This window comes from Scomber japonicus, chromosome 10 (genome assembly GCF_027409825.1).
Source record: "Scomber japonicus isolate fScoJap1 chromosome 10, fScoJap1.pri, whole genome shotgun sequence".
NCBI classification, from domain to species: domain Eukaryota; kingdom Metazoa; phylum Chordata; class Actinopteri; order Scombriformes; family Scombridae; genus Scomber; species Scomber japonicus.
The window spans coordinates 8,665,913-8,807,440 of NC_070587.1; the positions used below are offsets into that span (position 1 = coordinate 8,665,913).

The 141,528-nt window shown below is 40.6% G+C and overlaps 12 protein-coding genes and 3 non-coding genes across 23 annotated transcripts in view; 2 read left to right on the plus strand and 13 right to left on the minus strand.

Annotated features, from left to right (window-relative positions):
- Nucleotides 1–245: 245 nt before the first annotated feature.
- gapdh (glyceraldehyde-3-phosphate dehydrogenase) lies at nt 246–5,017 on the minus strand. The gene is made up of 12 exons (XM_053326468.1): nt 4,937–5,017; nt 4,393–4,438; nt 3,056–3,155; nt 2,736–2,842; nt 2,514–2,604; nt 2,286–2,401; nt 2,079–2,160; nt 1,759–1,910; nt 1,557–1,635; nt 925–1,008; nt 741–838; nt 246–640 (listed from the first exon to the last, which is right to left on the minus strand). Exons 2-12 carry the CDS (start codon nt 4,413–4,415, stop codon nt 571–573), a joined length of 1,002 nt encoding a protein of 333 aa, XP_053182443.1. The 5' UTR covers nt 4,416–4,438; nt 4,937–5,017; the 3' UTR covers nt 246–570.
- A 5,273-nt stretch (nt 5,018–10,290) lies between these two features.
- nppcl (natriuretic peptide C-like) lies at nt 10,291–11,264 on the minus strand. Its single transcript, XM_053326521.1, has 2 exons — nt 10,868–11,264; nt 10,291–10,587 (listed from the first exon to the last, which is right to left on the minus strand). Exons 1-2 carry the CDS (start codon nt 10,964–10,966, stop codon nt 10,291–10,293), a joined length of 396 nt encoding a protein of 131 aa, XP_053182496.1. The 5' UTR covers nt 10,967–11,264.
- A 2,178-nt stretch (nt 11,265–13,442) lies between these two features.
- Nucleotides 13,443–35,592, minus strand: ncapd2 (non-SMC condensin I complex, subunit D2). The gene is made up of 32 exons (XM_053326512.1): nt 35,539–35,592; nt 34,981–35,101; nt 34,823–34,898; nt 34,680–34,738; nt 34,409–34,581; nt 33,728–33,873; nt 33,456–33,583; nt 33,198–33,321; nt 32,892–33,039; nt 30,593–30,790; nt 30,376–30,510; nt 30,194–30,281; nt 29,004–29,202; nt 28,762–28,880; nt 26,458–26,661; nt 26,161–26,335; nt 25,680–25,764; nt 25,381–25,517; nt 23,497–23,629; nt 22,969–23,044; nt 21,755–21,970; nt 21,496–21,656; nt 20,542–20,653; nt 20,280–20,403; nt 19,994–20,149; nt 17,269–17,446; nt 16,825–16,919; nt 16,594–16,674; nt 15,880–16,063; nt 15,622–15,790; nt 15,393–15,518; nt 13,443–13,714 (listed from the first exon to the last, which is right to left on the minus strand). The coding sequence occupies exons 2-32, from the start codon at nt 35,096–35,098 to the stop codon at nt 13,632–13,634; spliced, it is 4,206 nt and encodes a 1,401-aa protein (XP_053182487.1). The 5' UTR covers nt 35,099–35,101; nt 35,539–35,592; the 3' UTR covers nt 13,443–13,631.
- LOC128367154 (small nucleolar RNA U85) lies at nt 29,842–30,146 on the minus strand. The gene has a single exon (XR_008321921.1). It is a non-coding gene; the product is annotated as a small nucleolar RNA U85 (small nucleolar RNA).
- Nucleotides 30,994–31,298, minus strand: LOC128367153 (small nucleolar RNA U85). The gene has a single exon (XR_008321920.1). It is a non-coding gene; the product is annotated as a small nucleolar RNA U85 (small nucleolar RNA).
- Nucleotides 33,988–34,334, minus strand: LOC128367152 (small nucleolar RNA U85). The gene has a single exon (XR_008321919.1). It is a non-coding gene; the product is annotated as a small nucleolar RNA U85 (small nucleolar RNA).
- A 721-nt stretch (nt 35,593–36,313) lies between the features above and the next one.
- Nucleotides 36,314–40,017, minus strand: ing4 (inhibitor of growth family, member 4). Of its 2 annotated transcripts, none has more exons than XM_053326480.1 (8): nt 39,977–40,017; nt 39,264–39,335; nt 38,824–38,990; nt 38,575–38,689; nt 38,345–38,456; nt 38,072–38,216; nt 37,191–37,252; nt 36,314–37,059 (listed from the first exon to the last, which is right to left on the minus strand). In XM_053326480.1, exons 1-8 carry the CDS (start codon nt 40,011–40,013, stop codon nt 37,020–37,022), a joined length of 750 nt encoding a protein of 249 aa, XP_053182455.1. In that variant the 5' UTR covers nt 40,014–40,017; the 3' UTR covers nt 36,314–37,019. The 2 variants fall into 2 exon arrangements, with proteins under 2 accessions (XP_053182455.1, XP_053182454.1); XM_053326479.1 differs by having other exon boundaries at nt 38,345–38,477.
- Nucleotides 40,018–40,782: 765 nt separating this feature from the next.
- nop2 (NOP2 nucleolar protein homolog (yeast)) lies at nt 40,783–47,474 on the minus strand. Of its 2 annotated transcripts, none has more exons than XM_053326416.1 (16): nt 47,363–47,474; nt 46,232–46,359; nt 46,064–46,106; nt 45,930–45,985; nt 45,232–45,545; nt 44,882–45,107; nt 44,587–44,786; nt 44,283–44,372; nt 43,578–43,665; nt 43,157–43,297; nt 42,912–43,051; nt 42,723–42,812; nt 42,493–42,615; nt 41,891–41,988; nt 41,664–41,800; nt 40,783–41,566 (listed from the first exon to the last, which is right to left on the minus strand). In XM_053326416.1, the coding sequence occupies exons 2-16, from the start codon at nt 46,335–46,337 to the stop codon at nt 41,118–41,120; spliced, it is 2,301 nt and encodes a 766-aa protein (XP_053182391.1). In that variant the 5' UTR covers nt 46,338–46,359; nt 47,363–47,474; the 3' UTR covers nt 40,783–41,117. The 2 variants fall into 2 exon arrangements, with proteins under 2 accessions (XP_053182391.1, XP_053182392.1); XM_053326417.1 differs by having other exon boundaries at nt 47,424–47,454.
- A 1,111-nt stretch (nt 47,475–48,585) lies between these two features.
- emg1 (EMG1 N1-specific pseudouridine methyltransferase) lies at nt 48,586–52,016 on the plus strand. The gene is made up of 5 exons (XM_053326485.1): nt 48,586–48,753; nt 50,195–50,296; nt 51,031–51,172; nt 51,310–51,518; nt 51,603–52,016. Exons 1-5 carry the CDS (start codon nt 48,604–48,606, stop codon nt 51,714–51,716), a joined length of 717 nt encoding a protein of 238 aa, XP_053182460.1. The 5' UTR covers nt 48,586–48,603; the 3' UTR covers nt 51,717–52,016.
- LOC128366276 (histone H1-like) lies at nt 51,739–54,487 on the minus strand. The gene is made up of 4 exons (XM_053326960.1): nt 54,247–54,487; nt 53,145–53,437; nt 52,644–52,941; nt 51,739–51,752 (listed from the first exon to the last, which is right to left on the minus strand). Exons 1-4 carry the CDS (start codon nt 54,485–54,487, stop codon nt 51,739–51,741), a joined length of 846 nt encoding a protein of 281 aa, XP_053182935.1.
- Nucleotides 54,488–54,963: 476 nt separating this feature from the next.
- kel (Kell metallo-endopeptidase (Kell blood group)) lies at nt 54,964–60,952 on the minus strand. The gene is made up of 18 exons (XM_053326513.1): nt 60,823–60,952; nt 59,394–59,709; nt 59,011–59,307; nt 58,740–58,861; nt 58,409–58,558; nt 58,250–58,321; nt 57,961–58,149; nt 57,711–57,871; nt 57,510–57,612; nt 57,331–57,426; nt 57,144–57,230; nt 56,984–57,061; nt 56,128–56,234; nt 55,928–56,017; nt 55,773–55,840; nt 55,492–55,652; nt 55,311–55,400; nt 54,964–55,219 (listed from the first exon to the last, which is right to left on the minus strand). Exons 1-18 carry the CDS (start codon nt 60,856–60,858, stop codon nt 55,073–55,075), a joined length of 2,370 nt encoding a protein of 789 aa, XP_053182488.1. The 5' UTR covers nt 60,859–60,952; the 3' UTR covers nt 54,964–55,072.
- A 631-nt stretch (nt 60,953–61,583) lies between these two features.
- zyx (zyxin) lies at nt 61,584–75,737 on the minus strand. Its single transcript, XM_053326428.1, is given in 11 exon segments — nt 61,584–63,862; nt 64,055–64,175; nt 64,472–64,650; nt 65,043–65,212; nt 65,806–65,947; nt 66,224–66,805; nt 67,547–67,642; nt 68,504–68,572; nt 68,574–68,761; nt 69,380–69,615; nt 75,630–75,737. Coding segments are annotated over 10 exon segments (1,884 nt in total). The 5' UTR covers nt 69,603–69,615; nt 75,630–75,737; the 3' UTR covers nt 61,584–63,748.
- A 16,426-nt stretch (nt 75,738–92,163) lies between these two features.
- fam131bb (family with sequence similarity 131 member Bb) lies at nt 92,164–105,560 on the plus strand. Of its 2 annotated transcripts, XM_053326463.1 has the most exons (7): nt 92,164–92,187; nt 95,425–95,460; nt 97,652–97,876; nt 98,033–98,173; nt 100,738–101,048; nt 102,605–102,868; nt 104,684–105,560. In XM_053326463.1, exons 3-7 carry the CDS (start codon nt 97,666–97,668, stop codon nt 104,897–104,899), a joined length of 1,143 nt encoding a protein of 380 aa, XP_053182438.1. In that variant the 5' UTR covers nt 92,164–92,187; nt 95,425–95,460; nt 97,652–97,665; the 3' UTR covers nt 104,900–105,560. The 2 variants fall into 2 exon arrangements, with proteins under 2 accessions (XP_053182438.1, XP_053182437.1); XM_053326462.1 differs by lacking the exons at nt 92,164–92,187; nt 95,425–95,460 and adding an exon at nt 95,877–95,973.
- Nucleotides 105,561–110,780: 5,220 nt separating this feature from the next.
- On the minus strand, nt 110,781–127,534 carry clcn1b (chloride channel, voltage-sensitive 1b). Its single transcript, XM_053326400.1, has 22 exons — nt 126,943–127,534; nt 125,131–125,262; nt 124,885–125,013; nt 124,661–124,794; nt 124,155–124,232; nt 121,264–121,342; nt 118,370–118,495; nt 117,436–117,520; nt 117,220–117,321; nt 116,439–116,523; nt 115,908–116,063; nt 115,711–115,780; nt 115,510–115,620; nt 114,562–114,775; nt 114,318–114,451; nt 113,787–113,968; nt 113,633–113,687; nt 113,445–113,554; nt 113,131–113,175; nt 112,901–113,005; nt 111,880–111,966; nt 110,781–111,584 (listed from the first exon to the last, which is right to left on the minus strand). Exons 1-22 carry the CDS (start codon nt 127,532–127,534, stop codon nt 111,126–111,128), a joined length of 3,270 nt encoding a protein of 1,089 aa, XP_053182375.1. The 3' UTR covers nt 110,781–111,125.
- Nucleotides 127,535–139,277: 11,743 nt separating this feature from the next.
- casp2 (caspase 2, apoptosis-related cysteine peptidase) overlaps nt 139,278–141,528 on the minus strand; it is an 11,210-nt gene continuing 8,959 nt past the window's right edge. For all 6 annotated transcript variants that reach the window (XM_053326449.1, XM_053326450.1, XM_053326452.1 and 3 more), the window contains one exon: nt 139,278–140,912. In XM_053326449.1, coding sequence (XP_053182424.1) covers nt 140,787–140,912 — 126 coding nt within the window. In that variant the 3' untranslated portion in view covers nt 139,278–140,786. The remainder of the gene's footprint in view (nt 140,913–141,528) is intronic.

Sequence of the window (141,528 nt, forward strand, 5' to 3'; positions counted from 1 at the left end):
TTGGCTAAATCCTGTTGTGCCTGTGACGCTTGTGGTAGATGCTGTTATTGGTTTGGTTGATCCTGCTCCTTTTCAGACTTGGTATTTATTTGGTTTGTTTACTGAGAGTTTGTTGAATATGTTAAATTCTATTGTTATTATTGTGTGACCCGCCGCTTTTTTCCCATTTGTTATTTATACATCTTTTGAAATAAAGTTTGTAATAGAATATAAATGTGTACAATGAAAACAGAGAGAGAAAAGGATTATGTGAATCTCACAAACAGAGGACTTTATTCCACCACTGACTGCAGCACCTCAGTACCACAGACAGCGAAAGACTCTCACACCTTCATACCATCTCACACAAGAACAGAACAGGGAATTTTTCACAAATAAAAAAATAGTAATTGGTCTCCAATTGAAATCTTTTCATTTGTTCTTTGTGGGATCTTTCCTCAGGCATATGATGGGAGTCAACTATCAGAGTTATAGATGATACAATGTCTCATTGCACATGTATAACTCCGGCATCAGAAGAATGTGGGTGATGTGGGCTTAGTGCAGTGACGGCCAAATCGGCTGGTTGGTTTACTCCTTGGTGGCCATGTGGGCCATCAGGTCACAGACGCGGTTGCTGTAGCCGAACTCATTGTCGTACCTGAAGAAGAAAAATGAAAAAGAGTCAATAAGTATAATAGAGCATGGATATGTTACATTTGCATATATTTTCTGTGTGTTATCTATTCTTGAAGGCATACCATGTGACCAGCTTGACGAAGTGCTCGTTGAGGGCAATGCCAGCGCCGGCATCAAAGATGGAGGAGTGGGTGTCGCCGTTGAAGTCTGTGGACACGACCTGCAGGAGGAGAGAACGCCAAGTTAATGTAAAGGCATGTAGACCTACCAAAACATTTAATAATTAAGAGTGACTTAAGAACATACCTGGTGCTCTGTGTATCCAAGAATACCCTTCATGGGTCCCTCAGAGGCGGCCTTCACGACCTTCTTGATGTCATCGTATTTGGCCTGTACAGAAAAAAAAGAGTTTGTTTGTATTGTAACAGAAAAATGGAAAATGCAGAAGTAGTAAAAGTATCAGTAGAAGTGAAATGTCGTTATTATCATTATAATTATTACATAGACTCTTACTAAATGTTTAGTCTTACTAAAAAGGTTATGTGTCTAGTAATTCTGTATTTTTCTTAACTGTCTACACATCCAATGAAAAGGCAAAACTCAAAAGCCTCTAAAAGTATCATCAAAAAGGTCATCAAAGTTACAATTTTCCTACTGTATTTTTAAATACAGTATCAACAAGTTATTGTTTTTCCAATTTACAGTAACCCTACTCTGATTCTATTAGTTAAGTTACTGTGTTTCACTGTGTTGCACTGTGATGCTTCTGTAACTATTAACACTTCTAATCTATTTTTACAGGAAGTTGCTCATCAGCTGCTGCCAGTTAATTGCTGGCAGCAGTTTGTTTTGGCCTTTTCAAGGGATTTGTTGACATTAGGAAATATGTGGAATGTTACCAGATGTATAATTTTAGGATTTTTTTATGTTTTACTCACGGGTTTCTCCAGGCGGACGGTCAGGTCAACCACGGACACATTGGGGGTGGGGACACGGAAGGCCATGCCAGTCAGTTTGCTATGAAATATAAACATAAAGTATATTAGGTCAAACTAAATTCACTGGATTTAATGCAAGTCATGTAATGTTCATGTAAGAACATATCATAGTCCAATAAAGTAATGTGACTTTGGCACTGACCCGTTCAGCTCGGGGATAACCTTGCCGACAGCCTTGGCAGCACCAGTGGAAGCGGGGATGATGTTCTGGCTGGCACCACGGCCATCCCTCCACAGCTTGCCAGAGGGACCGTCCACGGTCTTCTGGGTGGCAGTGATGGCATGAACAGTGCTCTGATGGACAAATACAGAGAGAGGAAGGGAGCGGAGATTAATAGAGGAAGGATGATTAAACATAGCTTAGCCCTCTCGAATGTTTTTGGCTGCTTTTAAATTTGGCCTTAGGGGCTGCTCAGCATCTCTATGCCTGATTGTTCCCTGATGGAGCATGTTAATCCTTACCATCAGACCCTCAATGATGTGGAAGTTGTCGTTGATGACCTTGGCCAGGGGAGCCAGGCAGTTGGTTGTGCAGGAAGCATTGCTATGGAGAAGCAAAGAAATACCATTAGTTTTCTGAGGATCTTTAAAATGAAGGTACTGTCTCAAAATGTGTTTGTCTTTCACACATTACAGTTGAAGACACTGATTGAAATACCCGATTCTTACCTGACAACCTTGAGGGAGTTCTCGTACTTCTCGTGGTTGACACCCATGACGAACATGGGAGCGTCAGCGCTGGGGGCAGAGATGATGACTCTCTTGGCACCGCCCTTCAGATGAGCCTGCAATGAGGTGTTGAAATCACATTAAATCTGCCTTTTTTGCCAACTGCAGATCACATAGATGCATTATGACCATTTTATATTTTGGGACTTGGAAGGATTGAATACTTACAGAGGCCTTCTCAATGGTGGTGAAGACACCAGTGGACTCAACCACGTACTGGGCACCAGCATCACCCCATTTGATGTGGGTGGGGTCTCTCCTGCAGAAGAGAGAGAGCGAAGGAATCAGATTGGATGCTTTCTCAGTGCATCTTAGTGAAATTGTTATTGTTGAAAGGCTTACTACATAAAATAGCTTGATTAGTTAATAAAAGATGCTTAGCGAACTCACTCGTGGAACACAGAGATCTTGTGTCCATCGATGACCAGCTTGTCACCCTCAACCTTGACCTCACCGTGGAAGCGACCGTGAGTGGAGTCATACTTGAACATGTAGACCTAAAGAGATAAAATGGAAAATTCTTAAAGCAAGTTTCTGACTGCAAAAATTAATAATAACTTTAAATTCATGATATTTCGGAATGATTCTCCTCTCTCCTCAGATTTCAGAATTATAAGTCATGTCCCTAAAACATCTTAAAGTACTGTTTTCCTGCTTTTAGCTGATGCATTATATACTCAGTCTTAAACAAGTTAATCCAGCTAACTCACCATGTATTCCAGGTCGATGAATGGGTCATTGATGGCCACAATCTCCACCTTCTTGCCGTGGAAAGCAGCACGGGTCACCAGACGCCCGATGCGACCGAATCTGTAAAAGAAGACAGTGTTGTTTCATAGTCTGGCCTTTAGATGGTAGTGTGATGCCATGCAACTCTGGCCAAAGTCACTGCACGACATGATCACAGTCAGAATTACATACAAATGAGTCTGTACATTGTCATTTGAAGGAAATAATAAGCCTGGAAATGTGGATTGTGTGGATATTTTGCATTCAGTTTAACAGTTCTTCTTTCACTTTACTGCTCTAGATTTTTCTCCTTTTTCTGATTTAAGATACATTACTCCCCAGGAGACTTCAAACCTCTGCAAGAGAAAGGGCAGAGTTCAGTAGGAGGGGCAGAAGGAGGTGTGTGTGGTAGAGCTTATAGCTGCGCTGCTCTCACGCCCTCCTCTATAGGGGCTAAAGTCGAAAAGAACCTCCAGTGTGGTAATCCTGGTGACGGCAGAGCACTGTTTGATCAGTGGCTGAGTTACTATTTAACTGTGAGTCCAAAATCCTGGCTCAGATACACTCTGTCCTCATACATTGGGGAGGAGGAGGAGGGGTGGAGAGATATATATTGGAAGAGATGATGGACTGATCCATAAAACAAATAGATAGAAGCCAACCTCAGAATATAAGTGTTCAATAATGTTCTTTTGTTCAAATTATGCATGTCCTCTTCCACTTGTCACAGACAGCAGAAAAAACAACTCCTTGAATGAACCTCTTGCTGAGGCCCACATTGTTATCTACTGAGGGCCAAAGCTCAAAGATCATAAAAAACATGAGCCAGATGACTGTCCACAGCTATGTGTGAGTGCATCTGTGTATGTTTTCTCCATTACAGAACATGTTTTCCCCTCTTGAGCAGCACTACTGATTAACCAGAGGCAGTCTGCTAGTCAGAGCACAAGCTTGATACTGTACACTCCTCATAACTCAAAGAAGACTCAGCTAAACAGTTACTATGTATCTACCATGAGAAGGAGAGGACTGCTTGAGCCAAAATAGTCTCGTGAATTATTCTTTTAAGCAGTCTTACAACCTCAACATGCTCAACCTAAAATATGTTTAGCTTTAAGAGGCACAGACTGTGCATTTTGATACTGAAGCAAGGCAGCCATCATGATAGAAGTTCCCTGTGTGCATGTGTGGTTGTGTGAGATGAGGGTGCAAAAACTCCACATTTAAGTGAGTCCTGCAGTGTGTGTGGTACTGCTACAGTTGTGCTGATAATGATTTAGTTCAGTTTGTAAGATGAATGAATGAAAATAGTTCTTACCCATTGACACCAACTTTCACCATTTTGCCTGAGTTGAGTTAGTCCTCTGAAGATGACACGAGAAAGAAGGGAGAAAAAGGAGAATAAAGTTGCCTGTCAAATACTGATATACCTCAATTTATGAGAGCCATGTATTAGTTTGCACTTAATGACTGGTTGTAGCAGAGATAAGCTTGACAAAAGAGTTCAAATGAACATGCAAGAGTATTCAACTGATAAGCTATCTGTGACCACAGTCCAAGTCAATTACAATGTATATCTGCAGTCTGATGCTTTCTCTTTGGTCTAATGTCACAAGAGCACACTTCCATTTAAACTTTAAACATTTTAACATCTTCATAAGTAGCAAGATTTACATTTAAAGCAGATCAATACAGCAAAATTATTACACCAAATTTACTTAAAAACTAGGCTGATTCATTGCCCATGCAAAAAGCTCCCAGGTGATCTTGATCTAGTTATTCAGTCATGCAACCTGTTGCAAAGTCTCTGCAGGTTTCTGACCCTCTCTGACTGAAATGATTTCATCAATAAAGGTATTTACCGTTTGTGAGACGTCTGTCTGTCTGTCTTGCGACTCTGGGTGTGAGTGGAAAGAACAACGTTAGGCAGTGTGTATTTATCACTGACCAGAGCTGAAAGCCACGCCCCCTTAATGGTCACTACTTCTCGCTCCGCCCCCTTCTGAATGTCAAGGTCATCAACTTGCACACACGCACACACACACACACACACACACACACACACACACACACACTGCACTTTCACTGCATTTTCACTGCACTGTAAGTTCATGTGAGTTAAAGGCCCCAGAAACTTCTTGCCTATTATAATGTGTGTTTCCCATTCTGATTGAGTTTGATTTTGTTTATATTTTACATTTTTTTTGTTATTATTTCATTAAAGGACCATCAAACATGTCACGTTTCCAACTTCCTCTTCTTTAAGAGGTCTAGATTTAGATTAGACATTAAAAGTTCTCAGATTTGGACTGAAAAAAGAGAGGGCTCCCTTGCTGACCTTCTCAGTACATACAGACTCATGGAGATATAGATGGAGCACACGAGAGATCAAATCTCTGCCTTCGTGACTGTGACATTTAATTTTCAAAGACCATGACCCTTCACTTTCAACTACACTGTTGCTACTCTTCTTTCTCTCTGCCTCTGCATCACCTCAAAAGTCAAACAGTGACCCTTAGATACCCCACATGGCCTAATGATCATTACGCATGTGCAGACGAGGCTTCTGTTTGAGTACATTTGCTCAGTTGAATTGCAGCTTTGTCAGGTTATTTAGAAATGACTAACTCCACAAAACTAAATTAGTTTAAAAAAAAGACAGGCTCCTTTGTCTGAATAAAATTGCTGCATTCAAAGTGTTGACAATGTGTCATGCTGCTGTCAAATGAACTATCTTCTCTTTTCTTCATTGCACATGGATGTTGACAAAAAACAAAATAAAAAAAACTGGACAAAAAGCCAATGCATTTCCTTTATGGTAAGATACTGGAGAAATACAATTTACTGAGCTTTGTGAATTTTAGATTATTTTAAAATGTGTTCGTGGTTTATAACATTTTAAATAGTTTGGCCCTCCACCACTATGTGACTATGTGTATACTCATTCAGTAAGTTCAATTAGATTCTCCAGAACATCCTCTATAAGATCATTGCATCACACTATATTTGTGCAGTCAGCACTCTCTGTGAAAGCCACAACTCAGTAGAGAGTCCTACCTGATGACATGAGGAGATGCAGCTTCATCAGTATACTTATAACCAAATTTAAAAGTCTGCTAAAAGCTTCTCAGCTCTGTAACCACAGACTCTACATGGTATGTTTTGAGCTGATGTGTGTAGCTTTGTATTTTGTATGAGTCCTGTGTGTTTTTATGATTTGTACTGTTATATGTTTTAGTATTTACCTACTGTAAGGACAGCAGATAAAATTAGCTATAAGCTAACTAGCACAGTACATCACATTGGACCATTTATGTTTAACACTGTACATGGTCCCAATAAACATATTACTACTACTACAAGGCTGAGACATGACAGATTTGTTTCTATGTTTGCTTTGAATCCTTTGTGTTGCCATTACAGTAGTCACCACAAATTGGTCCAGGAAATAATATAAAACGTTTAAACCAGGTCTCTCAAGTTGAGTTGAAACTACCTCCCAGGCTTTAATATTAGGCCTCACCAGCAGGCAGTTTGAGACTGAATTGAAACCTTACCCATGGCGTGGTATCTGCAGACAATGAACATGCAGTACATTATACAGCTAATTGGACCAAAGATGACATTCAGTAACTTGTATTTTCCACCATAGCAGATCATGTCATTGAACATATTGTGTGGCAGGCTAGCAGACATGCTGCTCTGCACCAAAACTGGACAGTGCTGGTGTTGTATAATGGCTGCAGTCCAATGGTCTTGGCATAGCTGAACTACCACAACCCCAAGTACATGCATGCCAGTCTTGGCCTCTGCTTTGCAGCTTAAGGTCAAAGAGGGGAAGTAAAGGTCAGGCTAAGATTAGATGCTGGCTGGCTAGTCAACACTGAGGGCACTTTATACTCTCAGTACTGTAAATGCTGTCTCATACAGATCACATGTTCTTCCTCTATTACAGCAACCACATGCTGCTCAATGTAAAGAGCAAACCAGTTATGGAATAAAGTATTAATTGCAAGCTAATCGTTATTTTAGTTCAGTGAAACTGATACTGGGAAATGTCAGCCAATAGATCTGTGTTTAATAAACCAACTAACACATAAAATCACAGCAACATGTAATCTGTCTGTAATTTGTATGATGTACTTTAACGTAGGCTTTGTTCTAGTTACTTCATTGCAAAATGCAGTAACAACAACATGAATGGATACTATCTGCCATTCTGTGCACAATAAATGTTCCTGAGTAAAAGGCAGATTTACTCAACTTGTATCCTGAATCAAAGTCCAGTGCAAAGTCCATCAGGCAGCTTTATGTGGTCAGCAACAAATAAACAAAGTATGGACTCAGACTGCCATCTAGTGTTGTTGTAAAAATAAAACAAAAACAAAACAAAAACAAAAACAAAGTCTTTTTAATATTTAAGATCTCCTCCAGATATTATGTAAATAAGATAGTTAACTTTGAATATTAGTGTATCTAGTAGGGGTTTTCCAACAAAAAGGTTCAATTACCGTAAAGTGTATAAGAGGCACCTTTAACACATTTTTTTTTTTCATTTAAAAATGAGGTGCGTCTTACAGTGTGTCCTGAACACAGTAACATACAGAGAGAGGTTGGATCTTCATATAACCATAGTAGGTACGTAAAGGGCCGTCCACACTAAAAACGATAACTATTGATGAGCTGTTATTGCTGTATGTGGAACTGGAAATGAATGTGTGTTGATCAGAAGTGTTTCCGGACACTGGTTGCTGTGATGTTTCAGTGTTTACAGACCAAACTCATATTGAAGCGCGATGTGCAAAAGCGTGACTCAGGTGCAGTAGTCGATTTGCGCACAGCGACAGGTCTGATGAAGAGTTTTTGGGACTCATCAAATATGGAAAGACACTGTATTATTTTAAAAGCGTTAATTGAAACTCAGCCTAATCCGGACATGGTCTGAGTACCGGTCCTGTTCAGTTAAACACATTTTTACCGGACCATTGACCATTAACCCGACACACTGCTTCAGGTGTAATCTGTGTGTTTTGATTTGTGTTTCAAATTAAATTGAGACAGTTTTGGAGTATTATGTGTTTATAAATTAATTAAAACTACTGGTGCATTCAAATAGACCAGCCTTTAATAGAAGTTGTTTTTTTTTAAAACCAGAATGACATCTCCCAAAATAAATTGCGACTTATAGGCTACACTGGTGCGACTTATTTTAGGGTATCTTAATAATATCCTTAATATGGCATCTGCGCCTCCAGACCTTTATCCGCCCAATCCACCGGGTCAAGTTGATTGATCCTGCTGGTCTGGCATCATGCCCGTTGAAAAGGCGTGTGGTCCTTATCTGCACCATGGTTGGGACTATATAACACCGTCAAAGTGTGATCAAGCTGTGTGCAAGGAGGAGTAAATGCAGAATCACGATCTGCATTGCCTATTTCTTGCCATGATTTTTTTCAGAAACATACTTTGGTTACTAGGTTATAAAAGAAAGTTTGTGACCCAGCAGCCATGTTGAAGACGGAAAAGCCAAAACCAAACACCACCCAACTTGCAGTAAGTCACCACCACCCTGAATTTTTAGTGATCGTATCAAATCCCCGTCCCCCACAGAAATCAGTTATAGAGGAGGCGATATCAGACTGAAGATGGAAACAGAGCATAATGAATCGATAAATCAGTCTGTGATCAGGTAGATCTACTTCTGCAAATGAAATGAAACTTTAAGCTACTGCATGCAAGACGTCTCTGCTCTGCACTGAAGGTTTCAAGTTTCCACACCACGTGTTAGTTGAACGCTGGACCACATGGGCTCAAAACTAGTTGTGATGTCACAAAGTCTAGACACTTACCACTTTCAGCCGATGAAAGTTAAAACAGCCTTCTAGTGTCAAACTCTGCACATACATCATTCTGCACAGTGAAGCTCAAACATCCAACTGTGGAAACAAGAAGCAAATAGAAAACTAAATAATACACAGATCAAATATGTTACTAGCATAAGTGATTTTATGTATGATTTAACAAAACTACACATTTTTGCTCATTTGACTGAAAACAGATTGTACGCCTTCCCAAAAGTCTAAGGTTTATGTATCACAGTACCTCCCACAATGACCTCACAGCCACTGTTGCTGTTTCATTAGTCAGCTGACAGATTCATACAGAAAGAGCCTTGGTTACACTCTTTCTTCCACATTGATCTGTTAGCCTGAAGGTTTGCAAGACAGAATATTCACCAATACTGTGAATGAAATATTTACAATTGCATCATATTTATGTAAAAAATATAAATATAAATATAAATAGAGAGCAGAATGTTAAATTACTTGACAAGCATGACAAGATGACCCCCCCCCCCCCTCCCTCCCCTCATTTCACCGTACAATGCTTTGAGATATTTGCTCCGGGATCTTGTCTGTAATGCTGTTGATCAGCGTGTGACAGCCATACTATTATTGGGATTGACTGTCCATATTTGAGAATGATGCCACACTGAATTAAACTTGATATATATATATATATATAGATATATATATATATATAGCCACAACAACAGCCACAGACAGATTCATTTAGCGTCAAAATATCTGTCAGGAGAATCTGAAGCTCCTCTTTGAGGGACAAATTGAGATGACGTGTGTCAACAGAACAAACTGGGATGTACACGAGGAATAGAAATGGCTGATTGATCAAACAATCCTACATATCAGAGAGCAAAAACCAGAACACGACAAATGTCAAATCAATTTATTCATGCAAATCATAAGTAAACATTAAAAAAAAAAAAAAAGCAGGTGTGACAGGTGCCATCATGTTTGGATATCCACATCCACTACACCTGATGTCACCACCAATCCCCGGCCACAACATTTTTCTAAACACTTTTACATTACTGTACGCAGACGGAAGCTGGAAATACATAAAGTGCCAATTTACTTAAAAAACAAGCCCAACAAAGATCAAAGATGATCGTCTGATGTAAACATAGCTCACATGTTCTAATACTCAGTTTAATACACATGGAATAAACACAGCTGCTCCGTTAAACAGCCACAATAGTGTGTGAAGCATCTGATCTACGCTGGATGAAGCCACATTAGCAATACTGCAAGTCTACACCATACTACATGTAGTCTACACACATGTAAAAACACCCCTGCAGTTTTTCCCTTATAATCTAAGAAGGATGTCATTAGTCTTTATTTTCTCTCCTCCACTAACAGCCCAGTCCGCTCATGGACCCGATCCGATCCAGTTTCAGGCCAAAGCATCCCCGGTTCCATCCCCTCCGTGAGCGGTCCGGCTCTGCTCGCTTCTGATTGGCCAGGGCCCCCTTCAGCAGACGAAGCCAAGGGGTCTCAGGCTGTGTTTGTACATCAGCCCATTTGGGGTACTCGGCAGCTTTGACCCCAGACGACAAGGTGGATTGCTCCTCTGGTTGGCTGTTCAACAGGTTTTCCAGGTCGTCCAGGGTCAAAAGGTCATTATAGCGCTCTAGAAACTGCTCCATAAACTACAATAGGGAAAAAAAAGATGAAATTTAATTGTCCGGGAGTGTACGAAGGAGAATAATTCAATCAGTGATACATTTCATTACTGTCTCTTATTCTTTCCTGTTCACCCTCCCTCCTTCTGGACTATTCTCTTGTATCCTTCATCCACTCTGAATTCTCCTCAGTCCACTCCTTTTCTTTCTTCCCATTTATCCCCAGCCCACTTACTCAACCACCTACCCACCCACCGGCTCCCCTCCCCTCCCCTCCCCCCACCTCCGTCACGTCTCCCTCTCATACCTGCACAGCATCCGGAGAAGGGTGCAGAGCACGAGCCTCCGTGATCTCCAGGGGAGTCAGGAGGAGCAGAGTGGCACAAAGCAGCACATGACACAGCATGGCAGCAGAGATGAGGAGCAGGAATGACTTGAGCAGGAGGACTGGAAACAAACTGGCCACCAAGATTCACATTTAAGAAGAAAATATAAAGGAGAAATTAAAATTACAGATACAAAAACTATAATGAATTTAAGACAGAAACTAATTGTAGCTTGTTTTTGAAGGAACGGCAGTCTTTGAAGACACTTTCTCTTTTCCTCAAAATGATATACTGATAATCTTTAAATATTTTAAAGTTTAAATTCTGCTGAGTAAAATAGCAATTATAGGGAGACCTCGAAATAAAGAAGGAATAAAAATGTGCCGATATGGATTGATCTTTAATTTTAAGCTTATTGTATGCAATGCTTTTTGTCTGACAAATAAGATGTATAAAATATTAACTTCTATCCTTGGCAACATTTTGAAGTGCTCACCTCTCTCAGTGAAAAGTCAATATGCAAAAAGTGCTGTCATGGATACAAATTATTTTTTTCTTTGCAATTGCACCAAATCTAAACTGGAAATACATTTTCTACAAAATTCATACTTGCTTTTCCACTTGTAGCTTTTATAGATATTTACAGTTTCCTTTTATTCCCTCCGAAGCTTTTAATTGTAACAACAAACTATAAAACCAGAGTATACATTCAAAAACATGAAATTCTTACCTTTTAGAAGATAATGATGATAATGAGTGCTCACCTGTTATTTATTTTTCTTGGTGAAGCTCTGGGTGTCTTCAGCTCTCACAGACTCCTCTCCATCTCCCTCTTTCTCAACTACCTCTCACTTGTTGGCACCTGCTGAGAGCATCACTATCTCACTCGCCTGGCTCCTCCTACTTCGCTCTTGCTCTGTGATGGAATTGAAAGGCTGAATTTTCCTCTTGCGTCTGTCCTCTTGGCAGAAGCTGAATTGATTGGGGCATCAGCTGGGATGCTGCAGAGGTTTTGTAGAGCCAGAGACGACCCCCCCACCCTTCCTTTCTCTCTCTTCCTCCTCTTCTTCTTCTTCTTTTCTTTGGAGTGACGTCATACCCTGAGAGTGATTGTCATTGCCAAGGTGATGGTGTGGACTCTGCCCATATTGATGCCACTATAATGTATAAACTAAGGTCAGAGGGCAGTGGTCAGCTGTTGATTTGTAAACCAGTCAATTATCAACAGTCACATGTTTCGTGTCAACGGATTAATTTTAATTATACATGTCCCATGTTGTAACAATACTCCTCATGCACATTAGTCCCACACTCTCTCCCCCCTTTGTCTCCGTGGTCTTTCCCAGCATGCACTGACCTCTCCTCTCTGTTGGGTAAGTTACAGTCTGTCAGTGCCATCTGCTCCCTGTACCCCCTGCCGCCAAATTACAACACCAGCAGGAGGAGCGCAATCCAACACGCCAACCTCAAAGTTCAGCAGCCTCTGATTATTTCAGGCAAATAAACCTGTGCTAATCTGAATGTATGTCAGATAGTATATTCACATCTCCCTCCATCAGTAGCATCAATTCATATTTTCTCTCATTTGTCAGTGAGGAAAATGTGTGCACTTAGAAAGTTTTCATATCCAGCATGATGAAGCTAAATCCATCTTTGTACAGCACCTCATCATAAACAGGGCAAATCTCCACTTGCTTTCAAACACTTTGCATCCACTGAACACATTTTAACTCAAATGTGTCCACAGATAAAAACCAAACTGCTGGTGCAATCGTATTGTTTAGCTCGTATGTGGCAAGTGTCTTTATATAACATATCAATCACACATACAGAAATGCACCCCTCTCATCTTTTCGGAGAGGACGTGTGGGAGAAGGAGTAGGCGAAAAGGAGAGAGATTAGCAGTGATGGGAGGGAGGGGAGGGTTAAACTACCGTGCGTATGATGTCAGTGAAGAGAGGAGTGCTGTAGGAGGAAAAGTAGGCAGCAGAGAGTAGGAGGAGGAGGAGGATGGGAGGGAGGGAGGGAGGGAGAAAAGCACCAGGCAGAAAGCAGAGGGAGACCTACAAAAGAGATTGATTACAGGAGAGCAGAGACAACCAACTAGGCAACCGCATATGTGTCAGACAGAAGAGAAAAAAAAGAAAAAGAACATGACTGTAAATAAACATGCAGCCACGCTAACTGTTGAAGAGCACAATGTTTCTCATCTGATGAAGACTGAGATCTGATATGACACAGCATGCTCTAAAAGAAAGGAAACTGAGCAAAGTGGAGATGAAGTGGAGAAGCATGTGGGGTAGTAACGCTGTCTGGGCAAGCTGTGACAACCCATTAAACACCGCTGTCCAAACACATGACACAAGTAGACAGTCAAAGCTGCTCGGAATGATGGCATAAATTTACTTGACATAATCCAGCAGACACCCAACCCGTCATACATTTTTAATGTCAGCTTCAGCTTTTCTTCGGTGTGCAGGTGTTGTTGGTGAGTGACGCACCTCAAATAGAGACAGACAGCCGAGTTTTTATCAAAACAGAAGCAGGTTTATTAAAAGACATCTTGATTTTATGCTGTTAAGATGCTTCAGACTATTTTAAAATTGGTGCAAAGTGCTAAAATATCTGTTAAAAAATATACAAATAATATTTTAAAAGCCAACAAGTTGAAGAAAAGTTTAAAAAGATACAGAAAAAAAAGGAAAAATTAGATTTAAAAAAAAGTAAAATGAGAAAAGAGGAAAATCAGTTTCTGAGGCGAGCTCGTCGGGATGTGCGAGCAATCGGCGTTGTCACTTTAGGAGTCTCACTCTCTGCCATCACAGCATCTGATGAGAAATAAAAAGAAGATTAGAAGTTGATGGAAGGGGATCAAGTCATGGCCGTGTCCATTATAGATATCTATGGATCTCGGATTAGTGCTGCTGCAATGAACAGCTCACTTTATAGAGCGAGGGAGACAAACAGCAGCCGATCGTGGCTCAGTCCAGCGGTCCAAACACTCTGAACATTGTTGCATTGATCGTATATTACTGATTGTGACCAAAATGAAGTCACTTCTATGCTGAAAAACTGTAGCCAGACAAAAATAATCACAAACTATTTTAATGATGATTGTTTATACATTCAATTAAAGTCCAAACTCTCACTCTAGCTTCTAAAATATGAGCATGTATTGCTTTTCTTTGTCTTATGTGACAGATTGAATATAAGCTTCTGGGTTGCTGGCTAAAAGAAGTAGGGCTGCAACTAACGATTATTTTGATAATCGATGAATCGGTCGATTATTTTTTCGATGAATCAGATAAAAAAAAAATGTTTTAAATTTCCATCCCTTCATTCAAAAACAAAACATTTCAAATTGACGATGTAACAAAGTGCTCGTTGCTGCTTGGACGTCCCCGAGTTATTAAAGTAATATTAAATAATAATTTAAACAACAACTAAATGTTAATGTCTGATAGCTTTAACAAAATAACACACATGGATGCTACACAGAAAGAGGTGTTTTCTGTTGACCTGAGCTGTTGGAACAATAAATAAAAGATAAATAATAAAGAAAAATTAAAATGATAAAACTGTTAACAGGATTTGTTTCAACATTCAGTGGCGGTTCAGTTATATTATTTATCGCAAACTAAAACAAATTGGTAATAAAAAACGTTTGTCACACAAATAAAGCACACTTTTAAATCAGTTTTACCCTCCAGCAGTGTCAACCAAGAATAAAGTGTAAACCAGTTCATCTTGGTGGTGTACAGACTGGTTTTATATTATTCTTAATGATCTCACAAACATCCTGCTGCTCTCCTCATCTCCTGCTGCTGTGAGATCTCAGCAGGTAGAAGCTGATAGTTCACTAACTATAACCAGGGAGCACACTGCAGCAAGGTTAATGATCCACACACTGACATTATGTCATTGATATGACAAAAGTGATAGAAAACCGATTGTTTTTTGTGCGCATGCATACGTGCGGACCTCAGCAGGACACAGTACACACTTTCTAGTTTTATGTAGTGTGAACTGCTCCTACACAAGAAGATTTCGGGCGGACCGCTTTCCCCGTTTCTTTCCCGATACCGGCTCTGCTCAGCTGCGTCTGAACTGCTCCACCACATGGTGAGTAATGCAGTAATCGCGCGACACAACAAATCGATAATGAAATTCATTGCCAACACTTTTAAAAATCGCTTTTTATTGATTTTATCGATTCGTTGTTGCAGCCCTAAAAGAAGCAATATGAAGACATTTTCACCATTTTCTGAGATTTTATAGGCCAATTAAACTGATATAATTATTGGCAGACTACCTGATGATGAATAATTATTAGTATAACACTAAATAACTGTAATTTTTATATTTCATACAAAATAAGTTGAGAGGTTAAGGAAAATCATTTGAAATTCCAAAATGATAATATAATTTGAAAAGGCAGAAGGGCCTAAAAGAGCACTTTGATTACTGTGAATACGAGTGTTGAATGACTCAAGTGGTTGCACTCACCCTCTTCATCCTCCTCCTCCTCCTCGTCACTGCTGAAGGTAATCACAGGTTTCTTAGATTTGCGAGCCTTTTGAGGTGTCACAAAACTCTCATCACCACGGCTGGAAGCAGAGGGTTTTGATTGACCTGGACCAGCGAGAAAAATAATAATTTGTCGTCAACAAACCAAACAGGATTTTTCCTACAAGCATATTTTTTTTACTTCAAAGAAAAGTTTATGTGTCCTGACCTCTCTTTGTCCTGGGCCGGCCTCTGGTGGGCAGAGGTGTGCGCACAACTGTCTTTTCACTTGAGCCTCCTTCTGTTTGGTTCTCCTCGTCCATCTCAGGGCTTTCTACATTTTCCAGCCCCCTTGTGTGAACCGCAGTAAGACGCTTTTCAAAATCATCCACTTGGGCCTGGTAGACAAAGTTACCTCAAGTTAAAACAAAGAAAGCTTTGAAACAAAACACAGACAAACATATACTTTGAAATAGAAAAGTAGCACCTTAAACTGGGTTTTGGCCCCACGGCGAAGCTTGGCAGTGATGGAGAGCAGAGGCTGGTAGACTCCAGGTTCAGTCAACTTGTCACTGTAACACTCCCAGCACTCCTGCAGCCTCTTAAAACCACGCTCACACATGGACAGCAGAGACAGAGACATGGCCAAGTCACACCACTGACGCTCCGTCCTGAGGAGAGAAAGAGGAAGAGTTAGAGGCACGAAGGATTAAATCTCATTAGAAACTTTGTGAAATGGATAGAAATGACTGATCTTTGACCAAAAAAAGCCTCATTGCTCAAGAATACGACTGTGCTCTACCATTTAGACCAGATCTAATTTTCCAGGAACCTCTTTTATCTGAATTCACTTTGCCATAAAATGTCCTTGCTGTAAGTACGGATGAGTCACAGGCAGGCTGAAGCCAGGTCAGTTGTTCTGGCTACATTCTTCAACTGTATGAGAAGAGAGGTTTTCATGACAAGATGAGTGAATAAGAAGATGCCAGAGTGTAGGTGACAGGTGGACTTGCTTTAATTGAGGATCTCTCTTTGTTCGCACTGAAAACACCCACTAATTACCCACACATCCACCCCTGCAGCTCGCACAAAAGAAATACTGCAGGACAGACTCACAAATGAGAAGAAAAAAAAAACCCATGTAAAACTGTAGGTCAGAGGGATGAAGATGAAAAAGAAAAAGAGGTGGAGATGTACTCACTTGGCAGTCCTAAAGCGCTGACAGAGTTTCTCTACCAGAGACTCGGTCTGCCTTTCTTTGGTGATGTAGGAGAACAACTGTCTGAAAACACACACACACACACACAAACACACATTATAGCATCTACACAACACTTTCAAAATAGCAACGCTGTCAACTTTGCCTTTCACAGTTTGGACAAATTCTCTTTGGATGAAGGCAGCACGAACACACTGGAGATGTGCAACTCACTTCATGATTATATTGAAGTCCTCAGGGCTCATGCCTCTCTCCGGGTCGGACAGTCGACTGATGATGTCTGGGAGCAGGTTGTAGATTGCATTGTCCTGATGGGTAACATCGTTAAAAATTAGAGACATTAACAATTATTGAGTCTCCCTCAATGGGTGTGTATCTCTTGGTGTGTGTGTGTGTGTGTGTGTGTCTTTCTATCTTTGAGAGAACTAATTTTAGTTGAAAACCAGCATTGTGAGGACATCCTCACAACTTCAAAAGGGCAATTTGATGTTTAAGAGGTTAAATGTAGAACTGGGTTTAGGCTCAGTTTAGGGTTAGGGTTGGGTTAAGGCGTTTTGTTGTGTTGGTTAAGGTTAGGGTAATGGGGTAGGGAATGCATTATGTCAATGAGGGTCCTCACAAAGATATAAAGATAAGTGTGTGTGTGTGTGTGTGTACCTTGGAGGCCAGCTCATTGAAGAAGTTCAGGGAGAGGCTGGCTATGTGAGACTCAGGGTCAATTAGCAGCACAGCCACCTCACTGACTTGACCTTTGACCTTGAGCACATCCTTAAGCACCAACTGAGTAAGAACTGTCACAGCTGTCTGCCTCACTGAAGGCACCTCGTCACTGAGCCTGGAAGAGAAGATGATGTTACATTACTGGCTGGTTAATCTTCCACCTTTGATAACGAGACAGAATCCGTCCCTCTCCGGCTACTCTGTGAGGTCGTACTCTGGCACAGCAGTGAATTGAGCTCAATGCTAACATGCTGATGTTTAGCAGGTATAATGTCGACGATGTCAATCATCTTAGTTTAGCATATTAGCACGCTAACATTTTCCAATTAAGACTAGATATAGAAAACAGCTGAGGCTGATAGCAATGTAATTAGTTTGGCAGGTATTTGTTCCCAAACCAAAGTATTGGACAAATTACATTTCGGACTTGATGATGGCATTACAAAGTGAAGGTATCATTAAACTCATTACAATTCATCCCGAGGGGAACATGAATGTCTGTACCAAATTTAATGGCAATCCATCTAATATTTGAAATTTAATTCAAAACCACAAATTTCAACATCATAGTGGAGCTAGAGGAAAGATGAGGGGATCAATAAAGTCTGTAGGGTACATCATCTGTGAGCTACGCATGTCTTTATAATTTCACGTCCTCCATCGATCCATCAGCTTTTGAGGTATTTCAGTCTGGACCACACATTGGTGCACTGGTAGACTAGCACTACCATTCTGACAGCCGTGCCTCTAGAGACACTAAAAAAGTTTCTTGCCACCTGTGCCTTTTTCATTTTCCAGTCCTAATCAATTAGACTCCCTGTAAAGACCTGAGTTCGGCAGGACATTTATGAAAACAACTGTCACAGCCTCGGTTGAACACAATAGTACAAGACAGGCTGTGGCAGTGTAAACTGATAGTATTCTGACACCAATTTACATTCAGCCTCACCCAAAACCACACAACAAAAGAAACTCATTAACCATTTCTCATTTATGCCAGAGAGCACGACTCCTGGCAGAAGATCAGACACATACATGGCACTTCCACATGCCAACGAAGGGGCTTACAACAGCAATGAACAGGGTAATTAATTTTTAATGTGCTTATCAGGAGGCTCCAGGGCAGCAGCCTGAAGAAGAGTGGAGATGCTGGTGTGTGGGAGAGAATAAGGGAACACTATGAAATACTTATCAGGTAGAAAACACTAGGAAGGCAGTGACGCATTATAAAAGAACAGAATGTTTTACACGTCAATGTGAGCATTGTCAAGCGTTATAATTAAAACCACAACATCAAACGCACCAACTTTAACTTCTACGTTGGCTGCAGGAAACCAGTGAATCTACAGGAAAACAGACAAACCACAAAGTGTTTTTAAAGTGAAATTCTCTACAAGAAGAGCCTTGTAGGACCTTTGACTTCACCCGAAATGATGCCTTTCTGCTCACCCAACCGCTCCGTATAATTACAACACACTAGTCATTGGCTCTAGTCACAATCTGTAACACACTTGTAATTAAGCTGTTCGTTGTCTTAAAGTGGCCTTGTCTAAGGCTCCACCCCAGTTCACCAGTGGGGGTGGATTCCCTTTAAGCCACGAAGCGCTAGTCGGTTCCCATGGTTCCAAGTCCCTCAGTGCGATGACCCGGTTTAGCCTTTCAAATGATCTAAACATGTTTTATTCTACATCTGATAAACATGACTTCAGTGATGAAAGTAACTGTGCAGGAATGATATCAGCCCTGGTGATATTAAAGGAAAAGGAAGTCATTTCCACCCTCCAGCGAGTCAATCTGCGTAAAGGCCCCTGGCCAGATGGGCTCAAAGGAAGGGTCTTGAAAGAATGTGCCACACAACTGGGACCCATCTTTACCCAGCTGCTCCTCAACACTAGTTATGTCCACCAGGCCTCAAATGGCAACTAGTGTCCCAGTACCTAAAACAGTACACGCATAATTGCTTCATGATTGTTGAGGCATCATCTTCACATCAAATAAAGAAACTCATCTTTCAGACCAATGCAGGTTACATTCATAAAAAGGCAAGGCAGTGCCCAGAAAACTGACTCAAGGTCCGACTAGCCCGGAAAAATGGGTACAAGAACTCATTTGTGCCTTTATGTATTTCAGCTGTTCTTCACTCTGTTTTAAACTGTGTTGTCAGGATGCCAAATTTCCATTTCATGTAATGGACAATGAAGATTTCTCATCGTAACTATACAAGGTAGATATCAGAGTTTGCCAACATAGATCATCTCAAAGTTTGTTTTCCCATTAAAAAGTTGTGATGGAAAGAGGAAACTTTTCCTATTATGTGGATCATTGGAGCATTGTGACAGTGGCAACACTTCAGCGGCTGAGAGAACAACACAATGAGACATGGTGGGATCCAGATGAGGATAGCTCAAGTGTACAAGTACAAGTACAGAGGGATGTTAGCGGAGATGAAATGCCATTTACAGTGCACCCACTCAGTTGAGCTATCAGGCGTAGATTGTTCCTTACAGGAGGAACAAAACAAAACAAAGCTACGGATATTATAATAATGTGCCACTAATTGGAAGGAGTCAGTTAGTGTACGGGGGGTGATGAACATGAGCTGCAACGGAGACAATTCATTACATATGACTGGGCTCATGAAAATAAATATGCATTACATTACCTGGCATACAGATTCTGTGTCCAGGGCTCCAAAATATTTGGGAAACGGACGGTGAGGTCTCCGAGGGCAATGATGGCATTGGCCCTGACAACAGGGAGAGCAGAGCGCTCCAGCACCGTAAACATTAGACGGATATTCTCCTCACACACTGACGGACTGATGAAAGTGATGAAGAACAGCGATGAAGATTATTGTGATAATTCAAGTTAGCCTTTAAAAAAACAGTTTTCTGAAGTAAACACAAATATGTATTGTGAAGGCACACAGGAGCAGGGAGTGTGTTTACCTTATCATCATATACTGAGAGAGTGCCAGACAGGCAGCAGTGGTGAGCTGTGGGTGGGAATAGCGTCCTGGGGAGCTGCAGACTCTAACCAGCAGAGGAAGGAATGCACACAGCAGGTTCTCCTCTAAAAAGACAGCAGGAGGAACAAGGGGAGAAGATGTTCAATAATATCTGTGAATATCTGAATGTAGTGGAAGGATGGGCTGTAGCAGGTTCGTTAATACAGCATGATGCAGGGCAGCAAAACAAAGGTTTTTATTACCAGCCAGTAATTCAGTCTCGCAGATCTTTCTGATGAGTTCAGCCTCTGTATCTTCAGCAGAGGCACCAATCAAGCCAAGCTCCTCCTCCATTGCACTCTCATTGGTTGCTTGCTGTTGGAAGATTATCACAGCTTGAAACAGAAGCCCAAGAAATGATCTTCGGTGCTTTCTGACTTGTAACTCAGTCTAGTAATGAGTTAGTCTTAGAGTGACCCAAGAAGCTTTGAGTATGACGACACTGGCTTAAATCCAAATCTACAGTGGGCAGTGAAGAGCAGATTCCAGTAATGATACATTTTTACAGCAGAAAGACAAAACGTGTCAAAACATCCACAGAAACAGCATGTTGGGTGGAGCATCACTTTTATAAACCTCCCATCCTGTCATGGCTTTCATCTAACCGAACAATTACTTTTATGCCCTCTGCCCCCTTTGTCTCTTTAAATGTAAAAGAAACAACAAAAATTACTACATATGAAATGCATAAAAGCTAAAAACTTCTTAGGCTAATTAAGGAGACGTTTATCTTCAGATTCCCTGATGCGCTGAATAATTTATGAGCCATCACTCAACTGACGTTGTCATTGAAATAAATCTCATCAAACTATCCTGCTGAGAATCAGTCTGATTGTCATGATTATTTCTTTCACTCAGGAAAGTGTTTTGGCATCAACTGACATTTAAATATCTGCAGAAGTACTTTCAAAAACAAGCAAATGACATTTAGATTTAATATCTTTAGCAGATTTGTGAGCACATTATCAGACTCCCGCAGCTACAGTATGAACTTCAATCATTTCAAATGATAACCTAATTTCTTAAAAGAAAGAGAAAACAAAGCTTAATGAAATAATAATCACACTTTTGTTTCTTTGTTAATCAATCGACTGTTTCATCATGAAACCATTGTAAACCAGTGTATGTGCAAGCCTTGTGTACAAGTCTTTGCAGACCTTAGCTTTGCTGGATGGGCCCTTTTCCTTCTCTTCCCTCTCCTCCGTCTCTCCTCTCCTCCTCCGCAGCTCAGCACTCACACTGCGCTCAAGGTGAGATACCTGCCAGAAAGCCACACAGCCACACAGAGCCAACAGCTGGGCCAGACACACACAGTTCACTGCAGGAGAAAAAAAACACACATGGACACATGAGATTAAGAGTACACTGAGAAAGCCTGGGGTGCTGGAACAGGTCAGGTCACAGCTTAACACTCACCTTGTTCACCTTGCTCACTGGGATCTTGAGATTCGTCTTGCATCTGGCCTGCGTTCTTGTTGATTTCCCCACCTTCTGTAACCTGATCTAGTAAGAGGCGAGCGCTGCGCTGGAGCAGCCGTGAGCACAGCTGGTCAGGGGATTCAGCCAGGAAGTAGATTAGACGGACAGCCTGTTCCATGAAGCTCTGCCAATAAGGGTCCTCCATCACCACACCTGAAGCAAATACCAACACAGAGTCAGTGGAAGAAATTGAGAGTGCAAGCTGAGACAAACTAAACATATTTTTCATCAAGAAGGGACAAACAGCAGGGTCCAAAAGTCTGAGACCACATCACCAAATTTGATATTTTTATGCAAACCTTGAAATAATCACTAATTTTGAGGATTCAGAAATGTTTAAAAACAAAAGTTATGATGTGTAAATCAAACAAATATTCAAGAATCTTGATAACAATACAATTTCAGCAAATTTGAGCTCTTTTGGTCAGATTTCCTTGAACTAGTGTTCAAACGACACTCAGGTGGATTTGATCTACTCATCAGAGGCTCGTTCAAGTGATTCAATGTACAGTCGGTGTTCACCTGTTATAAATATGGCGGAGCCTCAAATTTCCAGTGGATCACTGTTTACTAAGCAGTACTGTGACAGTGAGAGACATGACGTCAGAACCAAGTGAAAGTGTCAGAAGTCAAATAGTTATTCTAAGCAAAGAGCGGCTTTCTCAGCATCAAATCATGAGTATAATAAAGGCTTCTCGGGGGCCCTGCATGGAGCTCTAAAACACTTTACAGAAACTGGATCAGTTGTATCCTGAGCACGATCAGGCAGACCAACAGTGACCAAACCATCAGAAGATCAATAAATCAAGCTTAGATCCCTGAGAGATAGAACAACAAACTTCATCACAGATACAGAATTTGCAAACTAATGAACGTAAGACTCCAATCAGCCAAATTACCACTGGGGCTGCGTTTGTAGAGGTCTCAGAGGACGAGGAGCAGTTTCTAAACCACTTCTCAGGAGGGGAAACAAGGCCAAACGCTCTGGGAGGGCTAAGAAATACCAACACAGTGGATGACTGGAAAACAGTCCGTTTATTGATGAATCTAAGTTTGAGATGTATGGCAGAACAGAAGGCTGTATACAGACGAAAAGTAGCCTTGACTATCTGTCTCAACCTTTTGGACCCCTGCTGTATGTCTGAGTTTACCTTCAGCGATGGCCTGTGTGAGGCGAGTGAAGAGCTGGTGGTCCTGGGGCAGTCTGAATGGAGTGCCTTTTGATTGCTGGTGGAAAACGCAAACATTGTGTTCAAACCTACCACACATTTACAAGCTTGAAGATTTAACACGAGACAAAGCAAGTGGGTTCCACGTGTCTCTAAAAATGTAAATAAGCACTATCTCGGCATTTGATTGAATTAATTTATACTACTCGTGTGCAATACTTACACTTTATACAGCAGCAAATTGCAAATAAATCTGACGTAACTAATTGGGTATTATGAAGACTTAATACCTGTATATGTATATGATTAACATTGACAGCCGTTGACGTTAAGAGTAACTGACGTGAAAAAGAGATTAAATAGGCAAATTACTTTCAAGTCTAGAAAATTTCCCATTGGAAAAGCATTTTCTCCCGATATCGCTACTTAAAGACTTAAAGAACTGGAACAATGGACCACCGACTTGCCAAAACACAGACTGGAGTTAACGAGGCACTCTGGTTTTCTTACCCTGACATGGTCAGTGATGCTGCAGATGGTGAAAACAGCATCTCTGGCCAGAAGGAAGTCTTCAGTCACTTTTTCTCCCAGAGCCACAGAACAAAGAGTGTCCAGATTACTGAGGACCACCTCCCTCTCTGCCCTGTTAGATTTGCATACATACATACCAAAAAAAAAAACACATTTTGGAAAATAAGCATGAAGCATTCATTTTATATTCTCAAATAATCCTGTGAGTATACAAAGTGAAGTAATAACATCTCTGGCCTACATCACCCAAACCGCTGTGTGCTGCTGGCTTTGCCAGTGTTAGGCTGCTGCTCAGATAATGCGTGTGGGAGGATGGGTTAGGAGAAGCACACAAGATTTAATAGGTTATGAATGCTGCTGGCTGGATGAAGAGAGGCAGCAGTGTGGGTGGACTGCAGATAGTCTCTCTTTACTCTCTCGCTCGCTCACTCTTCCCTACAGCAGTGGCAGTCTTTGAGGTAGATTGAGGGGGAACACACACACAAAAAAAATCATGGAAAGACACTGGCAAGGAGCCTAGTTATATGGTCGTGACTTTGATTACAATGAAGAGGAGCCGAGGCTGAGCTTGTATTCTTACTAATGAGAGGATTCGCTGAATGTCAAGTAGCTGAGGCAGGACAAAAATGTAAGGAAGTGCGCCTTTATGTGATGAGGCATATCACAGATTATACATAAATATCTGAAAAACTGTTTGGTCAACTTTCAATTACATCAAAGCAAGTTTGTTTTATCTATCGGCAAGAAAAAGTAATGTTGTTTATTGTGTGTGCTGATAGATTAAACATGGTATTAAATCCAGTTGACACATCTTAAAATATGGACCAATAAAGTTCATGGTTGAATAATGTGTAGAGTCGGTGTGTAAATCTGAAAGTCAACTAAAAAGCTATCAGGTTAGTTGTTACTTCTTTCATCGAGGATCAGTAGTGGGCTGTCAATATGATCAAATAGTCATTTCACTGTTTCTTCCTCAATATTTGAGATGACTGGCCCAGTAAAACTAGATAGATATTTCACACCGAGTTTATTACAAACCAGTTCTGTTGCGTTTCATGATTCAGATGATGATATGTACACAGGTGCAATAGAAACAAAACGCCTCATAAAACATCATATCATCAGACCCCTAGCATACAAACCATAATTAGAATATAAATCAGGTCTTCGCTCAAGCCACCACATGTAAATGTAATTTAGCAGGTTGTTGGTGGAAAGTATTGCTCAGTGTTGCAGAAACATCATGACTCATGAAGTCTGAAGTTAGCCCACCACCAACCTTTCCCTCATCCACTAGTAAACAAATCATAAGTCTGCACAGCATCTGCACCACTACTATAACTAAAACACAGTTGTTTACATTGTCTTTCACAAAATTGGACAATAAATACAGGTTGTAGAACATCACGTCTAATTATCCTGCAACTTGCTGTATTTGTTTTGGTTGACATCCCCACATACTCAACAGCACTGCGTGCATAATGAAATCAGATGACAACGTGGACAGAATAAGAAAGCCAATAAATACGAGCTGTCATTGGACTGATCAGTACCCACCTGCAGACTGAAATACCAGGTGTGCTGTAAACTGACTGTGTCTAACCAATCATTTAGAAGTTCACTGTGTATGTGACTGAATTAGACATTTCCCTGGATTCATGAAGTCTGACCTCTCCAGCTACTCCCTGTGTTACTCTACACAGTCAGAGAAGTTGGAGTGGAGTCACTTTAGTCCACTATCCTAAAAGATTTTAACCAAAAATAACCAGAAAGTCAAAAGGCAAAAACACTTAAACCCTCTTATTTAGTAAACTTGAATAACCCAGCATCTTAAATTATGATAAGAAAGAAACTGTGTCTCACCGTGCAGCCATGCCCAGCAGTAGCACCGCAGCTCGCCTGTGTAGACCAGAGGTTTCTTTTTTGCCAGTAAACCTCTCCCACAAAACCTGCACGACGATGGACTGGAGATTGCTGCCACTGCCAAAAAACTCCTGCACCTACAGAGACGTGTTTGAATGGTTACAACTCTGTGTGCTTTATTACAAGGTATTAAATACATCACAAGACAACACACACACATTTAATTGCCAGTAAGTATTTCAATTGATAATCAGAGTAACAGAAATGAACCATATGAGAGTCATAAAAGAGTTACTCACTATTTCCTCGAGACATTGGATTGTTCCCAGAGACGCATCAACCATCAGCTCGGAGAGGTTGTCCACCAGAGTCTGGGCTTTCATCCTAATGAAGAACGAGACAGCTGCTTTAAAACACAACCAATCTCTTCTGTTTGTGGTTTTAGGTTCTGCCAGCATCACAATATGATATTTGCCAAATAATTTCAATTTGGATGAAAAACAGTGAAGTAAACATGCTGACCAAGTTATTTAGTAAGACCTCAAGACCTCACCTTAAATGTATTGAAGTTAATGAGCTACTTTTTAGTTAAGAAAGTCAGGCAGTCTAATGTTAATCTACTCCTCTGGTTAAGGTAAACCTCACAGGAGAGACCTCAAACTAATTTATAGGACATCAATTAATAAAAAATATGCATTAGCTGAAATCACACTGAATTCAAAACATTTATATCAATATCACAAATATGCTGCTGAGGGAATATGTGAACTTGTTTCAGACCTGGTTGTGTCCCCCTGGGGGTTCAGATAGAGGCGCTTGTAGGCCTGAACAACTGCATCTTTAATGGCGGCATCAGTTGACCAGACCAGAGGCAACATCTTCCTCACTCCGCTGACAGAGTTGGCAACACTGAACTCGCACACTGTCACACAAAACTGCACGGCCTCCTGGACCACTAAAAGCACACAAGACAGTTCTGTTGTAGCATATGCAAATATTTTAAATCTCATTACCAAATAAATCCTCAAATTTTATGGAAAAGCACGTTTGAGTTGATTTTCACTGTGCCGAGTCTACCTGAAGTGGTTTTCCAGTATAGCATGGTGTTGATGACAGCGATTGCTCTCTCCACTTGTAAGGCGAAGGATTCTGTGTCTTTCAGATACTGCACCAACATCTCCTGCTTCTTCAGCTCACCATCCTCCTCCTCCTCTTTCTCCCCTTCTTTCTGTGGAGTGGGGGGCAAGTTCTGGCTGAGCTCAGATGTGTCCTCGTCAGAACCTGATCAGGAAAAACATCAGAAAGTAGAAATTAGTGGAGTTTCTCACAATGACTCATCTTTCCATTGCTACTTGATAACTCAACACACCCTGATGCTGCTGCTGTACGGTAATTAAGTTAAATTCATTCGGTTTGCTGTAGAGCTTTTCACATGTGAAGCAGCTGCACAAGTGTTAAGTGCTCGTCTACGCAGAAGGCCATTTCACGTCTGACAAAACGGATACGCTTCTATTTAAATCAACGCAGCAGTCGACCAAGAGCAACTGTTAATTTTTCACTCACGCCAGGCAGGCATAAATGCAAAGCACATTTTTACACTTCAAGTTTATTTTCTGCATCTAACTACAACATGTCTGCCTCTGGCTCTGGATGCTGCCAAAACACTGAAGGGATTGACAGACTAAAGATATAAATTAGATAGTGCTTATTAATCCCAAAGGGAAATAACAGTGTTACAGCATCTACTTAACATTAATTACAAAATACAAAAACAATGGAGGAAAATAAAAGAAACTAATAAAATGAAAGGCTAAATTATATACAATAACTAAGCACACTGACTCAACTAAAAAAATAGAATATAGACTAGATAGATAACTAGAAACTGTATTAAAAACATAAAACATATATAATAATTTAATTGCGAATAATACAAGCTACATTGATTATACAATATATTGATCGTTTAAATGTATTTCTCTTAAAGACATAAGAGTAATTGCATGGGCAAAGTCTCAAAAATCTTAAATATGTTTTGTTTTGTGAGTATGTTGCAGTGGTAGTAATTTATGTATCACATCACATAAATCATTTAAATAAAAAACTTTAAAAAAAAAAACACGTCAAAACATTTCAAACACACAAAAGGTGAACATCTGAAAATGTAGTTCTCATGTCCCCTTTCAGATACTTCTATGAAAACATGTTTATCTGCTGATGTGAAATACATGTTTCCTTCATCTCATGATACTACCAATTTGGCAATTCAAGATTCTGAATATCAGTCTATTGGATCCCCTCCAAGCTATATAGAGTTAAGTTAATTCAAATCCCAGCATGTTGGAGATGCCAGAACAAGGAAGGTACATTGACTCATAAAATATTGCAAAAATCATAGGGTGTGATGTGCCTTTTCCCAAAGAGGCTGTATATTTTGAGGGACCCATCTCTGCTTTCCATCCCATGATGCAGAATGGGTACAGACCGCACTGACGCCAGGGCGTTAACTTATTATTTCAGGATGGAAGGCACCATCGCCCATGCCTTTCAATCTCTGGCACAATTAATTAGGTAGATTAGCTGCACTGGAAGGCCTGTCATACAGACTCACGAACAGAGTGGAAAGCTTTCATTTGAAATGGGAGCGTTACCTTTCCAACATTAAAGGGGTATACTAGGACTGGGAGGGGCTCAAGGACTCAAAGTCCGACGCACATCTCTTAATACCACTCCTCCCTTTTTTCCAGTGGCAGGGGGTTATGAACGCTGTGTCTGGCATTGCTGAGTATTCAAAGCTATAGTCTGGTACCCTGTGTCTTTAATTTGTTTGTTTATTGTTTTTTCCTTTTTTGTTTTTGTTTGGTTGTTCTTGTTTGTTTCTCCCGTTTTCTGGATTATATGCACTAAAACACTGGATGTCTTTATACTTTCTATATATTAGAATCAATAGTTTTTTTATGTAACCAGACATTTGTCACATGTATGCTTGTAATGTGTGCCATTTGAAAATGCCAACACATTAAATCATAAAAAAACGATACCACCATTTTTGTAGAGTGGGCACGAGGATCTGACAGACTTTATGTGACGTACTCCGTCATCTACAGTTGTGGAATATATTTCCAAGGAGATGGCTAATGAAGTGCAGAGTTCTTTACTCAAATATTTCCTCAACTCACATACGTCATTCCAGATATTATGGACATGTCACTTTTAATGAACTGACGCTGAAAGATAATGTGAAATGAATTTCCTTCAATCAAGAGGAAACACAAAGAACTGAATCTTAAATATATTTAATCATGTCTCTATTAGGCGGAGAGCACTTGCATTAAATATGTCTGGATAGAAATGCATCAGGTAGACAGAGTAATGGGTTACCTTTGAAAAGCAGGGCCAGTGTGTTCATTAAAGTCTCGGGGGTGAGAGTGGACAGAGCAGCGAACATCTCAGACTCAGGGAAGCAGCTGTGGGCTCTTATACAGAGACGCACAGCATTCCTGTGCAGGGGGAAAACAAAATAAGTTTCACACATCAAATTGTTGCCAACGTGACAGTGTGGGAGAATAAATCCTTCAGGTGGTGACACTTTCAACGATGGCAGTACTGCTGATTAGCCTCACCTGTATTTGTTGACACGGAGGTACTGAGCAATCTTCACTGCGGTTGCTCTGTCATCTTCTGCCTCCTTTTCTTCCTCCACATACCTGTCGTCGTCCTCCTCCCTCTCTGTTTCACTTGTGGGCTCCAGCACTGTCTTGACAGTGACGAGCAGCTCGGGCTCCATGGCGGCCCACAGCTCAGATGCTTTGATCACTGCCACTGCCAGAAGGGAAAGAAAAATATTGAAACCCATTGATGATGACTCAGGTAAAGGTTGCAGTGACATTTCAGAGGAAAAGCTGATAAAGGAAAGACCAAAAAAATAATTGTTTAGATTTTGGATAAAATGGTAAGACAACTATTCAGGAGGTCAAGAGACCAGATGATCATTCTGGACTCGAGTGCCATCATTGGATCACATTTTGTAATGTACCTTCTGGTGTGCCACTGTATTTGTTCTTTTGTTACATTCATGATGTTGTGATCTTTCTAAAGCCATTTTAAATAAATGAAAAGGATTTCTGACAAAATAATTGAAGCTTCATTCAAATTTAGCTTCCTTACTCACCTAAACATATGGTTAGCATCAGAAACATGAGATATTTGTGGTTTCCTTTATATTGCATGTTACATTTCAGGAGAAATGTTGAATGTTGTGTTTACAACCCGTAACCGACAAATCCTCCCATTAAGTATGAAATATGAGGAGGTGTCTTGACCAAAAAAGTGTGCCAACAAAGTGCCATTGGATGTGTGTTGGGAGCTGTGTGATGTGACTGAAAGTTGCATGTATGAATTCTCTGGAGCAAGAGGAGAGGGCAAAGAAAGGCCGGGTCTGCGAGATGGCCTTCTGAATTTGACCCTCAGATTACCAAAGAAGCAACTCACGGCTGACTGAATAGCAAAGAGAGCTGGGTGAACTCCTTGCCTCGTACGCATGCACACACACACACACACAAACATACACACTGTTGGCGTCTTCCCTGTGATTACTCCAATGTGCTTAAAAGGAACAATTTAGGTCGAGCCAAGTTTATGTAGGCAGGCCCTTACAGCAGAGCAGAAATACTCCTCTACACCACCAAGATTACCTGCCAATCAAGGCAAGAAGAACCCAACTCTCATTCAGTAAGCTCGTATTCGCCTTGGTCTCATCATTGGGTTAATGTGGACGTGTGTAGTTTTTAATTATCACAGGGTTTGTCCTCACCTGGTGCTTTTCCTGCTAGTTTCTCCTTCATCTCTCTGAGTTTACCAGTCTCTTTTTCAAGTGGTTTCTTAAGGTCTGCACTGCTCAACTGGATAAAAAAAAAAACAACAACAAGTTTGAGTGAGATTGTGACATGATCTGAATACTGTTTGCTGTCCTAAAATCATGTTGATTTGAATTACCTTGCAGCTGTAGGGGTTGTGTGCAATGAAGGCTGCCAACAGCTGGATGGCGCTCTTCACCACATTTATAGATTTGTCCATCAGTCGTCCCACAGTGAGCCCCATCACCTCACTGTACCTACACAGAGGCAAAGCCTAAACACATAAAGACAATTTCAATGACCAGGAGGGACTTAAACATGCTCTAACATACACACTACAGGCGAAGAAGACATACTTTGCTGTTGACGATGCGTGTGTAGACCTGCAACACACGTGCCCTGACGTGAGAGTGCGTGTCATGCAGATGTTCCTGCAGTGTGTCAAAGAAGCGGTCACGGTCGGCTTTACCAGACTCATCGAGCCCATCACCACACAGGACGCGCACAAGGATCTCTCCCAACACCTCACACACAGCGACACGCATTGCGTGGCTCTGGGAAACAGGGAGAAACAGTCTCAATTATTGTGTCATTAAGATATTTGGTTCTACAATCATTTTATGAACTAAATGTGGATTAGTCTTTTGTGGCACATTCACAGCAGAAAAAAACCCAGTACCTTTATATGAGCAAGAGAAACAGCTACAAACTAGAGTATTAAACACATCACGTTGTTTCCATATGAGTTTCTGAACTTGGCCCTCAGATTACCAAAGAAGTAACTCACTGCTGACTGAATAGCAAAGAGAGCTGGGTGAACTCCTTGCCTTTTACACACGTACACACACTTATACACAACACACACACTGTCTGCTTCATCCCAGCAATTACTCTGCTGTGACTGTAGCAGAATACTTTGGGTCGACGCAGGTCACTGTAGGCAGGCCCTTACAGCAGAGCAGAAATACTCCTCTACACCACCAAGATTACCTGCCAATCAAGGCAAGAAGAACCCAACTCTCATTCAGTAAGCTCGTATTCGCCTTGGTCTCATCATTGGGCTGAACATGAAACATGAAAAAAACTAATTAAGCTTTATACAGAAATTCCATATTGTGAAGAATCACAAAGTTAGTCTTAATTACAAGTGTTTCGCTCCTCAGATTTAGTACATTTTAATAATATTTGTAAAATCCAATAAATAGTGATGTAAAGTGACCAACTGAGCAAATAAAAGAGCAGAAATCCATAATTGAACAGAACCCCCCCCCCCCCCCCCTTTGCCCTTCTTGTACTTTTTTCGAGCATCAGCTCAAAGTCAACACAATCTTTACTGGATCTTGTAATCCCTGCCCTGTTGGAAAAGAAAAACAGTCCTGAGACCTGTGCTGTTACTCTGTGAAACACTGCAGCAATTTCCTGGAAAACAATGAGCACAATAAAAAGGAAAATTGCCTTTTCTGCTCTTTTTTGTCATGTTTTTTAATATGTGTTGACATTACTGCAGAAGCCAATCACAACACAGAACACAGACATTTATTGACTTTATGGCTCAGTGCCGAGTCCACCCCAGCTGAGCAAAACTATACAAGCTTCTACCACAAAAAAAATCTTGAATGGCAAAAAGCACAGTGAATTGTGGGGAACTACAGCACTCAGTTAAAATGGGTGTATTTGTTCATATCTGGAGATATTCCTGACATGGGCAGCCCTGTTGATCATACTCAATACTTCCCGTTTGCTCATGACCTCCATTGATTGATGAGTGTTTAAACTAATCCGTGTTTCTTTCTTCCCATGTTTATTCATGAGCGTGGTCTCAATTTGAGAGCATGATTTCATGGTCAGATTTTAATTCATTCCCTCAAACCCTGCCCTCACACTCAAATAGCCACGACATGTGCCTAATTTGCTGTGCTTCTGCTCAAACTGTATGCTTGCACGCACCTCACACTCAGGCTGCTTGTGTGCATTCCCCAACCAGCCACGTGTAGTGTTGACCAATGAAATGAGCCCTGCGTCCTCGCAGGCCTGTTTGCTTTATTCTTAGCGTGTCAACAATACATCCGAGTGCAAGCATACAGCTGAAGCAGAGCAAATCTAAGTGTAGGCAGGGGCTATTTGAGTGCAAGGGCAGAGTTTAAGGGAATTCATTATAAAACCTGAACTTGAAATCAATAACTGAAAGGCCATACTCTTTAATGAAGTAGGGATGCACCAATCTGACTTTTTCAGACCCAATATCGATACCTGGGATTTGTGTATTGGCCGATAGTGAGTACCAATCAGTGTTTAATTAATAAGCTGGATGCCTCAGGCTTGACCTAAACATTGCTTTGCTAACTTTGTAAAACAAAATATAACAAAAAGTTACATGTAGTAAGTAGTAAAATATAACAAAAAGTTACATGTAGTAAGTAGTAAAATATATCAAAAAGTTAAAGTTACAAATTTACTGAACTGGTATTTATTAAAATAATGGTGCCCATTGTCACTGATACCCGATCCAGCTATTTGAGTCATTAAAGGCCCCATACTTTTGTAGCACTCTAACTAACTTGATTAATACAGCATCTTTTGATTTAAGAATAAAAATGTTACTATTGAGGATAATAATTTAGTGTTAGTAGGATGAACCTGTTAAGATGTAAATACCTCTCCTTCCAGGTGTGTGATGAGCACACTAATGTTGGGGATGATTAGTTCAGGCACCAGGGCACCGAGTTCTGTGATGAAGGAAGAAAATGCTTTGACCCCTGACCCCTCTCTAGCAAGCTCGTCGCTTGATCTCTGACCAATCTCCCTGAAGGAAAGGAAAAAAAATTATATTCAGTAAACAACTGTCTTTTGTAGCTACCGAATCAGATTTCTACAAAGGGTTGTCTGTTCATGACAAACATAGCAAAAAGGGAAACACACAGAAATAGAACTTGGGATGCATACCAATACATGTGTACTGACCTTATTACTTCTCCTATGATAGCCCTGATTCCATATTCTGTGCTCCACACAAACACAGCCTGGGCAAACACAGATGACAGCTGCTCAAAGTGTTGCAGCAGCTGGATCACCTTTACACTTGCACCTGTAAGAGATGAGAGCGGGAGAACACGCTGAAATAGTAGACACACAAAACACTCTTAGCTATATATGCTTAAAATACGGTCTGAACAACGAAACTTGACAAAATGTATGCTCTCTCTCATCTGTGAGACTAACCCAAGAGGTGATTGTACTTCTTGATCAGCACCCCCAGTAGGTGGATTATACCATCTCTGGTGAGTTTGCTCTTGACGTGGCCAATGGTTGGGTTCTCGAGTAGTTTGTAGCAGCAGCAGGTCACACAGCTAAAAGGAATAAATGCAAAAAACAAGTGATAAAATGTTTATAATATGGTCAAACATGGATTTAAAGCAACTTGAAAACCAGATGATATTTTACACGTTTTATAGTTAGAAAGCTTCTGCTGAAAATAAAGGCTGTGACTGTACCTGATGAACTCTTCCTCCACCAGAGACAGGTTCCAGAGGGCACGGATATCCAGCTGGAGGAGCTGGACAAGGGCCTGCAGCACCTTCTCTCTCTCAGAGTCCCACTGCAGGAGTCCTTCTCCGCCAGCTTTGCCTTTTTTACCACCCTGTGCAAAACGGACAAATTCGAATCACTTTAAAATCAGTTTAACTCCATTAATACTTGGCTCAAGTCCAGGACAAGACTATAAATCAACAACTTAACATTAATACACAACACATGCCCTCAGATTACCAAAGAATGTAGTTCATACCTGCCAAACCATCTACAGAGAGATTATACCCTCTAACCAACTGATACATATACATTTACACAACACGCACACACGGACAGAGACAAACAAACATCTGCACACTGTCTGACATCTCCCACTTGTCCCATCCCATTGCTCTTGGGGGGGGGACAGAGGTTGTAACTGAAGATGACAACTTAACTGTGGGTGGGCCCTTACAGCAGTGTAATATAACTCAACCACACCACCAAGACTACCCACCTAACAGAAGGCTAGAGCTCATAATCTCTTGGTCTGACTGGATCATAAAACTTGCCATTATCTCATCAGTGGGCATTTAAAATACATAACAACTTGCTACCATTGCCATTAACAAAGTATTTTTAGTTTGTGTCACTAATCACCATACCTTCCCTGCCGTGACAATACTCTGTCGATGGGATTCACTTTCAAGGGCCTCTGTGATTTTGCAGAGCAGGAAGACACTCATTTTAACTGCATTCAGTTTCTCTTTACGTTCTGCTGCTGAGACAGAGGTGGAGATGAGGAGCGCCGGCAGGGTAGCAGCCAGACTGGTAACAACTGAAGGGAAAAGAGTCCAGACAATGCATGATTACACCAGCATTACAACAGTCTTTCCCCCAATTTAAACATAATACAAATATCAAAAAAAGTCTAACCTTGCAACAGTAATTCCAGAGTATCTTCTTTCACACTCAGCTCCACTGAGTTGTAATGCCTTAAAAAGAAGAGACAGTAGTTTTGTATGTATCCTAATGTAAACAATGATACCATTGCCAAGTTCTTTATGCTCAACACTCACTGCAGCACACTGTAGCCTGTATCAAAGTGCTCCAAGATACACAAAGGTCCTTGGCTTCTCAGTGCTGCCTTGAATCCTTTGTACAAGAGACAGAAAGGCACATATGAAAAATGTCTGACTATACCATTTTAAAGTTAAGAGTTTAGTTGATTACTTACTACTGATATAGGTAGGCAGCTGTTTTGGGGGAACTACATCTTGCACGAGGTACTGGTTGATTCCCCCAGTCTTCACCAGGTCCCCCACGCACACGGGCACAAGGAAGTCCCACGACATCCCTGTAAAGCAAACAAATTAGTTACTTGAATGTGGCTGCTTGGTTTGCATTGTATAGTGTTTGGTTATCATGTGCATCGTTGTAATGTTACTGTACTCTTACATAACAAAGCATCTTTGATCAAGTTACCAACAGGTAGATACACCAATCTACTTATTAACGTTAGCTGGGAAAAGACTAAAACACAACTAACAACACTAATCTAAACTTTGGTACGACTAAGAAAATGAAATCGAGACATGAAATCTTTAAATGAACCAGACAGTGTTGTTTTGTTGTTGTGGAGCGAGCTAGCCAGACAAACGATCACTGCTGATAACATTAGCATGCTAACTAGCTTAATTTATCGGCTGTTTGTTATATCGAATTAATAAAACATGTGCATCTATACTTAGCCACCAACTCGGTGTTAAGAACTTAAAAATGTCGATCTCACCTGTGAGGCTTGCAGTCCCACTAGCCACAACTTCGACCTTTTAAAAACAGGAGTGTATCTTCTGTGTCCGCCGCCTGTAAACCGTCTGAAGATTTTCAAATTTGTTTCTACATCGCGCCAAAGCCACGACGCGTTGACGTCACCGATACGTGATTGAGTTCCACGGGTGCGTTACTCAGCACTGCCACCTGCTGGAAAAACACTGCTATTTTTTCTTCTATAGTCATTCCTCCTGTTCATACTGATCCCTTCATGATCCACTAAAAAAATTACTTGGGCCAAAATCCACAAGCCTGCTTCTGTGCAAAAACATATTTAAAATTTTATCTGAAGCTAATATGAAGCTTCAGTTGTTCAAATTAGTCAATTTAGGTGGATATCTTTCAATGTTAAAGGCTTTTTAGTGCCAAAGTTCCCCTTTACTATTCTTCCTCTGCAGCCAAACAGGGAAACACTGTCTGGGGAAATACAAAGAGAGAATTTGTTGCTAAAATAACTGTAATTGTGGCAGATATCCACTTGATATGACTAACTCAGACTGCTGAAGCCTCAAATAAACTTTTGAATACATTGCTCAAAACGAGGATTGTGGATTTTGTTGCCCCATCACTTATATTGTGAACACATTATGAGATCTGATGAACAGGAGGAATGATTACAGCAAGAAAAACCTCTGTCAGTGTTTATATGGATACCTGACTAATATTTTAGGACAAACTTCAAGTTTCATTATGCAAAACAAACTAGAGACAAAGGACCACACAAGCATGTTTTTTTGAGGTAGTAGCTGTATTCAAATGATTGACAACACAATCACCCCTTCTCCCTTGTACCAATGTTTCAGCTACAGAAATGACAATACTTTTCACAAAATGTCTTACTGCCTATACAGCACTCAATCAAATGTTAAAATGAAATGATTTAACTCACTACCACAGATGACTAATACTGGCAGGATGCAGCATTTGTCTTCATATTCTTTTGCCCTTGTTATATTTGAAAATTAAACTAGCGTCCCAAGGCTACGCAAAAGAAACTAACTATACAACAAAGCAAAGAATTACCAATGGCAAAACCGTTTTCAGAAAAAATACTAATGTTTTGGAGAAGTACATGTGAATACAGTATAGAGTATCATGGAAACTTGAATTGTTAAATCATTAGGGACAGTTGTAGTGTTTTATTGTTCACTCATAAAACAAAATATAAAAAAGAAGTCACAATGAGAGCACCAGAATGTAACAGGAAAAAAAAAATTGAAATTATTGTTAACCGTAAACAAAACAATATTTAAATACATTTGTAACTACTTGGCTCCTTCACACACACACTCCATCAGACCAAGGCAAGGTAAACCAAAGTAAACCAAAAATAACAAAAGCACCAAATTGTAAGGAAGATGAGAAACAAAAAGTTCTAGTAACTAATGAAGAAATATTCTTCTAATTTTTCATCTGATCATCGTCCACATTAACCGAGTGTTTTTATTTTCTCTTTCTGTCTTGAGAGCATCGTGGACAATACCTGCATTGCATTAATAAAAAATGAAACATAAACTGTTAGATGATTGACTTGACTTGAGTAATAATTTCATTGCACACATTGAAAATCAGACAGTAAATTACAGTCTCCATTTCAGTAACTGAGTTTCTTACCATTTGCCTCTGGGTTTGGTTGTCAGGCCCACACATGCAAAATGGAACCACTCAATGGAGCACTGGAGAGAAAACAGAAAAGGTTGCAAATGGTAAACTTACAGAAAACTAGTGTTCAAAACACACAATCAAAAACTAAATCAGTCCTTTCAAGGAGAGACATCACGTATGAGTAGTGAATAACATTAATTCCAGTTTTTATATAAATGTACATTGTCATGACTTTTGTGATACTTACATTGATATATTTAGTTGTTTAAAGATTAGGTTGGTGATTTTCTGTTTTTCTTATTGTCAACAAACCAACAATCAATTGATCCTGACTTACAAGTATTGTATGTGGATCAAAACCCTGATCTATCATATTCCTCAGTGCTGTAAACCTTCGTTGTCCAAAAATGTGTTAATGAGCCACACCGTTGTACAAGGGGACATGTTCCTTGTTACTGAAGAGCGTCGCTACTTGAGTTTGTTTAGAAACAGCTCCAAAGACTAAAACAGTGTTTTCACTCTGTAAAGTATTTTCCTGTCAAAAAGAGGCCACCGCTACTTTTACTGTTTGGAGCTGTTTCTAACCAATCTACGGTAGTCCCTGTCTTCAGGGACGAAGGAACATGTCATCCAGTGCAGCAGTGTGGCTCACTGATGAGTTTTAAATCATTTTTTGACAACAGAGGCCTACAGCACAGAGGAAAAAATATATCAGGCTTGGATACACACACAACATTTCTAAGTAGGATGAGTTCATTGTTTGTTTTTAAATGGTATTGTTATTTAAATAAATACACACTTAAATAAAATCACAAGTTGTTTGGACAGAAACACGCCAAAAATGTAGGAAAATCTCCTGAAGCCAAAAGAGGCCGTGAAACAAAACTCACATCGGTATTGTCACAGCCGATCATCTCGCCGTACGACACCTGATGACACAGACAGTAGGTGGGTTCATTGGGGTCCACTGGCATGTCCAGCACATCAGATGGGTGCACATTCCCAAAGTTGGAAGAAGGGCTGTTGAACTCTCCTCTGAAGATTGACAAAAAAGACATTGTAAATATGTGAGTACGATTTATAAAATTAAATTGTAATACTAAATAACATATTAACTACAAACACACGTTCACCAAAACCAGGAAAGTAGATATAAAACATACGGCTGAAGGAGTTTGACTTTCTTCTGTGCACTCTTGGGACTGCCGTCTTCATCTGAGCTCTTCACTTTAGACCTTGTTTTAGCCGACTTTTTTTCCTTCTGTCTGGAGTCAGCTGGAGTTACACAGACACTTACTGTAAGTGTTAAATAAGTTTTTTATTTATCTGTCAGGAAAGTCATCAGTACAAAAAATTGAAAGTGAAATATGATAGTAATATAGTGGAAACACACCTTTCTTTCCCTTACTGGAGGTGGAATCATAATCTGTGCTCTCGATCTGCTTTTCCTTCAAGTCAGCTTCAAATCGGGCCAGGTCTGTGTCAAGACGTCTGATGTGTTTGTCAACCTGCAGAAAGGAAAATGGAAGTTCAGCAGACTGAATGTAATGTATACGCCACGATTATTCAGGCCTGTAACTAGTTATTTAAAACATATATATATATATTTATACAGATGTAAATCAGTGTGTCTGATACTAACCATCTCATAGGTCTGCATGGCCAGTTGCACCTTATCATCTCCAAACTCCTTACATTTGCTGTATGACTGTTGGATTTGCCTCAGTATAGACAGCTTTTGCTCAGAGGAAAGAGTTCGGGCGTTGGCTGTGTACTCTTTAGCCAGGGAGTCTATCTGTCCTTTTAGATCTGAAAAGACAGACATGAAGTAAAAATCTCTAAAACAACATTTTGACAATTCAATCATCATTAACAGTGTGATAAAATGTTGATCTGTACAGTAGTTAGTTCTGAAATATAAAGAAGATCAGATGAGAGAAATATGTTTGTTTTCTTGCTTTGGCATTCTTAGTATTTATGTTTCTATAGGTTTGCTTCAACCTGGATAAGCACTACATAACACAGCTGCTGCAGACCGCTTGTTTTTTCACACTTTCTTTCACAGTTCATTGTTCTTCTCACCCTCTGTGCGTTGATCTAGATCCCTCATCAAGTTGAAGTTTCTCTGCAACTCGAAAGGCAGGTTTTCTATGCCTGGTGTGGTGAAGGAAGGGGGACAACAAACAGTTTTTAATTTCACTGAAACCAACATGTGATCATAGTAATTAGATGTATTTAAGGTTTATTTGATAGGGACAGAAACAGTGCACATAGACAAACTGAGAACAGCTAACCGACTTTAGTGTTTATAGTGGGTGATAATTTGCTACATCCGTAACAGGAAGGGCTTTTGAGAATATAAGAGATTAAACCAGTAAAAAGAAAGTAAACTGAGTCAAGTAAGATACAGTAAAACAAGCAGGACATCTCACTAGCTGTTAGCTCATTTTTTTTCTCTCTGTCTGCCATTAAGCTACAATTCACAAAATATTATAATTAAAACGGGCAAATCAGTTAAAAGAGGAAACATGAAAATGACCTCGCTTAATGCGTGAAATACAACTACGTTAACTCGGTTAATGTGTGTGCAATACGATGTCAAACAGCATAATTATCTTCGTTATTCCAGCAAATAGACTGAGCCGGATCCCGCTACGCGCCAGGACGAGGTTAAAACCCTCTGTGGCGCCAACAGGGTGGCGAGAGGCTTTATTACACAATGAAACCCAAGTGTCAAATGTCTAAGTGGTTTGAAACCCTTTTTAACATTTTTAAAAGTGTGATATATAGCTTACTGTCCAGATAATGCTCCAAATACATCCCCGCCGCCATCTTGGAAAATGTAAACAACACAGCTTCCGGTGAGAAGCGGAAGCATCTGATTGGTTGTCTCCACACAGCCTGACAACACTAATGGAAGAATAGTATGCATCTGTAAACTGTACAAAACTCTTACATTACATCAATACTAGCGATCTGACTTTACAGATTGAAAAGGATGCACATTAAATACACTTTTAATGTATTTTCAGTCACTTTAATCCCCCTCTTACTGTTTCAACAGCTGGATGTTTGAGCTTCACTGTGCAGAATGATGCATGTTCAGAGAGTTAAGACTAGAAGACTGTTTTCACATTCATCTGCTGAGAATGGAAAGTTTATCTGTGCTAACTGATTTTTTTTAAAGGGTGGGTGTACAAGCATGATTTGTGACATCCTGACTAGTTTTGAAGCCAATCCTGGCTCATATATGGAAACTTGAAGCCTCCAGTGCACACACGCTGAGTGGACTGTACAGTGAAGTAAGAGACATCTTTCTTTCTCTCGTCTCTCAAATTGACACCACCTTCAATGTAGTTCAGACTAGTTACAATTTCAATCAAATATATCTTTTTATGTGTTTAAAAAGAACTCCTTGAGTGGCAGTTGTAGATATCTGAAACCAGAATTGTCCAAATGTAATTAGGGATGGTCAAGTCAGTTATTAGATGCTAAAAGTGGCATTAACATTTAGCTTTAACCATCACACAACTAGATTATCTAGATGTACCTAAAAAAAAAGAAAAACTTTCCACTGATGAATGATGAATTGAACAAGTGATGAGAAAATGACCTTAAAAGATTTATTATGTCTCAGATTTACAGAGGTTGTCCCACCCTGCATTTAAATCAACAGACATACATAATGAATATTCTGTAATACAAATAAAAAAATGGATAACCCAACAATATCAAGAGTAGAGTTTACTGTACCAGTCAAATTCATCTGTACACAGTCCTGTTACAATCATACTTGACTGACTAATACAGTAGGATTTCTCATCAGAGCACACACACACCTCAATACTCGTTAGCTGAACAGTAAGTCTGGGCTGAAGTCGCTCTGTAAGGAAGCTCTTACATCATCTAGTACATCTGAACACACTGTACATCTGATCATTCTCCACCAGTTTGTTTCTGCAGCATGTGCTTCAACTTTTGGAATTTATTCTTGCCGATTCTATTACTTGCTTTCATGGGTGATTTTCTCTTATTGGCCTGCTTTTTCTCAAATCTGCTCCCTTCCTTTTTGTCAGCTTTTGATGTTTTGGTCTCATCAGCTGCCTTCGCTGTGGGTTTCTTGGCTCCTGACCCCTTCACAGTCTCTCCATCCATCTTGGCGATCTTTGCTTTTTTGGGTCCAGCAGGTGAGTCCTTTTTGCCTTTGGGCTGGATGTTTGCTGTTTTCTTGGCTGCTGTTCCGTTGGCTTGGGCTTTTTCCTTTGACTTGCCTGCCTTGCCTGCCTTGCCGGGGACGGTCTTCTTGGTCTTGTCGCTTTCAGATGGTTTCTCATCAGGAGAATCTGTAACTACCGTTGCCTCGGGAGCCTCTGTGTTCTCTTCTTCTAAATTAGTAGAAGACAGACAGAGGATGAGTTCACAATAAACAGGGTAAGAACAATGCTGAAAGTCAACGTGCAGCGATAAGAATAAAAATGTTACCTTTGCCTGTGGGTGCAGTTGGAACTACATTGGAGAACTTCTTCAGCTTGGCCACAAAGAACCCGTCCATATTGTGAGAATGAGGGTAAAACCGCCGTGAGAGTTTGAGAGTTGGATGGAATCTACGTTCTTTGAACCTAAATGAGAAAATGTGCATTTGACAGTCAGAGAGCTTGTCTTTCAATAACTAATAACGACTGAGAGGTTAACACAGATATCTTATTTACCTGGTGAAGCCTTCCTTGCCAAAATCAAGTCCAGTGGGAACTAACTTCACATTCCTTTTCTTTAAAGCGTAGTCCACCACCCATTCATTCTCCTCCACCTACAAGAACACATGAATAACAAACATGTTCTGCTCAATAATGCTGACCATTGACACTAATACCGTGTTGTGTGTGTTATATGAACTATGCGCATTCACACGCGACTGATACTGGATTTTTGGAGCCGACACAGATATCAGGGAGTGAAGGAACGATGTATAGTCCAATAATCTTATACATACAGAATATATACTTACTAGCACATTCTTTGCACTGATCCCTCAAATGTGATTATCAAACACAACAGATTTGTAACAGAGGTATGATATTTCACAGTTAAACAATAATTTAATAATTATAATAACTATAAATAAATAAAACAGAAAAATAATTGTATGTGTACATGTTAAACTTAAAATGATCATACATATATAAAATGCTGCCTCTTTAACTTTAAAAAGGCACATATTGCTCAACATCTACACCTGTACTGATATATCTGTGATAGACCAATATCTGCTGATAATGTATCAGTCTCTAATGTGCATATAGAGTAGACATACCATTATTGAACATGTGCAGTAGATCAGATATCCTCCTGTAGGGGATTCAGCATTGACAGAGTCGATGGCAGACAGAATCAACTCTTTCTGCAAATGGGCAGAGCGCAGGATGTCGGCCTCATCCTGTCAGGAAATAAAAGGGACCACAGCAAAACAGTATTAAAACACTTAAAAACCAAATGCAAGTGTCTGTATGAGTGTATACTTGGAAACAGTGAATGATGTTTTACCTTACTGGTCTTCACAGCAGGGTCTTTAGCGATGACTCCTGTGCCTGAGCACGGAGCATCAAGCAGCACTCTATCAAACCCTCCCATCACCTGTAAGGGACATTTGCAACAGTTCAGTAAACTATAAACTTCTCTAAAATAAATCTAAACCGTAGATACATTGCTAGTAAGCACATAAATGTACATTACCTTTGGGAACTGCCTGCCATCGTAGTTGCAAACCACTGTGTTGGTGACGCCCAGACGATGGATGTTGCCCACTACACTCTTCAATCTGTCAGCGTTGGCGTCGTTGGCCACGATCACCCCTGTGTTTCTCATCAGCTGAGCTAAGGGTGAAACATTCTAATTTATTATACTGTTCAACACATTTTATTTCCACCTGAGAAACATATACATTTACCAATTCAATTACAAACTGCAGTACATCTTACCAATATAGGTGGTCTTGCCTCCTGGAGCTGAGCTCATGTCCAACACAAGCTCTCCCTCCTGTGGTGAGAGCGCCATGACTGGCAGGAAACTGGAGGCTCCTTGCAGCATGTACTGACCAGCCAGATACTCTGGAGTGGCACCTGTTATAGAATATGATGGGAATTAAACTAATGACATTTTCTCAACCTCAGCATATATCCATGTACACTGAATATTTATGGATGAATGAGTGTAGATTGTTTTCTCAAATGCATCAATAACATAAAAACAATCATCTTCATTTAGTTATTATCAGATGGTGGTACAATAAAATACACAGTCAACAAAATCCCTGTCTAATATTAATACTTGTAGCTACAATCGATCATATTCTCCAATAAAGACCCTTAATGGCTCCATTTAAATGGCTGACAGTCTTACCTATGGGCACTGAGGAGTCGTAGATGACCAAACCCACTTTGGACCATTTTCCCAGTGGATCAAGGTTAACTCCTCTGTTGATTAAGGCCTAAACAAGGAAATACACAAAGACCAGTGGTCAGTATATGAGCACCTGAGAGCAGATTATGGTTATTTCTAGTCAGGTCTGATGAGTCTCTGTGTTCATGGTGGTTACTACACTAACAAAATAATCTAAACTACATTCTGGATTAAACAAACAGATATACTAGCTGTGGTTAATATTTACAACTCTAGGTCACTTCAAATCAGTTTTGTGACGACATCAGTAGATTTTTTAAAGTCCCCTCACATATCATATATCAATTTTAATCTATGTATTTAATATGATTTAAGACAATACAGCTCCAGACAAACATATCAATGATGAACCAGCTGAGAACCAGAGGTGCTGGCTCACATGATGAACATGTTTAAGAAAAGGAAGATGAACCCTAAGGTGTGCCAAAACAATTCAAGATTCAAGATCTGCACATCAAGGCATATTTGACTCATGTATTCCTGTCATTTGAAGTGCCTGGTTACACTTTGAGAAATTAAAACAGATCAACTTTGAAAGACGTTTTTCTGTAAACTGACTATTACTGTAAACGTTTCTGTGAATTGTGACACTTGAAAATATTGTAATTGGTCATTTAATTGATATCTTCCACTCCTAGAAGTTACCTGTGCAAGGTCCCGCCTCCTTGTTTTCAGCGTGTTGGTCCGGATTGTGACAGGTCTGTGAACTTCATTGGCCTCCAGGAAATCAACCAACTTTTAACAAAAAAGAAGACATGAACATGAACACCTCATACTCATTTAACCCGACACACAATCTCAACCTCATATACATATACTTATCCAGTCTCCTCATAGGACAACAGGCACGACTACAAACTCATATAATTGTGTACATACTGAATATTTACGACGACATGAACATGAACGTTTCAGTAATGAGGATGTAGCGTCCTTTGCTACCACACACCTCTGACAGAGGGAAGAGGTCCATTAACTTCTCGATGAGGAAGTTGTTATAGCTGTAATAGGTGCAGAGATCCTTCTTCAGGAGAGAAATGTACTCGGCTCTCTCTTTCCCCTCCTCTCTTTTTGTTGAGAAATTACAAAGGACGTCAATGTTGTCCTTTATTCTTTGATAGATTGACTTCAGGTCTAGTGGCAGTACACCTTAAAAAAAATGCAGATAAGGAAAAGATTTAGTTTGTAGGACGGTTAAATGTACTGTTTTTAAAGTAACAGGAATATAATTAGAAGTCACTCACTTTCCTTCTCACTCTCCTCTGCCCCAGGTAGTCTGAATTTATCCATTTCATCTATGTTGGCTTGAACTGTGTCTTCCTCATCCATGTCAGCATCTGATTTATCTTCATCATTGTCGTCATCATCATCATCATCATCATCATCATCATCATCGTCGTCGTCACTCCCTAGACCCATGGTTTCCTTCAGCTTTTTCGCTTTCTTGGCTGCACGCTCAATGGGAAGAAGCTAAATGAGAAACAGAACAGGGAACAAGATCTGAGGTGATTAGTTGCCCCCCCCAGAAAGTCGTTAAATTCTACTAAAAACTGTATTTTTAACATCAGGAACAACCCAGAGCCATTTCACACACCTCCTCTCCATCACTTTCCTCCTCAGCTCCTTCTTCGCCACTGCCATCATCAAGTGTACCGTAGTCATCAACCATTTCTTCATCGTCATCATCATCATCTTCCTCTTCATCCTCCTCCTCCACTTCTTTCAATTTTGCAGCCTTCTTTCCTTCCTTCTTTCCTTGGTCTTTTCCACCTTTCTTCTGCTGCTGCTCCTCTTCCTCATCTTCTTCTTGCTCCCAGATCTCATCGCTGTCATCCTCATTCTCAGGTTCATTGATTTTGCGCTTCCTCTTTGCTGGTGTCAACCATTTATTGTTCTCATCAGTGAATCCTTAAAAAAAAAAAAAAAAAAAAGATTAATAAATAAATACCATCAATTCTGTGATTCGGATGAGATCAAGGACTCCTGAAACACCAGAAATGATGGGAGATCTATAATCTAATTTATCACAGCTTCCTGTTATACTGTTGCTTCATCACTGCAGATGCATCACATTATATTCTGCTTACAGTTAATCAGACAATCCTTTAAAAATATGTGGTTTAAAGAAATCTGTCAAATTACATCCGTGTTTTTTCAATGTCATTCATTCACTTTCTGACACGATGAAATTAATTGCAAGCTAAACATTGTACATTTCCTTTAGTAGCATAAAGAATGTCTTTTGTATACAGATAACATCATAACCTCAATCACTAACACTGGTGTAGTTACCTTTCTTGGGCTTCTCCTTGGCAGGCGCTTCCACTTTTTGGACTCTCTTTGCAGCTCTGGAAAATAACAAAATGAATGAGCAACTTGGAAACAGTGAGTATCATTTCATGTAATGTGAGCTGTCATCATCTTACCTTTTCCTGCCTCGACTTGACAGACGTTTTGGTCCAGTATCCTCTGCAAACAGATAAAAAAACACATTAATAAACCAGCAACAATGATTTTATGTAATTGTAACGTTCTACGGTACACATTCTCACAGTCAGCACATTGAAAAGCAAGATATATGGCACCATAATTACCATCAGTTAGAAACTTGACCAACTCAGTCTCTGCCCCTTGCTGCTTCTTGGTTTTCTTCCCGGGGCCTCTCTTCACCTTGGTGGTGGGATCCAACTTCCGACCCATGACTCTCAGCTACAAGAGCACTCTGAGAAGAAAAAGGAAACAAGGACAGGTTGTTTAAAATGAAAATGTTAGTGTGTTAGAGCAAAAGCCATAATTGTTCCTGTCTTCAGACAATGTTCTGTTGTAATGGGACTTATTCTTTTACAAGTAGACAGCTAGAGGACACCATAGTAGAGAAGACTGAGTGATACGCAAGACTTGCATGAATACATATACCTTATTACTACTTTAGAGTTAACTCATGTTGTACTCAACTGAAGTTAATAACAAAATAATTCAAAAATCCCACTCATCAGGCTGAATGTCCCCTCCCATCTGCTCTGGTTTGAAAATTAACAACTTTTGGTAATATCATCACTGCCTGGTACAAAATCACCATTGTACTTTGTTGATTGTTACACTTCTTCTCTATTGCTTGTGATATTTCTTATGTACTATGTAACCCTACTTCCAGTTGTTTCTTACTTTATGTATAAGTCTAGGTCTGGTTCTCATTGCAGGTGTACCTAGTCGGTTAATCAAAGAGTTTGTAGCACAGGCTTCTGTCCATCTGTGCTTAAACAGTGCACACAGCAAAGGAAAAAACTATGGCACTCCGTCTTCAGGTGAAATAATATTGTGAATGTATTCTTCAAGCATAAATTCTGTGTTAAAAGAAGTGGATAGTAAAACATATTCAGAGTTATCGTAAATACTATAAGACCGCCAGCATGGCCATATCAGAAGAGAAAACATCCTTCATTTCACTCAAACTACCCACCCGATACTTACAATACTTTTAGGTATTTAAAATGAATTCAGGAATACATTGTCGGAGACACCAATATGTGAAATCATAATATGAGTATTATTACCGTTTACTAGTGACAGAGAGAAGCGTTATGACATTATGAGTTAAACAAACCTTACCCCGCTGGCAGCGCAGCCAACAATAAGCACCTCGGTTATTGATATTAACTAGTTAGACAAACCAATCGGTCTACAAACAACGAGTGAGACCTAGCAGAGTTTCTTCATATACTCACAGACAAATCTGTTATTAGTTGATCCAACTTCTGATAGTAAAACGCAGCTTAAAATACGCACACGTGAATTTTCCTTCAACACGTTGTAGAAGAACATCCGGCGCACATGAGTGACGTAGGGACCTTTTTTTACTTTATTGAGAGCATAGAAGAACAATGGTTACATTACTATGAATTGAACTTTCATTGTAACTCAAAAACCTAAAAATTACAGGTTTATACAATAAAGAAAATCAGCCATAAAGGTAACATTAATCAGCGTAGAAATCTCTTGCCACAATCTGACAGTATAGTAGCCAAAATAAATACATTAAAATCACTCTTTAGTCTTTTAAGAACATGTTTTACAGGGTAGAGTTTGTGTATGAGTTTAAAGGAAACAATTGGTATTCACAGACACACACTTGCTAGCAGTGTTGGGAGAAGGTTTAGAAAATACATTTGTTTTATATTAATAGACAACAAGCGTTACAAATATCCAGATGTTACTTCAGCACTCACTAATGTATTCAGCTTAATGAAGAGGAGATGAATCATTTTCTCATTTATTTGATGTCTGTACTCATTCAACTAACTTTTTGAGTCAAGTTTCCTTATTAATCTGGGAGAATTGTAAGGTCTTGGTCCCTATTACAGAACATACGGTCTTATTTTTAAATGTAGAGACTAACAACATTGACATTTATTTGTCTCTGGGTAAAAGAACAACATATTCACAAAGTCAGATTTCTTTCTGTCTGCAAAGTATCTGAAAACCATTGGTGGAAGAGTAGAAAGGGGCCCTCAATGATGGGAGAGAAAAAAAAATGTGCATACTTTTGTTATTGTTCTGCTCTTGATGTTGATAATTATGGTCGCTGTAAGAAATAAACAAATATGTCCAAAACATGGTTTCCACCTGACAGTCGGGTTATTAAATCGGAATAATGTAAAAATTGTAGCATGAGCCCAAGGGCCCCTGGCAGTATTAATCCAGCCTAGCTGAAAACCAACCAGTTTACACAGTATGTCACAATTTATATACATAAAATTCAATACATTGGAAAACAAAAAAGCTTGGTAATTTCTGTAATATGTGTCTTTTAGATTAAACACTTTTATTTCTGTTTGTGTATTTTATCTTTATGTCTTGTAATAGTACTGTGCTGTTAATAAAGCTCTTTTTTTTTTAAAGGAGGGGAGAAAAAAAATCTTCCAGTGACGCTTACTTTCTGCGACGGTCCGGCAGAAGAAGTAACATCATGGCAGCTCCTAACGTGAACAAACGTGGTCTTGAACATTTGGACGAATATGAACCCAAACCTGCCAAACACCTCCGCAGCCTACACGACCGTATGGCGGAGAGGCGGCTGGTGGTTATTCTGGAGGGAGCATCGTTAGAAACAGTGAAGGTAAACCTGCAGCGTTGTGTCTCTGTGTTGTTGTGATGGAGCTTCATCTAATCCATCACATCATTAAACTTTTATACATGAATACAAACAGGGCTGGGCTATACAGTTGCAATCAAAAATTATTTAACCCCCATGTTTTCTTGCCACTGTTGCTCATGTGGGAATGTTGGGTCTCTTTAAAGTTAAAACCTGAACAGTTTGGTTTAGAAACTGCTCTATGTGGAAAGTGCCTTGAGATAACTCTGTTGTGATTTGGCGCTATACAAATAAAGATTGGTTGACTGATAAAGATTGATTGCATTTTAGGTTTATTGGCAAAATTAAATTTTTTTCAGGTGTTTGCATTAAACAAATTACACAAGAACTAGTTAAATAAAACTAATATTACAAGGATTTTATCCAAATTCAACACTAAATCCTACTTTCTATGACAACTGCAATCTCAAAAACACCCCCCCCCCCCCCCCCCCCCCGAATAGAAATCCTCTTAAGAGCACACATTTGCAAATCAGATGTGGTCTAAAGCACACTGATGCAACATATCAAGGGCTTCATTAGTTGGGAGGGCAAGATGGATTCAATCAAGTATCAGGTAATCCTGGGAGAAAATGTCACCTTCCAACAGGACAATGATCCCAAGCATACCTCAAAGTCCACCAAGGCTTGGTTTCAGAAGAAGTCCTGGAAGATACTAGAGTGGCCATCACAGTCGTCTGACTTGAACCTCATTGAAAATCTCTGGTGGGATTTGAAAAAGGTTGCAGTTGCGCAAACCCGAGAATATTAGTGAAGTGAAGGCCTTTGCCCATGAGGAAGGGCTAAGATCCCTCAGGAACGCTGCCAGAGGCTGGTGTGTGGCTATGCATCACGTTTGCAGCAGGTCATAACAGCAAAAGGATGCTCTAGTTCTACTAAGTACTAAAGATGCTTGTCATGAGGGGGTTGAATAATTCAGAGACTGCAGTAGTCATTAAAAGTGGTATTTTGTGTTGAATTTGGAGAAACCACTTGTAATATGAGTTGTTTTGGGCTATTAAAATAGTTCTTGTTTGATTTGTTTATTGCAAACAGCTGCTAGTTTGTACATTTTGCCAATAAACCTCATTTGCAGTGGGGGTTGAATAATGTTGATTGCAGCTGTATCTATATTATAGATTGATAGTAGACTAGATATCATCTTAGATTTTAGTTATTGTAATATCATGATATGGCATAAGTGTCTTTTTCCTGGTTTTAAAGGCTATATTACAGTGAAGTGATTTCATTTTCTGAATTTACTGATTGTTCTCTAGCTGGTGTACTATTTGCTTTTACCCATGTAGTCATTTTATTTGATCTCTTTCACCCTTACGCTGCTACTTTTTTTTTCACTGTGTTTTATCTTAATTACAACCACATCAATATATGTTCTGTGCTTGTTTTTCTTCTTCTATTATTCCAGGTCGGCAAAACCTTCGAGCTGTTGAACTGCGACCAACACAAAAATATAATCATTAAAAGTGGAAGAAATCCAGGACACATTAGACCAGATATCACACATCAGGTAATCACTCATTTCAGGATAAGATAAGATACGATAGACTTTATTGATCCCTTGAGGGAAAATTGGCATGTTACAGCAGTGCAGGAAGTAGGGCTGGGTACTGGGCAAAAATAGAAAAGTTGTCCAAGTTGTTTTATTTATTTGTGGTTATGAAATAACAACAAACATTAAAGTTAACTGTCATGTTTAATCTTAATTCAAGTGAATGAAACAGATGGACACAGACTGTCAACAAAAATGAATGCTAAATTCTATTGATCGGCACAGTTTCTTTCAAATAATGGAGTAGACTCCTTAAGGCGATGGCAAATACATTTTTAGACTCATCTCTTCCACTCCGAGCGTCCTCTCTAATGTTTCTCCTTCTCTGGAGTATTTATGGCAGTGAGAAATTACACGCTCCACTGATTCCTCTATTTGACAGAGCTCCGTTATCCTGAGGGATGTTTGTTTCATGTAGCACATTACTAGCCTGCTCAGTTGCTGATTGGCCAACGGCGTGTACCAATATTATTCAATGTATGCATGGGGAGGGGGCTGTGTGCTAGAGAATGAGAACATGATTAGTGATACGACGATGATGGAAAAAATGATTTAAACTTTTCTGATTTGTTTTTCGTAACATTTTCCTTTTTTTAACACTTGCCTGTCTTAAAATGGGGATGTTTAACCTTTTATATAATGAAAGCTTGAAAGTGAATGTATGTATAAAAGATGTTGTTTCTTTCCACTAGTGTCTGCTCATGTTGATGGACAGCCCGTTGAACAGGGCAGGCCTGCTGCAGGTTTACATCCACACAGAGAAAAATGCCTTAATAGAGATCAACCCACAGACACGCATCCCAAGAACCTTCCCCCGCTTCTGTGGCCTTATGGGTAAATGACCAATGTTAAAAGCTTTCTGTGTGTGTTACGCTACATTCATGTTGAGTTGATCTTTGTGTATGTTAAAAATGGTGTTGTGGTTTCCGGTGCTGCTGTAAACCTTTCACCTTTGTCCTCTCTTATCTTAGTTCAGCTGCTGCACAAGCTGAGCGTCAGGGCGGCCGATGGTCCTCAAAAGCTTCTGAGAATGATTAAAAACCCAGTGTCTGACCACCTTCCTCCTGGCTGCCCCCGCATCGCCACCTCCTTCTCTGCCGGAGAAGAAGCGGTCTGCCCTCGGACCGTGGTGCCTGAGGGTCCGGCTGCGGTGGTGATTGGAGCGTTCGCACACGGAGCGGTGAGAAACGGCTCTAAATGGTCTCTGTTTTAAGTTAAATATCAGATAATCTGTTTTTACTGATCCGGCTGTGTCTTTTATCAGGTGAACGTAGACTACACAGAGAAGACCGTGTCCATCAGTAACTACCCCCTCTCTGCCGCACTGACCTGTGCCAAAATGTGCTCTGCGTTTGAAGAGGTGTGGGGTGTCGTGTGACAAACAAATCAGTACTACAGAACTACTGATCCTGACCTGGCAGAGAAAGAAGACCACGTGGACGTTTTTGGGTGGACTAGGAATGGTTATGATGGAGACCAAACGTCAGAAGTGATGTTACATGGACAGCAGACATGTATCCTGTTATATATGTGTGTATAAGTATGACGACGTTTGGCCACCATGTGGAATATACATCCAGAGGGTTTTTGTACCAGTTGCACCACCTACATATATTTTGTATTATGAATAAATACTGTTGTTAAAATTATTAATAAATCCAGTTACATTAAAATGTATAATTAAAACATGAGTCGTGTGTTTTCATCTAGACCAGAAAGAGTAAATAGAAGGAAATGGCAGTAGAAAAAATATAATGCATGGTAATAAAGTACCTGAGAACTTGCAACTTGAGCATAAAATAAAAATAAGTATCATAAGAAAATTCAGTTTCAGGTTGATGGTTTATTACTATTCTCCATAAATTACTCCAAACTACAAAAACAAACAACTTCTAATAGTAAGATCTTCTCCTGGCCGCCCTGCGCTGCTGTGGTCTTGATCTTAATCTCATTTTAGAAAACCTCCGTCTTCGTTGTTGTCTTCTGTGGGAATATTTATATCGATAATAGTTTTGCTTTTGTCCACGACTCCGAGTCCTTTGAGGCCTCCTTGGTGATCTTCGAACTTGTGCTGTTCGGTTATTTACAGGTCTGCATTTCCTCCCTGCTGGCTTTACTGATTTTCTCCTTGCTTTGAGTGTCTTGCTTCTTAATCTGTATGATATGGCTGCTGGTTTGCGAGTCTTTCCTTTGGGTTTTTGTGATCTGGCTGCCGGTTTGTGAGTCTTTCCTTTTGGTTTTTGTGATTTGGCTGCTGGTTTGTGAGTCTTTCCTTTTGGTTTTTGTGACTTGGCTGCTGGTTTACGAGTCTTTCCTTTGGGTTTTTGTGACTTGGCTGCTGGTTTGCGAGTCTTTCCTTTTGGTTTTTGTGATTTGGGTGCTGGTTTACGGGTCTTGCCTTTTGGCGATTTGGCAGCTGGTTTGCGACTCTTGACGTTTGGTTTTCTGGATTTGACTGCTGCTCTGGGAGTCTTTCTGGCTGGTCTGTGTGACGTTACTGCTCCTTTGGGGGGTTTGCTGGCTGTGGTGCTCTGTTTCAGGTCTTCTTTTGGTTGTGGAGATTTCCTCAGACTTGTCCTTATGTGTGTTGTGTCAACCACTTTCTGAATTATGTAAGAAATAATACATTGGAAATTACTTTCAAGTATGTTCCACTTACTTTTGAACACACACAATATACTGTTTATATGACATACAATTATCTGCCTTGCTGTATGCCACTGAGTGTATTTCCTGTTAATCCAAATTTACAGGCAAACGTGCAGCATTTACATTTTACCAAATTATGTAGGCCAAGACTTTTTACCTTATTGTTGAGGCTGAATGTTGCATTTCTTGTAGTTCTTACAAGTGTCTCGTTGTTGACTAGCCTTTTGGTCGCCACGTTAACCCGCCTGTTGTTCTTGGTGACATTGTAGCCTCCAGCAGCCAGCGTCTGCTTGAGCTCTGCCATGGAGATGCCACCTCTGTGTTTGCACTGGGAAACCACACTGAGGATGAGCTTGGAGACGTGAGGCGATGCCAGCGGCTCGGTGTTTGTCTTGGGTGCGTTCTCAGTCTCATTTTGAATCTGATACTTGAAGAGGCGAACAGGAGTCTCTGGAAGGTCAGCAGAGACAATATGAGTTTGTCACAAAATAAATAAACTAAACCAGACAGATTATATATGAATAAAGAATCAATATATTAGCTCCAAGGACCTAAGTGGCCTTTGTGATAAGATATAATGCATCTAGTTATCTCATTTCATTGTATTTATTAACTAGGGCTGTAGCTACCTTTTGAGTAGCCTTTGACAACCTTGAGAGGAGTTTCCAAATTTAATAAAATTTTACACAATGGGTCATTTATAAGACTATTCTGATGATTAATGTGAGAGGAAATGTGACCCGACTACACTGCTTTTTGTAAAAAAAAAAAAAAAAAAAAAAGGCCAAAAGCCGAAAAGGTTAGAAACCACTGACTTCATCTTCATCAATAAATTGTATTTAAAAAGCTTGTTGTGTCAAACCTTAATCTGAAAATGTTTCCCTCTGAAATGTGGGTTGGGGGGGCTGTCTGTGTCTAAGTATAAAGTAGCATTCAATGGAAATACACAAGTAATATACAAGTATCTCATAGTAATTAATTCAGAAATCTTGCTGTCAGTGTTTTATATGAAATTATTTTTTGTTTTAAGCTTCGCCAAAAATGATTAGCTCAACATTAGCAAGAATAAGGTCTAAATGAATGAGAATTCTTAACTTAGTGTATTTTCTTAATTTAAAAAATATCAGTTATCAATATATCTTTCTAAAAATCTCCAGACGACTGAATGTGTACATGGGAAGTTTTAGAGATAAGACATGAATTAGTAGGCTGTGGAGTATGCAGCATGTTAACATGGACTCAGTGGTTGAGTTACTTACTTGGCAGAGCATCGTTTCTCTCTCCGGTGGACTCCTCCTGCGGCTGGATGGCTCGTTTCAGTAGTCGGCCCAAGCGTTTAGCTCCTGCTTTTCCCAGGCCTTTCCCAGCTGGAGTTTTACTAGGTCTACCTATTAGTTTTATCAGCGTTAAAGGTTCATTTTCTCGTGCTTTAACGCCGATGTTAGCATGTTCCAGTGCTCCCCAGGTTGAAGCTATTATTTCTGATCCTTCTCTCCTCATTTTTTTGTTGGTAGCCTATTTCATATTTCAAACAGAAATATGAAAACTCTCCAGCTGATTGTTGGAAAGTTTGACATACACATATGCCTGTTTTTATGATGGTAGCTGTGTACATTTAGAACAATAACAATTAATACGTTGCTAGGTAACCGCAGGCTGGATTGTGTTCATCACCTAGGAGACACTATCATACTAGAACATTATGGGAAACTATAGGCCTACCTTAATTAAGAGCTCAGCTTAAACTCATCAACATTTATCATGACAGTTTACAAAATGAAATGTGGGGGAAAAGCTATTTCCAATGCTGTTTATTTAATATAAATAATACAATAAAATTAGATCTAACACAAAACATCTTGTGCAATTAATGGAACATGCAAACACATCTTAATAATAATGAGGCTAATACACAATCAGGTTCTTGCCTTGTACATAGCCAACTGTAGGTAGTCTTTCTATAAATGTTTATTTTTTTAACATGCCAATATACACAGTGTACTTACTTCATTTCTACAGCACTAAGGATATTTTGTAAGACAAACCAGAACATCAGAAACAAAAACCATCCTGCTGGTTGCGTATTCAGCATTTTTGTAATAAATCCTGCTGGGTTTTATTAGGGCACTCTAGGCTTGTCGGACACAGGTGAGATTTGGCACAAATGGCTGTGATCAAGAAGGACGGCTCCAAGGGCATGAATTCATGGTATGTATCAGAGTCACAGTTAACCTGTGGGGGGAGGATACATTGAAACATGGGATCAGACATAGGGAGGAAATGTGATCAACACAAAATTGAAAGAGAATAACAAGTACAGTACCTGAGAAAAAGATGTGAGAAACAAACGAGTGTGTGAGATTCCTGAGATGGACGTGTCACTTGGGTTGTTCAATAGACTCTGGTGATAAGCCTGAGGAGTAAAGGTGGACAAAATGTGGATGAGTGTAATGTTTTGTCCTTCACACACACACACACACACAAGCCTGAAAATGGCTTCTCACCTGCAATGCTATCTTGAGTGCTGAATACTGCACCCACACCTCCTGCTGCTGCGCTGCTGAGAGAGAAAACGCTCCACCTGTGCCTGCTTTCTCTGTCACAGTGAGGTAGTGAGCCCACACGCATTCCCCCACAGCATGCACCGACTCACTATGAGCATAAACTACAACACAACAGAGACACCGATATGATATGACAGTAAACACTCTATAGACAGAGCAGGGAAGACAGTTTTACATAGAAATCTAAATATTTAAATTTGACATATGTGAGCTTCTCTTACCATCAGGCAGGAGCAGGTGGAGGATATCTTTGGCAATGAGGAAACCTATTACACCATAATTCATGGCTCTGTTTAAAAGAAGGAAAGTATTTACTATAATGGTCAATAATTAGTACAATATGAAAAAACTATTACCACTGCATGCTATGCTTTACCTGGGATAGGTAGGATGGAAGAGAGGGGGGGCAAACATTCCCAATGGAAAGATGAGCTCATCACTGCGGCGAAATGGTGTGATAGACAGACTAAAAGGAATAAAAATGTATAATATTAGACATGCAAATATACACAAATATATGAATGCATGCTCAGGAATCTATATTCTGTAACTTTAAGATTTAAAGCAGACACTTACATGTCAACTGCTTCATCCTCCTCAGTCAAGAGTTTATTCCGTCTCTTTTGCCTCATAGACAGTAGCTGGACGTAGTTGGAGAAGAAAGTATGTGCGCTGACTGACACCTGAAATTGTACAGGTTTAGGAGTGAGTGGTGTTTCCAGCTGTAACTGCTCTCAGAAGTTACAAATATAAAACAGGTGTACTCCTAGGTTTACATTATTAAGTGCTTCTCATTCATAATCACATTAACTATTTCGATACTCTCATTGAGCAGTGAGGTAGTGATAAATTAAAGAGAGGTTTGAATTGGTGGTCAAAAATTGTAAAACCACAATGTTAACCTAGATTTCGCTCCAATTTTATTAAATGCATAAGACAGATAAGCTCTATTGTTAAGGGGGTTTAACTTAGGTTGGTAGATTTAAACCTTCTCATGGAAAAATGTTTAATCACTTGGCTTTAGGGCTGGAACTAATGATTATTTTCATTATCAATAAATCTTAGTTTTCTTGGTTAGCCAATTTAAAGTCTCTAAAATGTTGAAAAATAATGAAAAAAGGGCATCCACAATTCCCCAGAGGCCACATTGATGTCTTAAAATTGCTTCTTTTTGTTTTTTGTTTAACTGTCATAAGTGAAAAGAAAAGACCGCAAATCTTGGGGCCATCAAACATTTGGCATTTTGCTTGACAAATTACTGAAACAACTGATTATTAAAACAGTTGCCAATTAATTTTCTGAGGATTGACTGATCGATTAACTGACTAATCTTTGTGGCTTTACTGAGCTTCACCAGGGACAATCTCAAACTAAGAGCTTAATATTTTCATTACACCTAGTCTATTAGAGCCATTGGGGATCAGTGATGTACCTTAGAAAAAAGTAGCTCCAGCTCGGCTTTGTCAGTGATCTTTTTCGTAGCCCAAAGTCTTGGAATTAGAGACTCAGCCTGGAGAGAGAGAGGAACATAATTGGTATCAAAATGTGGTTTCAAAGAGAGAAGTGAAATAACGATCCTTGCTGCATATTACCTTTTTCATAGACTTTTGATCTGCCCAACTGAGTTCATGTAATGTGGGTTTGAGGGAGGAAAAAATATTCTGAATAATCTTCTCTGCCTGTTGAACAAAAAAAGTCTTCAGTATACTTCATATCAGCCTTATTAATATAATCTCCACTGGATTTATACTGTCCCAAATCCCCCTGATGCCTCCTCACCTCTCTGTGTTCTGTCCTGTCTCTAAGAAGGTGTGTGAGAACTGTGTCAAATCCTCTCTCAGTTTCCAACACACAGTGTTTCCAACGAGGAGGTTCCTGGAACATGAAAGATTTGACTAAAACAAACCAACTCATTGGTCACATTTATTCAGAGAATATTGTTTGTTTTGTTTCCTCACCTCTTCAGAGTTACCCATAGCCTTGATTTCAGAAAACCTGGAATCCATGGCTGGTATCAGGGTGTGCAGCAGATTTAGGACCATGAAAGTATGAAGGGGATCACTGAGTGGGATCAAAGCGGGCAGCAAAGAGTCAGAAACCACAAAAAGAAAAGGTCTATTCATGTTTGATTGTTGGTCGTTCTTTGTCACTTACAGTACCTGGTGCCCAGATTAGGCCTGTTCAGCCATTTGTTGATGATACGGGACATTTGCACAATGTAGGGTAAATTATGCAGAAGGACGTGATCATCTTCAGTGAGGTGGAGCGGATGGAAAGCAGCCTGAAGACAACGCAACCAATCAATGGCAGGGGACTGACTCTGTGGGCACACACACATTACATAAACATGAATAATTACAATGGTTTCAAACACAGTACGTGTGTAGTGGCCGCTTCCCCTTCGTGTACCTGTAGCTCTTTGATGGTCATGCGCTGATGGAGCTGTCCTTTTGACAGGCGATAGGGCAGAGGTGAAGAGGCCACAGCAAGCTCAGACGACAGAGAGATGAACATCCCCACATGGATCATTCTGGTGTTTTGAGGGGCTCCCAGCAGCGCCACGTACTTCTGGCATGATTCCAAGAATGGAAATAGCATCTATATGAAAAGAGGATGACAGGAGAATGCATTAGTGGAATGAAATAACAGAATTCATATATATTTCTTGAATCAATAGAGGATTGGGTCATTCATCAACCTGAGCGTTTGATCGAGACTTCTCTGTCCTGTTGTTCCACTCAATCGGGATCAACAGGTCTGGCTGATCAATCTGTTGACAAAGAGTCTTAAGTTAATGGAACAGAACAAAGCCCTGCTTTACCATGGCAGAATTTAAATGATCTTAATTGATACTGGCCTGTATGTATCTTTTGGCCGTCCCATCATTTGGGTCTTTGCCAACATAGAGGTTGAAGAATGGAAAGGTGGCGTAGTCTCTCATTAGCAGGCTCAAGGTGGCGTTGAAATCGTTCTGATTAAACTGGCCTGATACTGCCCAACCTCCCAGCTGCATATAAATAGAGAGAGGTGAGGAAGACAATGACGATGATAAGAAACAAATAATGTGAGGGTCACATCTCCTATGTGAGACAATAAGCGACAAACATATCAAGTTGTAGTTGTTAATTTAAAAAAAATTCTTTGGGGATTTATCAGCTCATAGCCTACATTTTATGTAATTATCTCACTTTCTGGATGAGTTTGAGGAAGGGCTCTGCTCCAGCATCCTCTATGGATTTGGTGTCCAAACAGGAATGGTAGAATACTTTGGCCTTCTGCACTGCCAAATTAGTTGTCGTGTCATTGGATTCTGACAAATACATACAGGGAAACACAGATGATATCATACAGTGAAGTGACGTACTTTGTAATACACCAATGTGACTGGATAAAGCAATACAATGCACTTTGATATATATTAGAGACCATTTTTAATCAAATGTGTCAGCAGACTCCTACCCAGAATCTCACTGAGATACTGCAGCAGTACAGTTTTTCTGTCCAGTATTTTCCCCTCTCTCTGTCCTCTGTCTTCTCTCTCCTCACTTTGTCTTCTCCTCTTTGACCACATAGTATTTTCCCTCTGGTACTGTGGATGTCCAGGGATACCATGCCCTCTTTGTCTCCCCCCATTGTCTACTGAAAGTCTGTCAGATCCACACGAGAACAAGAAGTAGTCACAGGGCTGTGTGAAGGGATCAGCAGACATGGAGAGACGGACTGAGGCCCTTTGACAGGCTGAGGAGAGACATGTCACTGTAGGGAGGAGAGAGATAGGAGTTAGACAAAATGGCAACATCTGAATTTATTGTGCATGTTGTTGTATTTCTCTAACGTCCTACCGGCACCTTCCTGGTGGTAACTCCCACTTTGGTGATGCATGTAGTAAATTAGTCCCAGACTGGCAGCACACAAGCAGAACAGCAAAAAGAGGAGAGAGAGCAGCCTTTGTCGTTTTATCCAGAGTGAATTTGCTCCGTTACCAAGCTGCTGCTCAGTGTTAGACTCTAACTCTAGTTGCTGAAGCTCAGGCTGGGGCTGGGCTTGTTGCTGGGCCTCTGAAGGACCTTGGGTGGGGACTGGCAGCTGAGACAGAAGTGGAGGCTGAAGCCCCCTCTCAGGTTCTGGCTGTGACAATGGTTGGACTGATAGCTGAGGCTGGAAGTGAATAAGTAAAACCAGAGTTTAAGAAGATCAATTGTGATAACTAATGTACTTTTTAAGTGTTTGCTTCACTAATGTTCACTGGTGCAGATGTTAGTACGATGTATCCTACTGTTTCTTCTTGACTTGTTATGCTCTATATCCAAGAAATGTACACTCACGATCCCTTGTCACAAGCTGTATATTTTCAGTATGTATGAGCTGTAAGCTTATAAATCAAAGGGTGAAGTTCTCCTTTAAGAGAGTGTCATTTGAATAGATTTTAGAGTCCCAAAGGGGTAAAAATATTTCACAACACAAAAACAAAGAAAAACTATTTAACAAATCTGTGATTTTGTTATTTAACAACCTCGTGAGGGATCCAGGCCACACTGATATAGATGAATAACTTTCTAAACTAAATAAAATAAAACAATGAGTGAATAGAAGACATCAAGCTATTATTATTATATTATTATCATGAACCTTTCAACTAGAGGCTCAACAGTGATTTCTGACATCCCAAAACTCTCTTCTCATCCACATCTAATCAGCAGTTACAGCTGAAGTCACTATACAATGCTTTAATGCTTCAATTCAGTTTCTGAAATTAAACTGTAATGATCAAACATTACCAAGAGCTGTTAAATGATACAAATATTAATGTTTTCAGTTCTATTAAAGCAAACATGACACTAGGTTAAACTGCTTAAATATATACTGACATATGTTTACTGATAATGTGATCAAATATAACTTTAAAGTGAAACAAATCAAATGTTAATTGATGCTGATAAGCTGCTTGTCTGTGCATGTTTTGTCTTAATTTAAAAGTTTTTACCATTACCTGGAAAATGCTGACTAAAAATGATCAGTTTGTACTTTGGCATCCAACACAGTTTGCAGCATGTTGTGCACAAACTGCAGCATGTTGTGCACAAACTGCAGATTTCACTCAAATTACTTTAAAACCACATAACTTGAATTATATCATTTTCAAGGAGCATTGACGGCTCTGCACCAACCTCCAGCAACTAAAACATTCACAGTAACCTCATTGCCATGTGAACACAGTAAACATAGCTTCATAACAACATGGTCAGCTTTTTTGTTTTTGTGAAGTCCTACCTCAAGTTCTATTGGAGTTTCACTCATTCTTAACATATGGACGTCTTGCTCTGTTTCTCTCCAGTGTGTTGCATCCTCTGTCTTTTACATTTGACGCTTGCACGTGTTGCCTCCTCCTTCTCCGTCAAACAGCTGTCATCTCAGCTCTCTATCTCTTTTCATCACTCACTTGTCTCCTCATCTGACGCTGATAAAAAAAACTTACTCTCCTTTCCAGACCCCAGTCCAGTTTTTACTGCGGGACATGTATTGGGTGATGTTTTGGGATTTGTGAATTGAGGAAAAACACAACATGAAGACTCTCTAAATCCCACCTGTCTATGGATTCACAGGTGGTTGAAGCTGGTTAGTTAAGGCCAACAAATTGTTTTTGCTTATACATTGTTACGTAGCACTAAATGAGGGCAAACCTTTCCTGGAAAGTAAACACTCTTAAATTCATACGCACACATGTCCGCTGTCGTCATTATCAGTGCAACTCATGGCTGGCAACAACTGATAGAGCAGTTTGGTGTCCTGGAGGTTGTCTAACAGTGTAGCACGTCATTGAGTGTCTGGGGGGAAGCACGTTTCATGGATGTCACATGGAGGCAGACCAGAGAGAACATGGTGGCACAAACAAATATGACAAACTGTAATATAAAACTCTTTACACTCAGTGGCTACTTATAGTATGCTACTAACATTACTGAATGTGTGTATTCAGAACTAGAAAATGTATGTTGACAGTTGACAAAGCAGACCAAAACTTTTGGTATTTAGCATTTCATTTATTTATTTGTTTATCTTTTAATACAGCCAAAGGGGGTGGGGCTTAGTAATGTTTTTTTTAAACATATACACATTCACACATATCAAACAGGAATTCATAAAAAAAAAAGTTATATGAAAAGACAAGGCATCTGCATGTAATACAATGGGACATAACACAACATGATAAATGCAACTGTGAAAGCATCATCACACATATTATCACATGATGACGACAAAGGCAGGGGCACGAAGGTGGAGTAGTAGGTGCAAAGAAAAAAGGAGACATAATACTAGAGGAATGCAACCACCACCTACACTGCTACAAGCTAGCATGCAATGTTGAATCATCACTATTGCCATGTTTTGTTAGTCATTCTGGTGTTATACCGCACCAGGCTCAATACAAGCACAAGTAACAACAGTTTTCTTAATGAGGAATGAATTTCTGTGGCTGTAAACCAGGCTCAATAAAAAGGGAACACTGGGATACAATAGTGGAGAAGGCACATCGCCAGGTTAACAATGGAAACATATAATCATAAGCATTTATCAATGAAATACAGTACAGTAAAATAAGAATAAAGTTGTATATAACTGACATGAACAGACTAAAGTAAAGTAAGATGAATAATGGAAAGAATAGTGGTATTTACTGTAAAACTTAGACGAGATTCAAGACTTAAACACAGGGCTCAAACACAAAAAATGTTGAAAAACATACATTAATGTAAAAACATTGAATCCCATTTACTGTTTTATTAACCTAAATCTTGCCAATAGCTGTGAAATATTTGGTCACAATGTTTTAACATCAGTTACCTAAAGCTCAAAGCTAATGCCTCTACTGATCTATTATCCTGCAGGTTTCTTTAGCACAGATACTCATGTAACCGTAATACTTTTTTTTTTTTTTTTTTTAATGTCCATAAATTACATTATGTAAAGCGAAAGACTCCAGGATAATGCATATCAAAAACTACTATTATGTTTCTAGATGGTGCCTACCTTAACAAAATTTATCATGTGCAGCGTTTTAGAGTCAAAGTGACACTAAAAAAGGTATTTCAATTCACTATGGAACTGTGCAACTATCACATATTAGGTCCTGTTTTCAGCCATGCAGCTGACGCTTTTAACTACACCGTTTTTAAATGATGAGATCCCTGGATTGGAATCTGTGCTGGCAAATCTGTGCTCATCTGTTTGTTCATAAATTATGCATTCTGAAAGCATGCATCTAAAAATACTTAATACTATTAAGTCAGGTCTAGACCATTTTTTTTTCTGAGAAAAAAGTTTGATTGTTTGTTTTAATCTTGCCCTTAAATGTATGATCAGATAAGGAGACTTAACAAGACATAATTTAATGCATGCCTGTAAATCATCAGATTCACATCACATCACTAAGAGTAACATTCACTGTTTTTATCTATTTTTACAGTCACGTTATAGCCCTAAATGACTCTAAAATGCTATCAGAGTAGAATGGCTGACGTAAAGCACTTTCTCGACAGGAAATCATCATCAGCCATGCTTGCAGGCACAACAACTGCCAAAGTGTTACAAGATATTCTCTACCAACAGCAATATCTGAGGAATGGTCAAATGGGAGGTTCCTGATACTCTTCAACCTATGGCAGCCATTTTTCTGAGTCATGTCAATACGATTATGATGCTCATAGGGAGAGAGATGAGAAGTGGAAGTTGTAAAATGTAAATATCTCAATACATGATGCTACTAACAATACTGAGGCAAACAATAAAGAAAGGCAACTTTATATTCCTCAGACTGCTCTTTTGACCAAACTGCTCTTGTGCAAGTTATGCTGGAATTTTTAGCGTAAACATTGAATTGGCACAAAATATATGCTGTAGCGCACAAAGAAGGCTAGATGAGAAATTGGAGAACTAGAGATTAGAAATTAAAAAAAAAAAAGAGGGGAGTTTATGTCAGTGCAGTACATTACCTCTGCACTAAAGTGTTTTGAACAAAGACAAAGGAATACTACACTGTATGCATGCAAACATACCTTTTCACACAGCACATTCGCACTCACACCTGCGCACATATACTGAATAAAGCCCTGTAGCGAAGGCAAAATGGCAGCTGAATGAATCCTGTGCTTTTTGGATTTGGTTCATAGTTAAACTGAGTGACCGGCGTTTCCATCAATCACTGCGCGGCCCGCTTGGCTCGCTGGGTGTGGCACTTCATACACAGGATCTTACCATCCAACGGATAGCAGCCATTTTCATCCGCTTCTATGGAGAGGGGGCGAGCGCAGTCCTGCAAAATCAATAAATATATTTATTTATTAGTAGAGTGCTGAATATACTTTATGATGTACACTCATTGAGCACAAAACTATAATTGCCGTTCGGCTTGGTATTGCCCACTTAATGTATGTCAGTGGGTTTGACAAAATAAGTGCTCAATGAGTGTATATTTTGATACAATTTTGGGTTTAGCTGGTCTTACCTCGCAACGGTAACACTTGAGGTGGAAGTTTTTATCAAGAGCCACCACTCTGACTGTCTCTTCGCTGCCTGGAGCTGGAATAATGGGCTCATTACAGCTCACACACAGCGGGGAGAAACGCCTGGAATACAGAGGTGGAAATTTGCACTTCAGTCACATTCCTCATACATTCACTTATGGTCAAGGAGCACCAAAAGCAATGTCTTCTAATTAAACCATGTTTAATATGTTGCTTTTGTTCTTGTTTAACAGTAATACTGAGTGTTAATCCCTTAAATCTAGTTATGTTATCCATATTCTATTACCCGGAGATGTACAATTAATTTCAGTTAATCCAAACTGAACAAGTCAGAACTTTTCTTGATGTTCAGTTCACTGGTGAATTTGTCTTTGACATGTAAATGTTTTTGTATTCACCTGTGGTAATCTTGGACACAGTAGGGGTTGTTGTTGTCATCAGTGATGAAAGGCGCCCCCTCAAGTACGCAGGAGCAGGTGCTGCAGCGGAAACATTGGGCATGGAAACACTGGCCCACTGCCTTCAGCACACGGTCTGTGATCCTCTCCCCACATCGGGAACACACTGCCAGGGAACTCTGAGGAGGAACAGAAGGAACAATAAGATATTGCATGGTATATTCAATGTGTCAGTGTGTTCAGCACGTTTTACATGTTTTAATACTCAAGGAACATTGAAATTACTCTTGAAATGGCTTTTCACAAAAAAAACACATGAAAGCAATAACTGTGTCAAAATATCAGTTGTAGCTACATTGAATGTTACAGTATAATAATAAAATGATTCAGTGTAGAGTATTTTTTAAATATTTGGACAATATCTTCCTAATATATCTCTACCAGATTGATTCTATGGGCAAATTAGAATAGAAGCATATGATTACATATTGGAGTGATTGTGCAGTGACTATCAACTCCAAACTTTACATTTTTAATCATTTCACATACAGAATTTGAAATTTCTCCTTACCATGTAGCAGTCCTCACATTGAGGGGCTCCATCCCTGTCGTAGAACTGCATGCCCTGCAGGGGGCGATGGCAGCTCATGCAACAGAAGCAGTTGGAGTGGAAGAGTTTATCCATGGCCCTCACAGCTGGTTGAGTGCGGGATAGAGCCTCACCGCACTTCCCACAAACCTCTGAAATGAGGATGGAGAGAGACAGAGAGGGCTGAAGGGGTTGAAATATACAAACACACACTGAGAAGCCTTTGTGTTGAGCATTACCACTGTGGAGTCTTGAAATGCTATTCACAAATAAATAAATAAAGTATTTTCTTTCCTTAAAGCGCCCTCCTGGCATGTTTTAAGATATGTAAAAAATATTTCTTGTGCTCGATAGGAAAAAACCCTTAAAGTATCAAAAATACAGAATATATGAATATGCAAATATTGTTTATTTTAAAAGTTGAAGTGCTGGACACAAGATGCCTCTGATGTGTCATGTCCATGCTCAGTGTATGTGCACTTGAGGGTTCACATTTCCACATTATACTGTACTTCTGAGAATTGCATACTAGGCCAGGATTGGCCTCTAAAATCCTGCTCCTACACGTTTTATGACGAGATTATAGGTGAACACAGAATAATGTTGCCCCTTCTGCAGGTGAATGTAAAAACTAACTCTGCACGTACACCATTATGTACAGTGAAGGTAAATGTGAACTAACAATAAACACATTTTTGGCTGCAGGGGAACTTTAAAGAGGAATATTATATGTGTACATGTGTACCTGTAGGAGGGGAGGTGATGACAGGTGCATGTTTGTCCATGTCTTTAATGAAGTCCTTGGTCATTCTCTCCAATTCCTCCACTTCCCTCATGTTCAGGGGGACACCTCCACCTGGGATAGAAACTGGGCCTGGGGGTGAGGGCTGTTTAAACACACAAACACACCCACACACACACACACGTCCACCCACGCGCACACACACACACCCACACATATACATTATTTACATGTTTTCATACTTGCACGCCTAGAGGGCACTTTGTTATTTATGATTGAATAGGTGGGCTTTGAAAACATGGTTAGTGCATGTCCAGAAGGCATAATTCCTATAGGTTTACTATAAACTGAATTATTTGTACTTCCTGTGCCTACTGATACACAACACAAAGAGAGTCTCTTAGTAACATCTGTAACATACCATGGATGCAGGAGGAGATTTTATTTGCTGGTTAAAAGATGTTGGAGATGTCATTGTCTTGGGTTGGGGGGGAGGCACAGCAGCAGGAGGGCTTGGGTTTGCATTCACCTGAATGCCAAAAGGAGAACTCTTTATGTGACTTGGGGCTGGGGCGGCAGCCATGCTGCTTGGTGGAGTAGGAGGTGCAGGAGGAGCTGCTGGAGGTGGCGGTAAAGAGCTGGTGGCTGAAGGAGTGGCCGAAGGATAGGAAGGTTTTGGTGCAACATTGATTGGGGTCGTGTTCTGGTTCAGGTTATGGTTCAGTTTTTGTGCCAGGGCGGCTGCAGAAGTTGCTGTTCTTCCCCCGAAAGCAGACTTGGGAGCCACAACTGGGGCCTTGGCAAACGGTTGAGCGGCAGAGTTTGGTGACGAGTTGTGATTGGCCTGTCGGTTCGTTCTGGCTTTGAGCTCTTCCGCCCATGGCGCGGGAGGCGGGCGGTCTCCCATCTCAGGAGGTGGGAGGAAGGAGAGGGCTGGTTTGGGAGCTGTTGGGGGAGGAGCTACTGGCTTGGGTGCTGGTGCTGAAGAATACTGGCTTGGTATCTGTAGACACAAAAATACAACATTAAATATATGTTGAATATATAAACAACATTAATAACAAAAGGATGTCTACACAGATCCCTTTAGCTCAAAACTTTGCACACGGAAATATTAGCCTTCCATTTACAACAACAACAACAACAACAACAACAACTATAATTCAACAGGGGGAAAGTTAATATCTAGCACACTTCCCACTGAAATGCTGCAGGCAGGTACTTTTATTGTATTGAATGAGGTACTTTGATTAAAGTAAACATTCGAAGCGCTTCCCAGTTTGAGCTTATCAGAAGTGCTTCATCTTTCTGACATTTATTTTGCAGTTTGGAGCAAACATTATTCTGCCTTGATCCAGTACCTCCCTGTTGGATAAGAACACTCTCCATTTATGGGCCTCTAACCGGGTCTCTGGCAGCACACTCTAGCTTCATCACACTCTCATGCTCTCCACTCACTTGTGTTTTCATCATTCTCTCTCTCTCTCTGTAAGTGTCTCCTCTCTCAGTGTGAATCACCAGCAACTTTGTGTTTTGTTTTCTCTTTCAGTCTGATATACTCTATGTGCACGTTGCTTGTCATTTAGCTTTCAACCTAAATAATTTGAGGAACAGAGGCTAATAAAAACCCATTTGGCATCTCTCCAAACTATTTACACTGATCTGCCTTGCTTTTATATGTTTTCTTTCCTCTGTCAGAATATATTTTTCGACAGTGTATACCCCACCCATCCATGCTTTGTACCTTGGGGTTGAAAGGTCCCCTGGTCTCCATCTCAGAGAGCAGATCAGTCAGAGAGTCAAGCTGTTTATCAAAGCTTGTCTGTTTCTCTATCAGCCTCTGGCAGAGGAAGACAAGAGGAAAGAATCACAGGAGTTTCATTAATTCACACACAAACAAAGTGATCACAATGAAGCAAAGGACAGTACGAGCCAAGAATAAAAATTTGGATGAGGACAGACTGTACATACACATCAAAACATTTACATATCTATGTCAGATTCAGACTTTGCTGCTGTCGTCTATTCCAAAATGCATAATGAAATGTCACTTGCACAATTACTTACAACAGTAACCAAGAATGAAAGAATGAATGATGAAACAATAAATGTAATGAAGTGAATAACGATGATGATGATGATGATGATGAATAAATAAATATTTGCATTGTGTTCTCTTGATTGGAATACAGATCCTTTAGTTGTTTAACTTTCATTTGGTGTGGTTTGTTTGTTCAGAAGCGTTTGGCTTAAACGTTTTTCAACAGGATTAATGCTCAATTTCCAATCCTGCAGTTTTAACTTTAACTCTGCAACACTGGGAAACAACGTCTAATTCCAAACAGTAAAACAGTTTGTAGCCGGATAAACCAACTGCAAACAATGCCAGCCTACAGTACACTTTTTACTGCATGTCTAAAACTATTCCAGCCACATATATTGGCAGTAATCCTGTTAGAAGCATGAAACTGGGCATTTTACCCCAGACTAATGCTAATGTAATTTGTGGGAAAATCTCAAAAGACAGCTTTTTCTGGAAACACTCCATGAATTTTCTATGGTCCCACAACAATGTCTTCCTGTATCCTTAATGATTATTAAATTGTGCATAAATGCATGTACATGCAAGTGAAAGGAGGAAACATGCAGATAAGCAAACCAACTAAAGTTTAATTTAAATAAAGAGACCATCATGACTCACCTGTTGGTTCCCAACAGCACTGGCAATACTGGTACCAGTGGCAGGGAGGGGTGGAGGAGGAGGGGGGGGGAGGGGGAGAGGGGCAGGTGGGCAAACCGGCACTCTCCGCAGGGGGAACAGGGAGGGGCAAGTCGTCTGCCACTGAAGGTGGGGCAGGGAAGGCGGGAGGGGGTGCGTCGGAGGGTGAGAGTTGGCATTCAAGGGGAGGGGCTGGCAAATCATCATCCAGTGGAGGAGGCGGAGGGGGGGGTGGGAAGTCTGACAAAAATGAGGAGGGTTGATTGGTTAAATGCTGTGGCAGAAAAAGTTTCTTTGCACTCAGTAAGTGTTAATGACTTAATCCAATGTCTTTAACAACATCATGTGTTTATGGATCAAAACAAACAGGATAGTACAAAAAACAAACTGTAAAGATTGTTCCGATTTGGAAATGACTGGAAGATGTTCAAAGGGTAAAAACAGTGCTGCCTGGTCACAAAGGTGGTTATTTCTATCCCTGTTTTCTATTTAGTGAGGTGGTGTGAGTGGGTCCACAAATTAGATAATCTCAGAGATCTTAAAAATCATGCGGCTTAATGAAGTACTTCTAAGATGTTCTAAAATAAAATAAGAACACACTAAATTCAAAGGCATTAGACTGTGTAGCTATTAAGTCTGTCTCAGCATTTGACTAACGGCTCAATAAGACAGAGACTGCCTGTGAGACAACTCATTACAATCACAGTCCCACACATGTAAAGTCTTCATTTATATATGAAACACTGTGACGCTCTGCATGCTCTAACTTCAGAAGCAGTAGAGGCAGGAAAGAGGAGGGTTTCTCTCAGCATGGATACAAATTAATAGCTCACAAAATAGCAGAAGAAATGCAAATACCATCACAGAGCGACGGGGGCGGCGGAGGGAGATCTCCCACTCGTCCAATCACAGCTGTGCCTACTGGTGTCGGTGATGGAGCTGAGGGTGGTGACTGACTTTTGGGCCGTGGCGGCGCCACAGAGGCAAACTTCTTTGGCTGGTTGTAGAAGGACGGGGTGGTGACTTTGAAGTTGAGAGAGGATGTCACCATGAAAGGCTTGCTGCTGCTAGAGTCCTCCATTTTGTATATTTATCTGAGGAGGAACACAAGAAACATAATGAACAACAGTAAGACACCAGACAGGAAAACATGAATCCTTACACGAGTGGTTGCTTTATAACAAAAAGGTACAACACAGATTGCAGTGAAGCTCAAACAACTCCAGACTCAGGAGACTTGTTTTCACACCCCACATGATGGAGCTGACATGAATCATGCTGACAAAGGTCAGCAGTGGCTTGCATTCCTTGGCAGTGTTTGCATGTCGGATCTTTTGCAGGAGAATTAGTGGGGATGACACATCAACAAAACATTTGGCCTGACACAATCCCAAACTACGAACTAATTGTAACCAGGTTTTCAGTCTGCACTGCATTCCCACTGGTGAAAAGAGACAAAATTACACACACACAAAAGATGTTAGCTATCAGACTGAATGTGCTTAATATTTGACAATGTTATTGATGGACAATTGTCATATGATACATTGCAAAATGGAGACCTTCCAAGCTGGAAACACTGTAATTTACATTTTATTAACCTGGCAGACGCTTAGCCCAAAGCAACATAGAAATGAGTTCCAATCGAAATCTCAAAGGAGCTTTTCAGAGAGCGTTTTGTCTCAGCGGCTTGATCGATTCAGTCTGTGCATATTGTTTAGCATTTCCTGTTTGTGCAAAATATTAACTTTTATATTAACTGCAAAAACAGTGCACTGTGCAGATTGGTACATAGTGCACACTTTATAACAGGGACACAGCTGTCTTGAACCCTTAAGTCTTTAGTAAAACTAATTTTATTGTGGCTCACAGTGTCTCCTAAAATGTAGGTTGGACTATTTGTGGATTTAGTGAAACAGAAGTATAATAAAAGAAAACATCCACGAGGCATTCTACAAATCCAGCATTACTGAATCTTTTAATACACAAAAGCCTTGGCAAATGGTCTACAGAGGAATGAGAGAAGAGTGTGTAAAAAAAATCCTTAGGCTATGTATACAGAGCAGATGCAGTGGCACTCCCAGATGCAAGAGACACTTTACAAAATTTAAAATGTGAGTGTTTACAGCGACGCAAGAACAGAGCGATAACCAGATTTGCTCAAGAGAGAGACCCCTTGTAACTACCATAACATTTTCATGTGACCTGCGTCAAAACGAGGCTGAGCTCAAATATTTACCTCATACATGCTGGTGGCTAAACAAATGTTGACGTTACTTCAGTCTCTCAACCGAGATTCCTCACCAAGTCTTAACGCATTTCCCTGAAGACCACAGGCCCTGGACATGACCTTTGGTCTGACCCCCCCAAACACACACAAATCTGCACACACACTGGCTGTCTTACCTCTCAGCTCACACACTGTTGCTACTTAACACAATATTTCACCCTGAAGCTGTGAACTAGTTAAATACTTATAATAATTGCATATCCTTTATAACAGGTGGATAAATGTCATAAAGTCATAATACATAATCTGCAACATAATGAGCTGCAGGTGGTGAAAAAGCATGCAATAGTATTTTTATTGCGTTGCAGTGGTAAGCTCTAGATAGTAATGTATTTGATATTACATTACATCTGTTTACATTCACCTTGTTTAACTCTTAAACTGTACGGCCCTAGTGTATGATCCTGTACCATACCTCTCCAAAGGCCACATTTGTTAGTATTAGTCATTTTTCTTGACTTGGATACATTTGAGATAGCATTTGGGAAAACAACCTTTACGGGAAGAGATCAAGTTTGACATAGCCTTGGAAAACTATTATTGTAAACTGAACCTTGCTGACAAAAAAGATAAATCAACCAGGAAGAAGTCTGAGTGTTTCATCCTTATTCCTCTTTGTCGGGACACACAGGCAACGCTTCAAGTTCTGACAAGACGAAAAAAATAAAATCCCTTAGAGATTGTGAAAGTATCTGTGGAGCTCATAACATGAAAAAATAAGGTAGTGCAACCTTTTCTCTTCTGCTTTTTTGGGTCAGCTTAGTTCAAAGAAAGATTAATCAAACACTTTTAACCATATATGTCCTGGTCAGTGCTATGATGCATGTGGAGGTGTCAGCTGTTTGCATTGTGTCATAAGACATCCCGTTATGAATCACTGATACGGAAAACCTCTGAGCAACACACCCGTCTAAGCTCACAGAGACATAATTCATCATGTGTCAGAGCACTAATAGCTCTATAAATATGTGTAGTATGTTTGTAAGAGTAAGCATGTTTCATTTTTACACTACTTACATAAAAGTACATTTTTCAAACATTTAGACAAACAGTTCAATCTGGTAATGTTGTTACAGCGTACAAATGTTAGTAGATAACATTTCAACTGGAGGGATAATACATTATTTGACTACAACAACAGTATTGATTGATCACAGCTCTCTGCAGCTATTAGAGATACACCAATACCAATATTGGTTTTCAGTCTGATATTGATACTGATAATAATAGCTGGGGCTCAGGTATCGGTGACGATGGGCCATCTGATGTTGGATGTTATCATTATTTTAATAAAGAACAATTCTCTAAGTTTATACATGTGGATTTATTTGTTGCATTTTGTTTTATGAAGTTAGGAAATGTTTAAGTCAAGCCTGATTTTGCTTAAACATAAAAGAGTGATCCCAGTCTCTTCCACACAGTGAGACATACTACTAGCTCATTAATTAAACACTGGTATCAAATCAGTATTTGACCAAAGCCCAGGTATAGGTATTGGTATCAGGACTAAAAAAAGTCAGATAAGTATATCTCATAACAGCTATTAGCTCATAAGACAAAACAGCTTTCAACCATTTGTCTCACCAAAGAGGTTAAAACTATTTAAGCAATGCCATGAGACTCATTTTCAGACTCTTAGATCCATTTTACTGCCTCACTTCAATACTTAAACTAAACCCACACATGAATCATCGGTCATCAATAACTGCACCAACAGCAAAAGAAAATAACCAACCAAAGTGAAAAAGGGAGAAAGGACAGGTGTTCAATTTATGATTTTAAAAAGCAGCTGGCTGCTCATGAATCCAGTATCAGGGCCTACTTCAGGCTGAATTGAGTGGACTCTTAATGCAAAAACAGATCAACTTGTTGTGGTCAGGAGAATAAAACTCTTGGCTTCAAAGGAGGCTTGCGTATCTGAATATCAACAGAGGAGCTCCTCCGAACAGAACACTTAGATGTATAATGGCTTTCTAAAAAGGAGTGCTTGACAAGGGTGCTGTGTGTGATTTAGTCTTTTCATTACAGTACTTCAGCTATCTCATCTCTAAGAGACAATATGCAACAGTCCTCTCAATTATTCAGCAGTAATGATAACTTGCGGTCAGTCTCCATCTGTTCCTTGATACAGTCCTGAGGGATTTAAAACGGTGAGATCAGCTCCACACTCAGCCCCAAATCTATCTTGAAACCTGATGCCTGTGATGAGAGAGACCCTCAGCTGTGGAGGATATTTGGCACTACAGCTCAATGACATCACCTTTTCGGCTTTTTTTTCCTCTTTCCCTCCAATCAGCCTCTCTCTCTGCTTTCTCAATGTTTCTTCTCTCGTCTTTATTCTTACTCCGTTGATGAGGGCCTGCCTGATTGACTGTCTGCAGTTACGTCCTACTTTCATGTATAAACTTGTGTATTGTGGCCCACCGCAACTGTTTTATCTTTTATTTTTTGCGCTTTCCTCAACCTCTCATTCATCTCTTTTCTACCACTTGAACTGGATGACATCACTTGAGGCTACTTCACAGCTATAATGGAAGAGGTCACCTGGTAGCCTTTAGATAGGACCCAAGCATAAATCATCTACTGTAGTTTGAGGCTTTCAAACTTTGTATAAACTCAACACGCATGAACAGCTTTTACAGGCTGTAAAATTGGTTCTCGACCCTAGTTTGGGTACAGGCCAGTCACTTTTTATTCTATCTTATCTGATTTACTCATGGGATGGGGGTGAATGTAATTAGCCTAACTAAACAACCTTGTGGGATATAAAAAACATCAGGGTTGTGGCACTCATCAACATGTTTGGAAAACCACTACCATAGAAACAGGCTACTTATAGACTTGAAACAAGGGCCTGGAACTCAGTGTTTTAAGTCCCACACGGGTTATTAAAAACTGCAAACAAACAGAAGTGAAACTAAGCTTCTTTTGTGGCACGCTTTGTATTATCTCTGTGTTTTGTCTTGGTGTTGACAGTTTCATAAGAACACCATGCCAACTGACGGCACAGACTACGTGTTGCAGTAAGTTGTTAAGGAGGAGTTTTTAAAAAAGGGAAACTATTTAACTCAGCAGTGGTTCACTGCCTTGTGGTTAATAGGGTTATAATTTGACTTATATACTCAGCTACTGCCTCTTAAAAGGTAATATATATAGAAGCGTTGTAGCATGGTGCCTCATTGAAATTAGGTCTTTGTCCTTTGCCGCTAAAAAAGCAAAGAACAGAAAGAAAAACTTAAAATGTGTTGGGGCAGTAATTCTTCAGAAAGTGACACAGACAACCTGAATTTCTGATGATGCAGTAATTTCTTCCATGTCTGGTCAGTCATTGTATCAGTGACTAGTGTGTTGTTGATGAAACTCTCTATTGTTCTGATGTTAATAGCACACCCAGTTTCTGGGAAAGCGTGTCTAGGCCGAGGGTCACTAATGCAGGGACAAACAACCCTTTTGAGTCCAATCTTACAGGTCACTGGACATTCATTGAGCACCAGTGTTATGCTCCCTTTCAGACCGCAGTTAGATGAATAATTGAACGGGCAACATTTCAAAATCAGTAATGACATCAGCCAGTGTGCTCCTCACCCAAACAGCGTTCCCTCCCAGACCTAAAATAGCATAATGTAGGCCAAAGAAAAGTCATAAGATAGAGATAGGAAAAAAAAAACTCAAAGCGCTAGACATACAGTGATTTCAGGCGGCAAAAGGATCCCTGAAAATAGCTTGTGCCTTGACGTGTGGAGGCTACAATTAAGGATTCCCCAGTCATACAGGGAAGACTGCAGCCATTCACAGATCATCTTCATTCCTCAATCTTCATATACATCTCAAATTTACTGAGGCGTCAGTAACCATAATCCTAGTCTTCTCATAGAGAAGTACCACACTAACCTCAGACTAACCCACAGCAGAGCCCTCCTTGCTCTGAGTTATTCTTACAGCAGTGTGGCATTGAGATGAGGCTTCCTCCTCCTGTCTAGCTTAGCTGATGAGAGAGCAAACCAGAAATACAATGCAGCAAAGGCGCATATTTATATCACATTACATTTTTAAAAGTTGTAGAAATCTAGACTCAGGAAATGTGCAATAATCTCACAATGCACAGACATGTGGCACAGCTTCTTTCATCCTCTCACATGAGGCCAACCTGGGTATGTATAAAGGCTATTTAGTAGTAAATAGGCCTCAGAAGTGCCAGTACAACCATTTGATAACTGTGACCACATCAATAAGTTAAACATACTGTACTTTGGCACTGCTATAACCTTGGCATCCCATTGATTAGACAGAGTTAGCCCCTGATTTGACAGCTGGCAGCAAAAATGGTGAGAGGTCACAAACACAGCAAAGGAAAGAGAGCCTTCATCGTTATCTAGCCAGGTATAGTATGAGAAAAACGATTTAAGTGTTGATTATTATTATTATCATTATTATTACTGCTGAGCTAAAGCTTACCTTGCAGCTACGTTATCTGAGGTGGCTGAGAGCACTAATGTTAGCTTAGTCTGTGCTCGTCAATCTGAGTTTGTCCAGCTTTAAACAAACGCTGGCTTCACCATTTGAAACCCACTGTCGACTGAATGACCACTGCCACTCACCTGCAAGCCTCAACGAAATCCACTTTTTTTTTTGGAGGGGGGGTGGGCGGGTGATAAACGTCGCCTCTATCCGCTATTATCCCCGTACTGTTAGCCTAGCTTGAATGGGTCAGTCGCACACACCCCTAACCCACCTATAACACACCGAGCTCCGGTCTCTCCAGGGTTTTGGGTGGCGTAACTGAATAACACCGCCCCCGTTTTCTTTTGTTGGTCTTACCTCATATGGTTCCTCTTGACTATGCTGACACCAACTTTAGTAATTTACCCAGCGTTACTGCTGCATTGCTAGCTAGCCTAGCTCAGTCAACTTTTTCCCTGGGCTTCCTGTTGGGGCTTCCGCATAGTCAATTCCCCTTATCGTCGGTGTCCATCAGCTGGTGGAGCAACCTTCAGTGTAAGTTCATGGAGATCTGCTAAACCACCCTCTCTGAGAGGTAGCCTACCTTTCAATCAGAGTCTGCCCTAGTTTTCATATGCAATAGGCTATAAAATGCAGCCATATAACAGATTGTCACACCAGAGAGATGTTAGCAACAACCTACAATCAATGAATCTGTGCTGTAGGTGATATGTCATTATACTTGCATTGACAAGAGGTTTTACCTTATTAGGTAACCTGTAGCAGTCTTCCCTAAAAGAGTACAACCTCTTCCTATTATCCTGTCACGACAGAGAAAAACATTACTTACCCTGTGGTTTTAGCTGCAGTGCAGTGTGGATCTGCCTTTCACTTCCCCCTCTTCTTCTTCTTTTTCTCTAGTTCCAAGCTGAGCAATAAGAGTTTTCTGTAATGGTAACTTCTCTTTTTCTCTTCCCTTCTCCAACTATTAGACCCTCCCCCTGTGCTTTTCAGACTGGAAAAGGAATGACACCATCCTTCCAAACAAGTTCTTTCTCGTTTAACTTTGGCTCAGGACTTGTGTATTACAATGTAAACAGCACCTCTCTCTCTCTCTCTCTCTCTCTCTCTCTCTCTCTCTCTCTCTCTTTCTTTCTCTCGCTCTCTTTCTGTGTGTGTGTGTGTTCATAAACTGCCCAGTCAGACCCCTCCTTCTCTCGCTCTCTTTTCTCTCTGGATTCTTGCAGCATTCTTCATTCAATGACATCAACCCTGTTGCCTCTCCTTGTAAGGTCAGACTGAGGGAATGAGGGAGCGAGAGGGAGGGAGAGATAATGGGGCAAGAGGCTTGATTAGATACAGACGCTAAAAGCAGTCAGGAGATTTAAGGCAAAGAGGTTCAACGGCTGAAGAAAGTATGTTCAAACAGGGTTGGCGTGTGGGATAAGTTGGCAGTTTATGCTTTAATGTACCTCATGAGAAATGGCAAGAGTAGTTATATGCCTTTTGTTCACTTGCCCCAACAAGTGAGGCTCATGATCAGAACAGAAATGCACTTTTTACTATGTGGGCTTCCCCATCGTTTTTTTCTTTGCACCAAGAAAGTAAACATGAAAGAAGAAGTTGAATTGCTCCTGTATGCTTTATTAGCACACATGATTATAGAAAGTAAATTCATTTTATGGCTCTTTCTCAACTCTTAACTGTTGTCTGTCCTTCATCCGCACTGATAATACGGATGTGAGTGCCCTTAACCTGGTGCTTCCCTGGAAAATGACACCTCCCATCCTGTACATCAGCTACTTTTATGATATAATATGATTTTATGTCTCACCCACACACAACACAGGCGGACACACACCCTTGGAGATTCATAAAGCTCACACCTTTGATTCATATCACAAGTTCAGGTAGAGTCATTAGTTGTCACTGCAAGAAGTCTCTCTCGACACATCATTTATTGAGTCACATTTATTATTCATTATATTAGATGACATTTCATTCATTCATTTCATACATTCATTATGACATTATGACATTTACATATAACCTGAACCAAGTCCCATTTTTGTGATATTAAAACCGTACTTGTTCTTTAGAGCTGAAATGATTGGTTAAATAATCTATTAGTGGTTGAACAGAAAAATAACTGGAAACTATTTTAATTATTAATTGATCATTTAAGTCAGATTTCAAACCTAATGACCAAACATTTGATGGTTTCAGCTTCTCAGTTGTGAGACTTTGCTGCTTTTCTTTGTGTCTTTCATAATGAACTGAATATTGTTGGTTTTGCACTTTTGGTTGAACAAAAACAATTTGATGACGTCACCTTGCGGTTTAGGAAATTCAGTAGTTTTCCACTACTTTCTGACAATTTTATAGGCCAAAGGATGAATGGATTTATTGAGAAAATATTTGACAGATTAAACTATGATGAAAATAAATGGGTTTTTTGCACACCTGTCTGTGTTTCGACATATTTATAGATAAACAAGTAAAACAGCATTGGATACAATTTCACTTATCGCTCCTGACTGGCAGAAGTTTTTCTATGCTTTATGTAACAAAATAATGTGTTAAAACTGTTGTCTGTGTGTGTACTGTATGGTCTGATCATTTCACCTCTAACTCCCAGATCACCACATGACATTCAGATGGAGACACAGCAGTGTTGCAATTGGTTCATGTTGTGATACTATTGGCAAAACTATTAACTGGTTCCTACTACATGCAAACCACTGCATTAACTGTTGTGTAACCTGTTGCTGCCAGGCTCATGCCTGTGAACTACAGGGAGTGGTCATTGGGGTCTTTGATAGCCCATTGTCCCACAAGGAATGTTTCCAGTCTCTCCCCACTTCCACTGGGACAAAAAATGTGTCAAATTTCCACTCAGAGCTTTCCAAAGGAACTCTGGTGCTGGGCTGGGAAAAAATGCGCCCTATCCAGGCTCATGTTCATACAAGAGGAGATTTACAGATTGTCTGAGTCCAAATTCCAATTCATGGGCTTTCTGTTTGACCAGCAAGATGAGGAAGCTGAGGTGACACTTGTGTGACTCTCTTCTGCCCTTTTTCAGCCAGCTGCCAAAACTGGGCGGTGCCATGAGGACTGAAGTTGTGAAAGTTGTGATCAGGCAGGGAGAAGGCAGCTCTGGGGTCCAGTCAGTCAGTCTGGAGGTAAGACAAAAAGGAAAAAAAACAAGAGGCCGTCAGAATCAGAGCCAGACAGCCTGGAATGCAGCCAAACCTTGGAATGAACAGTTCCTCTCCCCTCCCTCCCCGAAGTGCCATATTTCTCCCTCTCTCTCTACGTCTCTCTCTTTAATGCTGCATTTTTTCTTTACACACACACACACACACACACACCACTTTTTCCTCCCCAATCCCTCCATTTCTCAGTCGGCCCTCCACACGCTGCACTTTTATTTCCCTTCCCATCTTTCTTTCCGCTCCTCCCTCTTCACCTCCCACTGCTCATGTGAGTCAGTACCTGCTCATAATATCTCTGTGCTCAGAGTTAATATCCTGATCTTGGATCATTTCCGACCTGCACTGAGGCACAGTCTCTCTCCCTCGCTTCCTTTCTCTCTCTCTCTCTTCCTCTCTCTCTGTCTGGACACACTTTTTTTTTTTAAAACAAAGGAAAAGTAGGAAGCCACATGAATGAAAGGTAAATGTTTTTAAGTGCTCACACCCAAGTAAATGTATTTTAAAGGTGTAGCACCCAAGGCTTATGCTCCATATCATATTTATTGACTTGTATCCACCTTTCCCATATTGGCCCCTTTTATATAAAATCAGATTTCTGCAAAATCATAGACAAATCTTCTCACATCATTAACAAAAAAACATTTAGCTGTCAAGCAGATATTCCAGGCGTACTTACGACGGGATGAGGACCTGCATACTGCTGACAGAACATGGTCTCTTCACTCAGCACCCAGAGGAAAAATCTCTCTGCTGCCAAACTGGCTTCCATTCAAAGCTGCACTGCTCACTCCCTCCAGCAGATGTCAGGCTGATACACGCCTCTCTGTACAGAGCCACGCTGAAATGTCTTGAGGGACAAAGATTCCCCCAGAATCTCTGACAGCGAGCATATCCACATCAGTTAGAAATAAGATAAAAAGACATGAGGCTGTACAAGGTGGAAGCATGTAGAAATTGACGTGGGTCTTAAGGGAGACAAATGTTGAGGAGAGTAGACAGGAGACACAAGCCGGACACAGAAGCATCTCTGAGGATAAACAGTGCAGCGGTGGTGGTCTAGACGAGGAGGGCTGGAGCAGGAGAGAATGTAGGGTAATTGCAGGAGAGAAGAAACGAGAATTGTAAATAATAGAGGAGAGTTGGAACTCCTCATACGCAACATTTTGCCTTGTGTAAGACCTGGAGTGCACAGACACACATACATAAACGTTACAAGCGCAGGGACTCCATGCCACCCACACACTAATAACACAACATCCGAAAAGATATGTGTGCTGAAGAATTCCAGCGTGTACAAAACTGCCAGCCTAAAGCAACAACTAATAATACACTTAAAATCTATCTCCCACAGGCTAAAACAAAACTAATCACACAAGCACAGCCATTAGAGGACTCCTTATCAGAGACTGACTCTTTTCCTAACAACATTTATATCTCTCTCTTGTCCCCACCCATCTCCTGCACCCTTTTCCCTCCTCAAAAAAACCCCAACCCAAACCTACACAGCATTTCCCTCCCATCTTTCTCTTCCTCTCCACTTGCCTCTGTTCACTTTCCTTCACGTCTCCTTCCTCACTTACACCCAATGCAAGCTGGCTATCAGACCCCCCCATACACACCCACATACTTCCTCCTCAAAACACACAAAGACCCATACACACATTCTCTGTGTAACTAACTTGGTGGATCTGTGGAGGCAGATGCATAACATGTGGTTCCAATTAACACAGTAAAATACACTGACAGCAGGTTCAGCAGAGTACAGAATAAAGACAAAAATATATGAGGAATAGTGATAAAGTGGGAACAAGAAAAAATAAATAGTCTGGAGTTTTTTTTTTAAGAAAAATGGTTATTCTACCTCTAGAAAGACTTTGCAAACAAGCATTTCTAGGTATCAGTGCAGTAAGTCTTTGGATTGCCTGAATGAGACAGTATTAAAGCTGCTATTCAATATCCTTGAGTCTTAACTTACATAACAGCTAGGAGATGATAGACATAGCGACAGGTACATGAAAGTCACTGATTACAGGAAAAAGGTGTGTGCAGGTCTCAGAGATAATATTAAACAGGAGCAGCTGCATTTAAATTCAGTGCAGCATCATCACCCCAGATAAGACAACAAGAGACATGCTGACAGGAACATGATAGCAGTCGCCTGTGTCGTGTGTTGCAAAGCAGTTTCATGTCACTTACATGGTTATACATGTTAGCAGTGGCGTTAATGTGTGTGTGTGTGTGTGTGTGTGTGTGAGAGAGAGAGAGAGAGTTGGGAAGAAGTGGACAAAGATGGTTTGAGGCAGTCATCTCTGTGAATGGTCCATGTATCACAGGTGAGATTAGTGTCAAGAATTTCTTCCCTCTGTAGCTGACCTTGTCTCGGATTGATGTTCCATATCATAGATCACCACGTTGTCACAGGTGTACTGTAAAGTATGTGCGCATGTGTGCAAGTGATCTGACCTAGCCTTAGTCTTACCTTCGATACAGAAGAATTTGCACGGAAAGCAAGAACCAAATGTGGATCGTATTGACAAGGAAATGCAGGATAGATAGAGATTAACCAGGATTTCAACAAAAAACATGACACAGTGAAAAGAGATAGACTGGTTGTAGCATTATAGAGACTTCCAGACAGACACAGAATGATTGGCAGATGGAGGGGGAATAGAGAGTCAGAGATGGACAGAGGGGCTGATGACAATAGACCGCTTCAGCAGCAATTACACATCTCAGAGGGGAGTATTGGTTTTTTTTAGCCAGGTTCAGGGTTTGTGAGCAAACAGCTCAGAATGAGGCTGACCCCTGCAGCAGCCTATAGCCTCGTCTCCTCTCCCCTAGTGGGAAATCAACAGAAAGACTTAACACACATCTATATATAAACCCACAGCGCAGGGATTGGCTGGATTATGTATGATATGTTATATGTCTGGCAAGTCACACATCCACATCCATGTACATCTTGTATCTCCGTTTTGTATCAAACTCTTAAAAAAAGTGACTACATTGTCTGTCTTGTTGCTCCGTTAATTCTGAAGTACCAGTTTTCTATTATAACGTTGTCTCCACACCTCTCCTGCACATGACTCAATCGTTCTTTGCTTTCCTTTTCTATCACTCCTCCCATCTGCCCATGTCCTTTTCTCTCAGTTCTTCCATCTGTCCTGCTCTCTTCCTCTCTTTCTTCTTCACCCAATGTGTGTAAAGTCAATAAAACATGACCAACCACACATGTAACCCCCCCACTCACCCTCCAATCCCCTTTCTCACTGTCCAGACTGTGCCTGCGTCATTTTCTGAGCAAACACTTATAGAAACAGCATACACAGATTTGAGGGGTAAGGGGTTGCCAAGACAGAAAATGAGGGGTAAGACAGATGCAGAGATATGATGAAAAGAACTAAAAAAAAAAAAAAAAGAAGAAAAGAAAAGAAACTGACACAGGTGGATTGACGAAGATGGTCATGATGTGAGAGATGTAGATAAAAGAGCCTCTCATTGTTTTGTCTTTTTCACCCAAATTGAGGTAAGGAAGGTAGTGGGAGTGGAGGTAAGAGGGGCAAACACAAACATACACACACACAAAAAGGGGATAGAGGAATATCTGGGGATGTGAGTCAGAGTGAACGGGTGCAGAGATGAGTGAGGGGCGGATCAATACAGAGAGACGACAGAGAAAGAGGTGGAGACTCAGCAACGGCTTGACTGTGAAGGAAAACCCTCTGCTGTTTTTTTTTTTTTTTCCTTTTCCAGGATTGTTTAGTATTGGTGTATGTGCGTGGATTTTTGGAGCTATCAGTGTGAGGGAGAGAGGGAGAGAGGGAGGAGGGGGGTGATTGAGAGAGAGAGAGTGAGGGGAGAGGTGCGAGGAAACCGCTGCAGTGCATTGTTAGGCTGAGCGCACACAAGAGAGGGAGACAGAGAGAGAATCCCCCATTTTAGCCCAACGATATTACAGCAGTGCAGAGATATCTTCCAACAATGGCAGGCGGGCACATACAGCACTATGCTATTGATCTTCTAGTGGCAACCTAATATACACACAGTCAATATAACTGTTGTTTCAACCTCTCATTAAATCAGTGCCTGTGGTTGTTTTTATCTTCATGGGGTTTTTTTCCTGTTTACAAATGATCCAATCATATGATCATTGTCAGTCTCAATAACTCAAATTGTTTAAATAAATGTAATAATGCTGGATGTTTTAAACTGAATAGTACAGGTAACACACTGATGATATTGGTACCTTTTTATTTAAAAAAAAACAAACATATATGACAGGTTTAAATAATGATAAAAATGCCTCACATCTTTATTTAGTCATAATCTATTTCCCTCAGGCATACTGACTTACTAACTGGATCTCTTCTAAGACACTGCACCGGAGAGAGCGGGAGGGAGCGAGAGAGAGAGACAGAGAGGGAGAGAGAGGGAGATAGAGAGAGTGATCGAGCAAGCGCAGGAGGGAGAGAGAAAAAGAGAGAGCACAGGAGAGCAAGAAAAAGAAGCCAGAGCCGAGAGAAAGAGAGAGTCGCAGGAGGAAGAGGGAGAATGCACGGTGTCTGGGTAACACTTCCACGCTTGTATCCAGGGCCTTTGTGAATACACCATGGGATGCATCGGCTCCAGGACACTGAGTAAGCCCCACTTGTCTTCCTCTCTCATTGCGGACTAAGGGGGGTGTGGGGGCTGGGGCACACGGGTGGGTGGGAGGAGGATGGGGGGTTCTTGCAGGAGCGAGGGTTTGTATAGAGACTAGGTTTTTGTATATGCATGTGTGCGTGAGGTGTTTTGCCTCTCGCCCTTTGCTGTGTGTAAGCAAGCTGTGGATGTATGGTCACAGGAGCTGTACACAGGCAAGATGTCAGAGACGATATGTGTTAAAATGTGCTACTGTGTGTGGTTGCATCCCCCCACCTCCCTGCCCCCCCCCCACTCCCTCCTCCCATCCCTTGATTTATGATGCTGTTTGGCAGTATGTATATGTGTGTGAGTAGGAGGCAGAGAGGGATGGAGAGGAGAGAGGCGGGAGAGAGAAATGCTGTGATAGTGCTTATTTATAGGGCGGCATGGCTTGGTGAAAGAGAGGAAAAAGAGAAAGGGGGATAATGCCATTGTCAGGGGCGTTTACACAGTTTGTTATAATTTGCACAAATAATAGGGATAGAGAGGGATACAGAAACAAGCAGCAGAGGAAGAATTTTAGTGCGGGCAGACAGAGAGGAGGGGAGACGGACGGATGGCGTTGGAGAGAGGGGGAGAGGGAGGGGCAAATACGTGCAGGCGAGAGTGTGTGGGATTGATGGGAGGTTTCAGGTGAGGACCCTCCTGGATAAAACCATAGATGATTAATTAAATCAACACGAGGAGTGCTGCTAAGCACCGAGAGACCGGGAGGGGTTGTAGGTAAATAATCAATTGTTTGCATGAATCCGGTTCGGATATGTTGCAGTGCATATAGGTCCTGCACACATCTTACAAAGGTAGAATGAATCATGCTCAAAGGTAAAAATAAGCATAGACTTCCTTTGATGTTCAATATTAATGAGCCACTTAGCACATCAAGCTCTTAAACATATTTATGGCGAACTAAAACAAATGTCTGAACTCTGTGTCATTCTGAGGATAGCATACATAACCTCATGAATGTCAAAACCAGAGGTTACAGACAGGATCTTCACTGTGCTCTTCACTGTGCTTCACCATGACCCCCCCCCCCCCCCTGTTTTTAAAAACTAAATGTAAATTCTTGATGACGAGCATTTTAAAAATATCTAGGATATGCACGTGCAGTGGAAAGAGTACTACATGACACAGATAGGAGGCAGGTGTGAACTGAATACAGCAGAAACTGTGTTACAGCAACTCAGGGCGTCCAGATTAGAGTATTTGACACATTGCAGAGCAGAGGAAGAGTGTAAGGTTTGGATCCTCCTCTGTCAACACTCAGGTCAAGAAAAGAGACCCTGCAAGTCCAGCCAGTCATGCTGCTGAAAATAATGTGATTGCAATAGACAGAAGGCTTTGGAAAGGTGCCACTGTAATCTCATTATTTGCCCCCTGAATGCTGATGCTCATTTTTATACAAGTGATCACAGAAGCTGAAGAATCCAATAAGGCAGCTCAGTTTGAAGAAATTGTACATTTTCTAATCAGAGATAAGCGATGAAGGACTGTGATAAAGGGGAATTTACACTGTAGGCTGTCAGTCGCATGTAGTAGAGATTGAACATCTACTTAATGGAATATTTTTCCAGTTTGTTTAAGATGTATGCTGTATAATCTAACATGAACGTGTAAAGAAAACACACATTTGACTCAGGGGGTTTTCCAATCTCTACAGCAAACGACACCCTCTATCCTTAGACCATCAAAGAGAAGGAAGACAAGGCTTTTTCAAGCAGCTTGCGCGCCCAAGTCTCTGACTATGTTGTCAGCAGCATTGCCAGTCTAGAGGTGTGGCTGTGTTTATCCTGAGTGAGAATGGCTTTAGTGTGTGCTATTGATCGGCCTTCTCAACTGCAGTCCACGCTGCCAAGCAGAGATCAACAGGAGGGAGCAGCAGGCAGCAAGGACTGGATCTGTCTTTGTACGGGAGCAGCCCTGATCTATCTGTCTGCCCTCCGGTAACTCTATCTCTCCCAGCTCCATTGTATCTGTGTGTGCGCTTCGTGGTCAGGCCTGTGATATCTGTTTGTACCCCCACACTGCTATAGTATGTTATCTAGTCCTCACAAAAATCATGACTCTGTGTCCAGCAACAAACATTACATTTACATTTAGTTTCTGATATCATAGGTGATGTCACATTAAAAAAACTAAACAAATTTAGCATCTTTTTAGTTGTGGGAATATTATTATCGTATATTATTATTATTATCCCCTGTGAGGAAATTTCGTTACTCTTCACCATCCTGAACATTGAAAGCACCTGTTAAAGATTTGGCTGTTTTAAATATAAACATACGAACTCACGGCTTAAAGAGCTGCATCATATTAAATGTTGGAGACACTGATACATGCATCAAATGTATATGCAAATGAAGACTTCAATGTTGTAGTAAAGATTGTTCATATGATAGATATGAGGTCATGGCTGTGGGTCAGTGGGGCTGGGTTAATTCAAAAATAGTTAGAAAATGAGGGCTGACTTAAATATCAGGGTTGGAGTTAGTTCATTTTTAATTCAGTGTGACTGTTTGTCAAACTTTAAAACCAGATATTTTACCACCGAAAGATTCTCCTACATCGTTTCAATATAATAATATATCGATTGAAAATAAATCAGCATTGCGCTGGTTACTGTTTAAACTGTTATTTTAGGTTATGTTTTAATCTGTTAGAATAAGAATTGTGCTGACCCCAACCCTTTTAACACCTGCTAAGCCCAGCAGCCCATCACCATCGCTGTTACTGGGTCAGGTGACAGACAGCGATGCGCAGTAGTTGAGGTATCTGCATCCATCACCCCCTCAGAGGCAGTCGATGGGAGGTGCACATTCTTCTTTACCTTGTCAGCGAGTAAAAAGGCCCAGAGATCGACAGCAAAGCAACTACAAACAGGGTTTTTGTCAGCGAATAATCTTGTGTGCAATACACACAGCTTATGTATGCTTCATTAAGAGCACATTTCTACAGTTGCCAAACACAGTGTTAGTAATTATGTCACAGCAACATGGTGGTGATCACATTTCTAGATAATACTATTAGCCGTAAGTGTAAAAGCCTGAAGTAATTTTTCTGTATGCATCAGGTCACACTATACCTAGGAGTGCTGGAAACATTAATCACTGTATATGTGAGTGTGCAGTGTGGATATAACTGCTATTGTTCAGGCTGCAGCAGTGATGTGCAATGTTATGACAACTCTCACCTGTTTGTTCAGCTGCTGACTCTTTCTATCTTCACTTTTCCTCCGTTAGCTTTGGAGGGAAGCCACTGCTGACACACCACTTACTGATTCAATAAGCACTAATAGCTCATTCTGTGTGTGTGTGTGTGTGTGTGTGTGTGTGTGTGTGTGTGTGCATGGGGATTTGTATCAAACCTTAATACTTTTATGGAATTGACTGAAATGTGATTGTTGTGACTGATTTTATTCAGGAAAAGTTGTTCATGGCTGTTTGGACAACATTTTAAGAGCATTGGGACTTGCTGCTAATTGAAGAGAAATATGTTTAAACAATATCTATACTTCTCAAATCTAGTATCAGTGTCTAGTATCAGTATTTATTATATATCATGCATATATGGTTACTGATACATATGTGTGCATGATGCCCATGTGTGGCTGTGATTATAGTATAGACAACACTGTTGGCTCACCACTTAGACCCATTACTCTTTTTTCAATACTGCATTACACAGAGGGATTCCCTGCCACAACATTAAAAAAAAAGAAAATACTCCCGCTGCACCATGCCTTTATACGCATACAGTCAACAACCATCACCACGTCCAGCATTTGCCAGTTTGCAGTCTGCCTGTAAACTGGCAAATGTGGCAGATGGAGGTGGAGGCTGATTGATTGGCTTGTGTCCAGTTTAAAAAAGCCTTGCACACATGAACACATTCAAGGTGAATGACTCAGTGATGTAGTACCTCGGAGAGACGGAACCTGATGACCCTCACCTGTGTATGTGTTCGTGTTAGTATGCGTGTGCGTGTGCGCGTGTGTGTGCGTGTGTGGTCATACAGGTTGCTTACATGTCCAAGGACTCCAATGTAGCATACAGCAAAGTATCTGTACCAGAAGATTTATGTGAGCGTGAGTGTGTTATATTCTCCAATGTGTGCTATTATAGTTTTCCTTGTCACTGGATGCCAGGTTATACACCTGGATCGTTGTGAGTAGGGAATTAATCCTAAATGTAGATGGGTGTGTATATGTGCTTGCCCTTGTGTATATCATTTTGTGCTTTTATGTGTAAGTGGCAGATCAGAAATAAGAGGCCTGTGTGTGGGCACCTGATGGCAGGCGTCTCTGTAAACAATATGACTCAGCCACAGAGTGAGTTATGAGATTGAAACATAATGCTGTGAAAGAGAGAATTTTATCGCTATAGTCTGATCTGTGTGTGTGTGTGTGTGTATGTGTGTGTGTTTGTGTGTGTGTGTTTGTGTGTGTGTGTGTGTGTGTGTGTGTGTGTGTGTGTGTTTGTGTGTGAAGGAGGGGGGGGGGGGGGGTTATCTTACATATGAGTGTGTGTGCATTTGTGGATGCACTCAGTGTTAATATGTGACCAGCACTGATTGTCTCAGTGTTATCTGCACCACTTTAGTGCTGATAAAGAAAAGGGCCATGTTCTCTAAGATGGGAAGTCTCCTTTGAATATCAAAGAGCAAGAAAATAAAGATTTCCTGCATATAAAGTGATATCTGCCTCAGACTTAACTGGTTGATTTCCTGCTCTTCTGCAGGTTTTCATCCCTTCATCTGAACAGAATCGGATATCAGTATTTCTTCAGTATCAGGTCTATATGTTTATTATATATTTAGCAGGTCATGAGGATGTTTATGTCATGTGATCAGTTTTATGATGGTGGGATGCAGTTGCCTGTGCCAACATACCACATGCTGTAGGTTTTTAGTTACCACAGTCTGTGCATCAGTGATGGCCATAATAATAATAATAATAATAATAATAATAATAATAATGATAATGATAATAATGATAATAATAATACACTTTATTGCAGACATAGGTCCATATAACACAACATACAGTAAAAAAATAGTATAAAAAGAGAGATTCATGCCTAACAGATTAATGAGGCATGTCAGGCCTGCCAGCGACAGGGGCATGTAGGTTCAGATGGTGTTTTGCCAAGAAACTGGCAGTTACTCATGCTGTGCGTGTCAGCTCCCCTGCGTGTGTATGCATGTATGTCCTGAGACACACTTAGCTCCATTTTCCTCTACCAAACTTTCCCAACCATCTGAGCTCTGGTCCTCAGCTGTGTTCTTACTGAACTCTGGAGTTCAGTAACTCGACATCTGCACATATCGCTGCAAGAGGGCTGCTATCCAAGCCGGTACCCTATTGTGGCAACCAGCCCTCACTGCAGCTTTCATGGTAAACAAGCACCAAGCCCCCTGGTTCGTCGCCGTTATTGCCGCAGGGCACTGGGAGTAAAAAAGGCAGATGACGCTCAAATGCTTCCCATTTCAGCAGGAGCTGTCAAGCCACAACAGTCAGAGCTGGAGTTGACAGTGCAGGCGCTGCAGATCTTTGGTTGTTCGTTACGCACGGCCGCGCTGCTCCCTCCTTTTCTTCCTATGCTCCTCTATCTCCCCACCCTCCCTTGCTCCTCTGCGCTCCTTCTCCTCAGTTGAGCTAAGCCTGACTCCCCTCTGACCGCAGGGGGGTATCCAGCGCTGCACCGCTGTGAGTGCGGGGGAGGAGGGAGAGCGCCAGGGGAAGAAGAGCTGGCTCAGAGCTCTGGTCATGTGCTCAGTTGTTGTTGCTGTTTCTTCAAGGAGGGATCCTGCCTGTCTTCTCAGAGCAAAATTACGCATTCGCTTACTGCTGCTCAGAGTCCAAGAGTCACCTAACTGAGAAACACTGAGCGTGCCATAGCCTTGGTTACTGCTGAGATGCTACCTAATGACTACTGACCTATCATCTGCGATATTTCGAAACTGTAGCCTATAAACAACTCTGACAAATCACAGCACAATATACGCATCCAAACCTTTGTGGCTCACTTCACAAATAGCACATGCTTTGATGTAATCTCATATGAGCTGGAGCTTATAGACACTAGATAATATACTGTACATGAAGCTAAAATAGGTATGCACACTGTACTTAATGTTTCTGGTCCATTGCTGTGTAAAGGCTGGAGGGCTTCCCAGTGGTAATTTGTACTGCTGCAGTCCAGAAAACTCTTAGCCATATTGTGATTCATGTGAGGGAGAGTGACTGCTAATCCACTAATTGACCGAATGAGGTTGGGGGACATGGAGGGGAGAGACTGAGAAAGTGAAACAGAGGAAGAGAGAAAGGCAGCGAGAGTTAGAGGCATTGTGTTCGTCCCTGTGCGTCACACTGAATGTTGCTGCGGGCCCAACGTGTGTGGGTGTGCATATATGTTCATCTATAGTTTGTGTCTGCAGGGCCAATGTTTAACCCAGATGGAGGAAAAATCTGGGACACTCTCCCGCCCAGGCAGAAAATGAGACATCTTTATGTCTAACTGATATCAGCCAATAAATAACTATTTCACACCACAATCCACAGTGCCAAAAATCGAACCTGGCTGACTAATCCTTCGGAGGTCATACAGAGTTCATCTCTAATAGTGAAAGCAGCCCTTGAATATAAATGTGGCTGTCCCTTCTGAAAATGGCTAGACTGAAGGGAGTGCCTTTATATCTGCAGTTTGGGGGTGACAGTCAGCTGATCCAGAGGAGTTTCACTAAGAGCAATGCTTTCTTTTTTAGGAACGCCTCATTCACACCCACACAGTTTCTCACAGTTTGATAGAAACAAGGTGTATGTGCAGCAGAGTGGGGAGTACTGTCAGAAGCTGCTGTTAGTGTCCTTAAACATTGTTAAAACATCCAGACTGTAAAAACAGTAGCTGAAAATGTACCTCTTAATGGTGTACTTCAATATTTCACCTGTCAAACAGTGAAGAGTTAAGTAAATATTTCCAAAACAGCCAAAATTGAGTTTCACAGGGAGGCATATTTTCAATCCAAAATATGAATGTTTCTTAACATCAATGAACAAAGGCATGTTTGGCTTACACTGGCAATTGATAAAAGAACTGAAGAAGCCTTTTGAATGGATGGCAAAACATCTTCAGGAATTTAAAGCGAGTCCAGTTGCCTTTGACTTTGCAATTCTATGACCTGGATGACTGATTATCCTCACAGATGGATAACAGAATACCAATTTCTCTACCGACAGAGACGACTGAACAGTGAGCCGATGCAACAAAAAGATATTATTGTATTTTGCGTAAGGAGCATCTTAACTGTAACTCACTGTCCTACACGTGAAAGTGCAGTGAAGTTTTGTTGAGATACTGGAAATTCAGTTGATATCACCAGTTCTGAAAAGTTGAGAAAGATCCACCAAACACTCAATTTTAAAGGGTTAGGGTTAGTTAAAAGGTACTCTTACAATTAAGTGCTGCATATACAACTGGGTGATAAGCAAGAAACAGGGGTCCCAACTTCGACACATAAAATTGATGTTGTCCCTTTAGGGAAAGGTTACAATACTAATATACAAACTAACCAGCTGTATTTATATAACTTTATGTTCCTTCTGTTGAGATATCCAGGAGTATTTGGAGAAACAGGGAATGTTAATAGAAGATGAATTACACAAAGTGGATTAAGGGTGAGAGGGGGTCGAACAAACTGGGAAACAAAAAAAATGATCAGTCCTGGAGATCTTAAAATGAATTAAATATCACAGAATGATAACTACAGTCTTTACAAAAACTTCTGAAAATAGATTAGACTGTATTAATTGTGTGATTGTGAAGCAAGGTGTTGGTGATTATGTAGTTGGCACACCCTTCGTTGTGTGAGTAAAGAGGGTCAATTTCTGGAATGAAGTCTGTCCCTTGTCTCCTGCCCTTGCAGTGATCTGATGCGACTGGATGGAGTTCAGAGGGAAGGGTAATATCTGAGAGCCCAACAGAGACAGAGCAGAGCTGATGTTTCTGAATCACTGGGTCAGTGGGTCAGACATCACTGGACATCCAGAGAGTCAATGGACTCTCCGTGTTTCTCAGAGCTCCCGAGGAATGGCTCATCATTGCCAAATGCAGCTGTGAAAACACGATTGGCTCAGCAACACACATGCAAACACTCACAAACACACTCACACACTCTCACACACACACATACACACACTCACACACTCACACACACACACACACACACACACACACACACACACACACACACACACACAGGGAGTGTGAGCCCCTCTGAGAGTTGCACACATGGAGCACAGACCCTCTGATACATAGAGCAGGTACCTAGAGACTGAGGCTGTGTTTAAACTCCATTACCAGCACAGTCTCTCTAATTAAACTAATGTTTTAATTAGGATTTGGACAGTCAGAAAAGAGGAGGGATAATAACGTTCATTAGCCAAAAGAGAGTGTGGTTTTCAGATGACTCCCAGTCCCATCTATACACTATGCCTGGTGGATGGCTTTGTGTTGATCTGCGATTGACTCTTCACAGTGCATTAAGTGTTATGCAGGTGGGATTTACATATACAGTAAAGGACCTGATGGGCATAATAGACTGCTGATTAAAATCCATCAATACAGAAATCATTGGCATCTCCTGGAACATCCTGGAGGTGATGGTGGTGATATGGGTGTGGGGGTTGCATAATAACATCTAAAAATCTACTTTTCAATTTAATTTGAAGAAAGAAATTGTGAGTGTAAGGACACGGTAAGAAAAGCAGAAGTGACAGAAGATTATGGAAGAGGAAGAAATAGCAAAAATCTACCCAAACACGAATAAAAGCTTTGTGATTGGTGAAAATGATAGACTAGTGAATATTTTGTGGAAGGAAGGCAATTCAAGGTTTGTGTTTTGTCACAGTACTGACTTGAATACAAAGAATACAAATTAACATTCCTTCTCTCTCTCTCTCTCTCTCTCTCTCTCTCTGTCTCTCTTTCTTTACTCTTCTCTCAGCGGCAGATGGCGTGCCGGTCCAGAAGGATGGGGAGCAGGTAAGTCTTCAGCGATCCCTCTGACTCACCCTTCCTCCAGACTTCTTCTGAAAGTGGACTGATTGCCACTCCACCTGAGGAACCAACATGGCTGCTGACTTAAAACCAGTTTCACAGGCAGCTACATGATGAGCTATTGCTTTTAGACACAGCTCACCCTACTACTGTAGCTCTCTGTAACTCAAGGTGCCAGTGCTTATGCTAGTAGATTAGTTAAGCGTCAATGTCAGTGGCTTAACTTCCACTACACCACTCTGCCCAAGATGGGGTGGCGTAGCTGGAAGAATGAATAATCGGCGGTTTTCAGTTGGCTCATCGCTGTCACTATAATGTCTGTTGCTTGCTGTCCATGTGAAAGAGTCACTGCTCAGTGCTGCTTCAGAGCAAAACAGCAAAGGAATCACTCCCTGTTTCTCCAACTTTATACTCAACATTACTACATCCTCTCATCTCCTGCTGCTAAACTGATCCCCTGTTCTAAAGTGATCCATCTGAGACAGGACATAGGAGAGGGAACCATTTTGGACTGAAATGTAGAGAACTCTACTTTTCCACCAAATGCACTGTGGACTGATTCCATCATTTATTTATGCATCGTGCCCCAGAATGCCCTTCGGAGGAAAAAAAAAGCCACAGCCACAAATACACATGCGTACACACACACACACACACACACACACACACACACACACACACAGACACACACACACATCAGTGTTGTCAGGGCTATTGGAAGGAACGTTGGAAAAGCTGCTTCAAGGGGCCCAGCTCTGCCACTCAAGTGTGTTAAATCTCTCATCACACCCACTCCTGTGGAGGGAGAGCAAGAAAGAGAGTGAGAGATGAGCAGAGAGCCAGTGAGGGAGGAAGCGGGAGCAAAGAATAGACTTACAAGAAAAAGAAGGAGTGAAAAAAAAGAACGCAAAGAGGCTGATATCGATTAACATGAGCTATCAGCGTACACGCTGGATGTACAGTAGCTGATGGAGATAGTGAATGCTACCCTGTTAGCTGCTCTCACATTGTGTCAGTTAGCATTGAATTATAGACTCCTTTACATTTTACAATCTGTTGACCATTAGTGGAAAGTAACAGTATATTTAATCAATCATTTACTATGCTTATAGTTTTGAGGTATTTAAGTATTTACACTTTCTGGGTTTTTTTTAATTCTACTCCACTACATTTCAGATGGAAATATTATACTTTTTACTCCACTAGTCCTACATTTATTTGACATCTTAAATTATAAATTACTCAGATTACGCAGATTAAGAAAAATATAATCATCTTAAAACACATGATTAATTGTAGATTAAATTTAACAACACTATGTAAAGTAATTCACATCAGCTTCATTGCAAACAGCTACAACATTATTATCAAGTCAAGTCTATTTTATTTGTATAGCGCCAAATTAACAGGGCACTTTTCATATACAGCAAGTCTAGACCATACTCTTTCATTTACATAGACCCAACATTAGTAAGCACTTGGCAACAGTGGCAAGGAAAAACTCCCCTTTAAAGGGAAGAAACCTCAAGCAAAACTGCGCTCTAGGTGTGCGGGCCATTGGCCTTGACTGGTTGGGTTAAGAGAAAAAGAGGGAGGAGAAAAGGGGAGAGAGACACAGAGAAGCACAACAACAACAATAACAACAATGAAACGACTGCCTGCAGTTACAGTCAGCAGGCGGTCTGCAACCGAAGGTCACCTGCGAGATGAGAAAGCACAAACCCCTGGGGAAGATGCCAAGTTAGAAACATGCATTAATGGGGCATGAATGCCCACAGATGGAGAGGGAAAGGAGGAGAGAGCAGCTCAGTGCATCATGGGAAGTCCTCCAGTAGCCTAGAGCTATAGCAGCATAACTAGAGGCTGATACAAGGCAAGCCTGAGCCGACCCGAACTATAAGGTTTATAAAACAGGAACGTTTTCAGCCTGCTCTTAAATGTAGTGTGGTTTTACAAAAGTTGCGTGCTGGACTATTTAAGTTATTCTGTTTTAAATTAAAAACTACCTGCTCAGTATTAAAGACAACATACAGACACAGTTTGCAACTAGCTGATAAACATAGTCGAGTATTTAGCAGCTAAAAAGCCAGATATTTATCTCAGGAGTTGGTAGTGACCAACTAAAGCTAGAAGAGAGCAAATATTGGACTTACATTCACCAAATAGCTCAAAACACGACTCCAAATGAAAGATAATGTTGCTCCATAAATGCTGGATGTGAAAATAAGCAACCGTTTGCTTACATGATAAAAATATCTTAAAAGTGATGATGTGTAAATGTTGTGTTGTTTCAGTTGCCCCAAGTGGCAAAAAATCAGTTATTGCAAGTTTACGTAAGGGATCTGAGTGCTTCTTCCACCAAACAAACATTTACAAAAGAAAATCACGTTCGCCTTTGGGACAGGCTTGGAAATAAAATCAACTCTATTCTGTTGAGAAAAACACACATGGACAGGATATGTGTGATGTCAGGGAGAAGTGACATATTTTCAGTCTGTTGGATTGCTAATTTATGTTTGCTCAGCCTCAGCTGTGTGTTTATTGACAGGAAGGTGAAAACATTTCAGCACCGCCAGTAGCCCACCAGTGTCCCCGGTCTAGTTAGTGTCAGTCCAGCTGATAGAGAGAAGCGGTGTGGCAGAAACTGCTCATCTCCTTTGTCCCCAGCATCTGTCTGTACACATACACACACACACACACACACACACACACACACACTGCAGACACTCCTCTTCCTCCTGTTAGCCTCAGTCCCCTGTCTGTCTGCAGCATCAGATAGCATTCGACAGAGCACTGACATCACGGTCTCGCTCACGCACACACACATACACACACATAGACACACACACAATTTTACCGCTGGCTTTCAGTGTTTTTGGCTGCACATGTAACTAGAGAGGAGATTCATTCATCCGTAGCGTATTCACTCTGCTATACATAACTACACAAATATAAACTGATCCCTGTTTAATCCCCTCCCTCCTCCCTGTCATTCTGGTCCTTGACTCTTGCCTTCTTCGTTCCTGGAAAATCCTGTGTCTCCTCTCTCCTGTCTCTTCTCTTAATTTCTTTATCTTCCTCTGCATGTCCAACGTGCAATCCCCACACCTCCTCCTCTCCTTGTCTTCTCCCATCTCCCACCCATGCATGTCAATGTTCTCTCTGTCCTGTCACTCTCTTACTCTTTCCCCATCCCTCTCTCCTCCTCTTTCTCTTCCTCAGCATGGACGTTCAGAATTTTCATGGGAAGGAATCAATGTAAGTGTTGTGACACCATTCCTTCATCTACTACTTTTTCTTTCTCTACCTATTTGTTTCTTTCACCTGTTTTAATTTAACTCACCCTTTAGTGATCAGCACCACCTCCCCCACCTCTCTCCACCCTCACCTCAGCCTTACAGTCGATCTCTTTCAGTTTATTGTAGAGAGCACTATCAGAATCACTCACTGGTGAGGAATAAAAAACGTACACAGTAACTTGGAATCAGGATTTGGGTAATGCAGATTTTCTCTTTTGTATTAACCCAACATCTCTATCACTTCTCTCCACTCACCCCTCTCTAACACACACTGTCTCAATGTCTTCGTGTGCCCTGCCACACCTCCCATACTATCCTTCTCTCCACGCTTTTCCCCTTCCTCCATTCCTTTCTCTTTTATCCCTCTAGCTGTCAATGGAAGACACAACATCGATCCTGCCTCGACTCAAGAGGAACTCAAACGCCTACGGCATCGGAGCTTTGGCTAAGTCTTCTCTGTCAGGTGTGTCAGGTGTGTGTCTGTGCTGTAACTGGTAAACTGACCCCATGTTGGCTCCATCCTCCCCGGGCACTGGAGTCAACATGGTACCCAAAATGGGTTCCCCTGTATCACTTCCTCTCCACATTGTGATAACACTAGTCAATGGCTCCGTGTGAGTCATTGATGGAATGAATTCAGCCTGAAAACACAACACACACAGAGTGCATCATCATACAGCTTGTTGGTCTAAGAAAAGGTGAGTGGTGAGTGGGAAGTGTAGTTATTCATGTTAAGTGGTTGTGATATTGGTCTTTGTGGTGTCCTGAATAAGTATTAGTTTGGATGTTCTGAACCATGTAAAGTGTTGTGTTGAACAGTTAAATGCAGTGTAGTGAAGTGTTTTCTTTCAGTGCAGTGTGCTTGGTTAAATCCAGCTGTTTTGTGCAGTGCAGTTTATTTGAGTGCAGTTAAATGTATTTCGGTACAGTGCAGTGGAGTGCAGCTGCTGCACTGTGTGGTGTGGTACTGATTTGTCCCATAATGTATTCCTATAATTTATTCATAAATATCATCTCCATGTGCCACCATCAGAGAGAATCCAACATCCAGGGATTTACAGTTTGTGTTATCATGTGCTGGTCACATGAAATATGGAGCACAGCCATTATGCAGATATCAGCTGGTATGAGCTCAGAAGCAGGAAAGGAATTTCTTTTTTTCCTTTTTTAAAAAATGTGCGTTCAGCAGTGTTTGCATGAGTCAAGTTTTAAGATAGGCAGGGAGGAGTAAGAGCGTAGTGTTATGCTTATGCAGCGCAGCTTAGCAGAGGTGTGAAAGCAATCATGTCAACAAGCCAACCTCTCATTACTCATGCCACACAGCCACCTCACCCCAATTAACCTCTTCCACTCCATGACGCACCTTCATCAGACAAGACACATCCATTCCCTCCTCTCCTCCCCACAGTCTGTACATTAGACACATGAATGTCACCTCCACAACCTTTGTCATTTAGCTATTCTCATAATCCATGTTCATGAGGACCCTCATTTAACTTTGAATAATAGGATTCAACTGATATGGGATTTTTAATACTGGTTCGTTTTTATATGAAGCTGCAAAAGCTGATATTTTATGACAGTATTCAATATTGAAAGAATTTGACATTAATACGTCCGCAGAACCCACAAGTTAATAGTTTTTTATTTGGTATCACCTAGAGCTGTAGGCCACTTACTGTATCAAAAACAAATGTAAAAAAAATATTACTAATAAATACATCAAAATTACAGTTGTATGAACCTTAGGATTTAGATCCAGTTCAAGTCAATTTCTATTATTATTATCAACTCAACAATAAAGATGTGACAAAAATTTAATTCATCATATTTGAAGTAATGATTGAATACTTACCTCTACCAGCTGCAAAACCAGTTTATCAGTCTCACCTTGTTTGGTATCCATATTTTCACATCCCACCACAGCTTCCATGACCAAACAGCAATACCCACTTGATAATAACATATCTATCTTATGTCTTTCCCTCCCTCTTTTCTTCTATTTGTCCATCCTCTGCTCCCAACACGTTTTCCGGTCTCTTCTCCATCTTTCCTCTCATTTTTCTACAAACACCTCACACTCTTGTTTTGAACATCCTCTCTCCTTCTGGTCCCTCCGTTTTCTGTCCTTTTCCTTTTCCCACCACCAGGAGTGTCCCGTACCATGAAGGAGAGAGTGACCAAGCCCACAGCCATGGCTCAGGGTCGTGTCGCCCACATGATTGAATGGCAAAACTGGGGCATGCAGACAGTGGGTGCAGGGGGCGTCCTACAGCCCCGCATCACCACCCAGGAGCGGGAAGAGGAGCGGCGGCTGGAGAACGACGCTTACAGTGACCTCAGTGATGGAGAGAAAGAGGCCCGTTTTGCGGCAGGTTGGGAAAAAAGCTCCACAGATCCTGTTAACTGTCATCAACAGAATTATGTGCTCATCGCCTCACATGCTGGGATTTATTCCAATTATTCAGCCAATTAAGCATGATTCAGGTCCTCACCATAATCCTGTCCTGTCCTCTGTGTTTTGACCTCAGGTATCTTGCAACAGTTTGCGATCTCGGAGGCAACGCTCATGGCCTGGACATCGATGGACGGAGAGAGCCCACGGTCGGGTTCAAACCAGGGCAGTGTGGCTCATCTGAGCGAGGTCAACCAGGAGAGCATCACCAGTCGAGGTAAAGAACTACAAACATGACAGCAACTCCAATTCAAAGTAACTTGTGTTGCACGATTTAACAGTCATTACATGTCATTGAGTTAAAGATTATGTAACGAGGAAAGGAAGGAAGCCAGGAAACCCCAGACCAAGGTTTTGAACATAAGGTCAAGCTGTTAAAGGAATAGGTCGACCTTTTTAGTAAATATGCTTCTTCACTTTCTTGACTAGATGAGATCGATATATCTGTCTGTTCAATTTGCTACCAGACAGTTAGTGTATCTTAGGCAACAAGGCAAAAAAAGTATCTACCAGAACTACTAAAGCTCAGTAATTCATCCACAGAAAACTAACAAAAATCTATAATATTACAGTTTTTCTCCATTGCATGAGAACAAGAAATGCAACTATGCTCACAATACTGAAAACCTGAAGCTCATGAATCAATAAGACTCCAGACTGCTTAAAAATGAGCACAATCTTATTGCTGTCTCTCAAAGTAGTAATTCTAAATCACATTGTTTCAAAATCATTTTATGTATGAGAGCATAAAAGAGGCTTGAGGTGACCTCGACTGTGTTTGGGAGGGGGGGACTCATAGTGTTTGTGTCAATTTATTTGATATATTTACAGTATTGTATTACAATATGGCAACAGTCTCCATACTGTGTATGTCATAAAATGACAACCTATTTTGGGACAAAACAAACAAACAAACAAACAAACACAACTTTAAAAACGGGGATAGGAAACAAATTTCATATGAGTATGTAACATGGACAAAACATATATAAATAGTATTTTGATGATGAGTGTTTTAAATTGATCACACCATTGTTTCACTGATGCTCTGCAAAAGATATCGTATGATAGCTGTGTGTATTGATTTGTGGGAAGAGTCAGCTTTGAGAAGAGAGAACATGGTTTTGAGTGCAATATTTCATTTTACATGAGTATGAATATTTGGTTGTGAGTTTTAGAGTTTTGAGACATTAAGCAACAATTTCAGAAAACGTATTTGTTCGAATGATTAAGAACACAGGGCACATACACAGCGGACCCCAGTTGGAATCTCGGCCAGCGGTCCATTGCTGCATGTCACACACACACACACACACACACCCGCCTGTGATTTCCTGTCTCTCTACTGCTAATGAAGGGGTCTATGCCAGAAAAGAATCTTTAAAAAAAAAATTATTGGGAAAACTATGGGCATAAGTTGCTGTTTTACAGGGAGTTATGTCTTACCAAGAGTAGTGACTACCCAAAGTCTCCACTGGTTGCCTGGAAACCTCATAATGATGACAAAGTTGCTGCACCCTGCAAAAGAAATAGTTAAGCGTTCAACTCCTTTTGAACTGCAACTTGCGGTTTGACTCCATTTTTTAAGGATTAAACAAACAAGAATGTGTTCATTTATGAGCTTTAGAGCTGTTGGTGGTGGATTTTGACATCTTTGGACTGAGCCAGCTGTTTCTAGTCTTTATGCTAAGCTAAGCTAACAGGCTGCTAGCGGTATCCTCATATTTACTGTATGGATGATCTTCTCGTCTGATTATAAAACATTGCATTTAATTTAATTAACACCATACTATAATGATATTTTGCATACAGTTAATAAAATATATATTTAGAAAACTGATGTATAGCCAACAAGCATTAAAACAGCCTTTACAAATGTTAGTATTTGTGTAGGCAAAGATAAGCAGCTTGTGGTATAGCATGTGTCATGTTGCTTAGTAATGTGAACATATCATCCCATCTCCTCTCTCTGGGCTGGAGGGTTAAGCTCATTAATTTTCACATTTTCCAACATCTCACACTGTGCTTTGTTGTTGTAAGATAAACCTCCTTAAGGGTATGATGCTTCATTAATGCATGATTTGCATCAAATTATCTCATCATTTTTTAAGATTGCTAATTTTTTAGGGTGAAAATGTGTGGCTTTGTGTGTATACTCTTGAGCCCTGTTTATGTCCTCCTGATGGAAAGAGAAATTGCACAAAGTCAAGGCTGCATTATATGGTTTGACACAAGTGATGAATCAACAGTTTAAGGTGTGCCAGCGTTCTGTAGCCTATTCAGTACATCACGGAGAGTTTCTGTCATAACACTGATCCAGCCAGTGTGGAGATTTTTCTGCTGAGTGTTTTGGTTTAGCTCTAAGACAAACATACTTCCTCTGTTCAGCAGGAAAGATCAAACCCAAAATTCAATCCAAATCTGATTGAGTCTGCTATACTTAAAACGTCTCTTAATTGTGTGATAACAGTTGAAACCAGATTAGCTAAACACAATTAAAGGTTATTCTTTAAACCTTAAAATGATATCACCACAGGCTGAATTGCTGGTCATTAGGGGCTGGATGTTAAGCAGTTTACCCTATAATTATGCTGCAATAAAATGCTTTTGTTTTTTTCCATTTGGTTACAGCAAAGCTCTTAGCATCAGGATTTACTTTTTAAGTTTTTGACTTTATAAGATGATTCAGTCTATTGTGCTCTTTGCCACTGGAACTTGATCAAAACTATAATATCTTCTTCCTGTTACAAGCTGCTGTCTTTTTCATTTTTTTTTTTACAGATCAAATGTTGCATCACTCCTCAGCAGAGGTGTGGCCTCATACATATGTCTCCCAGGGACACTACTGCCTCTCCTCCTCTGATGCCTGGGAGCCGATCAACAATGATCCCTCCGGTGTAGCATCTCCCCCTGCTGGCTCCTACGTTATGGGGACTGATGGGTATGATGGGCAGGCAGCAGCGCACTTCCTGTCGCAGCAACAGCAGCAGCAGTTCAGTCTCCAGCAGCAGAATCAACTTCAACAGCTGCAGCAGATCCAACAGATCCAGCACTACCAGCAACAGCAGCTCCTGCAGTATCAGCAACAGCAGGTGCAAGGATACAACATGTAACAAGGGGTTGAGATTTGGTCTGTGAGCACATGTACTGTTCGCTCCACTGTAACAATGCATAAAGCACCTGAGCTATCACGATGATCAGGAGGGTAATTTCACAGCAGAGACAGGTGGTGCCAAAATATTGTCAGTGTCAGGTAGAAACCTTTTAGTTCCAGGTTCATGTTCCATTCAAGGTTCAACTTCGATTCGAGGTTTACATGGTCCTCCATATCTTCAGAAATCTTTTTAAGTGTATGAAAGAGTTTCAAAACCAACTAGATAAACTTAAAATATCAATCAAAGTCACTCTGCTCAAAAGAAATGCTGTTTTTATGGCTCCATAAGACATGTTGTAAAATAACTGGGATATTATAAGCAAATCTTTGTTTTACGAGTCCCACGCTTTCCTGAAATGTCTTAGTGAGGATGTGAAATAACTGTTAATTAATGATAATGTTTTTGGAAAAGAATATAGTGGTTTGGTATTAATTATTTAAAAAAACCCATTTAATTAATTGCTATTATAGCCTAAAAAAACACAGCAAGTAAGCTCAAAGTGCTCAAATGTAAAATTTGTCAGATAAGTATACGACTGAACACAGAGTAAAGAGAGAGTAAAGTTTCTTATAATAGAGGAATAATGAATGAATATTTACTTTTCTAGTAATAACTGCTCATAAACTCAGCAGGACTGACTGAATTCAAAATGACTTTCTCAGTTACGTGCATCCAAGAGAAGCATTTGTTTTAGCTTTAAACAGCCTCAGTCTCATGTATTTATCAAAAAGCTGTTTATCTCTTTATGTACAAACTAAAGTCGTATTGATCAGAGTCAAAGTCAGCAAATGTCCACTTGATAATCTATTCCTTTCCTGGACTACATTCTTGGCTGCCAACACCAGTCTTTGGGCCTGATTTACTAAGATCCCAAATAGTGGGTACTAAATTGCGTGCACAGTGCAATAGATTGCGCATTTCATTTGCATGCGTTTTGCGGGTGATCTACTAAGAATAACTGCGTAAATGAAAACAGGTGCAACAGGATGGAGACAGCAGTATTTAAATGAGGGTTTTGTGTCTGAATGGAGAGTTTGAACGAGCAGAAAGCTGCAAGCGCAAAATGAAATGTGATCAGGTTCTAGTGGAAGAGGTTAACAAATATATTGAGTTATAAAAAAAAACTAATATTACCAGAAAAAACGACATATGGGAGAGTATTTGTGACAAAGTCAATGCTAGTGCTTAGTAACTAATGCTTAGTAAAACCAAAAATATTCCAAATATTAACACTTGTGGAAAAAATCCGTCCTGACGCAAACCTCAGTGCGCTGCGTTAGTAGATCAGCTTGCACATTTTTTGCGGGTGATGTCAAGTTTGCACACGTTTTTACACACGCAGACCTTTAGTAAATCAGGCCCTTAGTGTATTATTACAAACTGCTTGACATTGTGGTTAAAGGTTACAACAAGCAACAGATGTCAGGCCTTCCTCTAACTCTTCCTCCTCACCCTCACTTCTTCTGATCACAGTCTCATCTTTCTGTTTCCAGTCGCTGGAGCACAGGCTGCACAGTGCCAACCACTCTTTGCAAGCAACACCCAACAGCACCATCCACAGTTTGGTCCATCAGGTTCACCCACCGCTGGTTGATTTATGGAACACCGGGCAGATGGAGGCCTTTCAGACAGAGGCAGGAGGCTTCATGGGTGTGGCAGCAGTAGTGGAGCCGAGTCTCTGCGTTCCCTCTGGAGACGAGATGATAGGAACAGAACACTCTCCGCTACTAGAGCAACAGGAGGACGAGGAGGTCAAGGTGAGGGTTTGATTACAAAAAAATTACATTATCAGTGATTAAAGGACGAGTTCACAATTTTTCAGGTATGTCTTAATACAATAGTTAGGACCCAAATGAACATTGAAATAAGGTTTTCTTGCCATAATAATTCCTACTGTTCATACTTGCTTCATAATGCTCGTACAGTGTAAGTGGTGGGGGCCAAAATCCACAGGCATCCTGTGCAAAACTGTATTTAAAAGTTTGTCTGATGCTAATATGAAGCTTTGGCTGTTAGTGAAATTAAGTGGATATCTTTCAGCATTACACTGTTTTCATTGCTGTTCTTCCACCGTACCTCATATACACTTTCAATGCATTTTTGCACAAAATTACTGTGTGACCCCCACCACTTACAGCAGGGTGTGGCTGTGGCTCAGGAGGTAGACTGGGTTGTCCACTTATCAAGAGTGGGTGTTCAATCCCTGGCTCCTCAAGTCTGTATGTTGAAATGTCCTTGGGCAAGATACTGAACCCTAAACTGTTTCTGATGACTGTGCCAGTGGTGAGTAAGTGTGTGTATTAGATTAGATCCTGATGGGCAGGTTGGCATTTTGCATGGCAGCAGCTTCAGCAATCAGCGCATGAATGGATGAAAGTTGACATGTATTGTAAAGCGCTTCGAGTGGCCAGAAGACAAGAGAGGTGTTTTAACTATACAGTCCAATAACCATTTCAAGTGGATCTTATTAGCCACTATGGGCAGGAGGAATGATTACAGCCTCTTTCAGTGTTCGTATGAGCACCTGACTGTTGTTGTAAGACCGACTTGAAAGACAGACTTGAAAACGTATCATTTAATATTTAACCTGTGAAGTGAAGAGCGACCACTTACATGATCCTACTGGTTGTATTCCATGAACTACACATCATGTATCATTTACATTATTTATTCTCCAAATCATCCTTTAAGTTTTAAAGATGAATTTCCAGCCATGTAAGCAGCTATAGCCGTGTTTCAATGTCTGCCAGTGTCGTAAGAACGACTGCTGAAACTTTATTATTAAGTAATTTATAAAGTAATAATACCAAACATTCTCTGTTTCCATATTCATATTTTTGTGTTTTGGACTGTCACTTGGACAAAACAAGCAATTTGAAAACATTGCTGTGTGCTCTGGGAATTTGTGGCGGGCATTCTTCTTTATTTTATGACTCAGATATCTTCAATGTTTAAACTTCCTGAACCCACCAACAAGAAACAGCTTTTAAGAACGTCCCTGCTCGCAACTACTATACATCACCATGTGACAGTGATTTCATTGAAGGAGATGAATAAAAAAAACAATATGAGCCAACAAATATTGAATGTGATGCAGCTGTCAAAACAATCTCACCACAAGGTCACTTTTTTCCGAATGAGGTCAAGAATGAACTTTAAATGTCAAGTTTAAGACAAAGCAGATGAGATGTCCTTGACATGCTCCTACTGAGCAAACTCCATCTGCTTAGGAAGATTGTGTGATATAAACAAAGGCTCCAGAGCAGCTACAAAATGGACCTCATGGTGAGATTGTTTTGACAAAGTCTATCTCGGCTGATAGTCGTGTGTGTCCTAGTTGACCTTCACATTGGGATATCAGTCGATAAACAGAGGACAGCTGGCAGTACTGTAAATAATATCATATTTGTAGTTGATGGGATACAATCTGCAAAACCACCAGTATTGATCCTTCTGATATTTTGGTGATTAATTAGCAGTTCATGGTGCAGTGCTAATGCTAAACAGCTACTGTTTGTGACCTGGGGCGACTGAACCTGCTGTTTGTGTTTCTCTCCGTCTGTCCTGATCAGGAGGAAGAGGTGACACTCTGCTTGGAGCCAGAGACGGCCACGTTGACTCCGCCCACGCAGCAAGGGTATGCCTCCGGTGGCAGTAGTCCAGGGCAACCGCCGTCAGAGCCAATCACAGAGCGGAAGGGCTCCGATGTCACCTCTGGCCTCGTTCAGATGCTAGAAGAGAGGGAAGAGGAGGAGGAGGGGCTGGCCGCTTCCATGGCAACCAACTGAGTTCCTGGCTGTCAAGAGACTCCTTATAACAAACTGACCAGGGAGTCAGCGAGGAATGAACGTAATAATACAATATATATCTATTAATCTGTTCCTTTTCAGGTATCAAGAACACAGTTTTTTTGGTTGTGAGATGAAATGGTGAGAAACAGATTTGAAAGTGGGACTCACAATGAGAGAAGAGCTGATGCAACAAAGGACACCTATTTCTTTGTAAGCCTTACATCCCAAAGGTAAATGAAGAGAAGAGAGTGGTGGAGGAAGAGGAAGAGGAGCGCCAACTGACCATGACATTTCCGTCAGGGAAATTAAACCACTTTGAGATCAAGCAGGGGGAAAGGAAACATGCATGCTTTTTATGAAGACAAGCAACTCGACCCTGTCATCATCTTATAATGGGAAAGAAAATCTAACATAATAAAACATTCTAAGAATAATTTTGTAATAAAGAAAAAAACTAAACAAACAACAAAACAAAACTCTATGTATTAGTGTATTATAATATATAATAGTTTTCCTTCAGGAGAACTACTCTGTTTACAGCTGTTACTCAACATATTAGTGTTTAATCAGAATTTCCCTGTTACATCAAACACACACAGTATACTTTCATAGTCTGAACAATAGCAACCCAAAAAACTTCACAAATGATCAAAGTAAGCTCAGAAAATATTGGCATTTCAGTGAAATGCAGTTTAACCCTCTAAAATATTAATACATACTAATAAATTCTTGTTTGATGTTGTGGCACCAGGATGCCTGAGGCACAACCCAGGGACAGGCCTGACCTGCTGACTGCACACACTAAACACTGCACAGATAAGGATTGTACTGTACGATAGTGTGCTTCCTACTCTGTCTCTCTGTATGCATGTTTCTTCAGAGTACTATGGAGTACCTGTCCTATACAGCACTGTATAGACTTTGCACTGAACCATAGTATCCCAGGTGGGGCCTGTGGCGGGCTTGAGCGGCAAGATTCATGGCGCGAATGACGGAGAAATAAAGACAGAGCTGCATAAGCGAATCTCTTTTGCACTGATGCAATCTAACAGATCTGAGGTTGTCTTTGGACTGTTGACGTTATCCGATTCCCACTCTGAAAGCTTTCAGCACCACTGACAACCAAAACCGAGCCACTTAACAACATGAACCCTCAGCTGCTTTTTCCATAGACATAGTCGTGATAAATTGAGGATGACAACCACTATTTGAATGTACTGGAAGACAGATGGCAGTACATGATCCGAGGCCGTTCTAAACGTTGTTTTTTGATGTCTCTCCGCGGCCCACATGGGAGAGAATCTAACACTTTCTTAAGAAACAAAGATAAACAAGGGATTTTGTGGGAGGGGAGCTGTTGAAAATGGATTCACTGCTGGCTCACCTAGACCACACACACACACACACACACACACACACACACACACATACACACACATACATACACACACACACACACACACACACACACGCATACACACACACACGCATACACACACACACACACACACATAAAACACACTAATATCTAAATTGTAACCAGCAATAGGCAGACAGAACACTGGATTCCCAACAGACCAGTGTCAGCTCTGTCGTATAGATGTAAATAGTCTGAGTATATAAAAATTGATTCTCACTCACAGTCACAACTGTTGTAGTACAGTATGATTTGTTTATTTTTTTACACCTCTAGGTCCCACTTTATTTTGGGATTGCTCTCAACTGCTCACAATTTAGGCCTGAATTTTATTTATTTTTTAAATGTGTACCACCACACAAAGAACAAGCAGAGATCTAAACAGAGGAATGTTTGTGTTGTAAATAAATAGAGCGATCACTCTGGAGGGTGGATCCGTGATCCGTGGGAAACTAATTCAGTAGGTGTTTAGGTTCATAGGGGGAGGTTGTGGTGGGGGGTGGGGGGGTGGTATTATAACCCGTGTGCCACTGAATCAGCCAATCAGGGAACAGAACAGAAGACTAGAAGTGAACACTAGAGCTGAATAGATCGGTGTCTTCCTGCTCATCGTGATTACTGTGAAGCAGCTGCCTGGAGTGTGATAGTGATTATAATGATGTTTGAGGAAGCATGTTTACATTTTTTCTTTACTTCTTTTTTCTTCTTCTTTTGCCTGAGGAAGAGTGGGTGTTTGCCAGCGAGGAGGAGAGTTAAACAGAAACAGTGAAGAGAGACTTTCTGTGCATGACTCACTGACGAACTTTACAACAAAATACAACCACTGTTTTCATCTTTTCTCTGTTGGGGAGCAACTTCTCCTCTCACTTTTATGATTGTGTGAGAACCTTTTAAGATATATACATATATATATATGTGTGTGTGTATATATATACATATATATATATATACAAACATGGTTTAGTGACTTGAATGAATTTATTTATTGATTGATTGCTTCTTTATGCAATGTTGGGACAATGTTTATTTTTCTACTAACTTGTTGAAATCCCTTCCAGTATAAGTTAGGATAGGTGTCATGGTTGTAAAGCAGTCTTGTTTTGTTCTGGTTTTGAGCACTTTACACACAGAAAAGTAAAAACTACCTTGACACCTTGGTGAGAGGTTAGAAGCAGATAGTTTGGCAGCTCTCAAATATAAAGAATAATTTTATTTCACTTGAGGAGTCCCTGTTTAGTGACTCGTGCAGGTCATCAAAACAAAGTAAGAGGGCTCAAAACTGCAAACAGAATGTCTTTACACAATGGCACTAGTCATTTATTTATTGAACTTGGTGGGGAGGAATAATATGACAGCTTGTACAGAGTCTATAATTTCATGTGGGTACCAACCCCTCTGGGAGCAGTATCTTTTTCTTTTATGAGTCAGAGTGTCTCGGTTTTAAAGACGTAACATGGTTGAAGGATTATATCGCTTCATATTTGTTGATGGTAACGACTGCTAGACTTATTTGGGCTTAACAAAAAAAAAAGAGCTATTAGTTCATAAGGAAACATGCATGGACTTGATGAAAAAACAGAAAAGACACTGCTTCGATTCGGGTTCTTTTATTGCTTTTTTCTTTTTTTTGTTTTATCAAAATCTCAATGAATGAATAAATTAATAACAAGAAGCCAAATATATTTCTGTGGATGTTAAGGTTTACTGATCACGTCCTTGTTAACCGACTGGTTTGCAGCTGAGTTTCTCTTTTTGTATAATTCTACTGCCTTCTTCCAAGAGTTTCACTAACTTGTCTGCAGGCATGACGCTCAAATCTGCTTCTGGACCTCTGCCTTTCTCCTTCTCTTTCTCTCTTTCTATTAGTTTTTATCTCGTTTGTGTATTTGTGTCTGTCTGTCAGTGTACAGTAAGTTGTCTGTTGTCTTGTTGGAAGAATCACTGCCTGAAAAAAAAAAAACCTGAAAAAGTTTTCAACCAAAGGGGATTTGAGGCAATCATAGATATAATTTGGAAGTGTGTGACAAACCCCCCCAAAAAAACATCAAAAAAAAAAAAAAATACTGCTGTATAAAATGCTGTGTAAAATTGGATCGCTTCTGTAAAAGTCTGTATAGAATTGGATATATTTATTTGAACTGAGGCAGTGTGTTCACTTGTAACACTCCCACCTATGCATGCTTGTTGGTTGGTTGTCACAGGATGGTTCTTCCAAGTGGTCCCCCACTCCCTACCCCCTTCTCTTCTTCTGTCAGCAACTATCAGTTTCTTCCTGTTTCTCTTCTGTTCCCCCTCTTTTTCCTGCACGACAGAACCTCCCACACCCCTCTGGCTCCTTTATCTGTCCTCTTCTTTTCCTCCGGTGGAGAAAGAGCAAATAAACAAACCAACAAATGGCATTTCTTGTGCATATGTGTGGATATCTCTACACGTTCACCCAGGGGCAGATTTTGTGATTTAGGGACTTAAGGAAAATGCAGGCTTTCTTATTACCCATAGTACCCTTTCTCTAACTGGGAATACTGGTATCAGCGGTTTGAGGAGAAGTACTCAAAACTGTTTTTTATGTAAAATGATTAACACCGCTCACTACAAATACTGCAAAAGTAAAAGTCCAGCATTCAAATGTTTACTTAAAGTGAAGAGGGGTATGATTCAGTCCCTCTAGGATTTCATTTTTGTGACTATTGCATCCAAAAACATTTGATTTTGCAGCAGCTTATGACATAACACGTCATTGCAGCATGTTAATAAGTTACCACAACACAAAATGTTTGAATAGTTCCAAATCAAAGTTGTTTGTTGATTTGGCCATTTTATACAGAAAAGTTGTGAGTAATTTAACAAAATTGCAAACTCTTGAAAATGATGTCTTGAATTTGCAATAATTATTTTTAATTTCCTGGAGGGACCGACAATCAGCACAATATACTTAAATTTACTCGACATCTGTTAAAGGTAGAAGAAGAAGGTAGAAGTAGAACTAACAATTGCATATGTTTGGTGTTTTGTAAGTGTTGTGCTACAGTGAGTTAGAACATAATTATTAAGTAACAAATCAATATTTTTCATATCTTAACATAATAAATCTTTTGCTGTTTTAGGCCTTTTAGTTGGGGCCCCAGGCACTTCCCTGCCTTACTTAACGTTAAAGTCCATCCCGGTCTTTCCCTCAAGAGCCATAACAAGTGTTATGTCTTTATTTAAACCGCGTTTTAGCGGCAGCTGGTGTCTCTGGCCAACTCATTGGTGGTTGTCAGACAAAACAGCAATCACAGAGGACCTGGCAGCAGTGTAATCCAGCCTGTCGTGCTTTTTCAAAAACATTCCTCTCCAGTCAGTCTTTATCATGGATTTTATGCCAGGAGAATATTAATCACAAATTCTCAGAGACAAGCCTCTCCCAAAGGCTCTAACTGCTTATTTGTTCAGGCTCACAAAGGAATCAGACACTGAAGCACTCTGTTGACCTTCACATCACAAAAATGTCAAATGCTCCAAAGCTTTTTTCAAGCTTGTGTGCTGGAACACTTACATGATACAGATTTACTGATACAATGATTTTTAGTCATATTTGTCCACCACCTTAGTGCAGACTGATATAACTATTGGACAGACTGCCATTAAATTGCCATAGGATGAAGACCCAGTGACTTTGGTGATCCTCTACCGCCACCATGATGACTATCATGACATATTGAATGGATAGCATGAAAATTGGTACAGACACTTATTTTGTCCTCAAGATCATTTGTAATTACTTTAACTCACTATCCTCTAATTTGTTTATATCAGCCGTACTTAGTGTTTGGTACTACATAGCAGATGTTGGTGACATTAGCATTTAGCTCGAAACACCACTGTGCTGTAACTAGGCATGGACGATATGAAAATTTCACAATATTATCCCAAAATTCTTAAAATGACATGAAAACAAAGTGGAATTACTTTAACTTACATTTTGTTAAGAAACTAATATTGTTATTGCATCACAGAAGTGGCTCCCCCTTGTGGCAATTTGAAATAATCAGAAAGTCAATATAGGACTTCGCTTGCAGCTATCTTTTTCAAGTCACTTGTGAGGATATGTACGATTATCCTGATCTTGGAATTCACCGTGAACAATTATCATGACTGTCTTTAATCCACCCATCCCTCCCAGAGGCTGTAGCAGACTGTCTGCAGTCTGTTCTGTTTCTTCAAATGTTCTCCTTATTGTTAAAAATGCTTTAAAATAAGCTAGTGGACCTTTTATTTATTTTAAATTACAGATGTTATAAGTGATTTGAATATTCATAATAGAACAAATAAATGATAAATGTAAGTTATAATTTAAAATCAATCAGTAAACTTTAAATGCATGATCACTTTGACCTCTAGGTCAAATTAATTAAGGCGTTATTAATATATTATTCCATTATCATACATTTCATTGCTGTCAGTTCATTTTTTAAAAGTACTTACTGAAATAAACATGACATACAGCTACATTCAACATCTCCAAGATATGGATGGACATTGAACATTATGCTGAAGTTTGTCTGTAGATCAAAAGACACAGGAAGGAACCTGAGATTTAGAGAGTGAAAAAAGTGAGACTGTCATAAGAGTAGAAAAAAATCCTGTACTACAAGTTTCAGGAGCATTGTGTGCACCAACTTGTCCTGCTCACTGAGAGCTGAGTGTCTGTGAGGGCTGCAGATGGATCCGAGTCCTCCATCCAAAGAGCAGCTCTGTCTCCAGAGAAAAAAAGTGAAATAAAAAGAGGTTTAAAAAAAAGTCTTTTCTTTTTAATCCTGAGGCCTCCTATATGGGCTCATCTGACTCCTCGCTCTCCCCCTCTTCCTGCAGAGAAGACAGTGTGAGAACAGGGCTTGTGGGTGACACAGGAGAGGCAGGGGGTGAGGGTGAGGTAGGGGAGGAGGTAGAGGGGATCTCTGGGTCCTGTGGAGCGCTTTCGGCTCCTCTTGTGGCAGGGATGCCACTGCTGCTCCCCGCGCTGCTGGGGGAGGAAGGAGCATCACTATCAGGTGCTCCTCTGAAAGATGACACCTTCCCTTGTGAATCCTCTTTCGAGTCCTTTCTTGCCAGTTCCCCCTCCAGTCCGATCCCCTCCCCCCAAAGTTCCCTTTCCCGGGCTGGGGAGGAAGGGGCGGATGGGGGAGGCTGGTGCTTTTTGGCTTTCCTGCTGGCGTCTCTGAAGCTGGCCAATGGGGGGCGAAGCCTCACCCCGCTACGAGTTGAGCCCTCTATGGCCTTCTGTAGCTGTTAAAAGAGAGAAAGAGGTTGACACATCTACAGGCGAACCATAATAATGAAAAGACACTCTTGTTACTAAAGTGAACATCCAGGAAGAGGAGCAGTGAGGGCGGTTGATGGAATAGCTGCATGAATCAGAGCGTAAAGCATGATGCACCCAGTGACAGAACAACTGCCCACAACATGAGATCATCAGAGCTCGCTGTCATGCCACATTACAGGATCACACCAAGAGAGGTGACAAAAAAGCATGCAGATAAAGGAAAACTGAGGAGGAAAAAAAAGAAAGAAGTGGATTTACCTCTTTGAGTGCCACGACACCCACCAGCTTTCCAATACTGGTTACATAGGCATGACTGAGACCCAGCAAAGAGAACAGAGTGTGGGTCTGAGTAATGAGAGAGAGGAGGACATGATCCAGTCAGTGTTAAATGTATTGTACTGTAACCGTATTCTGCTTGCATCGCTGCACTGTTCCTCGTAAACAAATTTTCTCCAAGTTAAAAAACAGCGTATAGCAAAGCATGAGTCACAGCATAATATTCAAGGTTCAGGATCCAGAGCTGTTTGTCACATGTACGGAACGAGCTGCATTGTACAGTTCTTAGTTTGCTGTTCCAATTTCCATCCATGAGAAATAAAAACATCCTAAAAAGGTAGTTGTTTGTGAATTGGGGGTTCACAAGGGACAGACTTATTTAAAAATGTCAAAATCGAAGCAGCAGAAGCCAATATCCTGACTTTTAGTGTCTAGTAGGGGTCAAGCTGCAAAACACTGGATCCTACGAGATTGATTTCACGTGATGCAACATGATAGCATCTGTTATTAGACCCTTATGTCTGGTAATTGCTCACGTTTGACAAACACTACAACCTCAGTTCGTAACCCAAATTTTTTGTTTAAATTGCACCACTATGGCCTGGAGCAGTGAGTTCCTGAGATTCCTGCTTGTTTAGACGCAACACAGAAATGTGTCGCTATGACATTTCTGCTTTGTACAGATTAAAAACTGAGATATGGCATGTTTCTTCGTGATTTTTAGACATGTTGACAGGCAAGTTTTGTTGCTGGAACTGCTGCTGACTGTACTGTAGCTTCTTCTTAATTGTACAGACATGAGTGTGACCAGTATTGAAATTCTCATCTAACTATCGGTAACCAGCAAATAGGAATATTTCCCAAAATGTTGAACTGTTCATTTAAAATCTGCAATTTGGAAATATGAAACGATAGTCGTGCATGAATTGTAAATGAATAATCAGTGTCTGTGTACATTATCTTTGTAGGTGATGACACATTTCTCAGGTGTCGTTGTGCTCACCTTGTGCAGGGACGTTCTTTCCACCAGCTGAAATGGGGAGGGGTCTATGCGTATGTGCTCCATATCGATTGGTTTATCCATTTCTGCCTCTTCCCAGGCTTTGATCTGCATCAGCCAATCACAAGACAAAGAGATGGACTCAGGGTAAACAGAGCTTGTAGTTATTGATTAAGATGGTTTGATTGTCTCACTGTTGGCTGTGTGGATGTTGAATCAATAAAGTACAGTACCTCCTCTGGGGACATGGTGTCAGTCAGTGTAGGGGGTGCGGTCTCCTGAGGAAAAGAGAGGACAACAAAGATCAAGGGTCAGTTTGAACATGTATACAGATGATGGGAAGATGCCCCCTGGTGGTTTTATGGCATCACCCTCTGCAACACATGTCAACTTCACCAACTTCAATCTCCCATCACATTAGTGAGGTTGGCTTAAGTTCTCAGCTGTCACTACCAGCTCCTCAGCAGACCAGTGATGTAAAGCTCCTCTGAGCCTTTCAAATAATAAAAAAATAATAAGTATGCAAGGTTGATCTCCACAGGCGTACCTGAGTTTCAGCCGGGCCCGTCGATGACGTGGAGGAGAAGAGTCTCTGAAGGGTCCTCCTGACAGATGGCAGGTTGCGCTTGGCTGAGGACATAATATGGCAACATGTGTAACAGATCAAACTACGTGACATTTGATGGGCAAACCTGTGTTTATGTGCATTGGAAATGTTACCTGAGCTTTTGTGACCCTGAGGGTTGCGGGATGGGATGGGCCCGTTACATTCATCCTGCACTGCGGTAGTCTGGGGGCAAAACACAGCGTCACATCATGCATTTTTTAAACAAACACTTTCCATGCTCCAGATGCACCGTCGAGTTTGTTCATGTTTTGTTTTTTTGACCTTGTCTGTGCTCACCTCTCCGCCCTCCTCGTCTACAAAGGTGAAGGACTCCCAGCTGACTTTGGAGCCATGGCCCGGTGAACTTTGACCTCTTTCAAAGACTCGCCTCGCTGGTGAGAGCCACCAGTCGAAAATAGCTTGAAGCTCCGTCCTCTCGATGGAGCCCAGAAGAATCATAGACTCTGTAAGAGGATTTTTGATGTTGGCGAGATTATTTCTTTCTTTAATTCCTGGTGAATCTAATGTGACTAGTTAATCTAATCTAATTAGTGAATTTAAGAAATTCTTGTAAGTGGATGAATACCTTAAGCCAAGCTAGCTGTTTCACTCTGATTCACTTAAACACATTGTCTCATGGCTGCAGCTTCATATTTAACAGACAGTAGATAGTGGCATCGATATATTTATCTAATTCTCAGCTAAAAAAGTAAATACCAATATTTTCCCAAAACAGTTTTCTTTAAGATTAAGTACAGTACATAGAACAAGATAGAGGAATTAAGAATCAGTGTGAAAATGTAAGTCGCCCACCTTTAGAGTCGACCAGGGGGATGGTTTTCAGTGTTGTGTTTTCTAGCAGATGGTCCAATTCCCGAAAGGTGGATTGAGACGACAAGAACTTAACCCTGCGTACCATAATGTCCTCCACAAAGATGTTGTACTTGCTGGTGGATGCAGAGACATCACGCAATAATCACTGACTGCCTTACTACGGCAGCTGTATGTAAAACTCAAACATCATATTGAACATATAAAATAAGAATTCACACTTTACCTGATGTGCCCGAGGGCCAGCTCAGGCAGATACGGCAGCTTTTTCACCTGTATGATGGAGTCATAAAGAGAAGGCTGCAGACCCTGGGCCACCATGTTTGCTAGGATGACCGCCACCATCATTGGCAGGATGTGGGAGATTTGACCAGTCAGCTCAAAGCAGATTACCGCAGTGGAAACTGTATGTGTGACGGCCCCTGTCATCGCTGCCGCACCTGGTAGAGAGCGGAGGGGCGGATATAAAATGTGTGGTAGGCTGTGGGTCAAGTACAAATCAAGTCTGTGTTATTATTCCTCAATCTGATTGCTATTTGACTGACAAAGAGACTATTCAGGCTTGAAGCAATGGTTGAACAACAGGTTTATCATACCCAGTTGGACATCAAGGCTTTTAAATGATTTTAGCTTTAATTTTGGTAACAAGTACTGCAACGTTCTTACAGTCATCATTAGGACTACACAATCCCACATACAGTCAATCAGTTGTACTTAATAACTTTTCAGTCAGCAAGATTTTTATCATCTTGCTTGATGAAAGGTGTGAGGATCAAAATTATGTTAGTAAAGTGATTTTTGATCCTTTCACAGTTTGAGGTCTCATAGTTACAGGTCTGCTGTTATATTTTGACTTGTAAAGTAAGCAGAAGCTCTTTGGCTGAGGTTTCCTTTAAAAGTTGTGAATTCTAAATAAACTGGCATATTTTTTAGGTACAATTACAACATCATAGCACAAAGGTCTAAATTTGACCAAGTCCAATGAAAATGCTTTTAAACTGCAGCTAAAACCAACATTACTTGCTCTAATGAGGGTAGAAGACAGTGAATTTTGCTGCTTTAAGAAATCAAGCGCTGTAAGCCATCCATTTAAGGCAATGTGTCTACTCTAAACTCTTCAGGGAATCTCAAGGCCTATGAGACCCAGAATACTGCAATAATGTTTGAGACTGACCAATGACAGCGTAACCTCCCGGCAGGATGCGGTAGACTATCCCATCAAATAGGATTCCATTTGGGAAAAGAGTGGCCATGATCTCCCCTACGAGGCGACCGAAAGCAGCTCCTTGAGGAGAGAGATAAGGCGTGCTGGTAAAGACAAATTGAACTGAAGCTCAGCAGGAGATACCGCACTCGCATTACAAAATCCTCTTACCTAATATGAACACTGGCATAAAGGCACCCGAGGGGATGGGCATCGTAGTGGAAACTGCTGACATCCAGAACTGCAACACAAAAACAGGATCAAGGTAGCAATGAGACTGATCCCAGAGGTTTAAAAAAAAAATAAAAATGCTATCACATATTTCTAGACAACACCTATTGCACGCAGCAAGTGGGAGGAAGAGTTACCTTCATGATAAGAAAGAGGATGAGGATGACAAAGACGCTGACGTGAGGATGAAGCCATGCAGCTGAGCGACCCAGGCCAGGCGGAGCAGGAGATCCTGAGATTTTGGTCCAGGTGAAATTATCAAACAGGGAGTTGATACACTCCCTGGGCATCAGCTGTTGGAGGAAACAAAAGGACATAGTCAATGAACTAAGTGGATTAAAGCCCCCAAATCTTCACTGGACTTAAAAGCATTATTCCTATCAGGTTTTCATGAGACAAAAGGCCAACATGACAAAGGAGAGAAGGATATACAGACATAAAACTGATTATATCCTATTAATGTAATAGTTTAGTGGTCAGACAAAAAGTATACAAAAAATGTTCAATCCTTACACAAATGTAGTACAAAATATTATCGCATATTATGACAAATCTACACAGTCTAGACTCCACTAACCCCCTTCTCAAAAATATCACAAATATAATGAAGACACATAAAAAAAAGTCAGAACAGGAGATTGAGTCTAATGTCTGTTGTGCTTTCTTACCTCTCCAGCCATAAACTGTCCGAATCCAGGAGGAAACGTGAAAGTGGCGATGATCAGTGTCACTGCACCTGGATAGATCAATCGACTGGCCATACACACACACACACACACACACACACACACACACACACACACACACAAAGGCACAGAAACACACACAGAAATACACACACAGTCATCAACAGGAACCCTTATACATTCTCAGAAACCTTCAACATGGCTCGTGATAGAAATGAGAGTGTACAAACACTGATTGTAAAGCTCTCCTGGTGCTGCTGCTGCTCGTCGCTCTCTAATGGTGGAGGCTAATGTTCCCTGACTGTTGAGTCTCAGAGGATAAGTGAATCTCTCCATTGAGTGAATAACTGGCTGAAAGGTTGTTAAGGCTTTGCTGCTGTCCTGGCCAGTGTTGTGAGACTGATGAGTTTGGCGAGTGGAGCTGAGATACATTAGAAATAATTGGATTTGAATGTACAAATGGTTTGAGTTCCCGGGAACATGTTCTGCTACCAGAGTCACAGCGGTTTAGGAGCCGAGTGCCACATTTACCCACAGCAGTGTGTGTGTGTGTGTGTGTGTGTGTGTGTGTGTGTGTGTGTGTGTGTGTGTGTGTGTGTGTGTGTTTGCTCTGACTTATCCTATTATCCTTATCCTAATTTTGGGGACACATTTCAGACTTAAAACAAGTTCATTGTGTCCAGTTGGGGACAAAAACTGTGTCCCCAAGTGGAAAAAGGTGAGTTTTGGTGTGGTGTTTGTGTGTGTGTGTTGAGAATCTCACTGTTTCGTCAAAAAGCGTGTGAGTGCCGTTGGTCTTCTCATGAAGAGGACCACCTGTCTGTTCAGGTAAACGAAGAATGCCCCCAGGAAGCCGCATATGATCCTAATACAACATAAGAGAGAAATCACTGAGCTGAACTTCAATCACTGTACACACACACACACACACACACACACACACACACACACACACACTCACACACACTAATATCCTCACCCTATGACTGCAAATGCAGGCAGCTCCTGCAGGTCAAAGGGGAAATCCATCCTGAAGTTAGTTTTGAAGAGAGCTGTGATCGTCACTGAGAGAGACAGAAAAACAAATGTTACAAAAAACCAGATAGTCTCTCTAATGTAATGTCTGTACTTTATATGCTAATTATCTTAAGCTGAGGATATACTTATTTGCACAACTTAAAATGAAACAAAGAACACGAAAAAAAGTATCATGGAATACATTGTGCAGCAAGAGGTGGAAAAAGGTATCACTAACTTTAGGTCTCGCTGTGTAGCATTTATAAGCAGTACAAAAACATGTAATAAATGGTTTATAACTCACTACAATGTAGTTATGAGCAGATATATTGTATATTGTCATTCATTATCTATTTATACACCAGCCAGACTTTTCAACTAAATTGTAAAACAGAAGTTAAAAACATGTTCGGTGGGCTTCAACAAGCTTTTGGTGAGAATGTCATTTGGACCCCTTTATCATTATCTTGAAATTGTAACTCTACTGTATATTGAGATTTTTAAGAAGATTAAGATTAGTTCAATTATCTGGTTGAGTAAGAGTTATATCTGGAAGATTTTCCTGTGAATTTTATCTTATATATGAAACTACACATTTGGAAAATGAATAACTGTAATAAGTTGACGTTTCTGAAATAAAGGAAGAGATAGAGGGCAAATATTTTAATGCAAGCTGTTGCAGGGAGCTCTACAATTGTGCTGGTGGATTGCTTATATTCTGTAGGTGATGACTTGAAACATTTCTGGTTTATCTAAAGAAGCAAAATTACTTAGCTGTCATATCCAGCTACTTTCCATAAAATGCCAGCTCTGCAGTCCTTTCAGGGGTTTGTGTGTGTGTGTGTGTGTGTGTGTGTGTGTGTGAGTGCTAAATGTGCATCTGCACTGGTTCTCACCAGCATCCTTGTTCCAAACAGAGAGCACCCTGAATATGAAGGCGCTGAATGTGGCGGCAAAATATCCCCGCCAGTAATTCCTCACTGCAAAGTAGGTAGACGTGACCTCAATACTGAACAACACCCCTGGTAGTGGTGATGAGAGAGAGAGAGAGAGAGAGAAAGAGTGAGAGAGAGAGAGAGAGAGAGAGAGAGAGAGAGAGAGAGAGAGAGAGAGAGAGAGAGAGAGAGAGAGAGAGAGAGAGAGAGAGAGAGAGAGAGAGAGAGGGAGAGAGAGAAAGAGAGAGAGGGAGAGAGAGAAAGAGAGAGAGGGAGAGAGAGAAAGGGGGGGGCAGAGAGAGAAGAGGGATTAAAAAGGAGAGGAAACAGGAGGATGGATAGTGTGGGAAATGAAGAGAAGGAGGAAAAAAGGGAAACAGGGGAGAAGGAGAAATGAGTTAAATAAGCAGAATGAGTCCAAAAACACTTGAAGCTGAGGGTGTAATTATACACAACAGGCGAGCCACAGGGAGCAAATACACACACTCTAACACAAATAAACACACACGTACTCTCTCGCTCAGACACACACACACACACAGTCATGTTTCCATCACTTCAGAGGACATTACATTGACTTACATTCATTTCCTGGAGACGTATCTTAGCCTTAACCATAACCAACACACAGCTAACACTAACAGTGTACTATTGAACAGGTTGGAAACTTGGGCAGGACTCAGCAAAACAGTCCTAGACTGGAACTCTAATGTAGACTATCACAATTATGCAGATGACATGCAGATATACCTCGCACTGTCTCCAGATGACTACAGTCCAATACAGTCATTGTGTCACTGTTTAGAGCAAGTAACTAATTGGATGAACCAAAATGTCCTTCAATTAAATCAGGACAAAACTGAGGTCATTGTTTTTGGCAATAAAGAGAAGAGGATTGCTGTCAGTAAACATCTGGAGTCACTCTCTCTAAAAACTACGGACCAAGTCCGAAACCTTGGCGTGCTGATAGACTCAGATCTGACCTTCAGCAGAAGAACATATCCAGAGTGAAGGGTTTTATGTCTCAAACAGACCAAGAGAAGTTGATTCATGCTTTCATCTCAAGTGGACTCGATTACTGTAACGGTTTTCTGACTGGACTCCCACAAAAAAACATTTAACAGCTGCAGCTCGAGTTTTAACCCAGAACCCAGTAGATCTCTGAGATCTACTGACTCAGGTCAGATAGTGGAGCCCAGAGTTCAAACTAAATTCTAAGCACTTGTATGTTTTAATGTTTCCATGTTTTTACTATTATTGGTTTTTATTTTGTTTAATTGCATATTTTTTGTTTCCAATTCTTACTGTTAAATGTTTGTTTTATGTAAAGCACACTGAGTTGCCATTGTGTATGAAATGCACTATATAAATAAAGCTGCCTTGCCTTGGCACATCAAGGAGGTAAGTCCCCACAACATGAGGAACACCTGGACCACACACACACACACACACACACACACACACACACACACACACACACACACACACACACACACAAACACACACACACACACACACACACACACACACACACACTGGGGCATAATTAGCCGGTGAAGCAATAAAACAAACATTAGAGCCCATTAAGAACATTACTATGAAAAGGTAAAATAGAAAACTAAACAGCAGACAGCATGGTTTCAGCTCTAATACTGATGGTTACAGATGGACATTTGCTGGATTCCCCCCCGAACCCAATAAAATATGAGACTGAATGCACATCTCACTGTAGGTTGGATATATTCAACTGAGGTATCTGACTGTTCTTGTGTGAGAGTACTGAACCTGATGAAACCTGTGGCAAAACGTGGTTATACTTGTGATAAGATAAATATGAACTTATGAGGAGCATTGACACAGGCCTAGCAGTTTCTTTCAGTGTATGAAAAGACATTTGAAGACTGGAAATATGTCATAAGTGGGGTTTTTTCTATACATAGGATGTCATGAAACTTAAAGAATATGTACTGTGTCTTAATAAAGTACTCACATGGACATATATTGCTCAAAATGTTCTTTATGTCAATATGATGGGGGACAAAATCCACAGTCATCGTTATATGTGAAAACTAACTGATGAGGCTTTTTCAGTCTGAGTTAGACAAATCAAGTAGGTGTCCTCCAACCCTACAGTCTTTTTAGTATGAAATGTCCTCTTTGTGCTTCAACATGGTTTTCTTACAGAGTCAGGTCAAAGGGAAAGCAACACAAAGAGGAATATTTATAGTAAAATACTGTAACTTTGGTTTTCTAACCCAGACTGCTGAGGTCTTGTATTAGCTTTTGTTCAACTTTTAATACATTTTCACACAGGAACTAGGGCTGAGGGCTTTGTCCATCTTCTCTCTTTAAGACTTAAGAATGGTTTCACAGCTAACATGGACAGAAGGAATGATTATAGTGAAGAAAAAAACCTGCTTTAAATGTACATATGGGCGTGTGAGTGTTGTTTTGGAGAAGTAGCTTAGAGATGATGAATGAGCACGTACGTCCTGGTGTACTCACTTTCATTGATCTTAGAGTCCAGTAATTGAGAAAAGAAGACAGGGGAAGAGGAGTGGATATTGGATATATCAAACCTATATTAATTTCAAGAGCATTTAAACAAATCATTTATTTAACAATTAACTAGCAAAGTTATGTCATTATTTAGATCAATAGATTTGTATTTGATCAATCAGTAAGCAAACAAGAGTAAGAATGAATACCCAGAGGAAACATTTCAGTCAGTACCAAAAAGTTTGATACCTAACCCTACAGGGAAACTGTATCATAGTTTAGTGTCCATCCAGTAAAGAGGGATATATAGTGCAGGAGCTTTGGTTGTAAGAGTTAACGTGCAAGATGTACAGTACCTCCAAGAGGAGTGCCGAAACAGCATCCCACCCCAACGGCACAGCCAACAGTCAGAATATCTGTGTAACCATAAGGGTTCTACTGACACAGGAAACACAGAAAGGGAGAGGAAGAAACAGAGGGGTAAAGGACAGGATGAGAGAGAATGAGGCATGAAAGGTGTGAGATGATGATGATGATGATGGGGAAAATGAAGGTGACAAGAGTGCAGACAGAAAGACAGGAGAGTGAGGTGGAGAAAGAGAGAATAAAAGATCAAGGGGGAGAGGACAGGATGGGGAACCACACAGGGAGAATTGACAGAGGAGAAGCAAAATGGAATAAAGTGAATAAATAATGCTCACTAGAGTGTGGTAAACAGTGATAAAGGACAAGAAAAATCACATCAGGAGTATAAAGACAGGTAAGGATGAACATGCCATTAGACTTGCAGGATGCAATCAAGCAATCTGGGAAAAAGTGATTACGTCTTCCTTACACTCAGATCCATGCAGACAGGAATAAGGTAATAGACTGAATATTTCCATTTATCATTCATGATCTTGAATTAGGAGGTTCTGTGAAACTTTTTGTCAGTTGAGTTAGTGACTGTCTATTATCGCCTTTGTTGTGTTGTTTTTTGAGAATATATAGATATTGCTTGAAACAGAAACCTTATCATTCAAAACTAATGTATACTGTAGTATCACTGGCAAGCTAATGCACACATTTACATATTCAGACACTTTTAATTCAGCACTGTTGAAGGGATGGAGTTGATATTTTCAGATACTTTATTCACGTTACTGCTGAGAGTTAAATGAGAATATTGATACCACTTTTATGTTTGTACATTAAACATGCAGCTGGAGCTGGGAGTCATTTAGCTTAGGTCAGCATAAAGAGTGGAAACACCTAGCTTTGCCAAAAAGGTGTAAAATTGTACCTACCAGTTACTCTAAGCTCTAATTAATTTAATGATAATTCATCTTGTGGGTTAGAAAGTAAGTAAGAAAAGTTAGTAAAGGAAAGTTTAAGAGACACTTTCTTTTTGTGAAATAACAATAAAGTTTTGCATTTGAACAAGATGTGTTGTATTATATCAGTTTTCTGTAAAAAATAAAAAGTAAAACTGACAAGTAGATGAAAATATGGTGTTATAAAGTGAAGAAGATCTCATAATTGCATGAAAAGGATATAAAGTCCATAAAAGTTTACAATTATGACAAGAAATTGAGCGACTTTGTAGTTACTTACTATTTTGAGCAATTGCAGCACTGTTCAGATGAATTTCAGCACGTACATCATAACATTCGCACATGGTTACGATGGTGTTAATTAGTGAGCTTTGCACGTGCTAGTTGGTGGATTTTGTCACCTTTGCATAGAGCCAGACGAGCTGTTTCCCTGTTTCCACTAAACTGCTGATGGCTTTAGCTTCATATTGCATGAAGAAAAAAAGTGAAAAAGCCCATTTTGCAAAAAGCTGAATCATCCCCTTAAAGCAGACAGAGCTTTATAATCCACAGGTATTATCGATAGGGTAATCTCCATGTTTAATTAATTAATTAATCAATCATAGAGCCAGACACTGATCTGAGGTCAGTTTTAACCTCAATATCTGTTTTAAAAATGTTATGTCAGGTGGACAAAGCTGACTGGAGATCTGAACCTGAGTGAGTTAGGGAGAGCAGGTTGGCACTTGCCTCCCACAGGGGCAGCGAAACAGGTGGCCACTCCCACGGCACACGCACACACCAACAGGTCCTGGTTATGGGTGCTATTCTGGGGTCAAGGGTCGTGGGTGGAGGCGGAAAGGGAGGGATAGAGGGGAGAGAAAGAGGGAGGAGCGGGGAAACAGACGAGCAGGGATGAATGAGAAAAGCCGAGGGGAGGTGGGTGGGGCGGGAAGAGAGAGAGCATAGGGAGGGACAGAGGGATATGGGAGGTCACTGTTAATACACATGCCAGACATTACCATCACACTATTAATACAGTGAGACACAAACACAGACGAGGTGCAAGGAGGCAATCCAAAACAAAGACACGAGAGAGGCGGGGAGGGGAGGAGAGGGTGTGAGCAGGGTGGAGAGACACAGATGGGAGAGGACAACAATCACAGGGTTCCCACTTTGACATCAACTTCAAAGACCTTTCAACTAATTTGAAATTCAGTTATAAGTGGCATGTTTGGTTAAACTCAAATGCTGTAGATGTCTCATTTGTTACTCAAGAGCTTGTCAAGTAAAGACGTGATGAGAAATCAAAACTCAGTGCAAGTTTTGAAGTACAATATTTTCAAGATCATGGCTTCATTTTTCACCTTTACAGAGCCTGGAAGTAAACATGGAGAAAAATGATAACTAATTCCCTTCTAGAGGTTTGAAGAAAGTGACGAAGAAGACTATTTCCATCTAACATCAGTTACTTCTTGATGTGTTGATACGTAGTGGATGATGAACGGGAGAAGTTGTTTGATTCATGTCAGTGTTGGATACATTTAAGGGACCTCAGAGATAACACAGGGTTGTACTTACAAGTCAAAACCTGAAATATATCCACATGTTTTAGTCCAAGGTGAAAATAAATCCTTATTAAATCCAAATGATCTAGAGAATAGCATGAGGGTGAATTGTGTTAAATCAAGAGCACTAAATTTAGAGCACAAATTGTTAACTTGAGAGCACAAATTCATTTTTTTCCCTCCCCTCCCAGGCTCCGTCCAATTTCATTTTTCTGAATTTTAGATATAAAGGTTTTTATTGCCTGTGGGAACTCTGTAATTAACACAAAAACAACAACAAAGCATGTTACGATGAAGAAACTGCATTCCACATCTTCATTAGTATACTGACTGAAGAGACGAGGCTTATGGGTAATGCAGTCTGTTTTGGTCAGGGCCTCGGCTTACCTCATAGACTCCAGAGAAGATGGACATGAATTGACTCAGCACGGCCGCACAGATGCTGGCGATGTGGACAAACGGACCCTGGAGGTGACAGGAAGACATGACTGACACAGATGAGCGACACGTAAAGTCATCCACACAGACGCTGACAACTGTGTGTAAAGCAAAGAGTCTAAACTGGGACATGTTGAATCAGAACAGATAAATCATTGTATAATTGCTGGATATGACAGTTGCCCTGCTACCGTAATGGGGAGAATAAATGTACTCCTTTGCCGAGGACTTGAATAATTTGTGCAGGTCCCGTGAGAGGAGGGGAGAGCGGAAAAACATGACAGAATATGATTTATTATCCTTCAAGTTTGAAGGAAGAACAAAAAGAGTGATGGAGAATGAAAAGAAAAGATAGAGGGAGGATGGCAGTGATGTTGGATCAATAGATGAAATTAGATGGAGAGGAAGAGCTAATGGACAGATAGTAAAGAGATGAAAAAGACGAGTTTGCTTACCTCTTTGCCCACTGGCATCCCACTGCCCAAGCCGGCAGTGAGGCCGATGACTTTCGCTACGAAGGCTTTAAGAGTCAGATACTCCTTCAGCACTACGCCTCTCAGGATGGTTTTCAGTTCAGGAATACCAGAACCTGATTCAACACACAACAGGAGGTAAACAGAGGGGAAAAAACAGATGCTGGGAGAGGTTGAGAGAGGCTGACTGGTGATGGAGAGCATACCGATGGCCTGTGGGGAAACCAGGTGACAGAAGAGGGAAGCGAACATGACAAGAATCATGGGATAGGTAACCCAGGCCAGGTATTGGAGCAGCACGTTGCCCTTAAGCTCTCCATGTATCCACTTATAGGCTGAAAGACAGAAATATACAGAAAAGAGAGAACGCTGTGCTTTAACCTGAACTGAAACTTGTGTTCTCGAACTGTACAGTTGACTGTAATGGTCTTTGGGAACTTGACCTGTGGTACCTTGCAGGCTCTTGGCGCTGGCGTAGTCCATGCTCCAGCTGACCAGAGCCATAGTCAGGCCCAGCAGAACTAGGAAAATCCAGTCCTCCCCCATCTTGGTCACTATGTACTTCCGCACACGAGCCAAACAATCTGGGACAGAGCGATGAAATTAATGATTCGCTGTGAATCCATTTATCATTTCATTTAATTACTGACAGTTAGTTATTGTAGCAAAGCCTGAGAGGAAATCATTCAGGGTGATTACGGGCAGATGTGATGAGTATCACTGAGGTATCACAGTGTAGAATGATCTCCATGGTTTTATGGTTTTTTGACATTTAAAATGAAAGCATGTGCATCATTCATCATGTTTTCTTCAAACAAAGGTACATACACAAATATAAATACAACTGGCTAGTTTACTGGTAGTGGGGCATAAAATGTTTAAATTGTTCACTAAAACTGCAAAAGATTAATTTTCACCATGTAAAACTACATCCAGACCCCAAAATTGTTCTTAAAGGGATTTGCCAGCAATTTAGTGCAGCACTTACACAAATGTAGAGGAAAAAGGAGAAAATGAAATCAATGCAGCAGAGCCTGTATGGTCAAAATATCAATTTAAGATCCTGGGAACTGACACACTCATCCTCTAACAAATGGAAAGATAAGAAATATAGGATTATAAGAATAATCTCTGCTTGGTTTAACTGCAACCAGTTTTATGGCTGGTGTTAAGTTAATGTTAGCAAACTTTAGATTGATATCACAGCAACTATCATCAGTTCACTGACTTTATAACTGTACTTTATTTGTGCTGCTATTACACTATGTTTTAAAAAGTCACAGAAAAAATATTTCAGTGTCCCAAAAGTAAAAAAGTTAACACATTGTTCAAATTTGTGCAATGTAATTTCCATTTGTGGCCAAAATAATGGTCATCTTGCTATAAACTCAAAACCCATCATGTGTATCAAATCCTCTCTGTTAACGTTTTGTAATCTCAAGGCCTAAAACTCTTCAGATAGTAAAATATCAAGTGATGTCGGCTGAGTAATCTTTTCAGACTTGACAAAGCTCTTCCAGATCCACAGAAGTAATTATATAACTGTTTTCAAAGGCTGAGTAGTTCTCTCCATGACTACCAAATTGAATCTGATGTGTAAAAATAGGTGGAGTGTGCCTGTAGGTAACACTTGTGCAATGTAATGCAATCCAAAGTGTCCATGTGTTCATGTGCTGGGGGGCAATATGACCATCCTGCAACACAATAGCGTAGAGAACAACACAGTGTGTACAAAATGAAACAAAATGATGAGCAATGAAACAGTAATCATGGTGCTGATGTTGTGTTGGTCTGCATTGGGTGTTCACAGTAGTGTTCAAACCCTGCAGCAGTTAACAACAGAAAGTAAAAGAACAGTCCTTTTCCAGAGCGTTAACCAGGAGGCGATAAATCCAACTGCCTCATGTAGTCTGGCAGCCTAATCAAACTTTTGCAGTGCATCATGTTTTATGAACCCATCTAGTTGCTTGTAAAATCACAGCGTGGAAAGTAACCAGTAATTGAAGCCTTCAGGATAAATGCGGCTCTATCTATCTGCAGCATAGTGTAGTAAAAGTATGAAGTTTCACACAAGAAAGGGAACGCTAAAATCATGCAGGTACTTAGTTAAGGTACATTTCTACCTCTGTTTCATGGTTACCACTTCTTAAGGTGTCATGGAAACCACTAAAGCATGACCATGGAAACTGCACCTTTGAATAAAATCTTTTGTAAAGCATTTAATGTTTCTATATGTGTTGGAAACTCCTCATTCCCATTGTCACCTTGACATTTGGAGTAGGGACGAGGCTTCTTGGTGGATGAGGAGTGGCTGTGGTGCGACTCTAGGTTCACAGAGTGATGGTGATGATGATGATGATGTCGCCGGCCGTGCCCTCTGCGGGCAGCAGTGTTGTCCCCTGCCTGTCTTCTCCATTGTCTCTCTGTGAGCAAACGGGCAGCCTCCCGTCGGGCAAAGTTCCCCAGCTGCTCCCTGTACTCACCGTACAGCTGTAACCGAGGGGAAACACGACAGTCACTGAGTTTAAAGGAGATACAGTGTAAACAACAAGACAGGATGGTGGAGAAGGACAACATGGGAAGGAGAGGGGGACAGGAGAGAGGGAAAACAGGGACAAATGACCTCTGACAACTGAGACTCGGGAGAAGGATAAAACCAGATCCAGTGCGAGGAGTCTTGAGATAACGAGAAAGAGATGGGGAATGTGCGGCGTGTGTGTAAGGGATACACACCAACCTGAATACCCTGGCAGACAGAAATAGACAAAACGGGCATAGAGATCGGAAAAACCCCTCCCTGAGAGGAGGCCAGGACAGGAGAGTAGCTAGAGGAAGGGATCCTGGAAGAGAGGACATTCCACATCTTCCCCTTCCGACTACTTTACACCTACAACCACACGCACACGTGGGCAGAAAACATGACACCTTATGATCAGCTCGCACCGTACTCATTAAAACCGTAGAAGCTGTAAAATACACAAGATCCAAGTGCAGAAACTGAAACCTACAGATTACAGAAGAAGCACATGGCAAATGCAAGGAGCTAAATCATGCGGGGAGCTGGCTGCCATACATTTCTGTCTCATGTTCACACAGGAAAGGAGTGCTGACAGATCCAACCATGAGGCCCAGCCAGGACTAAAGCTCAGCTAACCACACATAATTACGTTCCCTGATAATATAGTAAAGGTGCGAAAACAATCTGCAATCTCATCTGATCTGCAAATATATAAATAATTACAGCAGAACAAGCACATGTGAGGCAATTGGAAGTGTTTTGGTGAGATTTTCTTTTTCATTGCTCAGCTCTGCACAACCAGCCTGAGTGCTTTGCTATAATACGTGAGTCAGTACAGCCACATGACAAATTGACTGATAAAGAAGTTTTTAATTAATACATGGATACACCACATAGCAGGCAGCCAGCAGTTACACTGTTAAAGGCTCTTGAGAAATTTTGATGCCTCTAAATCATCAAGAAGGTTATTTTAAACCTCACTAACACTACAAACCACTAACTGTTATTCAGAACAATGCCGCACCTCTAACAGCTCGTGAGCCTGAATGCAACCGCTGTCGGAGTATATCATGCACAGTAGACCAGTGTCAAGGTAAGAAATTCAAACCACGATTTCTAAATATTTGTGAGTATGCAAATGTGGTTTCAACCTGGTCTACTGCCAGAGAGGGTTATTACAATGGATAAGACGATGATGTGAGGCAGTTTCATACACAGGTCACAGAAAATCATTTCAATGCTAATGTTTAGGATAGTTAGATAGAAGAAAATTACCACCTGAGCTACACAGATGTTTTAAATGCCACATGTTAAATAAATGCATAAATTATTTGCAAACAGCATCTGACATCAGCATCTGATTTCAATCACTGTTGTCCATGTTTCTATTACTGTACCATACTCCACTAGTACTAAGACATGAAGAATTATAATCATTCTGTTTTTATGCAGCTGGATCATTTTACATGTAATTTTTCATAAACGTTTGATTTTCTGTTAAAAGTCATTAAAATAATTTAAACCTGAACAACTATTAAGAAGTTTGTAGATTTTGGGCTTTAAAAAGTAGCACTTGGTGCAATATGTTGTTGTAGGTATAGCAAAGAATGACATGTGATAGTACAGAACACATGGACAAGTAAACAGACTGTTGGCTTTTCCTTTTTTGGAGTTAGAATGAACTAAAAATCTCTTTCAAAGTCAAGTTTTTGTTGGCCCATCAGATATTATAAAGAATTAGCCTTGTAAAATAATCTCATTTCTAAAGAACAGCACTATATTTAATGTAATTTGTTCAGTATATTCTTTTAAGACTCTCACCTGATTTAAACCACACACAGTCAGGCTGCATCCAGTTGCACAAACAAGCCATAAAAGCTATTATTGGAAAAAGTAAATCTAGCCTATTAAGATATGTAAACAGATACAGTAAAATAACTTCTGGAGATTAAAGAAGAGAACAGAAGGGCACTAGACTGTGTCCTCATGAAGCCCCGACAGAAGAAAACCACTAAAAAAAAAAAATCACTCTCCACTCTCCAACCAGATGAAACCTTTGGTCCTCAGGTCTTTACCTGTTCATCGTCAGCTGTCTTCAGCATGATGTGGTAGCAGCTCTGTCCCTGTTCTGTGCCCTGTCCTCATCTGCAGACCACCTCACCACCGCAGCACTACACATTAACACCAAAGCACTAATCCATCAACATCATCAAACAGGCGTTGGCACCAGACGCCATCAAAACCAGGTACAGTAACAAGAGCAACCTGTGCTCTGTTCTGAAAGACTTCTGTCATACTTCTCACATCCTGCCACCACAAACACAATAACCAGAGCATTAATGTCAAATAATAACTAATCAGGCATTCCTACATATATAATATTCTCTATTAAACTAAACAGCGTCGCCTTTGTGTTCTTTATTTTGTAGAGACAGAAGCTCTCACACACCATCTTAGACTAAGACATTTGTGAGAATATGATTGAATGTTTGATTCTGTGGCTTTTATTTAATCATGTAAAGTTATACAGTATGAATATTTCTTTGAAGGTCAATATGGAACAATTAATTAAATAGTGTAGGTTTTTAAATGTAATTTTAAACAGGACCAGATCTTCCTATGGATGCTCTGTCTTCAAATATTAATTTAATAACTCAACATAACAATTTTTCATTATGAATAACTGCCTTAAAAACACATCTCTTAACTCTTAATGTGTGTGTGTTTTCTGTTAATTTAATTTGTTAATATTTGTAAATAATTTGGTTTGACACAGCTCAAGTGAAATTCATTTTTAACTATGTCAGATGATTGATTGGTCAACTGGCATATTATTAATCTGCAGCTATTTTGATTTTCAATTAATCATTTAACTCAAAGTTGACTTGTTCGAGAGTCTCAAATGTGACTACTGTCTGCTTCTGTCTATTTTATAACATTATAATAGGAATATCTTGACTGTTCAACATGTTAAAAATATATTTATCAAGCTGATTAAAATGATAATAAAATAATAGTCTGTTTAAAAAGCATTATATTTACCATTGCACCCTTTATACACCGTCAATCAAGTCTGCTGAACTGTCAAAATGTAACAAGACAAGTTAAGGCTCCGACAGCGTGAGAGAGATGCTGAAAGCAGTGATTCATTCTCATCAGGTGACTTTACTGTCTCCATCTCTCAACCTTGTGTTTACCTCTGTGTCACCGTGTAACCTTGTACGTCATTTACACACTGACCACAGGGCCCAATTATGACATCAGTAACCTCTGTTTCCCCCCCGATGTTCACACGCTTGTTGCTGCCGTCTTTTGGCTCTCTAACCGTGGAATGACCTTCCTGCTCGAGTCAAGAACACCAGAAGATACGCTCTCATTCTCTACTCACACTAATTTGCTCTTTGCAATATTCCCTCCACCTCCCCCTCATGACTCTTATTATTTTCCGGCACTTTTCTCTTTTTAATCTCTCGACGGACACATGAAAGTAGTCAGGCGTCACTGTACAGCTCTGGCACTTGCACCCCTCATTATTAGTTTCTTTTGCTCTACTGTAAGAACTGAAGCTTCTACAGTTGTGCTTATTGCAAGTCTCACAGGATGAACAAAATGGGAAAATGTAAACCATCCATCCCTCGGCTTTGTAAGGAACACAAAGCCTGTGTTAAATTATGCTGTTGAGCTACCTAGGGGCTTTGAGTTCGTTTATGGAGGCGCTGGTTTTAACAAGGAGACCCAAAGATATTAAAAATGTAAGAAACTAGTGTAAACAGAGAATCTGAAACAGTTTTGCTGGGAGAAAGAGAGCGAGAGGGAGAGAGAGGTTGAGTCTAAGTGGGAGCTGCTGGTAGATGCAGAGGTTGAAGGGCAGTGTGACATTGAGAGTTAATTAAAAAAAATAATCGTACATTCCTGCATGTTCCCTTCTGAGAGGGAGAATCAGTACTGCATATTCATAAATGTGTGTGTGTGTGTGTGTGTGTGTGCGTGTGTGTGTGTGTGTGTGCGTGTGTGTGTTTGTGTTTGTGTGTGTCAGCATGCTAAGTTTGTGTTTGCAAGCGTGCTAAACGGAGGCTGGTTTGTGTGTGTGTGTGTGTGTGTGTGTGTGTGTGTGTTAAGGCCTTACAACAATGTAGCCCTGTCCCATAGCACAAGGTTAATGATAAAATCTGACCCACTCACTGACAGATAGATCAGGAGATTAAACCCCGACTGCCCCCCCCCCCCGCCCCCCGCCCCCATTCCTCCTCCTCACACAAACACACACACACACACACACACACACATACACACATTCCACAAACGCATGTCTCCATATGCATACACTAATTAACCAGCACAATAACAATACCATGCCTCGTCCGAATGCTGTTCAAGCTGTCATCTTCTAATTAAGGCATGTCGGCGCCGCCAAAAGAGAAAAATAAACCAAACTGTAAACTTCCATGTGTTGTGTGTGAGCCTGCGGTTCAACTTCACACCAAGTAATCCAGGAAAAAAGCAACTGCGGAGGCCCTTTTCATCCCCTCTACAGCTGGTTTGAGTTATGTCATAGCAATAAAATTTTAAAAGATTTAAAGTAAATAAATGAAAGATTACAAAAGTATAACCAGAGGCAAACTTCTTCCAGCTTTCATGTGAGCTGTTGCAAAAACTGATATAACAGCATTAAAAAAAGAACAAACCTCATATAAACAAGGTTGTAGAGCTTACCAGAAACTGATCTATATTCAGACCTGTCTCAAAAGTGTTGATCCGCTCCCTCATCTTTCCAGCTGTTCCTCTGGTCGTTTTCTGCTCACGCTCTTCTGTCTCTGATAAACTGTAATTCCCTCTCTGGCTATCTGTGTCTTACATCTGTCCTTCCCTGTCTTTGGCCGGTGTGACGGACACAAGACTGTACCTGTTACCTGCCTTCCATACAGTATAGACTCCAGTAACTGACAGGTACACACACACACACACACACACACACACACACACACAGACACACACAGACACACACAGACACACACACACACACACACACACACACACACACACACACACACACACACACACACACACACACACACACACACACACACACACACACACACACACACACACACACACAGAGGAGAGCAGTAGAGGTTAAGTCGGACACTTGGGGCTTGTCGAAAAATTGTCAGCAGCTCTTAATTCTGAGGGGTAGATTCATAGTCATGCGGCCGATCCTGCAGAGTCCTGCAACAGGATCATAAATGATACCAGGGTTAGTATACAAGCTTCAGGTATGAAAATGATATGTGCTGACTGAGTGGAGACCATGAGCATACTGACATTGTGTGGGACAGGTCAGAAGGTGCTGTACTGGACTGAAGGGCTTTAAGTATGGAGGACATACTTCAAAAGTTCTTCTTCTTACTTCAAAACTTTTTTTATCATGTGTTCTTTTCAGGCTGATAGCAAGATTTCAGTTTGAGTTTGTCATTAAGACATCTGGTAATGATATACTGGCTGATATTTGCAATTTAGTTTTGGTTATTTTTCAGTTATTTTCTATATTAATCATGTCGTGAAAAAAAAGAGAAAAAATTGCATTCAAAATATCTTAGAGGTCACAGTGATGTGCTCAATTGGCTTGTTTTGTGTCACTAATAGCTCACAACCTTGATATACTGTCATATATTGAAACAGCAAACTGTCACATAAGAAAAGCTGGAACCACAAAACATTTGACATTTGCACTTAAACAATGACTGAAATCATTATTTGATTATCAAAATAGTTACTGATTTTAAATTTCCTGTCGTTCGATTAATGAACTAATTCTTGTAGCTCTAGACAATATATACTGAGACTGGATATTTTACTAACTTGACACACCAGATGGTTTGTTACACTGAACCATCTCAGAAAGTTGCCCTTGGAAACAAACAAACAAAAAAATAACATTGGCAGGTGATTGGATGAATCATCTGTCTATCACTGTCTTACTTCATGAGGCAACTGGATTAACAAAATCACGGGAGACCTCTCAAAGGACGCTGATCGACACAAGCGCATCACTTGAAGCCTTACACGATTGCATCTCACAGGTTCTTGTGAACCAGCTGCCTCGTGAGGTAAATACTTTTAAAAAACAGTTAACTAGAAATAAAAAGACAAATCCGAAAAGATTTAAATGAAGTATGAAAAACAAGGGTGTGCTGTTATTTCTATTGTATGAGTACATTAGTAACATGAGTCTGTCTCTAATCGATAGTTCTGCAGATGTTCATTGGGACTTAAAATGGGTCACTCACAAATCTGTTGTAGCAGTCCTCGTGGTTTTTTGGGTCTATGGGGGACCAGAGTGCTGCTGGTTTTCTGTCACCTGACAGTTATAAACAATAAATATGAGTTTGGAGGACTGTACTGTAGTGTTTTACGGACCTTTATGGGTAAAAAGAACAGATGTTATATCTGGGTAACATCAGCCCTCAGTGGTTGTGTGGATGGGTGAATACAGTGCGCAGTTTAAGGTTTTGGAACTGTGAGGTTAATTAATATCTGGATGGGCAGATTTCCCACTGAATATCTGATGGTGTGTTCTGGCCTGTGCAGGGATGCATTTCCAGCCAGAGAAACTGATCGATGGAAGCAGTTTTCTTTTTAGCAGTAAAACCAAAGCAGCAAAAGAAACTGTTCTCCTCCTCACAGCCTACTATGACCTTCTTGCTGCTGTTTATGTGTGGATGACTCATTTCTCTTAAGCCTCTTTCAATATTATTTTAATTTAACTTTGTCATTGTTATATATTGTAAACCACATGGTAATGATGATGATGATTTTTGCTCAATCCTGCATTTGCGATCTAAATGTTAAGCCTCTACACATAAATCACTGCAAGTTCTGAATCAAATTAAAACTATTTTTGCACTGCTTCTGTATAATGCATTTAAAAAACTTAAAATTATAAATTATCCTCCTAATATTGTAACAACAAAACACAACTATAGGTTAATAATAAATAATAATAATACTATATTTTATTTGATGGCACCTTTCAAGTCACACAAGCTCACCTTACAGAGAATAAACATTATTAGGTTGCTCCTAATTCTTGCATAGAGTCAATATCAAACATGCATTGACTTGCCCGTTTCTGCTCACTTTCTTGTGTGTCTCTAATATACTTTAATTCCTTTAATTTCCCTAATTTGCAGTTTCATTTATCAGCCTGAATTTGTGCCAGAATACCACATTTAGTCGTCCATTTTGAGCAGCTGCCACTAGTCTGGATGTCATTTCTTAAAAACATCTTCAGGCTGATGTTCTTTGTTAAGGTGTAAGTTAAGGTGTGTTGAATGAAGTGAAATGAAGCCCTCCTCGTTCATATTCAGTGCAGCGTTTTGTTTGTTTCCCCGACTCTGCAGCTCTATAAGGTGCCATTACACACACTGGAAATCAGATTCTTCTCTCCTTTGCTGCCACACACGTAGATGATCTCGCACTTCTTTTCCAAGCCGTCTCACCCACGCTTGAACTCGTGTGTGCAGCCTTTCACCTTTCACTCTTCCCCCTTAAAACTTTCCCTATCAACACCCCTTGTTCCCATCCATCCAACCCCCCACCCCTGAGGTGAAACCTTACTCGTGGATAAATTTAGCAGCAGTGTGACCCAATGTTCACTGACACACTTCTCCGCACCTCTCCCTCTCTCACGCTGTTTGTCTCTCTTTCAGGTCCATCTCTCCCAGGAGGCCTGTTGTACAGACAGATGGAGCGCTTTAACCTTTACACAAAAACAATGACACGTTATTGACGCTCTCTCGCATGTTAACATCTTGTAGTAATTGATGTCACGACTACTGGTTTAATTACTACAATTAGAGGCACCTCTGTAAATGAAAAGACAGATCAAATGGCTGTGATATCGTGTAAATTTAATGGCTTAATCGTCTGCATCCCAGTCATTCCAGTCTGTGAGACATTTGGCAGGTGAACATTATCCCTTTTAGTAGCCTGTAACATTTGAGACTTATGAGATCCATTTCACTGCTGTTGACATTCTCGCAGACTGAGACTCACACAACCCTGTTTTTATCCGCATCCGTCAAATAATAAACTGCAGCAAGCCGTATAAAAAGCAAACACAAACACTCGGTATGTGAGCACGGGTGTTCTCACCACCCTGCTGCAGTACGTCTGTCAGCATGACATGAGTCCACAGAGGGCACATCCTCTCTGTTAAGGTCAAAGGTCAATCACAGCTGTGTGACTTGGAAGCAATTAACCATCTTTACAGACCAGTAACCATCAATTTGGTGAGTTGCAGGTCAAAAGACTTTTAGTTTAAAACTTGTTTGACAATGTTTACTTGACTGTCTAGGTTATTTTTATTTTTTTTTTTAAATCCTAACTTCCTTTATTTCTTTTTTTATTCTATTCTAATTTATTTGTCTTATTTATGCAACTTCTCTATGAGCAGCATGGAGGCAGCTACTGCATTTTATTATCAAATGTTGATGATTATGAAGTGGGGCTGCAACTAGAGGTTATTTTCAATAAAAATGAATCAATATGATATTTATAGATTATTTTCCTGAAGATAAAAGTCTATAAAATGTCACAAAATAATAATCTTTTAAATGGTTTACCAAAGCACAGACATATTCCATTTTTGAGATATTGTTATCATTGAATGTTTGGCAGTATTGCTTTAAAAAAAAGACATAAATGATCAATTAATTATTAAAATAGTTGCTGAATAATTTTCTGTTAATTAACTGATGAACTGTTTCAGTGCTACAATAAAGCTGAACCTATAAAGCATAAAAGAGCATGTTAAATGTGAAGCAGGTCCTCACTATGTGTTGTTATGTTGTGAATTGATGTGAACAGTAAATTATTCAGTGGTGTTAAGACAACACAATTAATCTAACAAAAGTTGAATTTGGATGCATTTTTTTCTTTACTTTATTGAATTTTACATAATTAAAATTTATAATAACAGTAAGTTGCATTAACAATAAAGTGCAACCCGTGCAAAATATCAATAAAGCGCACAGAGTTGAATCTGCATGACGTGCTGTCAGTATGTATCAGGGGAGGCGCTGATGTTTTTTACCCTGAGTCAAACCTTACCGGGAACACTCAAAAACACAGACGTCTGTCATTAAATCACAGCCCTGCGTGTATCTGTGAAGATTCAACTGTCTAAGCCATCACCCTGAAAATATACACAGCCAAATCCTGCTCCTGATCAATAAATGAATTATATTACACTGATCTATTAACAGCTCTACACATAAACTCCTCAAATCCTTAAAGGCTCTAATTTCCTCTCGTACACACATCACGGCTTTCACACCTGAGAGCTCAGCGACTTTGCACAGAGACATTAAGCCAGTAAATAGTGTGATTAATAGAGATTTCTTATTTAGATCTGACCTGTGCACCCAACCACCAAGAGGCTCCATAAGGGGCTGGGGTAGGGGGGGGGATTAGTGATTTACTTTGGGCATTGGTCCATGTTCTCTGAGGAGAAGAGGAGCGGTACTGACACTCTGTCACTCCTCTTACTCACTTTGTCAGTTGCTCAGACTGCTCTAACGCACACATGCACACCACAGCTGCTCTACCGCTGCTCATGTATCTGTCATCCTCTCATTTTATAGTTCACAGTCCCCGTACATCAACACAACACATCCCTTCAAATCACCTGCTGAAAAATAGGAGAACAATCTGATCTGCTGTGAGTCATTTACAGAGTGGGTGTGATTGTGGTGAAACACCGCCCGGCATCCTGAGATGCTCCTGGGAGGAATGGCCATCATTCTGGATGAGCATTTAAACAGATGAACTCAAGGATATAGTGACATGACTTCATCTTAACACGAACGTCTAACCTGTCTGCTCAGGTTTCCTGTATACAGGTATTTATATCCACCAACACATGAAAAGAGTAATGACTTTACAAGGCTGCAGCTTGAGGAGCCGTACAGATAGAAAGTCATGGAGAAGACATAACTTAAGAACGTGATCTGGCCAATGCAAAAAGGCAAAATTGATCAAATACAAGACATCATGTAATATATTTTGTAATAATAAAATCCCTGTTTACTGCAAAGGATGACTTTCCATTTAACACCTTCACTCAGCAGTTTCATAATGTAGGCAGTGTGAAATCAGAAGAGACGGTTAATGTGTTTGAGGGTTGTATGACAAAAAAAAAAAACTTCACAAGTTGCAGAAATGTTGTTCAAAAAGAAAGCAGAGGAGGAAGATAGATGATTTGAAGAGCACTGATTGAATAGAGGGGAGAAGCAAGAAGAAAGGCAAGAGAGAAGTGTTGGTTGAGGGCAGGAAAGGAGGTGGTAGACAAAAACAAATGATTAGCAGGTAGTGGTGGAAGAAAGAAAAAAATGTAGGGGTGAGAGAAACAGTGAAAGCACAAAAAAGTAAAGAGTGGTTGGAAGAGAGGTGGGTAGATGAAGAGATGATGGAGAAGCAGGTGGAGGCACATGAACCAAGAAGAAAGGGCACATTATGAGACAGATAGCAAAAGCAGACAGGCAAGCAGGTGAAGGACAATCAGAAAAGACCTACCAGGGTCTGTTGGTATCTCAGAGCGTTTCTTTGGGATGCATCTGCAGCCATTGACACGCTGTCACTGATCCAAAAATAACTTTGCTGGACACCCCAGCATTTCCAATGGCATGGGCAAAACCATACACACACTCACACTTTTCAAAATTTAAGTCAGTTCACTCTCCAAAACACTCATTATGAAGCACACCAGTCACGCACAGAAGTTCAGTAAACGCAGATGTCGTCCGTTCCAGACGCGCTCTTCTCCAGATGATCCAGAGGCTGCAAGCCATCCAGCTCCACTGCAGCACTGACAGACACACAGACAGAAATCAGACAGGCGGACAAAGCAGAGCAAAGCCATCTGATGAGCCAGTGAAGGACGCAGCGCTTTCCTTTATTAGAACTGCAGACACCTAATAACATACACACACACACACTCACACACACATACACAACTTGTTGCCCTTAGCAGCACCCTCCCTGCCAGCCGGTCATTAGGTGTGTGTATGTTTGGATGGACTGTTCTTGTTTGGACAGGGGAGGGTGCGTAGGGTGGAGGGGGGGTTGTGGCTTGGACGGGCACCCCCCATAGGGCTGCCCCTGCAACGTGAGCAGGAAGGTGCACACGACACCCCTCTGACAGCTCACAGCAGCCAATGATGCAAGGCAATCCCCGTAACGCTCACATGCTATGAGGGTCCTATCGGAGGGGGGAAAAAGCACCCCGAATGCTCCCTCACGCAGTAAAACATAGACCCCAAAAATACAACTTGGTAATAGCTTCCAATGTGTAGCCCAGGAAAGCGATCCCCATATTGCTTAACCTCCGCATGAGGTTCAGATGTCCCAAAGAGCTAAGACAGGAAGCGAGCTGAGCGAATGTGCAGCACATCAGGGGACTTCAGGGTGAACCTATACTGCTCTTCACCCCAATGAGACAACATCCCGCTCAGACAAGATAATCTAAACGTCTCTAACTTCTCTGAGGGTCTTTTGCTCTGTTTCCTCTTTTCAGGCTGCCATTATGACAACCACAAAGACACACAGACACACACAGATCCCTCTTAACCCTACCCCAGTTTGTAGTCCACACGCCAACGCATAACAGCCTAATCTCACAGCTACACCGGAGGCCAGCAAGAAATGTGTTACTCTGACTGTCGGCATGTGTGTGTGTGTGTCAAGGGAGAATGACTGTGGACAGCTGGCTGGGCCTCTATCTGATACACTAAGAACATTATCACTGAGCGGCGGGCAGTGAGAGATACATACATCCCAGTCACAGCATGAGGAGACCTGAGCGCAGCGGAATAGTTGGGAGCCAGTTATACTATACCTGAGAACAGAGAGGACAGGCTGTACGAGTGGAACAACACACACAAACACAGCAACAAGGAGGATCAAATAAAGTGAAGCATGCACAGGAGCTGCCATAGTGCCACATTCGTGCAGGGAGCAGGATCCAGTTTTAACTAAAATATACACACACAAAGACACAGTGGCACAGAGGAAGATGCAAAGACATGGCCTGTTTATTGTTCAGAACCTTTGGCAGTCATTGGAGTTGACAAATAAAATCTCCCAAGGCCCCCCCCTCCCCTCCCGCAATGCACCTCATCAGAGCTTGGCAGCAAATACCAACCTTCAGAACTTGTGTATCAGAGTTTAATAATACTCTTTGTTTATAGATGTTTAACAATCAATACTGTTTCAATCATATTTTCTTCACTACAACATTGCTGTGCCTAAACACACGCCACAGCCATGGGGGGATTTATTTGTGTGAAAGCACCACTCTGGTCATAAATGTATCTAACACATCATCGTCACATGGCACAGGCTGCTGTAGAAAAACTGCATATTGCTTATACTTACAGGAAGACAAGGAAAATACATGTTTTACCGTTACTGTATCAGATACAGTAAAATACCACAAAAATACAGTTATGGGGGGACTAACTAAAAGTGTAGTGCCCACATGGGGAGAAACACGATTAGGTGTTAAGAGTTAGTGTGAAGGTCAAAGTTCATAATGTATGACCCCACAAGTAGCACCACATTCCCTCTGCCAGCCAACCAATGCTGACAGGGCTGCTACAGTAATATAACTGATTTGAGGTGAGCTCAGCAGGGCGTCAGTGAAATTTACAAATAAAAAAAAAAAAACAGAATTTTCCTGATTGAACACCCACAAGCACAAAAGAAGAAGAAAAAAGTTGGTTTGAAACACTTGAAGATTGTGTTTTGAAGCTGCCCTTTAGGTTTCCCTCTTCACAAGTCAAACCATGTGAGGAAAGAAAAAAAGTCCAATGAAAACAGCTCAAAACCTGCAGCAAAGACTTAGCTGCATAATGGCTGCTGTAGTGGATTATAACTAGAATAAAATCTGTCTGTCATCATGACAGGGTCATCTAAATGAATAACATTGGTTAAGAAAGGTGTTTGTCTTTGCTGCATTAAGCTCATCATTCAATGCTGCCCCCTGTCTGTCACCATAATAAAAATTGGTCACTTCCAGTAAACATTATGTACAAATAGATGAAAAATGGGCTTAAAAATCCTTATAAAAACAAGTACATATAAAATAAAGCCACAAAAATAAATCTGTGTACAAAATACATTTTAAAAAGAGAGACTTGTGAAACCTTAAAGTAGCTGTGCAGTAGGAAAAAAATAAGATCCTGACTTTGACTAAAAGGGATTAACATCTAAACCCTATAACTGGCATAGACACACTGATACACTAGCAGGATGCATGCTAATACATTGCCCATCTCTGAGTACATGTAGATTAACATAAGCTTTCTCCTTTTTCCTCTCCAAGATGTCTGTGAGTGTGTGTGGGTTTGGGGAGGCAGTATTTACACAGAAAATATGAATGAATAAATCCTCTGTTTGGATAAGAGTGTGTGAAGTTGTAACAGGACAATTTGTGAATGTGTGGCAGGAACAGGAATGAATGAGTCTTGGTCTCCAAATCGAGGAATGATCTGTGTGTTCATATGTGCATTGTTTGCATATCAATACTGGTTATTGGTACTTGGGGAACAGGAAAAGGTCTTTGCACAATGAGCTGGTGAACTCGGACATCTCTTTGCAGCGATGGTGGGCAGTGCCAGGGGCGTAACCTTCCCGTTCCTTGATCCGCCCATTGACCTAGAGACAGGCGGGAGCAAAAGGAAGGGACAATGTTATTGTAACGTCTAAACTGAATATCTTGCACTGTGCAGTAGTGCTGGGAAATCAATGGAAGTAACCGAAACTGCTATTATGACTCTCTAACAGACCTGAATTGTAGTCATACTAATATGTTTCATGAGGCTGTCTACCTGCAGTTTTAAGTCATGCAATTAAACACGTGTGTCAAGTAAGGACAACATTACCCAAGTGTTGGAGAAGTGTAGGTGCAGAAAAAAGTAATGTGGGCAACACGATACAGGACAAAATGAAATGAAAGTAAATCACATTGCATGATGGTCTACAGCTGTGTTGGGGTGTGTCCATGATCATGGACACATACAATTATCGGTCACTTTAAGACTGATATGTCTTGAAAAAGGTCCGTGTGACCAAAAGGCAGACACTTTTAAGTGTGTGCGGGAATTGACTTAAAAAAAAAAAAAGGATCTTCAGGGAAATTGATTCTCTCTACCACAGGAGAGACGAAGCAGGTGGTGTGCGTGTTGCCGTCTACTCTAGCGTGTGAGTCAGAGACATGGTGAGGCTGCGCTCAGGACAGGCACGCAGGTATGCTGGATGTTAGCAGTAAACT

Excerpts from the sequence above, each read along its gene's own strand:
- nppcl (XM_053326521.1), bottom strand. The coding sequence starts at position 10,966 with ATGCTGTGTCATGTGCTGCTTTGTGCCACTCTGCTCCTCCTGACTCCC. Across the intron at positions 10,588-10,867 it reads CTTCTCCGGATGCTGTGCAG|TTTATGGAGCAGTTTCTAGA; the intron begins GTATGAGAGGGA and ends TCCCTATTGTAG.
- clcn1b (XM_053326400.1), bottom strand. The coding sequence starts at position 127,534 with ATGTCCTCTCTTCCAGGATCCCTTCCTCTAGCTACTCTCCTGTCCTGG. Across the intron at positions 121,343-124,154 it reads TCTTCTCTGGAGTCTATGAG|AACCCTTATGGTTACACAGA; the intron begins GTAAGCCGAGGC and ends CTGTGTCAGTAG. Across the intron at positions 111,585-111,879 it reads GTGTCGTGGCACTCAAAGAG|CTACAGAAGGCCATAGAGGG; the intron begins GTAAATCCACTT and ends CTCTTTTAACAG.
- kel (XM_053326513.1), bottom strand. The coding sequence starts at position 60,858 with ATGTTAAGAATGAGTGAAACTCCAATAGAACTTGAG. Across the intron at positions 56,018-56,127 it reads GAGGATGAAGCAGTTGACAT|TCTGTCTATCACACCATTTC; the intron begins GTAAGTGTCTGC and ends TATTCCTTTTAG. Across the intron at positions 55,401-55,491 it reads CACTCAAGATAGCATTGCAG|GCTTATCACCAGAGTCTATT; the intron begins GTGAGAAGCCAT and ends TTTACTCCTCAG.
- gapdh (XM_053326468.1), bottom strand. The coding sequence starts at position 4,415 with ATGGTGAAAGTTGGTGTCAATGG. Across the intron at positions 2,843-3,055 it reads TCATCGACCTGGAATACATG|GTCTACATGTTCAAGTATGA; the intron begins GTGAGTTAGCTG and ends TTATCTCTTTAG. Across the intron at positions 641-740 it reads TTCGTCAAGCTGGTCACATG|GTACGACAATGAGTTCGGCT; the intron begins GTATGCCTTCAA and ends TTTCTTCTTCAG.
- emg1 (XM_053326485.1), top strand. The coding sequence starts at position 48,604 with ATGGCAGCTCCTAACGTGAACAAACGTGGTCTTGAACATTTGGACGAA. Across the intron at positions 50,297-51,030 it reads GACCAGATATCACACATCAG|TGTCTGCTCATGTTGATGGA; the intron begins GTAATCACTCAT and ends TCTTTCCACTAG. Across the intron at positions 51,519-51,602 it reads GAGCGTTCGCACACGGAGCG|GTGAACGTAGACTACACAGA; the intron begins GTGAGAAACGGC and ends GTCTTTTATCAG.
- ncapd2 (XM_053326512.1), bottom strand. The coding sequence starts at position 35,098 with ATGTCGTGGGACTTCCTTGTGCCCGTGTGCGTGGGGGACCTGGTGAAG. Across the intron at positions 34,899-34,980 it reads GCTGCCTACCTATATCAGTA|GATTCAAGGCAGCACTGAGA; the intron begins GTAAGTAATCAA and ends TCTTGTACAAAG. Across the intron at positions 26,662-28,761 it reads ACTGGCCCTGCTTTTCAAAG|GTTCTGACGAGGACACATCT; the intron begins GTAACCCATTAC and ends TTTCCTGATCAG.
- nop2 (XM_053326416.1), bottom strand. The coding sequence starts at position 46,337 with ATGGGTCGGAAGTTGGATCCCACCACCAAGGTGAAGAGAGGCCCCGGG. Across the intron at positions 44,787-44,881 it reads AGAGGAGAGTGAGAAGGAAA|GTGTACTGCCACTAGACCTG; the intron begins GTGAGTGACTTC and ends ATTTTTTTTAAG. Across the intron at positions 41,801-41,890 it reads GGCAAGGAAGGCTTCACCAG|GTTCAAAGAACGTAGATTCC; the intron begins GTAAATAAGATA and ends TTTCTCATTTAG.
- ing4 (XM_053326479.1), bottom strand. The coding sequence starts at position 40,013 with ATGGCGGCGGGGATGTATTTGGAGCATTATCTGGACA. Across the intron at positions 39,336-39,976 it reads TTTGGAGCATTATCTGGACA|GCATAGAAAACCTGCCTTTC; the intron begins GTAAGCTATATA and ends TCACCACACCAG. Across the intron at positions 37,253-38,071 it reads TCGGCTGTGACAATACCGAT|TGCTCCATTGAGTGGTTCCA; the intron begins GTGAGTTTTGTT and ends TTTTCTCTCCAG.
- LOC128366276 (XM_053326960.1), bottom strand. The coding sequence starts at position 54,487 with ATGAGGAGAGAAGGATCAGAAATAATAGCTTCAACCTGGGGAGCACTG. Across the intron at positions 53,438-54,246 it reads GAGAAACGATGCTCTGCCAA|AGACTCCTGTTCGCCTCTTC; the intron begins GTAAGTAACTCA and ends CTGACCTTCCAG. Across the intron at positions 52,942-53,144 it reads CATTCAGCCTCAACAATAAG|AAAGTGGTTGACACAACACA; the intron begins GTAAAAAGTCTT and ends TACATAATTCAG.
- fam131bb (XM_053326462.1), top strand. The coding sequence starts at position 95,877 with ATGGAAGACACAACATCGATCCTGCCTCGACTCAAGAGGAACTCAAAC. Across the intron at positions 101,049-102,604 it reads TGCAGTATCAGCAACAGCAG|TCGCTGGAGCACAGGCTGCA; the intron begins GTGCAAGGATAC and ends TTCTGTTTCCAG. Across the intron at positions 102,869-104,683 it reads AGGAGGACGAGGAGGTCAAG|GAGGAAGAGGTGACACTCTG; the intron begins GTGAGGGTTTGA and ends TGTCCTGATCAG.